Source organism: Corvus kubaryi, unplaced genomic scaffold (assembly GCF_017639235.1).
Source record: "Corvus kubaryi isolate FWS band 111438036 unplaced genomic scaffold, C.kubaryi_AGA036_p1.0 65048, whole genome shotgun sequence".
NCBI lineage: Eukaryota > Metazoa > Chordata > Aves > Passeriformes > Corvidae > Corvus > Corvus kubaryi.
In genome coordinates this window covers 1-142,660 of record NW_024581723.1, presented here as the reverse complement: position 1 = coordinate 142,660, position 142,660 = coordinate 1, and the positions used below count along the sequence as shown (strand labels likewise).

Here is a 142,660-nt window from a genome sequence, read left to right as displayed (position 1 = left end):
GGGGAAGGTCTCACTAACAATCAAGGGAATTTCTGTTTAAGTCAGAGACCAAGATCACATTTGACCTTGTAATATAAATAAAGTAACCCTAATGAAGTGTGCACAGAGCCTGGGAAAGACAAGCCCCCCTGCCTACCCCCTCATACTGAGTTCCAAATAAACACACCAATATGACTTAAGACATGCCTGCAGAAAAGTTTATTATTTTGTTTTCACCCCTGTATATATCCCATGCCAGTAAAAACTGCTGCATCACAAGCTCTTAATTTAGTCCCTTTTAGACATAAGAGGATCTTGGATGGTTGATCCTAAACATGGCTGTACCAAATAACTCATAAATGAGCCGACAGAAAACATGTATCTCAAACTCAGTTAAATGCTTTGTGTGCACAAGTGAAACGAGTTGTACCTGGTACAGACCTGAATCCTTGGTGTGGGAGTAAATCACATTATCAGCCTATAAAGTGAAGTCACTTGATTCTATCAAAACTGAATAAACTCCATTGTGGCTTTGCTATAATCCCCTTATGAGAACTGTGTGCATCATTATTTACTCAACTGTTATGTGGGTGGAAACAGGAGACATTCATCCCTGGCAAATATGTGTGCAACTTTTCTCAAGTCAATACAGTTGCACCTGCTTAGACCAGCAATGAAGCTTGCCTCTGATGACAACAGAGATATTATCTAGAGGTAAAACAGCTCCTGTTTTGTCTGAAAAATTAAATACTTCCAAACATGTCCAGTCACTTGCAAATCCTGCCCATAAAGGAAAGAGGAAAAATTCTGGAAGTACTAATTCCATAAAACAAGGAGCTTCTGGAGACAGAAATCCTGAAGAGATTCACACCCTGCCTGTACTCCCCTTCTGCCAGGAATCTTCCATGACAGCTCTGGAGCGTGACCTGCCATGGTTCTTGCTTGGACAACAAAAGCATCCTTATTGGGAGCCCAGAAAAGCTCAGTGCTAAAGACAACTGCCAGAGAAAAAGTAGGCAGCTCTCTGCCTATTTACCAGCATCTTTCCAGGTGCTGTGAGGGATCAGCAATAGAGAAGGAAAATGACTGCTGACTAGAAAAGGAAGAGGAAAAGGCAGGGAAAGCAATGACAAACCAGCCAAGCACATTTCTTCTGCCAGACCTCCCTACAGAATCAGCCACTTACCCAGACCTCTTCCCTCAAACTCCCTTCCTCATCTCCATCACTCTTAGCCTCATTTAAAAATCCTTTTACCCTAACAAGCCTCAAGTTTCTCCCAAATCCGGCCATTCTCATGTACCAAAAAACAAAAAAAACCCAACCAAACAAAAAAACCAACCAAACACAAAAAAACCAAAACCAAAAACCGAAACAAAAACCCAAACCCAAGAAAACCATAAAAATCACCTCACCTCATGCCATTACCTACTTAACTACTATGATCACACTTGCTACATATTTCCTCTTCCTTTCACATGTATGAGTTATTTTTCATAGTAAAGACTTCAAAACACCTAGCACACTTGGGAACACAATGATGTAATTATGTGTTTTAAAGATGACTACAGTCAGGATTATGAGGACACCATAAAACCAAGTTTCCCCTTGAGTGAAATTCCTTCCTTCCACCCAGTTTATCAAAGGAACATGGTTCAAAGGTCCCACTGTCTACTAATAAAGATGACTGATCTCCCAAAACTTCCATTCATACAGAAATAGAAGTTGCCCTTTAAATGGGACCTGGCAAGAAATACTGGAATTTCTACACTTTCTGATTTTAAAAACACCAACTAAAAATTAAGTGAACTCACTCAGCTGACATCATTGGCTTGTATTTCTAGGACTTGTCTCAATTTTAATGGAACACATACCCCAGTTTTAATGAACTGGTTGTCTAATGAGCATATGATGGACCGGGCCATCATGAAAGCCTTGCCCAGCTCATTCTGATTTGACACCAGTTGGGTAAGTGCCAGCAGCATGAAATGGCTCCCAGTGAAATCTGCATGTAACATTTTCAGAAATATGTGATAAATGTTTACTATTTTTATATGATAAATTATAATAGCCACAAGCAGGAACCACTTTCCCTATGTAAGCCACACTGCATCTGCAGAGAAATACAGCCAACCACAACGTGCAATTCCCAATTATTATGGGGGCCAGGTACATAAAGATTTTGTTTAATTAGTTACTGATATTGGAGCACAGATGTTGGGAGACAATCACTCACTGAAACTTTACCAAGATTGTGCTCATCCTCCTCCCTCTACACAACATATATAAACATCGACCTCTTCTTTGTGGTGACCAGTAACAGGACCTGAGGGAGTGGCATGAAGCAGAGTTAGAGGAGGTTTAGGTTGGGTATTAGAAAAAGGTTTTTCACCCAGAGGGTGGTTGGGCACTGGAACAGGCTCCCCAGGGCAGTGGTCACAGCACCAGCCTGACAGAGCTCAAGAAGTATTTGGACACTGCTCTCAGGCACAAGGTGTTACTCTTGGGGTGTCCTGTGCAGGGCCAGGAGTTGGACTCGACTCTTGTGGGTCCCTTCCAACTCAGCTTATTCTGTGATTCTGTATTATATCCAATAAATACAATATCTACAATAAATACAGTGAACGCAAATTCACTGCACCTTATGAAATTAGGTATAAGCACTGAAAACAAGTCCCTGAAGATTAGTGACTGAGTGGGAGCAATCAATTAACTTCATCTGGCCCTTAATCCTCAGGAAATTACCTACAGTCAAGTGAATGCTGCTACAAAATCAACAATAAATTTAGATTATAAAATTCATATGTTTTGTTGTATTTCCTACACTATACCTAGTTAGCATACACAAAAACTAATGAAATTTACTTTTAGCTGTATTCATCATCAACCAAGCACTTGTTTTTTAGCAGTCTAAACCAAACACTACCTTTAGTTCCATAACATTTTTCATGCCAATGCATCACAAAGCCGTTTGTTTACAAGAAACTCTGCCTTGTACTTTAGGATACAAAGTTTCATATTACATCTAACTAGGCTGAAAAGGAAATGGGAAGAGCTAAAACCTGCACAAAGTACCAATGTTTTAAACACTGTTGATTCTACATAAATATTGCCAGGTTCTTTATTTCCTTTTAAATGGTAAATATCTCACACTTGCCACAGAAGTGAACAGAAACATGTCTAAAAATTGTGCTTGTGTGACTTAGAGAGAAGTACTTAATGTTGCAATGGCAATGAATCTTCAAAAGCTACAAACTGGTCTATACGAATTTCTACATTCTAAATTAAAAGTAGTGATCCCCCCCCCAAGTTTTACTTAACACCATTTCCTTTTTTCATTTTGCTTTAAGCCTCTTGCCCAAAAATTAAATTCAGTTAAAGTAAGTGAATGATACAAATCCAGCTAACGGTTCTAATTTGTTCTAAGAAAGCCAAATTTTGAAAAGCAGTTCAACGTTAAGGTATTTTTTCACTCAAGTCAATTGAAGTAGATAATTCTTCTGATTTTTTGAGTGAATCAAGCCATTTGCTATCTATCCGTCATACACATGAGTAAAAGACCTGGTAAAAGGAACAGTGAAAAGTTTCTGAAACAGAATAAAACTTCTTTTGAATTCATGAAATGCAGTTGATCCAAACTAACTGCACTTCCTCTAATAATATCCTAAATGAAATGTTGTAGTCCCTCACTCTACATTAATTTAATCATCTTTTGAAAGAAATAGACTTTTTTCTATATATTTAAACTCTACCAGCTCCAAAACCGTGTTTCTCACTTCTGTCTTATAGTCCAGATATTTCCCCTGCAAAGGACAATTCATTTACATTTCATTCCTTCAGATGCTTCTTGAGTAAGCTGTCATACTTGGATTAAATGAATTCTTCTCATTTGCTTGGCCAGTAATGCAGGAAACCAAAAACTCTTCCAGTTGATTGAGTTCCCTCAATACGAGAGCTGGCATTGACTCACAGAACTCCATTTAAGTGGAACAATAACAGTATCAGGTTACCTTCTAACAATAGCTCCAGTGTTATTTGGCATTGCTGGCAAATGTCTCAAGATGAAGACAAATTTGTGAATTCATGGAGATCTCCCAAGAATGTTTTCCCATTCATTAAAAAAAAAAAAAAAAAATCCAATAATAATAACAACAGTGTTGGGGTTTTTTTTAATTTTTGGTATTCCTAAGACATAAAGGATTCTTACAAACTCTCCTGCCTTTAGAAATACTATCTTTCTACTACCATGCACTTAAGAATTGAGTGTTATCAACATTACCATTTCACAGTTGAGGATACTGAAACTAAAAGGAGAAAAACTTCAATCAAGTTTGAATAATGACGTAACTACAAGGAAGACACAACTTGAGAATCTCAGTTTTCAGATCCTTGCCACTGCATAGACTATTATAGGGTCTAGTTTCAACTACTGCAGGCTGTTCCTGTCTTCTGATGCTCAAGAGGAGAAGTGTACTGTCAGTGAAGTGGGAAGATGATTTCTGAGCATCACAATCACCTTGAGGCTAGAAGCCTAAGAGAGCTGCAGTATTACTCACTGAGGAAACAAACAAAAAAAACCCCCAAAACAGGCCTTGGCAACATAAGGGCAACTGAAAACCATCCTCCCCATGAATCCTTTTCTTCCTCTGAGTTCAACTCATATTGACTGCAAGATCTGGACTTAGATGTAAAACAGGTATTATCTTTTGTTAAGTTATGATGAATTCTTCAAAACCACTGAAAGAGGGAAACAAAAGTATTATTTCTGTATTATTTCATTTTACCTCACTGATGTGTACGAAGCTCCTCACAACTGCCAGTATTTATATTTGTCTCTTCACAGATAAAAGCTTTGTGACATTTTATTAGATTTTTCATTCCTCAGCAGTTGTTACTCAGCACTGCTCTATTTCCTTCAAGCAAATTAGAGTGATTTATACTAATATACCAACAAAAGAGGTAGTGAAACATAGATTTAGAAGAAACAAAGATTTTAGTTAATATTCATATTTTGGTAAATCAGTAGGAAACAAGTAAGAATAAACAAGGCTGTTAGAAGCATGTCCAAAATCTGTTATTAGCTCATGCTGACTCCCATTTCTAAAAACAGACAAGATCTAGGAATGCTTTGTAAGATCAACAGCAATAAGCTTAGCTCAAAATTAATACATAATAGGACAGCTTACAGCACAGCTCATTGCACTTCACATACCTATACGCTACACAAATGTTGAAGAAAATAGTATCTCCTTTAGCTAAATCACATGCTTTCAGGTTGAGAAACATCAGCCATAAGCCTAGGTTTTGAGCAAATACTAGCAGCCTGGCCTGTTGTAAATAAACAGTAACTAAAACACACTGGCTCAGATACAACTCTCCACACGTGTGGCTTCTAGTAAAGTATGTTACCCACACACCACTAGCCAGCAGATGTTTCAAACAGTTGCCATTTGAACCAGAAAAACAATCCTGGATGGATGCTTGTTATTTTAAACTCCTACAAGGCACACCAAGCTACAAAAAAGGAACAACTGGTATTTTTTATATTTATGTAATTTGCTAATCTGTCTGTTACTCCAGAAACAGTTAACTTATCAAGATAGTCCAAAGAAAGTAGAAAAAATAAAGCACAAGGAGCAAACTTCCAGCAATTTACTAACACTGTATAAAGGTGCCCAAACATATTTCTTCCATTGAGAGGCTGTTTGAAGCCTTGTTAATGACTTTATCTGTTAATCTCCAAGTATGACATTTTAAGTCTTCAATGCACGGAAGGATGTCTGGTAAAAATAGGTAGTGGCACCCACAGGAAGGTGCTCACCTTCAAGCCAGGCCATTATAAATACAGAAGGCTAAAACAAAACACATGAGAAGACTAAATAGCCTCCCTCAGCCTCCCCCTAACCTAGGAGGAGCAACCTTTCCCAAAAAGGTGCTAATGAGTCATAAAAGATGAGCTTCGAAGAGCACAGTGAGGTGCATTACATGGTTTGAGAGACATCAAAGGTACAACCAACACTTCCTATTTTGAACACTTGAAGACTTCTTGTCCTCACTTCCTGACTTTCCTGATAGAAAGAGAAGCAAAGCAGCACTGAAGCAAATTAAAACAGAGGTTGGGTCAGAAAGTTTATGAAAGCCAAACCAAGGAATATAATAATAAAAGGAAAAAAATACCTGATGACTTCAAAATTTTTACACCAACAGCAAAAATGGTATAAAGCAACCAAAACATTCCAATCTGTAAAGTTCCAAGGTCACCACTGAGGAGAAATACAAGGACAAAAGTGACCCTAACATCTATCTCTCCCATTTTCATATATTAAAAAGGAACAACAAAAAGCCAGATGCCATCACTCAAATGGTTCTTGGTTTTAGTTGCCCCCGACTTCTAATGCTGCACACACAGAGCAGCCAAGGCTCACCTCTCAAGAAATTAAGGCCTACCAGACACAGGAAAAAATTTATATTCAAAAGTACCAGCAAGCAAACAGTTAATTGACATAACTGACAGAAGCAGATGCAGCAACATCAGAACACTCTCAAAACATATGAGAAAGAAGAAAGAAAACTGGAAACTTTGGGTATGGAAAAGTCTTTTTCCAGCTGCAGTACTTTGGATCCAAAGGGGTCCGAGACAATAAAACAAATACTCATTTTCCTTCGCAGTGAAAATCCAGAATTCTAATGAAATGCAAACAGAGTTGAAATGGCATTTTGCAGTTCCTTTACAACCTTCTTTTTTTAGAGAGGTTAGCAAACTTACACAGTTTTTAAGCAGACAGGTATAATCCCTATTTCACAGCAGAGACATGCTGTGACTTGTCTATATTAAGAACTAAGTCTAGGACAAAGGCAGGAACAGATTTCTGACCTCGTGATTCCTACTCTTAGACTGCCACCACAAAGCTAGCTCTACGTAATGTCAATACAGCTATCACCAGTGAAATCCCCACAACACAAAAAAAGCTGTCCACGACAATTAGAAGGTCAGTAAAAGGCAGGCTCTCTTGCTACTTTTGTATCCTGCTTTTGAATAAAAAGAAAAAAAAAAAAAAAAAGAGACTAAGCCTTGTCAGCATGAGCTCCAGTACTTTTCTGGCACACTGCAAAAGCAATCACCAGCACTGAGAATACCTGTTATTCAGATGCACTAAGGAACAGCAAGCCTGAGGCTTTCTGCACTTTTTACTTCCAGCTCGAATGCTTAAGGATAAATGCAATGTACCCAACATCCTATAGTAAAAGAGTCTGAATACGTGTATTTTTTCTGAAAACATAACAAGTCTGGGCCTGCAGATGATTAAAGAATTCTGGATTGCCTAAGGAGACAGACATCATATACTTCTTCAGTACAGTAACAGCACATGTTGCAGAACTCTGTTATTGATCCCAGTCCAGGAAGAACTGGGGCATGAATGACTCTGCAAGGGCCAGTACCCCTACACATACACTGTGCTTCTGCTACAACACAACATCCACAGTATCACTGGCTGAAACAACTGAATTCATTTCATACAATGGTAGAATACTAGTAAATGAGAAATATAAATGTAATATATATAATACATACACTTATATATATAAATATATATATATATAAGTGTATAAACACTTGAAAGTAAAAGGTTTTTCCTGTTTACCATCATGACTTTCAAAAAGTCAAAGTCCTTGACCATACCAGCAGAAAGTCCATATTCCCAGCTGACACAGTAATTAATTGTTGGTAGGACTGAAATATTCTCTAGTCATGAGTCTTCTCAGGTAGCCCCACCTCTCTGAAGATGCTGATTATTTTACAGACTGACATTTTGAAAGCTAGACCAATTTAAAGCAGATGATAAGGTGCAGTAAGAGGAGCTCAGCTGAGTTGACGCAAGAGATCAACTGCTGCAGGAAAGAGGTCCCATACACCCTACTCCTCTCAGCATTCCCCTTTCAGCCACACATTCCTGATGCTTCCTTGTATGAGTTCTGATTCATGTAATCCTTCAGTGAGCCAATTCACTGGCAGAAGCTAATTTATCCAGAACGAGCCTTCTTCAAGTTGATAATCTCAATCAATTTACCAAGGGATCAGATGAAGGGATGAACATCAGAACAAGCAAGGGAGGAAAAAGATGAAGGACTACTCCCAGCAGCAACAAAATGCTAAGTTTGCTTTGCTGTATTCAAATCTGATCTTTAATCTCTCATGAACACCAGAGAGTAAAACGGAACTTTCATAATGAGTTATTAAGTTATTAATTTATTTTGTTGCCTATAAGGATCTCATCCTATACTGGAACTCTAGAGATAGAGATTCTTGCAGCTATTCGGTTCCGTTAGTGTTAGAAGAACGTCGCATATTTACAACCTGCTATCCTTGCTCATGTTAGGCAGTAATTCTTTTTCTACAAACAGCATCAGTGAAGATGGTAGAACTGTTTTCAGAGCATGGTATCATTTTACAGAAAGGTATTAGAAATCTGGTTGCATTACAGAATGTGAATTCAGCAATGACCTCTCTCTTATACAACTGCTATTTAATATTTTCTACGTAAGACACAGAACTGTAGAGTCATAGTGTCTTCATACAGAGAATGCACAGGGGACAGAAGAGCTGCTTGGTAATCTACTGGCAAAAATCTAGCTACTGAGTGCCACTTTTGTTGCAGTGTCTGTAATTCAATTATGATGAATTTGTCTTCAAGATAAATTAATCATTGCTCATCATGGTTCATGTTGCCTCACCACTCGGTTGGGTTAATAACACATTATTTAAATTAATTCCCTGATTTGCTGCATACTTTCCATCAACATTACTTTTCCCATGAGAAATTGATTTGCCTCTCTACATGTACCTTAAGAACAATGTGCTAAGAAGTAATTCTTGTCAAGTAATGTTTATGCTTATGTATGCAAACACATAACTCCCATTAATTAAAAAAAGTTATCAATGATGCAGTAAGATTTGAAAGAGTCTTTTGCATGCTCTTATTTAATATGAGGGAACCTAAAAAAATACTAAAAAGGTGTACTGTTATTTAGAGAAAGAATTTGAATAGTTATTCCCACCATAATGAACTTAGACTATGCAAAAATATCATCCTCACAAACATCAACATTATCTTGTTCTTAGTTTTATATGAAAAATGCCATCTTAATTTTTTTTGTGATCCCTGAAACATAAAAACATGAATTGTGCCTTTCTGTAAGGCAGATCTCTGAATAGAAGTATACTCAGTCTCCTGAATGGTCTCCCCAAAAGTTCAAAGAAACTGGATAAAATTTCACAAGCTAGGAGTCTCCTTCTGTAGTCCACATACCTCCCGTTTCCAGGGGGTTCAATACAGCACCTTAGCCCCGCTTGCTGTACAAGGGAGCCGCCAGAGAGTTTTGCAAGCACATGCATCAAAGCAAATTACTAAGGAGTCGGGCAAACAACTTTTGGTTTAAGCTTTTAAAAGGTTCATTCCAAGCATAAACAAAGATACTCAAAGTGACATTACTGCTTTTGAGTGTCGCTACACACTGCACTGCAGCAGTGAGTTTTGCACGGTCAGCAACATGCTTTTCACACTGGAAGTTCAGAGGTAAGAACCACAGGCACACTAATTCATTACATATGAAGCACTTGAGCCCTCCATAGCTCATAAATCACATGCATACAATTCCAAAACGGTATGCCATTCTTCAGCAGAGATAGCATTATCAATAACATCAATATTCCAAGAATAATAGATTTTAGCTCATAAGAGGACATTCAAAGCAACCAAAAGGGGGTAATCTACAGACAAAACACCAGTCCACTCTTTCACAAAGATAAGGAAATTGTCAAGAAAAACAAACACTAAAATTTCAGGATCAATGAGATCTTCAGTTATAAAAAAAAAGGAAAACACCACCACCAAACAAACTAAAAAAAAAAAAAAACCATACAAAGAACCAACAAAAAACATTCACGCAAATGCAGTGCCTCAAGTAAAGCAATCCTTTGTGTTAGGGGAACATCAAACTACTATTTATTTAATCTAGAGACTGTTCTCAAAGCAGGACTCAATTCAACAATGTCCAAACTTACACCTAGTTACAGGAATATACAGCCGTTCCCCACATTTTTGCCATCGCCTGCCTTCTTAAATCAAGCATTGCTTGATTCAGCAAAGGAGCTCTGCTCCTCTTCTGCAGCAACCCTGTGAAATGTTGTACAGTGAAGTACAAGCTGCAACAGAGATCTGAAAATTCAAGTCCTCAACTTTTCACAGTCTTCTGCAAATGCATCTTAATTAGATGCAAGGTCAGTACAGACCAACTGCATGCTGATGGCAGGAACTGTGGAGCTAGCTCTCAGGTTTCATTTTAGGTACCTTTTGATTTACTGTGTGATACTAGGCAAGTCACTTCCCATTATTTATTTATAAGTTACATCTAATTATCTAGGAAGCCTAATTAGCTCATCTGGAAAGTGATTTGAAATGCACAGATGAAAGATAGTGTGTATTTCTCAACTCTTGTCATCTATGCCAATAAAATACCTATTTCACAATAAATAGCTCTAACTGTATTTTTGATAGCTACTGCCCCATCCCTAGAAATTCCAGCTCTGAAAGTCACAAATAGAAAGACTCATTGGGATGCAATGCTAATGAAGTGGTATGTGAAACATCTACAGATAAGGTCAATATTCTAAAGGCCTTTTTGCAATCACTCAGCATGCAATGAAACTTTCTTCCCTGTTTGGTTTCCCTCAAAGGAAAACTAAGAGATTTCTTTTTAAACTCTCATTGGTATCACAGTAAGCACTTCCAGCATAGGTCTGTGTCTGTCTGAAAAAAAAACTGGCCTAAGAAACTAAATCTAATTGTAAGATTGATTAAAATGTTCTAGAAAGCTTTAGTAAAAGTGTCTTATTACCTCATGTAGAAGCCCTACATTCATTTTTCAAAAACTTGTGAAACATTAATAGGACCCTTAGAAGAGACAAAATGCTCAACCTTGGAGCAGGGACTGGGTGAGATGGCTGAAGTAAAATGGGGACACAGCAGGCAGTCTGAAGCACTATGGGGGTTACGTCTCCCACGCTCCAGCCATGCACCAGCCCACAAACAGGATTCCAACAGCCCATAAACAGGAAAGAGGCTCACTAAATCCTACTACTCTTACCAAACAAGTCTAGTGTCCTGTCTCTACAATAGCTGGCATGGGATGTTTCAGCCAAAACCGTAAGAAATTATGTGGGAACAGTTACAGAGTAATCAATTCAGGATGTGAATCTCTGGTTAAAGAAATAAAAGAGCGCGTGTCCTAAAACACATATACCCATCTGTTAAGGTTCCATGTTCATTATGACTGTAAGCATTCTGTGGCCCAAGGCACCTCATCTTGTGCATATGTACACACATTAATCTAATGAGTTCTCAGCCTTACTCACATTCTACCATTCTACATACCACTGGAGTAAAGAAATTTAAATATAAAACTATGTAGGGTCAGTCTACTTAGCATGACATTATTTTTTTTTAAAGCCAAATTATTTTCAAACCCATACATCATTTTAAACACCACAAAACCCACTATTTTAAGTATGAAAATGGTGCAACTTTTAATACATCACAACCAAGATAAAATCACATGGTTTATGTTTTTCCTCTAAAGGAGGTCCCATCACAATACTTCATTCACTCCTTCAGGCAAAAGAAAAGAAAAAAAATCTTCCTTCAATTTACTCTAGTCCCTTGTTGGTGCTGGTAAACATATCTACTGTCAGCTTCCTGGAAGATGATCTCCCATAGAATCAGGGAGGTGGCTGCTGCTGCTGCCAGGACTCCAAAGGAACAGAGAAATCTGGCTCTATCAGCATGTGAAGGAGGTGAGGCAGGGGAACCTGTGACTGAGTTGATTGCACAAGCGACCACAAACACAGTCAAACCAGCTCACCATCTTTGTACCCTTCTTCCCTGTACCTGTCCATACTTCTGTTACTTATGATTCCTACCACGTTACACAGAGATGAAAAAGGTAATTAGATTATTTTTTGTTGTTGGATACAACCCAAGTGGCAAATACATCATTTTTCCCTCCCCTGCTAGACTCCATGTTTCTTCTTACTTCATTTCAGCTACACCCCTGTTTTCTCACCAAGTCACAGGATAGGGAGAATGCTGCTGCTATTTAAATTGCTGGGCCTCTTATAGCTTAATAAAGTCAATTTTGGCTTAGAACACATATGGCAAGGTGTGTATTATTGTTCTTTTTCAACAAAACAAAAAAACTAAGAACAGCTTTTCTAAAAAACATTGTGTGCACACCTGACCAGTACAGCATAGCTCTACTTGATGTATTTCTCACCCGTGATGGGTGACCAGTATTTCTTCAAAACACAGGTACTGGGTATATTTTATTCTCTGAATTTCTCATAGAAATCAATTAACAAAGACAATTAAAATTAAATATAGCGATCTGCATGAAATCTTCTGTACAGAAGGGATACAGAGTGGGGACAGGGGTGCTAAAGTGAATTTGAAAAGTTTGGTGCACTTCTAGGACCCTACCTGGTATGCCTGCACACTACTCCATCAGCTTCATTGTCCTTCTGTCCTGTCCACAGATTCAGCTTCTGTCCCCAACTCATGACAACCTCCAAATAACAGCAGCATACCCCAAATTTACTGAAGTGATACAAATTCAATATACCCCCACTTTTAAACTGACCATAAATTGGAGAAATAAGGAGTTGAAAATATATCTGACATTCAATAGTGACTATACCTAAGTCTCTCAAGTTATGTAATAAAGGCATGAATAAATGGTGTGTAACTCATTGGGCAGAGGAGACAAGAGGACACTTGGTGCCTCTTACTGCAGGACCCAGGAAAACAGTACATAGCACTCAGTATATAACTCATTCTTACTTCTCACTAGCAATTAGGTACTACCAGCTCTACTGTCTCACTAACACGATGCTCAGCTGCCCAAGTGGTCAGGGAAATAATGAGGCCATCAGATTATTCCATATCCCTTAATGCCACACAACCCTACTAGGAGTACGTGCGCCTTTTATTTCTCTCTCTCTTTCATGCTGTAGAGTATGCCTGAAGGTTACAAACTAATGGAGACACACAAAAATATCTGGATGCTTTTGTATCTGCTACCTTAACAATATCTACCATCAAAGAAGAGCATTTTCAAGGAAAAACTTCTGTCTTGTCATCTTATCAGGCACTTGAGATCCCAGCCAAAGGGCACAAGTAGAATACAGTGCTTCTATGTGATGTGCATGATGTACGAGTAAAGTTTATCCATACTGTACATGAGCAATTGTGAAATGGGTTGCCAGTGATCCTGCATTATTTCCTTTCTGACTATAGCACCCTTTTGCCTGGGCCAAACAGAAGAGAATGTATCATTCTTCCCTGCTGCAATACCAAACAACTAGCTCAACTGGGAATAAACTAGTTATATTACAATCACCAAATAGACAATGGTTAAATAATTACACCATATAATTTTGCAAACTTTAAAATACTTTTCAAAAAAGTTGTTCCTCCCTTTCTCATACTACAATGTAACTATTTTTTAATAGTATACTTCTCTGCAACTGAAAAAAATGAGAAAAGATCATTATGTGTCTGTTTCCACAATTATATTCAGGCATTTAAAAGGTACATCCCCTGCAGAGCACTTCACTGACTACATTTTAGTTATTATTTCACTAATTTAACATCAGCTACAGTTAAAATATAAACAGGCCACTGTGTTCAAAACAGCTGGCATTGTTGTGACAAGTAGACTGGGTGGAAGATGACTGATTACATTTTCTCATTTTTAAAATGATTTTTCAACAGCTTTGTTCCTCTGTTGTGATTTCAAGCTGCCCTGTCTCTGGGTATTACTGCCACCAAAACATTTTGTAATATCAGCAGCCCCTTGCCTGTTTCTTCACAATCACATTTCTACACTGCAACACAGAATGGCAAAGCCAGATGCTAAAACAAACTCACAGAGCAAATGGAAGCTTGTTCCAACAGTCTTCCTATGGCTCTCAAACACACCAGGCAGCATCTCAGCAATGACCCAGGAAGGGCTGAAAGACACTCATGCACAGTCCCAGAAAACCACACTGCTTGTGCTTCTCAGCTGTCTAAAAATGTATGTTAAGGCTACTGGGCCAAGGTAAACACATGGCAAGATTTAAATTGACTGAAGGAGCTGTATTAAAATAAGCAGTGATGCAGTTCGAGGATTAGCCTCATGGTATTCCACAGTTTCCAAATATCCTTTGGTATTTATGGAACATTTATATTATACTTACAAAATTAATGCACAAGGACACTTATCGAGACATCATGTCTAGTCTCCAACTCTCAGAGCTGCAACAAAATACAGTACTCTCCTCTGGCTGATCAAAGGACATTTAAAAGTCATTACTCTGGGCAGATTCACAACCCCACTGCTACATGATGATATCAATGATTCTAATTTCCACAATAAGCATAAGTTACTTTTCAACTTCACTAGTTGTGTTTTATGCCATTAGAGGAGTCCAGTTTATACTATACCTCTTCTGCATAGGGAAAATCCAAATATTCCTATCTTTAACTAAGTGCAGTACCCAAGCAAATGGATTTCAGTCTCCTCTCAAAAGAGACTCCTGACAAGAGTTGCAACTTTTCTTTAATTTCTTCTTGGTATCTTTTAAACTCTTTTGACTTCTTAACAAATTTTACACACAAAGTCTGAAGAGTACCTTATGAGCTGGCATGCAAACTTCCCTTCATCTCTAAGATGCACCTCTTCTAAAATTCACATTTTCATTTGACCCATGGATGTTCACTCCAATAGCCAACACAATGCTACTTTCCCTGTTTCCAAATTATGACCTACTACCATCTTCACAAAACAAACTTTTTTTATTAGGACATAAGTCCATGACTATTTGTGATGCTGTTTAATGGCATTTTCTATTGAGCCAATCCTCGAGGACACCCAACTCCGTTAGCATACTTCAGTCTTCCATATGGATGTCTGACAATACAAAGGGAGGAACTTCAACACCACTCAATCCTTAGGCCACTCTAAGCCCAACTTGTATAGAACTGCATTTTTATGATATATTTCAAAATTCTGCATTTTGATCTATATGAAATAAGAAGCTGATTGTTTTTTTTAAAGAAAACAGTCACCTACCTAGCATCACTTCCCAGATAATTAATTATTCATGCATTTTAGAATGCAAAGCCCAAGACCAGCCTCAAATATGTTTGGGATTTTACATTTCCCAGATTGAAACATGCAAGACTCCTAACTGGTGTCCCCATTCCTACCAGTATTCATTCAAGTATTTAGCACTAAACATGAGAGCAGTGCAGAAATTTAACCACCTGCAAAAGAGTTTGCTGGGTCTAAGTCTAAAGGAGAAAACTGGGGGTTTATTTCTGGCTATTCTCAAGAGTTCACCTTGCAATGTTTTATACTGGACTGAGTTATACTTCTCCCATCTGTAAGCAAGGGAATATAACCAATCTATAACAGAGGTACACTTTAAAGCTGAATTAAATGGCATTAAAGTGCTTTGAATTCTTCAGATTCAAAAGATGCTAGATAATAGAGAAACAGCATTATTGCTACTTTCATTTCTCTAGAGGACTTTAGTAGTAAGTATTTCTTTCATCCTCATTCCCTGTATGTACTAGACATATCTCAGCAAGGACCATATATATCTACATGTTGGACTCTAGAGATGCTAAAATACTTGGCCAGTGCAGACAGATTTCATTTGTATAAGAGATGGCTTTTTCTTTTAAAAATCAATGCTATCGGCAGATGTGCTAAGCTAGAGCAATCTATAACATGCTTAAATTCTCTTTCCTACCTTAATTTGGAAAGTTACATTAGCACCTTCTGGACGTCAATAAATATTAAATCATATTTGATGATTTCATTAATAGTTTGAATGATCAATATTGACCAAATATGTTCTTTTAAACTGCTACCATAAAAAAAACCAAACCTGTTTTTTACCAAGCTTCCAAACAGCATTTTAACACTCAATGTTCATACATGTTGTTATTCAGCTTTCTAGACAAAGATTTAAGCACAAAATACTTTTTTCTCTAGTTAAAATTGCCCAACCTTGCAGAAAAGTGAGCAGCTGAAAGAGCAAAGCCAAATGCACAACCAGAAGATCCACCTCCACCTTTTTCTTATACACTGACATTCAGGTGACTCAGGCTGCAACTGCTGCCCACATGCAGGAATCAGTGTGGGTTTCAAATACAGCCTTCACATGTGGTCCTTTCTTCCTCAAGAAAAAGACAGCAGGACACAAAGTTTCTCATGGATTTAGTCCATGAACTACCAGCTGGAACACATAAATGTATAAATGCAAGTGTTTGAAGAAAAAACCCCACCCTTCAAAATGCCAAAATGACAAGAAAAAGATAACAAAAAAAAACAATTAAATATTTAATCACAATAAGCCTATGGTAAAAAACATGACTGAGTTTTTAACACCATGAATAAAAACAAGAGGCAATCATTTTCTATACTAACATCAAAAGGACTCTCTCTGTATTTGATCAATATTCCTACATTAATTACAAAGGTTCCAGTTATTCCACAGGTTTTTTTCCTGAAGCAAAAAATCAGGTCTTCAAACAGAACTCATAGCTATTTTTCCAAAGGTTTTACGGACAGAACATGCTATTACTACACTCAGACTATTTTTCTCATTCATTTGCAATGGGTTAAGAGTTTTGAAGACCTATTGAATGTTCTCTCATGGTTACAGGTACATACAGTTTTTCTTCACCTTCTTACGCTGGTCATCTACTGTCACCATATTTGTAAGAAGTTTTTTTTCAAATCTTCTGACAAATCTGGCTGAAACTGGCCAGAAGTTCAAAGGTAGTTTTGCATGCCTGTTCACAAGCACATGAACACACATGCACGTGATCCGGTACCTTAGGCCACAGGAATAAACTATGAAGACTGGGGAATGTAGCTCTTGGAAATAAAAAAATAAATCAAAAATAGCGAAAGCTTTTCCAACCCATTCCAATGCTTACCTATGTTTTTTCACCCTCAGATAGTCAACATAACAATTTTCCATTCTCTTACCATCATTCTGTTCACACAAAAAAGTACACAGCACCACTAAATGGGATAGATCAATCTGCTGAATAACTCCTAGGGTCAGGTTTCAGCAAGCTAGTTATAAAATCAAACCCATTTTGCAGACAGACCTCTGTCTACAGGTGTCTCTCTTATGTGGTTGGGTTCCTTCATGTCTTGTCCTCTTTTTCTGGTTAGCTCAGTATTGGTAGGAAGAGAACGTGTCCGTTCCAATTTTCAAAATCTTTTGCTCATTGCTAAGCCAGTGTATTCAAAATGCTTTGATAACATTTGCAAGCCTAAAGAGATTGAATTCACTGCTAAGAGCCCATATGTGTTTCCAAGTATTAATGATGAGTTGATCTACAGAAGAATATTTACAGACTCTAGAGAAAATTCATTCCAGGCTTTTGGTCATGGGAAATGTACCAAAAGACTCTACATCTCTATAAGCCTAAGTCCCCATCAGTTGCAGGGTCTGAAAACATATCCAGAACTCTGCCTACCATTCAGAACAGATCTCAAAGTTCAGCCAGGTATTCCTCACATTCATAGATCCAAAAGCACTGCTGCACATCCCAAACTTGGCCTTCGTCACAGTTTAAAAAAAATTTAAAACAAGCAAAATACTAGAGCAGTTAATCCCTGGAAGGCCTTATAATCACATTCCTTGATGTGTTTGAAAAATATGGAAATAGTGAAAATGTTCTGACTTGCTAAACTTGCAGTCTCTTTAATGCATTTCTCGGCCCCAACATGCACAGACTGCTGACTTGGCACACCCAGAGGACCTCTGCTCACCTTCCTCAATAGACCCAGACTGATAAGTCTGAGTTTCCCCAAGAGCAGAACAAAGTCATGCTTATTAAAATGTTTACTGAACTCAAAAAGTAGAGCAGTGCTCTCATGAAAATAGGTATGTCAGAGCAAATCTCCACAGGCACATGTATGTAACCGTTGATGATAAAAGATATTAAACTGGAATTTGAATGACTCTCCTTCTTTAAAAACAGACTAAAATGCCTTTAAGGTTTTATGTAACACTGACCTCTAAACAGTATCACCTGCTTATGCACATTAATGAAAAAGACAGGGTAACAAAGAAGCCAAACTGAACAAAATTTAACTCACTGCTATCATTTTTACCCTACTGTATAATTCACTAGCCATGGGTTCTAACAACAAAAACATGTCCAGGTAACTTAGAACATGACATATAATTTATTTTGCATAAATATATATTAATATACTTATCAGATTTAAGAATATTACAGTATGTATGAGTCCTGCAGTATCTTTTACTTTGCCACACCAATTTACTTTTTTATACTCAGCACAATAGATTGTTTCAGCCACAGGAATAAAAGAGAGTAATATAAAAGGAGTGGGGGAGAAGACTCTAATGCCTACATACTACTGACTACTAATTATTTCAGAAAAAAAAAAAGAAACAATCAACCACAGATTATTGCAAGTTGTGCAAACTAAGCTGTTTTCCAAGGGAGGTGTCAAGATGGTTGATTGTGTCAGCCTAGCTTTCAGCTGTTCTATTTGAAAACCAAAACATACTTTTGACACTTATAAATTAGGCACTTTTGAAAGGTATATGGCACATTCACAAGCACTTCAAAATGGAAAACTATTTCCATCAGACAAGGTAATGTTAAAGGATTTTTTTTAAAAAGCAGTAGAGATGGAAGAGAAGAAAAAACAGAAGAGTAGGGACAACAAGATGAGGCAGTAACACAATGATGGAGGTAACCTAATGGGCAAAAGCATTTGATGACATTCAATATAATCTATTCTTGTTTGCTTAAGCAGCAACTCAATATTGAAGTACCTAAAATCAGAGGTGATTTTTTGTATTTAAAATCCAGAATGTTCTTTGAAAAAGACATAACAAATATACGTCAGAAACACAGTCTGTAGTTATATTTCTAGCCAGTTATATGAAACTGCATCATGCAAATCGGCTATGGTTTTCTGAAAAAAATGAGACCTGATGTAAGAATTTTCATGATGTTTTCATGAATATTGTAGAAACAAATCTAACAAAAATATCTACCTGTAGGTACTTTAAGGTCTTCCCTTCCATATGAAAATGTACAGAGAAAAGATATTCCCCTAACTCTAAGTCAGGGTGATAGGGACCAAGTGCGTAGGCAGGAGCATAAGGCAAATAACTTCTCTCTGATTCCAGTGTACAGCTCCCTCCCGTTAGCTTTGGGCAGTTCTGAGCACCAGCAGCACACCACAGACTTCAAGCTCTCACCCCTGCCACTGTTCTATTGCAGTAACACAATTTTGCACTGTAAACCTGTTATGGACACAACCTCTGATTGTGCCAATCAGATTGTGCCAATAACGTTACAAGGAGTCAGAACTTCTACAGGTTATTTTTTATTCTGTTAAGAATGATTGCCTGTTTAAAAAGATGGAAATGGCATCTGCTCTCACTTTTTTACAACTGTGGTTTGCATTATTTATTTTAAAAAAATTCACTAAATTTAATTAAATACTGAAAAATGTGACCCAAGGAAGATTTGCATTACGTTTCTCCCATGACTTCCTTAAGTATTTTTGTGCTTGTTTATACTACACTTTTATCACCACTGTATGTCAGATTCAGAGTTAGGATTACATTAAAAACATCACACAAGGATTTTATTTTAACATCTTTTGTTTAGTAAGAGACAATTCAGTTGTCTGGCATTGCTGGAGATCAATTTGTACAAACAATCTGATGCAGTGGAGGTAATTTTAATTTAAGCTATCAAATCCCATTCTCCCTGCCTCCACATTGCCCAAGAGAACCATCTTAACAGAGTGGAAGAAACAAAAGTGTTCAGACCATATAGTGAAATATATTTTTACTTATTTTCTGATCTCCTGAAACTACCAATGAAGCTGCCAACTATTGCTGACTGGGCTGTAACGGGCTTTCTTGACAGAACTTGTGAGGTATAAACTTGAGAGACCCACATGCTGTGAAGCAGTTTGTAGCATTAAGAGATCCAATTTTAACAGCAGATTTATACTTTCTTTTTACTTTGAAAACAGCAAAAACTTGCTGAAGAGAATAAAAACACAAGACCACAGCCGGGTCTGGTTTACAGATTATAAAAAAGTCAGCACTGCATTTTGCATCATTTTGCATGATTACTGACGCTAATTTTAGGACAGCTTAAGTAATCACTGAAACATAGACAATTCAAACTTTAAATAGGTTGCACAGATACAACCAGGGTAAATAGAAAATTTGCCTTGCAGTTAGTGCCAAGTGGTGCATAAACCCAATGCAAGTACAATGTATTCCATGTTACTGGGAAAAGAGGAGAACCTTGAATTCAAAAAGAAAAACTTGGCTATAGTAAATTCCTAGAAGTATATTCTAGTTATGAATCAGATGCCACTGAATCTGATTATATTATTAACTTGAATACTAAGAAAAAGATATGTGAACAAACATTCAGCAATGCACCAGCAAGGCATGGGTAAATGCAAACACAAAAAGCTTCGAGAGGAGAGCAAACATTGAATACCAGCACAGTTAAGTAAAATAAACATGGAAAGAATAAACATAGAAGGAATAAAGAGGTAAAGTTTAAAAATCAGAGTCAAAAAAAGGCATACCCAATATAAATAAAGAAAGCATCAAGAACTGAAGCAAAGATACAGGACACCATAAAAGTACAAAGTATTTCACATTTACATTACAAAAAAAAGAATTATACATTATTATATACATATTTCATTTAAAAATGAGAAAGAAGAAACCCTTTTCATGCATATACCTCACAATTTGCAGAGAATTAAGTATTTATGAATGGCCTATGTGCAAATGAAAAATAAGCATATATCTAAGAGAAAAAGAGAACTAAAAGAAAATGAAGTAGAAGAAAAATACAGAGCATGGAAGGACAAAGGTGAGATCAAAAAAAAACCTCCAGATAATTGATTTTGAGACTGAGCTATAGAAAATGCCAAAGAAAAGCTTTTGCTATAAAAAACCCAAAAACTTTAGCCTTCTCTACACATATTATACTACTTGTCACAAGCAGGGATACACAAGTGGGCACCAACTGATTCATTGCCTTTTTTTCAGATATTATGGAAGAGTTGTTTCTTGAGGATAGAGACAAGGTGACTGCAACAGGATAGTCCCTTCAAGGCCTACCAAAATCAGGCTAGATCACTTGCAAGAATTGAGCAAATTCAAATACATATGGAGGCTCTGAAGCAGTATAAAATCTCTGTTTTACCTTCTCTTACAAGTCTCTCTACAAGCTGGAATCCAATTCTGCAAGTGGAAAACCCTACCGCAGAGCAAACTTATGAAGACTGGCGAAGGGTATGGAGAACAAAAGTTGAAAGATTTGAAGCTTTTACTAACATGCAGAGTGTTAACATTCACCCAGAAAACACAACAATGTTTTCTATAAAGGCTTCAAATGAAGAAATGAAAGCTGTTTAGATACAAAGTTATGAGACTGAGTTGCAATCTGAAATGTTTCTTAGAAGAGCAATTAGACTGGCTGGAAAAAAATACGCCTAAGTAAAAAATACAATATCGTAAATGAGGCTCAAAATACATGAATGTTTTTTCCTAATTTTCTGTATGAGTCTAACTTCAAAGCACAAACAGACCATAAATACCATCAAGGCCCAGAGCACAGCCTTGAACACTGTCCCCAAGGAAACAAGTATCTCTATCAAGAAGTACATCTAGTGAATTCAAAACACTACAGATTGGTGGATGACACAGAGTACAGTTGTATGATTCACATTCCTAAAAATGAGATTGGTTGGTTGGTTTGTTGGTTTAAAAAGCACAACTGTTCAGAAGAAATAATATTATGTTATTATCAAATTACAGTAGCTCCATGAGCACAACCAGGATTAAGAGCAAGATGAAAAGTAATAGTAAAAAGAAGTCATGAATGGTATTTGAAATTATTAACTGTTATAAAGACCATAGTTTAGTTTCAAATAGAAAAAACTAAAAGCTGTGAACTTTCATAAAGACTCCACTGCAGAGCAAAATGCACATGATCATAAGTAATATCACTTCGTTCATATTCCAGATTATAAAAGGTAGATGTTAAGGAATAGACACAGCTTAGTAATTAGATGTAGAATCTTGAGAAGGTATCTGAAAAAATGCCTAAGAACAGAAAGAGACAGCTAGAAGCAAAAAACCAACACCAATAAAGCCAAACAACCCCCCTCAAAAAACCCAAACAAACAAACAAACAACCAAACCAGAAAACAAAAACCCAAACCCAAGCTTAAGTATTGTCACCAAATTAATGATGTTCTCCTAGCTAGCAAAATTCCAAACCTTAATTTTATTAACAAGTCATTCACAGATAGAAGGGCATCTGTCACAGTACTAACACACATTTCATCCTCTTCCAATTCAGAAAATTAAAATCTTTTAATTTTTTTAATCTTTTAATTCCCTGACTGCCTAATACAACAAGAAGATCACCAAAATAAAAGATCCACATAAAAGATCCTACCCAACCCTATTATACCCTGAGGATCTAGAAAGATAACAAACACAATAATTCAAATGCAATAACCAAAGTCACTAGAACTCCCTTTGGTGGCCTGGTAATTTCAGAATCAGTTAAGACAGGGTCGCAGTCTGGGCCAGTCACAGACAATATAGAAACAGAACATAGGCACACATAGAGGAAAAATATGCAAATTTTCCCTCTGTTGTAATACAGAACAGTAAGTTTTTCTTCATTTTGAGCAAAAAATGATCTTCCATTGCTTGGCATTTCTTCTCTGGAACAATGAGATAGGGAGGGGCCAAGGAGTGCAACTTGTTAAAGGGCACACAAAAAGACTGTGTACAAGTGACCTCCTGATGTGATAAAGCAGACTGGGGAAGGAGAAAGAAGAGTAGATGAATTGCTGAGTACTCTGCAAAACCAGACTGTTAGATCAACAGGATCAAAATTAACTCCTCCAGCAAGTACTTAAGATTGATGGACAAATGGCAGCACATCCCAGCACCTGCAGTCTCAGGTGGGCTTCCCTCCATGTAGCTCACACTTCTGTAGTGCAAAGATGATCAAATAGATCTAACAACATAATGCTACCCTGTGCACTCAGAGGGAAAGAAGAATACAGATGGTACACGATTCCACTTCCTGTGACACTACACTGATTGGTTTTATTGTGAAGTCTATTTATACAGCTGATTATAAATTCCTAGTGTGCTTTGATTAATGCAATAGCAGCTGGACTACTTCCTTTCTCTTAGCACTTAGCTGCACTCTTGATTAGTGAGTGGTATATGAAAGCTTGTGAAACAAGTACAGGAAGATCAAACAAAAGCAATGATTTCCTCTTAGACCACTACATTACATTAAACCTGCCAACACTAGACCAGTTAGTCTCTGACCTGCAGCAGCTGGGAGTAGCCAGATTCCAGATGGCCCTAGAAGGCTGCTTTTGTATGGTCCTTGTCTTATTTTTACCAACCTAACATGGAAAGAAAAAAAAAAATCAGAGCAAGCTGTTTGGGCAGCTCTGTGATAGATGACATCTCCAAATAGAGCAAATTTCCAATCATCCACTATGTGTATGATGTGTAAATCTATCAGATCCATCCCTATAGGACTAGCATCACTACTGAAAGTCAAATCTACTTCCACTAGACTAAAACATGTATATACAGTCTGCATGCCACTGGCATCTCAAGATAACAAACCACTACAATACACTCTATCACATCTCCTATCCTGGATCCTCAGCTTTCCAAAGAAAGACGAAAGAAGAGAGGATTCAAGTCATTGCTCTGAGGTTCACTATGTGTGCATGCCATAGTATGTAAGATCTGCAGTGCTAACCAGAAGAGCGAGCACAGACAGAAGCACACGCCTCACTCAGTATATTTTTATTTACAAACTTCACAGATTGGTAAAGTTCTGTATAAGGCTCAGAATTATCTGAAACATGTACATGTGTGTCCCCTTTTATACTGCAAAACAATTCAGAGCTGAAAACTTGAGGAGTACTCCCCAAAATATCCTTTCAAACCTGAAGCAAGCACAGGAGTTAAGCTGCAACTGCATATGGCCTTGGCTAATGCAGACACCAATACATGCAGTGAAGGACACATCAGGATGAGTTCAGGATAAATCAAAATATGTAGACAAATTCAGAAATAAATTTAGGTTGATGGCAGCATAATTTGTAAGTTTTTCCTGTTTTCACTTCAAGGAAGGACCTACATTATTTTAATTTCACTATCATCCAGGGGAGAAAAAGTAATTTGTAAAAGTGTTCAATAAATCAAAGTTCCAAGTCATTCTTTCTAGAGGCAAGAACAACTGTTCCATCTCTCTCTTGTTCCCATACACCTTATGCCATCTCCTTCTACCTCCTAAATAAAAGAGAATCCCAAGCTTTGGGGAATCGTGAGCATTTTAAAAAATCTTTTAAGGATTCAGGCACAAGAGAATCAAATCTGTCTTGACACCAGGTTTCACAAGCACCACAGCACAGAGCTGAATAAATACAAGACTAATCAGAAAAGATGTTATGCAGCATATTAATTTCTTCTGCAGTCCTAAATAAAATTTGCCTTATGTGCTGCAGAAGACAGAGGCACAGTCATCCAAGCTGGCATTTTAATCTAAATCAAGTTCTCCTGCCTCTAGCATTACAGTGCTTTGTCCATCTTAGATGGCTTAATACAAGTCGGTAACTCTACCTACAAACCTCATCCTAGCAGTAAGCGTTACTAGAAGATACCACTGCATTACACTTGATGCAATGGGAGGCTGCTAAAAAAAGGAGTTCTATCCACCTTCTGTCACAAAGTTCATAAAATGGATAAAATTTTCAGAAAGGTAAAAGCTTTCTTTCATTTTTTTTGGACAGTCAAGAAATATGCCAGAATTACAAGACTGCTTTATGCCACAAGGCTTCTGCTTAGGAAAATTCCATCTCAGTGACAATATGACAATATTGCAGATGGGGGTATCAGCCCCCTTTGTTAACTAGCTCTTTCCATTATAATTCACTTTTAGTCCCATAGAACTTTATTGCACTTGACATACTTTGTTTTAGCTTTCCAGTGTGAGACCTAAAACAAGGCTACAAAAAGACAATTACAAGCGTGGAGGATGGGTCTCAAAAAAATTTACTCATTTTGTTTTCTCTTCATTCTGAAGCCTATCGTCCAAGCCCTCACTTGCTGCACACCAATAAAGTTCTGTTCTAAACACAAAATTACCCTTTTCTTTAGCAACTGGAACCTACATTTACTGCTTCACAGCTGCTTTGCCTTCACAATACCTCCATCCTGAGAGACAGATTCATCCATTTACAGACAGGGAATGGAGCCACAACAGATTGATGTGAAGAGTTTTGGCTGCCTGCTTTGAGGCACTTGGGACTTGATTGTTCCATTTAATATGGCATGCTGCAACATTTAATTTATTAAAAGAACAGCCTCTGCTGAATGTAGTTGTAGGAGTGAGCACTTCACTTTTAACCTCACAAACCAAGCACCCACAATGAGATGTACTATTAGTGTTCAGCCGTGAAAGGCCTGCTTAGAGTGGTTTAGTCATCTCTAAGTATACTTATATATGTTTATAGTACCAAAGGCATATCTGATTCTCTACGGAAGAAAACAGCTGTCTTGATTAGTCTTACTCACTTCAGAAAAATCAACTTTTGCAACACCAATGATGCAATGAGCTTGAAAACAGTTTCCTTCGCTGCAAACAGACCTATTCCCTGAACAGATTGAGGCAGAGATATCATGTAAAATCCAAAGTGATATCAGATACTCTCATAATAACAAAAGAGAAAAGATTGCATAGAAAAATTTAATCCCCAGTTCTTTAATTCTTTCAGTCCTACTGCCTTCAAGAACATCTTAATATTTTTAAACACAGTTCTATAGTTCTTTTCACATGGGTTATAGTAAGATGACTAATATTTATCCATTATTCTGATTCATTTGAGCTCATGGTCTAGATATGAATAGCTGACTTTCAGGTGAAAAACTTCGTATTTCTTGACCAGCAACCAGAATACATCTTTAGTCTGGAAGCTCTTTTCATAGGTTATCCACAGTGCTCTCTAATATTTAATTTTTCTCCTTTAAAAATCTGTTATTCAACAAATACAATTTGCAACAGTTAGATTATTCTCCACTTAAAAAAACCCAACCAAACAAAAAACAATCAACCAACCAAACAAAAAAAAAAAAAAAAAAAACCAAACAAAAACAGCCTGTTTGATATGGAAAGTAACTGTCTTGGAAAAAAAGAAAAATATGCGTATGTGTGCATATATATATCTCTACTGAAATATATTAGACAAAAACACAAGCAGAAAAGGAAATAATGTGTTCCTTGGGAAGCACACTTCGTGTAATACTGAATAACAAAAATTCCGTCTACAATTCACAAGAAAGAATATTTATGTAAGAACTACATTTGTTTGACATTTACCTCTAAATTTTACTACCTTGGCTCCACCATAGGCTTGTTCCATATATGTACGGACATAGTTACTTAATTAGTACCACATACTTCAGTAAATTCTTGGGAGTATGAAATTTTTTCAGCTTCTATGTATAAAATCCCAACATGAGAATTAGAAACTTCAATCTATAAAAATTTTTGTTTCCAATTGTACCACTGTACTTCAACAGAAATTTTTCCTGCAGGTTGATTTATGAGTTCAAATGGTTTGATTTATGAGTTGAATTTAATCACTTATGAGCACTGCAAATACACTTCAGGACATTAAAGCAGATTAAAGCTCCTACAGCAATTCAATAAAGTTTTATGTATTTGTATTGTAACCAAAAACTAAATAACAACAGATGATTACAGACACGCAAAAGTGAAAAAGTTGGTCTTGTTTTAAACATTGCATATGACAATATCACTTCATATTGCATTTGGTCTCACTGCTAACCTGAGATCAAAATGTTCTGACATTCTCAATTAGTTCACCAATGCTGGGTCTGCCACTGACTCATTTAAGTAATCTTTGAAGCGGTACTTTATGCTTTCCATGCTTTATTTACCTAGTTGTGTATTAATTTCTTTTATATCAAACAGAGGAACATTTATTTGCAATGTGCTTTACTGTAAGATAAAATATCTTAAACTTTCAAAATTTAAAGTCTTGTTTGCTCAGGACTTATATGGTATTCCTGTCAAAACGAGTTACAAATATAATCACTAAATTTCACTAAACTCTGTCAGGAACAAAAATTAGGCAACAGAGTCCTGTATTTTGCATTACCTTTTAGAGCATCTCAGCAGATGTTGCAAACAAACTCTGCTGTGGCCACACAAGGATCTGAAAGCTTGCTTGAAACGAATGTGGTATGCAATAGCTAAGAGTATCTCCAGGTGTTTGCATAGACAGACTTTTTTTACAGAGAATCAAGACTACCCAAAACAATTGCTAAAACATTTAGCATTTAGAACCTTCAGTGTCAACACTTTGCAAGAAGCTTTGTATTATTCTTGGCAAGAAACTGTGGAAACTGGTAAGAAAATAGTCAGGATACCTTTGTATGTAAGTGAACTGGAATTTTTCACAGAACAGTTTCTCTTGTAAATTTGTCTGCACCTACTTTAATCAACAAAATTTGCAGCTGTTAACAGGTTGTGCTTCCATATGCTACCCGTTATAAGTACATTTCTTAAGACAGAAGCCTGTTTAGAGTCCAGTTGTTTTAATTGGACTTGGTACCAAAAAGAGCGTAAATAATAAAGCTAACCATCAAAAGAAGTACAATCAAGAGTAGGTTACAGGAAAACTGCTTTCCTCTGACTTAGAATTATGTAAGCACAAGGGCAGTGGAGGTTATTTAGCTTTGCTAACATACACAGCTGCAGTTTAGGCTTTCTGATCTCAGGAAAAGTACACTTCCCCTCATTTAGTGCCAACTAATTGTGCCTATGGTGGATGTAGCACAGTTAAGATACTTTCAGCAAAACTTGAGGTAATTTCTGTAATCTTACTGGAATACACTGCATAGTCATAGTACATAAAACATTTTCATAAAGGCTGCTATTTCAGCAAGTTGCTTCTGATTATTTTAGAAGCTGAACTTTTTAATTTGAATTTCTCATTGCTTGCAACTTTTACCCCATCTTTCAAAAACAGGAGGGGAAACAAACTTGCCTGTAAGAATTTCTTAACTTTTTAGGAAGGTACATTTGTTTGAGGCCTGAATCATTTGTCCAATTAGTTCCACTTGGTCATTTCAGACTAATTAGATAGAAGGTGGGTGCACGGGATAATATACCCAATAACTTTGGGTTATTGTTCACTTTCTACATTGCATTCATTATTAAATTTACTGTCCACTGTTTATTTTAAAGCACAAGTAAGTTGTTCATCAGACATACTCAGATTTCAAATGCCCTACCACTGAGAATTTTGGACATTGGCCATACCCATTCCTCGGCCATGCTTCATCTTACTCAAGCTTACTGACAATTTGGTAACTTTTCGTTCCAGTAAGGACATACAATTTCCTTGGAGCTAAATCCAACCTGCAGTCAAAGTTCGGCTGTCATCATCAGAATTGTGACAATCTAATCCTCTTTAGTTCAGATTTGGTAGTGCCTTTTGCCTATTAGGATAAAAGATGAAGTGAAAGGCTGTAAATAGATTACTTTATCTCAATAATTAGCAAAAATACTAGCCTTTCCTCATCAGGAACTCAGCAATTTACAAACACAACACATCTCAGCAACTTAAGATCTCCAGGAGTAGTAGCCTCATATGTTCTGCCTATGCTTGATTGGCATAGCTCATAACAGGAGGGACAAACCTTGATATTAAATACCAAAGGCCTGATCAAAGTGCACTGCAAATGAAGCCTCTGTTGGCTTTGAATAGTCACACAGCCCAAGACAAGGAAATCTAAAGTCTTCCTATGACACAACCAAAACAAATCCTCAAGGAGATAGGGACATTTGAATAAGAAACAAGTGGAGATTTTAAAAACAAAGGGGAGAAACAGAACAACAGGTTTTAGATTGTTAGCGATTGTTAACCAAACAAATTAGAGCACACTGCACAAAGTCGTGAATGAAAATTTGAATCTTAAATTAAGGAAGTTAAGATGAGCTGGAGAGTGTGAAGAATTGGCTGCCCTTAGGTCACCCATGCAAATCAAAAAAGATAAGGACCATGAACACTGCCTAAGTGAGAAAAGTCTCCATGCTTAAATTGTTGATGGGCAGGTTTACTCAGAACCATACAATACATACACACAGTCAGCTACATAATTTATAATTTACAGAAGAGCCTCAATGTTGTCACCACCACACTGTATTATCAATGTGCCAGGAAAGGAAGTAGTAGTTAGAGAGTCCACGTGAAATGCATAAGGTCTTCCTTTAGATACAGCCCATGTTTCTAGAGTATTTTCATCTCCAAGTAACTTTGGCACTTTTTTTTCAGAACAGGCATCTGCAAAAATCAAGAGGATTGTTTATGCAACATTGGTAGCATAGTTTATCTTTAAATATGTCAAAAAACTGTCAGGAAACTTCAGACAGAATGATCTATCAACTAGTCTCATGCAGATAAAGTTAAAAAAATTTCCATCAGAAAACTACCTGTTTCTCTGATATATCATCTCTCTTCTCCCAGATCTTCTCAAGAAATAAAAATTATAGTGCTTTTCTGCTAGAATCTAGAAGTTACTAGATAAATGCTCACTCCCTCTCCCTTATTTCAAAATTATCCTGTTATTATGGCACACACGTAGCAATGTTCAATAGCAGTCATATTGATACCACCATGAAAATGTAAAGCTCATCATTCTCACGTGAGTATTCAGGTAAAAGTCCTAATCTTCCCAGCTTCTGTTCAGACCAGTGAAACTTGGGGATGAACAAAACTCCTGACAGCACATCAATTTCAGTACCATGGAGCTGCTATTCTCAGAGCAATCAAGTTTGGAAACCTTGAAGATAATTTTGGCTAACAGAGAGACAGTTGTTCAAAGTTGTTATTAGACTGATTTCTAGAACAAAGTCACTAGTAAGTACCCTCTCTCTTATCCAGAATTGTCCTTAGGGAGAAGTTTTGCTTTTCAGCTCCTTCCTTACCTTCTGGCCCTTCTGCACAAAATCTCTCTAACCAGCACTTGCAGTCATTCAGTTATACAGAGATTAAGCAGAGAGGGGGAAAAGGAAAAAAAAAAGGCATGTGTTTTCCTCATTCTACCCAATTTCTTATTCTGAATCAAGTACAGTTGTTTCATAGTGATGGGGAGAAAGGAAGGCCTTTTGATAGTAGTATTACATTTAACAAATGCATTGCAAAGGTAATTCTTTACTCTGAGTTTGCATATGCTCATTTAACAAAATGATTAATTTTAAAATCCATTGCTTGGAAGAAGAAACAAGCCTATGTATCTGAGAAAGAAAGCTCTTAGTCCCCTTTTGGTGTCAGTTTAAGACAGCTGAGGTATATCTAGAGTACACTAGCAAGATGTAATGAGATTGGTGCTTGACAATGCACTTCTTCCAATACCTCAGTGCTAAGGGCTTCCAGGCTACCATTTTAAAATCATGTGAACTGTATATGCTAAACAATTTCAGTAGGGAAGTGAGGCACTACAGAGAGATCAAATAATTGAATTATATCTGCATATACATATGCTTTTTCTGCAGATCAAGGATGAATCTCACAAAACATCTGCACCATTCCCAACTTGAGACAAGTTCAGCACAGTGTCACCAATAAAAGACCCTCCTTCCCACAAGATCTCCTGGAGTACACTGATGCCCTGATGATTTTTTGCCTTTTCTTTTATACCCCTTTTATATACCTTTTTATAGCTTTTTTATTCTTAGTGGGTTTTAGCCTACATTCTTAGACTTATTTTGTTAAGTTAGAAGACTAAACATCTTAGAAGCCCCTGACACCAAGGTCCTCTCCAGAACACATTTTGAAAACTAAGATAGAATCATCATGGGGAAGGTTCCTTGGGGAGGGGGGCTCACTTGAGCCTCTCATTGGGGAATCTTTGATAGATATGCTAATTAGTAAGACCTATAATGTTATACCCGACCTATCATGTGTGTGCATTGCGGTGTGCATTTCGGCACATTCCACCTCGATGTGGTGCACCTAAGGATCCTTAAAATAAATACTGAGGTAAAACCCCTTTTTCCCTTCTAAGCATGTTTGATTTTTCATTTTAAGACCAGGAAAAGGCATCAACAGAAGTAACCATAATCTCTGATGCACTTTTTTGCAAATGTCTTTAGCACACAGTAAGAACAACAACGGCAGTAACAGGTATTTGTCTTCTGCTTACAGCTTTAAAGGACATCACAGATGTGCTGAGCTTATTTTAAACCAATGGATCAGCAGTTTTGAAACAATGCTACAAATGCTACAATGGTACCAGGCACACAATGACCACACCATTAGGTATTGCAACTGAAAAAAGAGATATTAAAGAAAACCAAAAAGGACAGGTCTTCATGTTAGTTGCAAGTTCAACAGTGATAGAGGACAGTTGTGTTTGGCTTTTTGGTTTTTTAAAGGGAGCAACCACAAACTTGTAGATACAAAAATGTCAAGAGTTGAGCTGATGACAGTTTAACAGTAAAACCAGGCCTCTCTGACACCAGTCATTTATTTATTTTCTTTATTGTAATTCTTTAGACTTTTAAAACAGCTTGAACTTGGGGGAGCTCCTGTTTTCTATCATCCCACAACTCATAACCTGCAGGGTTGTTCCACTTAGAATAAAATGTTAGAAAAGTGATCAACAGTAAATCACTACACTGCACTTAAAAGTCTCACGAAGTGAAGAGCTGGAAAGCAGAGACAGTTCACATAAAAACAGAGGGGAGGAGATAATTTGCTGCTTATGGCACAGGACTGTAAGTTAATACATCTGGGTTCCATTCCTCACATTAAATGTGAACACCACCATGTGCTTTGCAGAAGTGAAAGGAGGTTTTATTCATCAGCATTTACAAAGCATTTTGAGATCCCAAGATAAAATATTTTAGCAAAGCAGAAATTACTGTGTTATTTTACTTTGCAAATTATTTTACAGAGCAAAACAACAGTTTAATAAAAATACAGTACCCTACTCTCACAAAGTCTCTGAAAACTGGCAAGTATTTTCATATATCAATATTAAGAGTCAGACTACCAAAAAACAGGAGTAGATACACAAATACCAGCATCTTGATTTTTAAGCCTAGATCACACATCTTCAAATCATGCCCTCAGTAACTGACATTAAGTATTGACACTCCTAAATTATGTTTTACAAAAGCAAAACACATACTTCAGGTGGCCCATTAACATAATATCATAACTAACATCAGATGCCCAAAGGAAGTCAACTTTGCTCCAGCTAATCAACAATCTCTCCTTTTCATGAAAGCCTAAAATATTCCATGCCATAAATGCCAACCACAAAGAAACTAGTGTGAAACTTACCCAAAATATAGTAATGACTCAACACTCAAATAGCAAAACCCATTAATCTTTCCACCTATCACATCTGTTTTTTAAACTAATGGTCTAAATGTCAATCACTCTCCATTTCACCCTTTCAGCTTTGGCAGTAGAATCCTGTCCCAATACACTTCCTCCGAAGTCCCACACAGATTAAATTTAAACCTTAACAGTACAGTAATACTAACAAAATATCAAATTACACAAAACACCATATCTCACCCTGACTAATCTTAGCTCCCATTATTTGCACACACTACTACCAGGAAAGTGAGGTATCCTTCCTAACACCCCAGTACAGTCATTTGCAGCTTCAGTATGTCTACTGTCTCTTCAGTATGTTTACTGTTGCTTGGATGCTGACTGAGCAGTGGTGAATGACTGCCTTTGCATCACTTCTTATTCTTTTTTCTCCTCTCTCCACTTATTAAACTGTCTTCATCTCAACCCATGCAATTTTCTTGGTTTTGCTTTTCCAGTTCTCTCCCCCATCCCTCTGAGGGGAAGGAAGCAAGCAGCTGGTCAGTGCATAGCTGCTGTGCTGGGTCAACTCACTAGAGAATGTCATCAAGAAAAGACAGAAAACCCCATTTTATTGGTAAATCAGTGTCTGAGGAATATCACATTTTGACTTCAACTGCTTTTACAAAATTAAGAAACAAGTCTTTCTGATATTTTTGAAAGCACTGAATAATTACTCACATACAGACTACTGCCCTCAGATTGCTTCCAAGCTTGACTCAAAGCTGGTTCGTCTAAGCAGAAATATCAAAAGATTATGCACCAGGTCCTTGAGAACCTGAAGTTCACAGAACAGAAGGCCATGTGCAGAGAGAACTTTTGGGGTGCATTGCAAAATCATATAAAAAAAAAAAAGGTCTTAGTTTTATGCAGAGTTCAACCTGCTTACATTTTCAAAGCAAAAATTTTTACAATACTTTTCCTGCTTTCCCAGGAAACTACCCAAGTAGAATGTAAAATCTGAACTATACAGATATCAAAAGGAACCTTGATAATAGGATTGTTTCAGTTTTAATGTTTTCTTCATGTGGTTTAAAAGCTATTCATTTCTGTAACAATTGGAGGTAAGAAAAATCCTATTTCACACCTGATATTTTTAGTAAAATGTTGAAGGTCTTATTTTTGCCTGCAAATCACCTTGTTACAAAGGTATTCTTTAAAACACTGCAGTTGCAGTCAGCTGGTTTTGGAAAAGAGGCATGGACACTATTTTAGTTTGCTTATCAATATGTGAATCCCTTGATCTGATTTCTTAAGGCAGACTGTGGTAACAGTCTAGTAACATCTAGGTGGGAAGAAATTAAATTTAGTTGTCAAAGCAACAGCATAAACTACAGCACCAATGTGAAATTTAAAAAAAAAATCCTTTGCCTTCTTAAGTGGGCACATCTGTTCCCACAATCACAAAAACAATTCTGAAATATTATTTTCATTGTAACCAATTAATCAAATGTCATTCATGTTTAGTATTATATCTGTGTTGAAGCTTTTATAAAAACACAGGTATCATGCAAAGAAAGTCTAAAACCAATCACAGGCTTACAAATGGTGCTCAAAATTAAAGGTTTAGGAGAATCTAGGAAGGAATTCAAATGCTTTGCTGATAGTTGTTTCAAACTATCAGGCATGTATATGTACTCATGTGGAAGAAAACAGCAGATAGAAATAAATAGAAAAGGAAGTTCCAGAAAATGTCTAAAACTGCCAGAGAATGAATTTTTGGGTTAAGTATTGACTGTTAGTAACTCTGAAATATTTGCAAAGAAATTATTTGTCTGTCTGATTCTGCTGGCACTCAGGCAAGAAAAACTTGGTAGACAACTCATAAATAAGCAGCTGAACATCAAAAAAATATGTGTCTCAGTTTCTCCTCACATATGTATCAACCTGCAAGAAGCCATGCAAACAATCCATGTTTGGCTAAAACACTTATATCTTTGTCTATAAATTTAAACACATTCTAACTCCCTGTTTTACAAGGATTTAATCTGCTCTCAGACAACATCAGACAGTGCTACTGATCTGTGACCTAGAAATTGCTCCTCAAACCAATACTATAAATACTATCATCCTTGAACATCTGCAGAGATTTGGAATACAGGGAGAAGACATGGATGCAGTTCAGAATAGGAAACACAATACAGTGTGACAGATGAAGACCTGGCCTAAGACAGTGCCCCCAAGCTTTCAGATCCATACAATGGGCCAGCATCCAAGATGAGATATAAAAAGATTAACCAGTTTCTTGGGGACTGAACATTTTCCTTCTGAGTACTTTCTGATTATCTGACAAATAGCAGCTGCCATCTTTTCATTACATAAATAACCAAACATCATATTTAATTAGGAAGCCAAACCACTTCACTTCCTGAGTATGAAGCAGCATTTTAAAGACCTCCCATAACTCCCCCTTTATTAAAAATAGAGCTTAAATATCAAACAAGCTCCATTTAGTTGACGTTAAGGCTGTGAAACAAGCTTACAATGGTCCAGGAAATAGAGAGTCATAAAGATGCAGTTTCACCCCAAGTTAATATTTTTGGAACCTAATTCTCCTTTCCCATCACAGGAATTAGGTGGTGCCAGTTGTTCTTTCTCCCTTTTGGTTTACACCCATTTAAAAAAAACAAGTAATAAACACACTTAAGAGCATGAAAGTACACAACTCTAAACAGTCCACAAAAAACAACAAGTTGCCAAAAAGACAGAGGGGAATAATACACCACACTGCACTGTATCTTTCAAAAGAGGAAGTCCAGAACTTAGCTGTAAGGTGGTTTTAACTCAACCAGCTACAGGTATTTCAGTACATACTGAATGCTGACCCTGGCCATGTGATGCATTTGTAACATTAGGTACTAGCAGGTAAACTTACTGTTGATTAAAAAGGCTCCTAAGGTGCCGTTTTGAAGTGTAAGAAAGTCATCACAAAGTCATTCGCAAACAAGCAATTTATTCACAGGAGTGCTGAGATTTGGTTTCAGAGCAATATATCCAAATGATATACATGACAGGGGAGAAGAAGTAGGTGTCCTAATTAGATATTAGAAAGGAATTCTTTACTGTGATGTTGGTGAGGCACTGGAACAGGTTGCCCACACAGGTTGTGGATGACCCATCCCTGGAAGTGTACAAGGCCAGGTTGGACAGGGCTTTGAGCAAGCTGATCTAGTGGAAAGTGTTCCTGCTCATGGCAGGGTGGTTGGAACTGGATGACATTTCAAAGTCATGTTTCTATCATTCTGCCCAGCCACCACCCTCTATACACAACCAGGCATAAAAGAGAGAGATTACACTCAGGTCTGGATATTTGGCACCACAACTCAATAGGTTGCATGTCTTTTTCTACTCCAAATTATTGTCTGTGTCACACACATCCCTGTGAGAAGCTCTAAGGTAGCCACCACCTAATTTGAAATTAGACACTAAAGAATTAAAAAAAAACCAAAACCTGAAAGCATTTTCTGGAAGCCCCAGAAATAATGTAACCTTGGGAGGATGCAAGGAGTTCCAGGCAGCCGTGTTACAGATGTTCAGGATATTGCCAGTGTTTGAACTTCGTGTGTGGGCAGCGAGGGGGGTACCAGGGAAAGCACCTTAAAAGGAACAGATACACACAACATAGTAGTAAAACACGGCTGTCTTAATTCACACTCATGCCACTGCAGCCTGATTCAAAAAGCCTTTGCTGAGTGATTACCAGAGCCTCCTCCTTCAGTCACTGTACCTGTGACAAGCCAAGATTGGGATGTTAATTATTCAGCCATTTACAAGAAAAACAAAACGGAACATGCCTTCAGCAAAGACATGTGAAGTTTCAGGTGAATGAAGTTTTGCTTAAGATGAGACTTACTTCACAGAAATTCCATTTCCGTATTTGAGACACCTGGAGCATATCATTAAGGATATATTCAAGGTGGAAAATGCCTAAAGGGCAGACTGCTATCAGAACTGAGATCTTTCCCATCCACCTTACCAGTGGTGACAGCAGTGAAGAGCATACTTACCGACGCCTGCAGGAAACAACACACAGTGACACTGACTCAGGAAGATAACCATGGGTTACCAGGCAATAAGACCCCAGGCAGATATCCCATCTATATGAATATATTATCACTGGATTAATTCCTCAAAGCCATAAAGATCAGCAGGGCAAGACACAGTGGATATTGCAGAAGACCTCCTTAAAGAGAAGCCTTGGCCCTAAATTTTCTCCTGGCTTTTACTGTGGACAGTATTTTATTCCATGCTTTTGTTGGCACTAAACATCTGAAAGCAGGCGCTCACTTTCTTCTTGGGAAATTAGGAGATGTATTAAGCAGGGCCATTTCACGGATTAAGGACTTGCAGACTTCTTCCTTGGATGTTAAGTTATCCAGCATGGCAGGGGATCCAAAAGTCTCATCATTTCCTGAAACAGCCTTAGACTTGTGAGGTAATGCTTGAATCCCTGTGAACTTGAAACATTATTTTGGGACAAAGAATATCTTTCAGGCAGGCTGCCAGCATGAAACAGAGTAAGTCAGCATATGTCCATATAACATTTTGCAGGCAGATGACAAGGCTGTGCCCTTAACAGAGGCTTGTTCTATCCACCACCCCAAGCTGATCACAACACAGCACCAAGTCCAAGCTAACAAATGTTCCTAAGTTATTTAAAAGACAAATGCATCAAAAATGTTTCCTAATTGCCTGAAAACCCAAAGCACTAGAAGTAACAAATTTTACTTTCTTACAGTTCCATTGCGCTGCATTTTTGCCAAATAATCAAACCACTTTTTTTCCCAAGGAAGTCCAACAAATCTATTCAAATATACTTAATATATTTAACTTTTTATTTAAGTTTAAATAAGTGAAACCAGTGGAGTGTTTTAACTTTGGACTAAGATAAAAATAACCATGTTTTGCTCAACATAGTGGTTGGGTAAAGGAACACCTACAAAATGAAATTTTTATTAACCTGTTGGTTAAATTTACTCATTTTTCTCTAATTAGACCCTCACTGATCTCTAGAAGAGAAATTCTTTCAGAGTTGCTACTATATCCTCTAAACAAAGTATATCACTGTCTAAGAGATATCTTTTCTTTTTAGTAGCTTCTAGAACAGGGATCTTCTATCTCAAGGCTAAATTGTAAATGCCAAGTATTTTTCTGAAAATGTAGGCAGACGTCAAGTTCTACTTTTTTTGGTAACCTTTCTGACTTACATTTACATATTCAAGATCAAAATCATTCTTGAAAATAATCTCTCACTTCTGAGATTCTCGGTATTAAAATAAAATATGACAACCAAGGCTATCCAAGCTCCAAGACCTGCCAGATTTATCAACATTTATACTAACCAGGAAGTCTGAAAAGTTTGTATGTCTTTTGATAAAAAGATTGTGTTTTATTACTTATTTGGCATTGCACCTAGATTAGTACATCCTCTGGCAGAACATGACCAGAATTTTCAAACCAACAAAAAATCTCCAGTAAACTGTCAGGACACTTAAGCACAACAAATAGCACCATAAACTTCAAAACATGATCAGATGATGCTAACCTGGTCTGACAAAGGTGTGGGGGTCACTTAAAAATTGGCATATATTTTTTGCACTTTCTTTTGCTCACCTTATAGTTTCCATATCAATGGAAAGTGAATGATTCTTTTTTGGTGTGTATAATCTTACAGTTCAGATTAAAAAACTAATACAGATTTTGAATTAATATATTTGCATTGACTCACTAGTTATTCTCCAACTTTAAAAGGAAAATAAACATGAAAAGTCATTATTTACAATTGCATCTCATATAAATGTTTACTGCCATGTTTTGTGATCTTATGCATTTTTGTAATGGATACAAGTTCTATATTGCAATGCCTCACCTATGAGGTGAGGTGCATCTACCTGAGCAGTCCCAAAACTCAGCCAGAAGAGATCAACAACCATGACCATTATTTTGACTGCACCCCCTTAAAAAGGGGTGAAGAGGTGACCAAAATGGATTTACCTCAGAGAAGCAGCTTCTGATGGAAAGAGCAACAGAATATATTTTAAATTTGTATTTAATATGATAGCAGTGTATTTTTTGGAAAGTGACACCTGAGAGGCACATATGGGCCACAAAAGCCAGACTTTTGTCCATTCAATGGTTCAGGTTTATGTGTATCAAATAACCCAAGCAAGAAACACAAAGCATTTATTATTTTTCCTTTCTTGGAGCCCTTCCTTTTTGGTAAAGATTTTGACAGCTGTCCTTATTTTTCTCAGAAGTTAAGGGATGATCTAAGAAAATACCATGAATTTTTACATATTCCAAACAACTGAAAGGAGCTTTGTATTCACTAATGAAGTAATCACTTCATTAGCAGAGAATATTCAAAAGTACTACTACTTATTGCCTAGGGAAGGGGACTAAAGACTACATCAAAACCCAAAAGCTTCCAGCTATCAAGGATTGGAACAGGCTGCTTAGGGAACCAGTTGAGTCACCATCCCTAAAGGTATTTGAAAGACATGTAGTTGTGGTGCTAAGGGACTTGGTTTAGTGGTGGACTTGGCAGGGCAGTGTTAATGGTCGGACTCGATGATATCAAGGATCATTTCCAGCCTCAATGATTCTAAGATTAATACAGCAGAAATCATAACCTGGCCATATATTTTGTATGCGTATGTGATTTTCCAGGGAAAAATCCCTGCTTAGCGTGATATGCAGTTCAAAAATATAAATTTACATAACTTTTAAAATTAGTCAAAACTGCGAGCTATGAGAACTCGAAATTGGAATGTATTGCCCTGTGCTCATTTCCAAAACTACAGTTAATTAAAACAGTTGTTCATTTACACATACTGAGATGTTGAACCCTGGAAAGATATGAAGTCTGCTAAACTCCTTATCTATAGGAAATAGAGACATACCTTCCATATCCTTCTGGTTTTGACAAACTGGCTACAAGTTTAAACCTGCAGTACTGTAGCAATCACATCAAATGAACTGCTCATTCTTTCATACCTCTACTGCTGGGAGACTCTCTGACACTTTCTGCTTTCTAAGCTACAGGCTTAGAGCCAGTCCTGCAAACCCACTAGGGGGAAGATTTCTGGAATGAATCATTTCATATGGCAATATTCCTCAGTGAGACAATAAAATACAGCTCCCAGATTTCCTCTGGGGACTTCTTTGTGATCATGGAAAAAGTGCACATCTGCAAGGTTTTATACTATATACACTTCATTTACATGAAGGCTTTTAAACAAAGATGCTTTTAAACGTTTCATCTACTAGACTGTAATATTTTTCTTTTACCAGGTCACTATCATTTACTTACCTATAAATCTGGTTGAATAACTACAAAAAATACAGTTCTAGCCTGTATGAGGTTTTATAGCAATGAAAAAGGACAATAGTAACTTCAACCATTAATTTGATGTACTATGGGTCAGTAAGGCCAAAAAAGAAATGTATTTACATTCTTGCACCAGCCACTACAAATAGAAACATACTTTACTACACTTCTTACCAAAGAAACTGGAAACCTGCTTTTTTATAGATACCCATTTATAGGTATTTGTTTAATAAAAACAGAACGTTCAACATGCCTGTGATCTACCAAAACAACAAAAAAAAGCAAGTTTTCCAGAAAACACAGAATTAAGGCAACTTGTCTGTCAAAAAAAAGAGTGCTAAGAAATATCTCCCTCTCAATGGACATGAAGCTAGCAACTTATGGAAAAAATTAGCACCCAAACTAATTCATGTACACCACAGTTAGAACACACTCACAGTGCAGCAGCAAGCCAAGCAAGATGCAGCTCTTTTTTCAATACAATACTTGAGAAAAGCAAGCATTCATCTTCTATACACAACATTAAGTTGGTTACAAATTGATTCCTTATGAGAAGTTTCTTTAAGGTTTAGGAGTTATGCTTAAGAACTGCAGACAGACTTTCATTTAAATTTATTTATTTATTTTTCTATATCATGACTGGTTGCCAATGGCGTCATGCCCATTTCAACCCCATCCACACTACACACATTCCCCCTCACTCTTTTAGGTGAGAGTCTTACAGACAAACGGTAACTGTCCAGAAGGATGCTACAACTGAACTTAACTGAACCAGTTAAGGTGAAAGTATACTTGAAGCAAACAAATATAAATCTAATAGAAGTTCCTAACTTCTTAATACTGAATAATAAATGACAGAGACATAATCGTTAAGTAGAACTTAAAGAGAAATTTGGAACAACAAAATTCTGTACAGAAGTAGTTATTCTTCAAAATTTCCATTAAAAGATAATGACTTGGTGTAAGAGATTGACTTAGAAGCTTCTTTAACACCGCGGCATTCAAGAAGTGAGAGTCTGCCCTATACACCTTTCAGCAGATGTGCTTTTTGCTCCTTTATCACATCTTACACACACATACTTTTCACAAAAGTATAGCTAAGTAAGTGAGCTGCTATTAACATTTGAAAATTAAATACTTTCTCAAATTATACTACTTTGCAACTATGCTAATGACATTATTCTGAGAAATAAAACTACTGGTGTCTATTTGGTGTACCATTTCAGATTCTTTTATAGGAATACACATTTTCAACATAATAGAAAATAGTCAAGTAATATCTTAGATCACCTTAATGCATAATAAAGAAATAAAGACAGCAAATAACATATCAGTGGTAGAAAGACCTTGCTCATTTGATGGGAACTTAGAGGAGAGGATTCTGGTAAGAAAGTCAGTCTCTCCCTGCCAGATGGACCTGATGCTACATATTCATTTTTCTCTAGCACTACTTGACAATGACATAACTTTTTACTTCTGTTTATTCTTCTACAGGCTGCAAACAGACTACAAACTGGAGAACCGTTGGTGCACAGCTTCTTAATTATAACTAGGATGCCTGCTGGGATCCTTCATCTATCTAAATATGTTTATGGATGCATTTACTCTGCATTAATTTTCATCTCTCTAATTTAATCCAAGGCATTCACCAATTTACTTTAGTTCGCATGTCTATGCATATTGAGCACAGATAAATCAGAATCAGAGGGAGCTCCTGCCCAACCAACATCTCTATAACTCCCCTGAAATATACTTAATACTATATGCAGTTTTTATCTGTATGAAATGAGATGGTAACAGTCTGCTGAGGTGGGAACTAGAAGCCAAATTCATACTTTGTAAAGATAGCTCAGATTCTGTCTGTAATTGTCTGTCTGCAGTATTTTGCATGCAAGAGTCATGAGGAAAACCTTAGCACCATAGTGAGGCAGTGTGTACTGTACAGATCTGTTTATTCCCAGCTAGCAAAGACTAAGGTACAGCTCCTATTAACACTGACATACCTGTTTCACTAACACATGGCACATCAAGCCAATGGTATCTCCAAAAAAAATAAAACAACCTTCAGAATCAAGGAAACACCCTTTCTTCAATACAGGTACATACAACTGCTGTTACATACTGCACATCACACCCTACATGGCACGGCGTAGACACAATAAGTACCCAAGGGCTAACAGTGCTGCACAGCACCACATAATCACTTTGCTGCTAAACAAGCTCGACAGGTTCTGTGCAGCTGGTAGATTCTCTGTTGTAGCAGAAGTGTGTGTGTGTGTGTGCATACAGAACATGCAAAACTCGCTTTAAAAGTAAATTCAAGCAAACTAAGCATGTGGTAAACTACTGACACCATTCTTCTGGTCTCCCTATCCTACTTCATCAGTTGCCTCATCTACTTTAACATTTCCACATTAAAAAAAAAAAAAAACTAAAAGAAATTCACATTTCTAATTCTCCACCAGGTACCTTATTCTAGTTTTACTTAGGCCCTGACAGGAAAGCAGCACCCTAATGTCTTTTATAAAATATATGCAGCGCATACAGAAGGATGAAAGGAAACAGCTACTCATCACAACCAGTGGAGTTTAAAACAAGGAAAGGTATCTGAACTGGCAAAACTCAGCACAAACCCTTCATAACAGAAGGGTTCTCTATGATACTGTTGTTCTAGCTGACAGGTTCTTGGGTTTTTTACAGGAAAGAGAAACACTTTGGAAAAATTATTCACAGCCACAATTACAACAGACAGAAAAGAAGTAACATTTGGAGCTTACTCACAATACTGTCAGGCTTGAACCTAAGGTGCTGAGGGGTCAACAATATGCTTGTTATCTTTATAATCTCAAGGCTGATGTGTACCTTGTAACCAGACTACCCACAATAGATTTTAGAGTTTAAAAATAGCCTTCCATTACTTGAGCATTTATAAAATATACCAATGACAGCTGAATATATGCTTGCTGCAATAAATAAAAAGCCTCAAACAGATAATGACCAAACAAGCACTTAAATTAAAAGAACAATCACTACAAAGTAACCTTTAGAGTCAAGTTATCAGGTGGTGCCATTTTAGCTTAGGAAGATGAATAATGTTCAACAGTCAAATGAATGGTTAAAGGATCTGGTACCATCTACAGCAAAACCTTAATCTTGCCCTTTTGCTTTGCTGCTAAAAGGAAATTACAGTGCCCTGTAGCTTCAGGGCAGGTCACAATACTTAAACAACAGCACGACAGTAATTTTATTTCTGAATATCCTATCTTTAAATAAACTAATAGCCACACATTTGTCTTGTATGTACTTTTTTTACCCATTGCTACAATCTTCAAATTATTTTGTATTTAAAAAAAGAAGCAACAATCAACTATGAGGATCATCTCTCAAACAGAACAATATTTTTAAGAGATTACACACTAATGGTAAGCATCCAAACACACATTTTAAAGAGACTTGGTTTCCTTGCACAGTGGGCACTTACAACCTTTTTGCAACTTACATGGGCAAGAAAGCTATGTTAAAAAACATCTTGCTGGACAGACCACTGTTTCACTCAAGTATTATTCTCTGTGAAATACATCCTGCTGTTTGAAATTCCCAAACTCACAACACCCATTAGTCAAACATAGTAAAGTACCACTTAAACATTCAGGAAACTAGTGATGTTTACTTTGAGGTTCACCATCAAATGAATAAAGAATCCATATACCATTTATACTGGTTATCTTTGTTATGAAACATTTTCAGGTTTATCCCACTGGGCATGTTGAAATTGTAAATCATGTTTGGCTATACAAAAAACAGTCAGATTCAAATGCCCACAGGGAAAATAGCGTCTACCTAAAGCAGCACAACATTTTATCCATTCCTTTAGGTTTTAATCCTCAGCTGATTCTGCTTTAGTATCTGCAAATTCCACATCTTTGACGAGTAAATAGACACACCCCCTTTGTTTCCCACTCCTTTATTTATTCTTCTCAAACCTTCCACTCAGCCAGTCTGTCTTGAACATGAAAGACTAAGTGCACTTGACAAAATACTAAAAGATCTGCTTTGTAATGAAAAAGTGGCAGGGTAAATGGGGATATATGAGGCTGCTTTGTTATTGTTCTTAAATTCTAAATTGGTATTTGCATTTCAAAACACAAATATATGATACTTCAAAATTAAAACAGCATTTCCATTGTCTTTCATTCCTTCTCCATTTACTAGCTGATAGCCAATTAGATTTACAAGCAAAATGTTGTTATTAAATGGTACAGAGGAATGACCTGCATTTCTCTGCCTCAACTTTCAAATACTTAGACTCTGTGGAATCAGTTTTAATCTGCATCAGGATGCAAATGAAAGCAAGTAGAATTTACCATATGAAGATCTTTCAGATGAGACTGTAAAAACTTAACTTTCCTCTACTGACTGGACAATAATCTCACAACATTTCTAGTGAAATCAACAGAAGCGGCCAAATCATTGCTCATATTTTTGCATGCACTACTTGACGGCCATCTCACCTTAGAGATCTGACTGCACTACTGTAACTGGACAGTATAAGTATCAGCTGGCCCATATATGTGCAGCTGAGATCAAATGGGTGGAGAAAATCCACTTACTTTTACCAATTAGCTTCAACAAGTTACTAGCATTCATAACCTCATGAAAACAAGCACCTATTCAAGCACCTAGTGAAGATAAGCACCTGCATCTTTCATCAGTAGCAAAGTTGCTCCTTTAATGACATTTAGGTACCCATGCCAGGCCTGATAAAGCCAGCACAACAGAAATAAGCATGAGCTGTTTGACACAGTAGTTTTACTGCTGTAGTTCAGTGCAAATGCATCCAAGGACACTATACACTTCTTAAGTGAAAAAACAGGACTCCCTTCCCATCAATAAAAAATCCCACAGACAATTAGCTCCTCACCAAAATAACATCGCTAGTGATAAATACCACCTTACAAAGTGAAAGTGTATTGCAGGACCTAAGCTAATACACTTTGTTGAATGGTTCAGGATTCATTCCAGAGTGGCCAGACCAAGCAAAAGCGAAGAACGGGAATGCATGTTAATAGCATGGCTATCAGAGAGAACCAGGGCTGGGAAAAAGCACACGGACAAGGCAAGAAACAATCCCTCCAGAAAAACACACCAAAACCCACAATGCCACTGTAGGAACCCAGAGTGCCGAGAACATTTCTCTGCCTGTTTTTAAGGGTTTTTACCCCCCTGAACAACACTGTTTTAGCTTCAAACTTGGAAAAAATTACCAACAGTCAGACAACAACTAGAAAATACAGTGGTGTGAATTAGGTGATAGACTACTGTGTAAGATTGTCACAGGGTGAAAAATTTAGAGGTTTTAGGCTTCTCTTTATAGTAAATAGATAAGAGTAAAAAATCAAAATGGAGGATTGTTGTTGTTCTCTAGACCTTCTTCTTCTTCTACTACCCCATATTCTGCAGTAAAAGTAGTTTGGAATGATTGGATAGAAAATTCCGCAGTTCCTGCCCGTGTTACTGAATAATTGGTAGGAAAGTGAAAATAATATACATTTTTAGTAACTATTGGTTAAAATATCTTTAAAAGGCTGTGTAAATCTTGATAATTGAGCTCACTCCTGCTTTTCTTTCTTCTATGCTGTACCTGGGTCACACTAGTGGCTCTGTTCCTCTGATAAGACTTAATAAACAGCTATCTGGAAGCATTGAAACTAAAGGAGACGTCTCGGTTTATCTCTCAAACTCCTTGCAAGGACTTTCAGTAAATTCTCTCCCATCAGGAGAGACTTAATTTACAGCACGGTACAGTGTCATGCCACCACACCTTTTATGCCATGAAAAGGGAAACACCGAGTAATTCCTACTTCTTCACATGAACTCTCGCAACATTCCTGCAAAAGAGGCTCTCTCTTCCATCCACTTCATCTTAAAATTATACCTTTTATATGGGTTTAAAGCTGTTTAAGATTTTGCTCATCTTAATTCTGAATATGTCCTCCCCACCCCCCCAAATCCCCTGCTGTGACCTATGTTAAACAAGCTTTGCACTTAATTTGCATGGTGCTAAGAGAAGCTATGAAAGCTATAAATTAAGAAGCTATAAATTAAGCTGAGCATTGGTTCCAAAACAGAATGCTTTAAAAGCTATTGATCTCATATAAAAAGTAACACATGGATATTGCTCTCAGCCAGCCAGAAAAGTGAGACTCACTGTCTTCAAATGATTAAAAACCATGTTTTACTAACACAATTTTCAAAATTCCATGTCACATTATTAAAAAATTCCCATGTCTTTTTTTGAGGTGTTCTTGCCCATGGAATTCTACACTGCAGCATATTAATGAAACTAGCTAATAGCTGTCCAAGATTGGACAAAAATAGACAAGCTACTGGGGAAACAGCTCATTCCTTAAATTAGTTTACATTTTCTTTTGTATTTCTGATTTTTTCCACAATGGACCCACCAGAGGCAACAGAACTTTATATATGTCATGCAAGAGAGATCAATCACTTTATCCAAACAATCTAAAATTTCCCTGTATTTGGAAAAATTGTCCAGTTTTTGCTTTTTTGTTGAATCTCCATAATCACGCAGAATTCAGTCCAGACTTCGGATTACATTAAAGTGATTTCTGGTCAAGGCATAGGAAAAGACCAATGCAACCATTCCTTAGTCTTGCTTTTTCAAAACCTAGAAGGAAATCGACTCACTCCATTGCAATACTATGAACTTCTATTTAAAGATTACCAGAAAAATATTGTCCTGCAGGTCTGTAAAAACAAAAAAAATCAAGTAATCAAGGTAACGATGTGTAACTTACAATGCAGTGCTTCATCAACCTCCTCAGATCTAAAACAGTGGCAGTGTTTTTTTGCTTTTCCTATTTTCAATGTGTCAATAGAATTAACTTTATTTACAAGGTTGTGGGCTTTTTTGTTTCACTTTTAACACTTAGCATATAGAACTGTACCTGTAATAAAGACCTTACAAAAGCCAAGCAGTCAAAGGGAATTTTGTATTTCTTTGTGAAATAATTAATTGTTTAACCATTCTTATTTCTCCCAGAAATGAAACCCTTTGGTGAAGCTCTTGTTTAAGTCCCAACATTCTGCTTGCAAGCCTCTTCTCTCAGTGCTTTCTTTTAGAAAGCTTGTAAGACAGTCAAAACCATTCTCAGAGAAACTGTAGGTCCTTCAAGCACCTGAGGTCAAACCTGTGGCAAACTGCAAGATTGAAAGAGAAATGGTGAATAGGATCTTATACACTGCAAAGTTTTGTGGTTATATGCCTAAAAAACTTACATTATTACAGTCACCCATCCCTGTACTAATCAGAGCAGAATCAATAGATTGGTGAGTATCTGGAACAACCTTCTGGATGGAGGTTTTTTTTAAAGCTCCCACTGTGATGGAATAGACAATAGTAGAAAATACTTATTCCTTTATCAAGGCTGAACCTGGTCATATGACTATTATCTTTACTTCTCAATTTCAAGTCATAATAGAGTGAATACAAGCCAAGCATAACTTTCTCCTGTTCTTCAGTGCTGTGTTCAAAGATCTCTGGCCTAAGGGGATGCATTTCTATGCAGTTTTCTGAGAAAGGCTGGCACACCTATAAACAGCTTTTATTTGAATAAGATATATGGCAAGGCATAGTAGAAACTTCTTGCACCATGAAAAGCTGGGAGGACTCCCAGTCTTCATCCTGTCTTACACCTTACCCCTTCAATTCTCGGACACTCACATATGACCATATACTCAACACTCGCACCATCATCTGTATTTCAAATTACCAGAGATACTGAAAAAGCCTGAGCCCAGTAAGATTATTTACTTCCTTCCAAGCCATCCTATAACCTGCAGGACTGAAATTCTCTAAAAGCAACAGCAAAGCATCACTTGCATTACTAGGTAGAGATTATGAGATTCCTTTAGCAAGCAAACAGTCTAAAATATTCTATGATAAACAGTTACTTCCATATGAAAGATGTGTAAAGATACAATTTTACACTTATGTTGGAGCTTTTCAAATATGATTTTATCTGATTTGGAATCACATTCAAGAATTCCAGCTCAGTGTCAGCTGTTGGGAGCCACTATTATAAGAATAGCTTCAACATGAATGGCAAACCCCACTTTAAGCAGTTAGGAATAATCTGAACTGTTGGAATAAATGCATATATGCTACATCACAACAGTTTAATGGAATATCCAATGTGGCCTAGCATTTAGATTGCAGGGTATGCAATCTAAAAAAAAAGCCAAGACAGTATTCTTGGTTATCATTTCATTGCTATTTCATTGCTGCTCTTCAAAATCTCAAGATAGATCAGTTTTACTGGAAACTGCCCTAACTACAGCAAGAAAAAAAATCTCTCTCAAAAGAAGTCCCCACCACCTGAGTCAAAGACAAGAAGCATATAAAGGTTACACTATTTAAGGTGCATACTCATATTTTTTAAATACTGAATACTTGGTTGTCTCACTTGTTCCTTAGGTTCTGTTGGCTTGCTTAAAGGCTATAAAGACTTGCACTTTCATTGTTTAAAGGAGAAAAATTTACCTGATATATTTCAACATAATCTGCTATACCATGGAATCACATAAGACTTGAACTGGTTTGGCTTTTCATTGCCATTATCAAAGCTAAGATGTATAGTATCAGAGAGTAAATACAGAATTATGAAAGCTAGATTCCACTACATTTGAGAAGAAAGCCTACACAACTCCTCTTTATTTCATTAATTCAAAATGCAATGGATTCAACTAGATAACCAAACTAAAGAAACCCACAAAAGGTATTTTTGTAATGCTGCTACTAAAATAAAGAGCAGCTAGCTAAAATTCACCAATAAGGCAAGGCACTAAATGAGGTCTCTTTTCATCCACCTACTAGCAATTCCACTGGCCACATGGCAGCTGCATTGGGGATTCTCAAGGAGAGGAACAAAACAGGAAACATAAAGCAGGCAAAATTTAAAAGCTAGCAGGAATATACATATCGTGGTAAGAATTAAAAACAATAGGTAGCTGTATCACTGATAAGGCAAATTATCATGGAAAAATCAGAAGCACAGTCTCCTTCACTTGAAGAAAAAAAAAAGATTGATTGGTTGCCAAATAGAGATCACAAGTACAGCATGTATGCATTAGCATTTTTGTGCACTGAACTGTATAAGAAGCTCCAAAAGCTTTCTGCTTGTTTATAAAATATAAAAGGGCACACATCCACTCAGAGACAACAAAAGCTTAATAGTAACATAGCTTAGATGAATTCTAAAATATCCAACTTCTAGAAGCGAAATTCATATAAAGTTTTATTTTTCTAAAGCAGATAGGCCAGGTTCCTATACCATTTCCTGTATTTGCCCAGCAGCTTTTTGGCAGGAAAATGTTTTGGATAAGACTTCAAAAACTTAAAGTCTTATTTGGTTTATGTTAATATTAATGTTTTCATTACTTTTCTTCAAGAAACGATGGTTGGCCTGATGCCTCTGACTTAAATTGTCATTCTCCTTCTAAAGCTTGTAGTTTCCATCAAAGAGGGCCGGGACAACAAACATAGACTATACTAATCAAAACCTGCTAGAAAAATAAAGAATATTCATCAGTAATACAATCACAGTAGACTTCTAGCATGCTTCAACATCCAAGTTGCAGATACAATGTGAAAATGTACGTGCAAACTCTCTTGTGCCTAATCACAAAACAACATGATGATAAACTGAGGCATGGAACATATTCACATAGGAAAGGGGAATTCAGATGCCAAGGTAGAAGTTAAAAAAAAAAAAGATTTTTCAAATAAGAACTAAAATTGGTTGGTTCATCCAGCAAGGCAGAGAAGTGCAGGAAGCAGTTGGCAACAGTGAAAAAGACAGCTCTTTGAACAAATAAGAAGTCACATGGGAAGGGTGGGACTAATTCACAGTGAGGGAGATAATCTATGAAGATGCCTGAGGCAGATTTCTAAAACAATTCTCAACTACATCCTAAAATGAACATGAAGTTAGTAAAGATATCTGAGGATAAAGAAAGTGATTGGGGGAGAAGAGGAGAGAATGGAGCAAAAGAGAGGATGGGAGAGAACGAAAGACTCCCAGTAGAAAATTCGAAGTAGGAGTGACAGCCAAAACCTTCCCTAGCATAATAAAAAACAGAACGCATAAACCATATTCTGCATCAGTCTACGGGCTGAGAAGGAGAGGAATTAAGCAATATACTGTGGCAGGTTGTTGATTCAAATCTTAAAATTTAAATTGAGTTACTAGATCAAAGGAAGACTAATTAAAAGAAAAATCAAGTACAGGGTGTGCAATTCCTCTCCTTAATTACTCCAACTGTAAACCTCAGGGCTTCACTGAGTACTTCACATTAGCTCACTTCTTCCACAGCTGAGCTGTTCCAAAGGCAGCAGCAAAGGGATGGTTGCCTGGAATTAAAATGAAATGCCTCTGAGTTCCAGTATAGTCTTTGTAAGTGGATGTGGGCTTTCTCCAACTGGCAAAGCAAAAAGGCACCTCCTACTGGGGAGACTCAATCAAAGGCTGGCTTCTTGGAAGGAAAAAACATGACAGCTGCTAAAAGGGTTTAATTACCTTCTAGCCTAAATGAAGCATCCTGAAATAGGGACAGATGCAGCTACATCATCAGAGGACTTGTCCAAATCATGAAGACACCATGTTAGTAGACAGCTATAATAATTTACACTCCCAAATAAAATTCCCTACACTTTTCTGCTTGTTTCTATGTTTCTGTCCAGTACACATACATAAAACCTGTCAGAAAGAGCAGTACTATGAGATGAAAGCCACTGGCAAATACTCAAGGCAAAACAAACCAAGATGTAAGCTCCTTGCAAAGTCACACTGTTCAAACTCAGTGCCAGGTAGCATCTACTTAACACACAGCATTTTTTTTCCGAATGTAGTGACAAATCACATAAACATTGGTAAAACATACATAAATATCTATACCAAAGGCACTCAGGTCTTTGAGCAAAAGCAATCCCACAGAGGCGGGAATAAGCCAGACTGTTTACCCCAGCATGTTTTTAACATGCATTACAGGACATTTACCTGCTTCTATAATACATAAAACTTTTAATTGGGCAGGGCCAGCCTGACTGGAAGCTCATCTGGTGTTGACTAACCAGAGGGCCCTGGCTAAACGTCTATCCCAGTGTCTGAAGGCCCTATAACCCATTGCTCTTAGTGTAGTCTTTAACAGTCCATTACATCATTCCATCTTTCAGAGGCTGGTACATGACATGTGTCATACCCACTCAGTGCCGTGTTCCTTGGCCCAAGTGGCTGTAAAGTGGTTTTGGGGTCCATTGTCTGATTCAATTCTTTCTGGAGTACCGTGTTGCCATAATATTTGCTTTTCAAATCCCAGGATAGTGTCCCATGTCGTGGCATGGGACAAAAGATATGTTTCCAGCCATCCTGTGGTTGCTTCCACCATTGTAAGCACATGGTACTTGCCACAACAGGTTCGGGAGAGTGTGATAAAATCAATCTGCCAGGCCTCCCCATATTTACATTTCAGCCATTCTCCTCTGTACCAGAGAGACTTTACCTACTTGGCCTGCGTTCCCAACCAACCTGACTCCAAAAGCCACAGGCCCAGAGCACCAGGGGGCTTCCACAGGCCTCACACCATCCATGGGCTGCAACCTTGATGACAAGGACTTGGGTCCCCCAAGAGGATCACCAGGGAAGGGTACTTCTGCACACCACATGTCCCATGCCCCACCATGGGGCAGGGATTTGGCACTGGCCTCATGGAGACATGGCATGGTGCAGCTTCTGGAAGCCTTGGAGGCACCACTGGGATCTCTACAGATGGTAAAAACATTAGTTAAATAAAACAGAAGATAAAGTTAGAACTCTGTCTTCTAGTAAATAAACATCAATTTTTTGCTTTCAAACAGTTTTATGAACTCTAAAACTGGCAGAGAGATAAAACAACATAGGAAGGCAACATAAATGAAGCTCAGTTCTAGTCAAGTCTGATAGTCTCCTCATTATAATAAGTATTATAAGAGGATCAGCAGAAAGGCCAAAAAATGAATCATGGACTAAGTCTGACTAAATTTTCTTAACTTAGCAATAAACCTTAGTGCTGAATCATAGTGAGAGAACATTACTGGAGAAGTCCACATTGCTGCTCTGATTCTAAGGACTGTCAGTCCATTACCTAATGTTAGTACTGAAAATGTTGAGAATCAACAAATGACCAAACAGTACTGTCTAAGGGTACATCACCAAACACAGTATAAGGTAACCACTTTGGAATACCCTACATCAAATGTTTACATTTTGATTAGCAGAACTACCAGCATACACTTAGCCTTGGTTATCAAACCTAGCCACAGTAAGGAACGTGGTATTCAAACTGTTCTGATAATAAGACAATATTTTTAGACATCCACTTTGTTAGCAGATTTTTATCTTTCACTTGCTATCAGAGGTCACATCACAAATGTTCTGCAGGAGTAAGCAAGACTAGAAGAAAATAAATGAAGAACTTCTATTAGAGAATAAGCTGTAAACAAGAGATTATGAAACCAAACACTGTCAACATGTTTGAAGGGAACCTGGCACTATGTATTTATGATTCAAATTGATCATGTCCTGCCCAGTTTTCTTTACAAAACTTCAACCAGCTCAGGACTTGGAGATGGCATGCTTGTACTGAAAAAGAAGTTGTGCATGTTTGTCTTTTCTCCTAGGACTACTTAACTGATAGCAACCTTTGAAGCTGCTCTTGCAATAAAATGTGCCTATTGCTACAAATAGCTAACTCTGTAACTGAGTTTGGCTTTCTTTCCTACATCATAAAATTAGTGACCCAAGTGCCATCTACTGTGTCTGCACTCAAGTGAAATGGAAAACACTGCCAAAAACATCATACAGAAATAACTCACCAATTTTATGCCAGATTTGATACCATATCTACAAGCACTGTCTTCCATGCAGATTGACATACACACTGTGCTCAGAAGACTAGACAGTCACCTTTGAGGTATGAAATTCAAGTTAATATAATGGTCTAAAGCAGATCTTCATATTTTCAATTAAATTTTAAAAAGAACAAAGGAAAAAAACCACAATAAAGAATCAGCTTAGTTTTCCTCTCATCTTGATTATGCTCTTAAAATTTCCTGTTTTCTTTCACAAGATCAAGGAATTCAGATATGAGGGAAGACTTACAGCAAACACCAGAGAAACAGCATTTGCCCGGAGTCCCCAGATAACTGTCATGAAAACAACACTGCATTTTGCTACACAAGGGCTTTAAACAGAAAACACATGGTATCTCAGAAATCCCTGGATTATCAAATCTTTTAAGTGTACTGCTTTATTAGGGGAGAATTCCAACACTTCTCTTGAAAGAAAGCTTCTTATAGAAGAAAAACACAAGTAAAATATTACAGGAAAAAAAACAGCTTGGATTTATTCGCACAACACACAGCTTTAACTATCTCATACAATGTCTTCTATTTCATGATGTACAGAATTTTGCACCAAAATTGCTTTCCTTCAGCAATCAGAATACTCAAGGAGGGTGTCCTTGCAATGCTACATTAAAGTTTGCTGGTGGATTCCTCTCAGCTTTCAGTTACATCCTTTTTCATTACATTCTATTCAAAAAGGGCTCATGGAAACTCACTCCTTTTTACCCCCAAGCCCTTCAGCATTCGAAGAAAGTTAAGATTTGGGGCTAAAATTACCCCCACATGTATTATCAACTGCAGAGCATGGGAGCAGTTTTGCTGGGATGTTAGGGGTAGATGGCAGGTTGGGAGGAGTAGCGAATCCTGATCTTATACTTGCTTATTCTGCTGTAAATGCAGACGTGTGGGAAGCAAACAAAATAAGGTCAGGGCTTCAGAGCTATAACCTTCCTCTGCCAACACAGCTCCCTTCATTTGTAGTAGATGGAAGAAACAAATAGAAAAAGACTTTCCTCCAATGTTGCTCTTTCCAGAACAGCTCCCTCTCCAGCTTCACTGGCACACAGAGAGAAATTATACACAATCCTTTAAAAACAAAAGAGCCACTCTATCACTATCACCACAGTGCACCACAAACACCCAAGTTTAGGTGTCCAATGGAATCCAGCCCCAGAATGGATGAGAGGCTGCATTCAAATGCCATCTGTGTTCCAGAATTCCTTTAAATATCGACTTTTTTTAAGTTCAAACATATACATGGTTATCAAGTAACAGGGAAAATTCATCCAGACTAATAAAATATGAAAGGTTGCCTCTTACTTACTGGTCCCAAAATAAACACGACAATCAGCATGTGTGATTAAACTTTGCTTCCAAACTAAACACTGTGTCATGCACACAATTCAGGGTTTAAAATACCACAAATATTCTGAAGGGGTCACAAGGTACATAAAGGCAAATATAAGACCAATTTACAGCAGGAAATTTGGCAGAGAGGTACAAAGGGAGTGGTTGGGGGAGGCGGTTGAAGGCTTGCTGTTCTGCAGGAAAAGAAGTACAATATGGTGTACACCTGGTTCTCCTTCAGCCCTGATTACCACTGTAACTGGAAGCACACACAGCTAGGAGGAGGACCCTGCACAAATCTCAAAACCAAATTATTCTAATGTACTCCAATGTCTGTCTGTCAAAGTACCATGCTATGAATACTCAAGTGTTCAGTCTGAGCTGACAACAGCCCTTTTCCCTATCAGCTGTGTTTTGGATTTCATGCTTATTGCCAGAGGGTTCACAGCTGGGAATTACATACAGGTCATGTGAAAAACTCTCCTTATAATATTTCTGTTCTCAAGTCTTATTCTGCAATAGGATTTATTGAGAATATATTCCAGCTGCCTCATCTTCAACTGGATTCACCTTACAAAGATAAACTATGATGGCCAAGGCTATGCCAGCTCCCCTTTGCCCACTCCCCAAACTGCAGAGCACTTGCCTAAAGCACTGCACATTCTTCCATTTTCAGGCTCCTGCATAGTTACAACAAGGTGACCTGAACCTGACAGAAAAATTGCTGCAATTCTAGGTGTGATTTCACTCTGGCAGCATATATCCTCCCTGACCTGTACAACTTCAGTATTTCAGGGAGAAGCTTTTCATGATTCAGCCAACATGGCTCAATTTTGATTTCCAAGCCATTACCTTTCTCTTCTCTGAGCTTTTGAGCATCACAAACAGTTTGCAACCACAAAGGCTGGAAAGAACCGAGAATGATAAGGTTCATTCCACATTCAGGGAGAAAAGGATACACTCACCTCAGTATCTGAACTTCCCATTTCTGCCAAGCAACAGGCTGAAAGCCAACACAACTTTGCAAAGGGAAGCTCCTCTCCCCGTTTGGTGATGAAAAGGCACCACCTTGTGGATATTGCTCTGCATGAAAGGCTTCACCAACTGGCAGAAAAAATTCCAGTACAGCCAATCCCCAATTCTGTCAATGGGAGCAAATCCCCAATTTTGTCAATGGGAGCATCAAAGACTTGTATAATGAAAAAAATCACCACTGAATAACGAATACCAGAGCATGTTTCAGCTAACAAAGCACTCTGCCTGACTTAAGTGGGTAATTAAGGCTTTGTTTTGTTCAATCTAAAAGTGAATACTGAAGTTCTTCAGCTAAATCAACTATGTAAAATCTTTACTAGGGAAAGAATTTAACTTACAACATACAAAAATAAGCTTCTCCACAACTCCACCTATACTTATTATTCTCCAGCAAGCACTGATTAGACACTTACTGCAAGAATCTAAATTAACATAATTGATTTGCTTGTAGAAACAGTACCAGTTTTCCATAGGCAATAGCCAGACAACCGTCACAGTCAAAAGCAAATTTAATCAGGCACCGTGCAAAATACACACTCAACAACTTAGTCTGAAATAAACCACCCAAAATCTTTATAGGACAGTACACTGGACATCATAGTAGGAATACCAAACTTATTTCAGTCTTGAGCAAATAAGACTTGCCATAAAGAATTCTTCATCCTCAGGCCTTTTCATGAAAGGTTCTTTTTCCTGTGCATATCAAATTTGAGCCAGGGGATGTATCAGACAACACAGCTAAGAATATAATCCAAACAACTTCTAGTTCGACATCTAGCTACTAGAATTTGTCTATCAAAAGGCCATGAACATCTTCTGAAAAGCGATCAATGGAACAAAAATTAAAGACAATGAGCTGGTGCAATACAAAATGAATAATAGAATACAATTCAGAATACCTATGTATTTGGTATTCAGAAAATATGGAAAACAAAAAACGCCTGTGATTCATCTTTTAAAAGGTAGTTGGCTCCTTTCTACATCATCTCTATATTCTACCAGCATTGCCAGAGCATTTATGCAATTTACATAGAATGAGCAACCAAAAAACCCACATGAATAAAAAAATCTCCTTGCAGTTCTTGAAAATGCTTCTATGATTAGTATTTTAATGTAAATGCTAGTATTTCAATGTCCAAAAAATTGAAGAAAAAAATAGATTGCAATGACTTCTAGAACAGGGAATTAATTCTATCTAAGTTTTGATAACTCAAGAGCCAGTCCCTACAGTTTCAGTATAATTAGAGAACCTTGTTGAAATTATTTCTTGCAAATCACCTGCCATACCTATATTTCATTTTATCAATAGAGAAAACATACCTGAGAAGAACTAGGACATTTAAGTTTAGTCTTAACCTATACAGCTGAAAAACACATCTATTGTCTAATTAGTGCTTTAACTGAATTGAGAGGAACAAATAAACCACAGCACAATATCCAGCACCAAAAATCGCCTGTACCGTTCCTGCAAAATGCTTGTGCATGAGCACCACAAATGGAAGGAATCTAAATAAGACAGGTTTAGCATTCAAGAAGGTCTTTTTAAGACTGGAGAAATATTTGCAAAAATAAGAAAAGTGAATGGGAGAGATGAATTCAAGAAAGCACAAGCTGATACAATGATACCCAAGTTTAAAAAAAGACCACTTAGCAACGCAGCTGTTCCTTTCCAAAGGATGTAGGAACTACAGCAGAATACAGATGAACAAGTCAAAATGCAAGGATATTGCATCCTATCATACCAGTGAAAAAAGTTATTCAGGAAAAAAATTAAATACCTCATAAGATAAAGTGCGGATTTATTTGTGTATGATTACATATTTATGCATATACAAAAGTCCACAGCGTTGTCAGAAAATTATGAGTGTTATTTCACCTTCACCACATATATAAAATATATGCGTATGTAAAATACATAAAATATTAGTGAGTCTAAGTCTGATGAGTACAGCCTGAATTTTTCAGCCACACACATTTTCATTCTAACTGGCCAGGACAACATGGCTGTGCTTATTTCAGAAAACTAAAAAATCCAAGAAATTCAGCTATGACTAAACAGGCATTGTAAACCAACAGCTATTGTAAAGCATGTGGGGAACATCCCTTCAGCCTTGAACAGATAAAATGAAGAATGTAAAGAAGAGAGTGGAAAACAGAAGACTAGCAAGAAAATCACACAAAGGGGTTTAACTTCAATTTAGGCTGCACTTTCTTCACTACTTCCAAGAAAAAAATCACTCTTGATTGAAATTAGATTTAGTTTTGAGACTTGTATAACAAGATGGTAGATTTAAAGGTGTCTTTAAATTGGAAATTAGAGCAGATAAGAGGAAAGATAAACAATAAAAGGCATTCACCTGCAAAACAGGAGAGGTACATACTGAAGGAAAGGAAAAAGAAAACCTTTAGGAGAAAGACAGATGATCTCAACGGCTATATACAATAGATAAAGCTCCAGGGTGATGACAAAGCAAAAACTCAAGAGAGGTCTCAATGTCAGTTTTCACTTCCAATTGCTTTAAAATTTGTTGCAGGAAGGGGGAGGAGGTTCCATTTCAGCATGATCAAAAACTACAAGCTGCTTGTTCTACAAAATAATTTACAAGTATTTGTATTTCACAAAAAAACTCTGCTGTCTTTATTCTTCTGATAAAACTTCCACATGTCTACACTAGGAGAGTGGATCCAAAAAGAAATTCATTCATGCCAAATTATTAAGTATATTAGTAGTGTGTACTTTACTACATCGCTCACATTCAAAGGGCTACAAATGACCACAAGCATTTGGTGTCTTACAGTGTATTACAAACCTGCAATTTAAACATAAATGAACTTTTCAGATTAAATGACACAGCAAAAGTAGGAAAGCTTAATGTCTCTGCTCATCAGTAACTCCACAGAGCCTAAACTAGACAAAGGAATGTTTACAGGCAGAAATACTCTACTAGACCAACTGACAGGCAGGTTTCCCCAAGCTCCTCTTCAGATTTCTAGTGAGCTCTCCCTTTTCCTGACTGCATCAACTGAGCTAATTTAAAAACTCCCAAACTTTCACACCACTTCCTATCAGTCTTTCTTCGCTTTACCTCATCAGTTACAACTCTGAATTGGAAAGGAGATTTATTGAAGCTGAGAAAGAAGCTGAAGTAATAGAAATACTCTGAGGTCACAGATTGTGTTAGTACATGGATTACTGAAAAATCTCTAGAATTTATAAAAAATATTTTAACACTGTAATTCCATCTAGTTTCTGACAGAATCACGACAGCAACTGAGTTTGTGCATACTTTTCAGATTTCAGGAATACCTATATGACTTTTATCACTGATACCACAGCATCGTGAATCAGGCACCTTTGTCTGGTACCACAGAAATTTCATTTTCACATTTAGCAAAATTTATGGACCAAATATAAATCATGTTTTGCCTCAAGAAAATGCCAATTACTTATATCATTCCTTAAACAGCAGAATCCGAAATGTCAGTTATTCGGCTGCTAGAAAGAAGGCAGTTTGCTATGCCAAGAGAGTCAGTGTTGTCTATCCTTCAGATGAACTGGGGTAAAGTGACAGATCATTCTTAATTACCAGCATTTCTTTGGTAATGCTCAGTATTTGAGGAACATCACAGTTACAAAAACCCAAACGTAGATAAATAATACAGTTAGGTTTAACAGAATCAGTTGCAGTGTTTGCATGACATGAATAGGCTTTGGGCCTGGCTACAAATTCTTAGGTTTCCTGCTCCAAACTTCAAAAGGCTCTACACGTGTACCAGGGCTAGGTCCACATTCTTAAGCAGCATCTACCAGCCAGGCTGCCTTGTTCACTCCAAACAAGTTGGTGAAATGTACAGAGTTCCAGTAGTTTACTGCACTCCAGAAACAGCAAATTAAGTTGCTATACAAGCTCTCATTTCCTAGCTATTCACAGATCTCCTCTGTTTAGTACCTCCTTATATTTGGAGTGCTCTATGGACAAAAGAGCAGTATCTAAGTCATTGTAGCAATAATCCATGAGATAATGACCAGTATGCAGACCTCACCTCTACCATCCAAAGACTCAGCTGCAGTGACCAAGAAGAAAGAGTAAAGGCTTCTGCACAGATTGTACAGCCTTGAGAGGAGAAACATGTAACTATTATTCCTAGTCAATTATTCCTTCAGAAGGAATGGTTGCAAAGCCTACAGCAAAATTGCGGTGCTTTAGGGCAAATGGAGCTCAAAGTAAAAATGAGCATTGAAATAACCAAAAAGAAGACATTCTTTCAAACTAGCCCTATTGACAAACACTCCATAAACAGAAAAAAGCCCCAAACACACAAGAAATGAAGGCCACTGAAATACATTCCTAGTAACAGACCAGTCTACTATCACTTAATGGCTGGTAATAATTGGCCTCTGACAGGAGAATAACTTTAGGGCTTTGGGAATTAATGGAAGCGTAACTTGTTTCCATTTTAACAACCACCATCTTAGACTGGCAAGAGATCCAGTCAGAGGTGAATGATTGGACCAAATGCAGGTGAGACAGTCATGTATACACAATGCAATTTTTTCCCTACCATTATTTTTTAAAAGATGACAACTATTTCATCATATCCTATCAGCAAAAAATATGTTATTCTAGGAGGCAAAAATTCTTTCAAACATACACAAGTATTACTTTATAATTAAAGAAATTTCATATGTATGCTAACAGATTTTACCTGGCACAAAAAAAAAAAGAAAAAAAGTGTGTATCTATTGTGATTTACAAATTGTGGTCCTTGGAATTTGACAGCACTGGAATTTTAAAAAACCACATGCACACACAGAGGACCACACAAATACTTCTGGAAACTTTGCATCTCCAAGGAACTAGTATGAAACTATTTTGCTTTAGCAATAATCTGAACTGTTATTCTCCAGTAACTGTTCAGTATCAAGCACAAAGTTCTTTGGCAATCTACATACATACTACTTTCTACATCAAGAGCTAACTTTGCTGCAAACAAATTCATCTTCATCCACGTTTTAACAGAGGGTATCAAAAAGCCCCCCACATACTACCGTAGCCCCATTCATTTCAAATCAGACCTCGCTACAGGCTCTATCTTCAGATCAAATCAGCAGCTATAATTTGCACAAAATGTTCTTAAAAATAGTACAACAAGATACAGGACCACAACAACTATGTACAGAACTTCTAATGAGATGAAACAAACCACTATTACTTGAAACAACTGCTGCAACCAATGTAGTCCAAAAAACAAAAGAACAGGAAAAGTACCACATGCCAAGTAAGTTAAATCAAGATCACAGACTTTCACCTGAACTTGAACTTACAGTCTTGGACAATTTAGTAAGTTCTCAGTAAAATTCCCTCTTACTAGCAGACAAAGAACAGGAGCTGGAGATAATTATATTATACAGACTCTTAAAGCAGCAGCTGCAAAAACTTGGGTAACAGTTCGGCCATAGCACACTGACAGATGGATATGAAACGATTAATAATGAAGGAACACAAGCATGTTATGAACCATACCAACTATTTTATGGATTGTTATACATATCATTCTGAATTTTAGCACAGGAAGAAATACTGTGGCTTGAAAATCTACTATTCAGCATAATTTCTGACCTCAGCTATAATTCATTATGCACAGATAAATTACAACTCCAAATACAGCATATTATGATGCATTTTAAAATCAGAATGTGCAGATTAAAACCAGGACACTGACCTAACAGTGCACAAAAGCCCTAAGCAGTGTAAGCATAGGTTGTATAAAACCAGGCATTGGTTCACCTTTAGTCAAAGTACAAAGCATTGTGATTATGGTATGTTATACAGGCTGTCCTAGAACTGTTCAAAGTTTAAAGAATGTTTCAAGGTTTTTCTTTGCTTCTTCTCAGTAATGATCCCTCTAGCATTTTTACTCATGCTATCCTTTTTACCAAAGATGCAGTTTTACATTCAAAATCTGTGCTACTGCCAGAAACCACACACTCCTGCTCCTCCTTTCTGCCTATATTAGTGCCTCTTCAGCTGCACAATTGCCCACTACATTTTTTCCCCTGGTTTGCTTTTTCAGCTGGTTTACATCCTTGTTCAGGCTCATAAGCAAGCACAAACCAGTTGCAAATGTGATAGTGAAATGAATTACAAGGCAAGTAGGAAAGAAATAAGCATGCATTATCCCCTCTTTCCTGTTTAATCTCTGCCATTGGTTGACCACCTCTTGATTTTTGACTACTCATGCTTTCTGTAAGCAGGCTCAATTAACCTACTACCAGTGTGTCACTTGTGATTTGCACAGGTAATTTATTCTGCTTGCAGCTTGTATCTGATGTCTTCTTTTCTAGGGACACCTCCAGAATGGCAGCTGCAGGTCAGTGGATTTCCACATTGCTGGTGGTGGCTCTTCTGTGACTCCCTTAAGCCAACTGAGAAAGGAGACAAAGCAGTAAGTGTTGCTGCCAATCTCAAACAGTATCTCTAAAATAACTATCTCCTTTACTATTGTCAATCTGCTCCTTGAAAATATGACAAGCAGGAGCAAGCTTCACAAAGTGTTTCAGAAGCCTCTCTTTGCTTCTAGCAGCTCTAGATTAGGGACATCACAGAAGCAGAATAAAAAATATCTGCTCTAAATACACAGTACTCTAGTTCTGTGCCTATGTTCTGTACCCAAGGGCTCCTCAGAAACTTTGTACTCACTGCCCAGGTATGACTGTTTCCATTACAATTCCAGAAAGAGCTGTGACATAGAGCTCTTCCATGCAACCAGAGGAAGTTACACAAGCCCAACAAAGGCCAACCTTCGGTGACGCAAAAATTTAAGACTGATAGAAAAAGACACATCACCCCACACTGAACTTCCAATTACACAGTTGTAGCTCACTCGTATTTTTCATAGCATTTATAAAGTTTATAGGAAAATAACTTCAGTTTGGTATTTCAAAGACTGCCAGTATCTGAAGCCATTTTACTTAACTTAATATTCTTGGTAAGTAAAGTACCTAGAGCACCAGCATGTGCCTGCAGCATTAAGCAAGCACCCTTTTTCCCTAGGGGAGATCTTTATGAAGTTACAAAAAGCATCTAAGTAGTAAATACTACTAAAGCAATTTTTCTCTCAAGAACTAAGAGTTTCAGTTGCGTAAAAAAACAGTGTTTAGTTCATGTATTAGTGTATCTTGCTAATCAGAACATAATGAAATATGTAATACTTTGGACTGCCAAGAATCCAGTCAAGACCTCGGATACTGTTGAAGAGAAAAGCACTCTTTGCCTAGGTCAAAAGTCTGAGATATGATAAATACAAAAGTAAAGTATGCAAAATACTGTAATCTAGAGGCAAAGAAAGTTATTTTAATGCTGGAGTGGGCAATACAGCTCATCCAAATTGGAGTATCAGATGTTAGGATTATTGAATTGGAAAGAGATACTGTCTTTACAAAAATTCAGATGTAGTCTTACCAAGAAAAACCAGCAGCTCTAATCAAAACTTTGCAGAAAACTTTTCAGTTCTATTCAATAAAAACTTTGAAATCTCATTTTGTTTACCTACTATACTACAGCAGAAATGCTAGATTCTCAAATGAGATATAGCTACGCATTTTAGAGAGAGGTAACATGACAGTTTTGATGAGGTTGCTGAGATCATGTAGACTCTCAAAGGAATCTGTATTTGAAATGGCTCTCCCTCAGTTTTATACCACATTTCTGCCAAATTAATTAAAATGCTTGCTATTAAAATGATAGGTTTTCTACTTTAAATAGAAAACTGGGGTGAAAAAATTAACACATACAGCTGAAACTTCAGAGAACAATGATATAAAACATAGTTGTTCTCAATAAAGAAGATGGAGTCTTCTTGTAGAAAAGTCAGAATGAAGTTTCTCAGGAGACTTTATGTTATAGATCACAGATTCCAATTCCAATCAAAACAGAGTAAGGAAACCAGAGCAAAACAAAGAACTCTTCTAACGCACAAGAGCCTCAACAGCAGAAGAAAAAGTGCAGACTGAAAAGCTTGTCCTGTAAACCTAGATAATTCTATTTTCAAGGCAGCACAGGATCATCAACCATCTAGCTGCAGTAGTTTAGTCTGGTTGTCTGTTATTACATGTAGAAAGAAGGAAATTTTGCAGACTGCAAAAGGCAGGTTCTGCAGTTAGCAGCAAGCAGACTGCATCATGGAGCTTCCAGACCATATCTGATTAAAGAGCAGCCTCAGCAGCACACCTAGTTCCACATGACTGCAATGCTCTCACAAAGCAGCCCTGTAGACACAAAGAAGGAAGTGGTACCATCACTTCTACTGCTGCCAGTTTCCAAGAAAGTAGAATTTTACTTTTGATCTCTGGGCACATTTGTATTATAAGAGACATAGCATTGCCCAATCTTAATTTTGTTTTATCCCCATCCCTTTATGCCTCAGGGGGGCTGGTACAATATTATTTAGGAGTAACAATTGCAGAGCTGGTCCTCACTATTCCCAGAAGTCCAGGGGCTGAATAACCAAAAAGCAAACAAACACTAGAGAATCTGGAAATCAAATCACTCATTTGTCTATACTGAGCTCATACAGGAGCTCAAGATTCAACAAAGAGCTCAAGACCCATCAAGATTTTTCTAACAACTTGCAATCTGGTCAGCTATTCTTTGCATTGTTATCCCGTCTAAAGACTAGAATCACTTTCAGCTGTACATTATGCAAATGCAGAAATATTCCTAGAGAACTTACAGTTTAAATAAAATCAGAGGAAGGAAGAAGCACAAGAAAAAATGCAAAAAAAGCATTGAATACTCAAAACATAAGTACTTCTCTGCAGTCACAAATAGATTATTGGCCTAAAGGTTCAGGCAGTTTTTCATACAGTCAAAACAGTACATCTTGTCAAACCCTAAACTCCCAAGCCAAGGCATAAAAGCCCATCAGTACAATTAACTGTTGTTTTTTACAGCACATACAGAATAACAGTGTGATAGGGCAGGGGGAAAAAAAAAACAAAACAAAAACAACCCAAACAAAAAAACCCCTGTCAAATACTGTATTTTTATTTTAGCAACAGAACATCATACATAAGTATGTTACTAAAACTAGGAAACTATAACCTAGATTAATCTATGCAAAGTTTATTGGAAAATGACACATAGCAATCATCAGTGTTTAAAGGTCTCTCATTGAATAAAGTTGTAGAGTCTGCATGAAATCTTGTTATATCCAATAGTTATACAAAGAATCTGTAATGGAAAGAATAATCAATTTTCTTGAAAAACAGGTAAGCAGGGAGGAGATTGCAGGTAAACCATGAGATCAGAATTCAAAATCATCTTGGCCAGTCAGGAAAAATAACATTAGAAGGAGCAACTAGCTAAACAACAAAGTCAGCAAATGCAGATCCAAGATTTTAATAACTGGTAAGTAAACAGCATCAGGCTGTTGCAAAGAAAGCAAACTGGGTTACAATGCATAAGCATGAGATGTCCTGCAAGGCATGAGAAGAAATCCTTCTCCATGACTAAACTTTGCTAGAGATTCATCTGGAATATCGTCCACTTTTGGGCACCTCACTTTCAAGATTATGTAAATCAGCTGAAGGTAACTCAGAGAATTGTAACAACAATGAGGGTTGGAAGACACAAGAAACTGCTTATTTATTTTGGAAGAACTCTTTCAGAAATTCAAGTCAAGGCAGATATCAGAGAAAGTGCCTGCCCTACTTTATAGCAAATATTGTGCATAATCATACAGCAGATCAAAAACAAATCTGGTAACAAAATCTCATTCCTCTCAACTCCCTCTCCTATATGTTAAGCCTGGTGGGTTCTTTCTGCATAATTTCATATGTGCAATTGTGCAGAATGATAGCTTTTGGCAAAGTCACTTGCACTGTAAAATGGAAAAAGCAATGAAGGGAATACTTTAAAAGAAAAAACAAACTGAATTCAAGTATCACATAACTTTAAACTACCTCCTTTTCACCACCACATGAAAACAGGAAACATTGCTCTACCATTCCTCATTCCTTTTTCTCAGCAGTATTGAACTTTTTATGGTATAGATGGTCCAAAAGGAACAGTGTCAGGCCATAAACTGCATAAACATATATTCTCCAGACACATTTAAAAAAGAACACAAATGGCAGCAGTACTGCAGACAGTTATAATTACATTTTAACCAGCTATTTTAAACTAAAACAAAGCTGTGCCTTCTGAGGATAATTTTTAACAACCATAAAGACAAAGCCATCTAACTTTGCCACTCTAACAACACTTAACATTCAAATTAACTCCTCAAAACTGGTTTTTGCTCAATACTGTGGAGTGGAGGAATAATTGAAACATAAACAGTCTGCCAATAAAAACTGAGTTTACGAAGTTTTAGCAAGGGCAAAGAAGGAATGCTGTTCTGTATGTCCCCTTTAACCATCTTGGCTTCCCAAGTAAACAACAACAAAAATTAAAATTCATGCCAAATCCCACATTACAAATAGCACTGTTCACATAAATGTGAAATTCTGACATTTACTTTTTAAGCAGGTAAAAAAATAAAGGCTAACACTATAATATTTTAAAAAAATCCAAGCTATAGACTCAGTTCTGGGCATGAAAGTACTGCTAAATATTACATGGTAGGAAATCTTAACATCATAGAATGGTTTGGGTTGGAAGGAACTTTAAAGATCATCTAGTTCCAACTCCTCTGCCATGGGCAGGGAACCTTCTGCTAGATAAAGTTGCTCATCCAACCTGGCCTTGAAAACTTCCAGGGATGGTGCATTGCAACTTCTCTGGGCAAACTGTTCCAGTGCCTCACCACACTCATTTCACAAACTATTTGTTACTTAAGCAGATGAAGTGCACTGAACAAGGTTAGGTGCTCCTCTTTATACCAAAAAAGAATATGTTTGAAACCAAAAATTCTGATACAGCTAGCACGAATGCCATTTTCTAATGTTGTTCAGTTCACCATTTAATGAGGCCATGAACACCAACATGAATTTTGGTGCAGGGGAAGTGAAACATCTTGAAGAGAACAAGAATTGTTTTTTATTACAAGAAAATTAGTTTTGGAAGTAATCTTCCTGACTTACGAAACAAACTAACTACTGTTTTCCATGGCTCAAAACAAAGGCAGGTCTACTCAAAGATTCTTTGTTTCATACAGAAGAATAAAGGCAGCAAATTGTGCAATATCTACATTATTCTAAATATTTATGCTTCTGTGGGTAATGTTCACAGAATGATTAGCATAAGACACTAGGATCTTTTCATCCTATTGAGTTGATTGGAGGACTACTCAGTTTCTCCAAGAACCTGGTTAATTACCTTAATAAAATTCTGCAGGTTCAGGTGCTCTACTGTGTCTTCTAACCAGTCACACTGTTTTAACTTTCAGGCTGCTGCCTAGAGGAATACACAAACTTAATGGAAAAAAGTATGAAAGCTACTCATATGAAGGGAGAAGGAGAGGAACAACACAAGTAGCAGCCCCACACTGAAAGGAGAACTACATCATTACATAAACCTTGAGCAAGCAGATGGCCAAGAGTTCAGTGTGATTATGTAGAAATATGAAGATGCTTCTATTAGCAGTTGGAAAGGGTATTCAAGTTCACATACATAAACCCAAAATATGCTTAAAACCTGAGTGACATGACACTATACATAAATATCAGCAGCTTAACAGAAAAGGACCCATACTTTCCACTGAATTCTCACCACTAGAAACAGTTTGAACCACATCTGGCCTATATATGGCTGGTTAAGTTCTGGTAACTCAATTCCAAATTATTTTCTTCTGTTAAGGTTAACTCTTCATTAAAGAAATGCATGTTTCAATGTGGTATAACTTGTAAGAGATTTCTCTTTTTAGAAAACTTCAAAATGGAAGTAGTTCCCTAATTTTTTCAAGTAAAGTTTCGCTTATTCTAGATTTAAACAACCTGCAAAGATAATTCAATTACTGTTTCTGTAACACTGGTACTAAACATACTTTTTAATAGCAAAATATAGAAACCAAGCTTGCATTTCAGCAGCTTACAGTCCAGATGCAGACAAAGTAACCTGAAAGTCTAATGTATCCCCATATTTTTGGAAAAGTCATCAAACAGTGTTGCTACACAATGTAGCAACAAATCAACTATCCATTTGTACCAAACTCTTTACATATTTATTTCCAATTCAAAGGGAACTGGGATCTAAACAATTTTTATTGAAATTCAGAAATCTTTTATTTTGAAATTAGTTTTGCACTCCCTAAACTAGTATTTTCAAATATCAGAACAACATGTCAAAAGTACAGGAGGTGACAACAATGATCTATGTGCAAACAGAACAAAAAGAAGCAAGAATGAGACCAAATGGGAATACTTGATTATAAACAAAAAGAAAACAGCATGAATATTCCCTCTGTGCCAACAGAAGCACTTCAGTTCTGAGACACTTTATTGCAGGAAGATGAGACAACACAAGTAAATACACTTAACGAAAGACAGCAGAAAAGGCACTGCAGATGTCAAGTAATTTCTGCATATGAACTGATTTTGAGAAGAAAAAACTTACTCGACCTAAAGGCAAATACAATTTAGCTAAACATTTGGCTTTCTAAAGTAAATGAAAATGTTGGGTGTAAGTTTAAGTAGCACAATGCATAAGTGATTGTGAAGCACTGAAACTAAAATCTATGAGATCAGAGTGTGAAAAGAAAATTGACTGTGACAGATCTGTTGTCATATCATAAATATGAAGTGTATTTTTACGTTTTAAGTGGAGAATGTCAATTCTAAAGGGGGAGAAATATTACCTGTGGAACTTGTGGGCTTCTTGAACTACTGTTAATTTACTTAGCATAGAAAATGAAAGCATTGGGGAGTAATTACATAAGGTTTGTCTTTCATTTGCTCTAAAAATTCACACATGAGAGATTAAAGTTTCTCATCCTAAGTTACTTCATAATTTCAGAAAGAACAAATAAAAAAAACCCAGATCATACTATTATACATTTGCTGGTACTAATAACCAACATATTGATCATAAATAACAAAGGTTCACTTCAGTGATCTAAGAACACAATCCAGACAAAAGCAGAAAGGACAGCAAGTGTTGTAATTTGGTTAGCCTTAGGGTTTTCCAAAATAAATTTCATCTTCAGTCTCAATTTGACATTTAAGAGAATGCTTAAAGCAGTCTGGTTTTGCAACTGCCGCTTCTGGAGTACTTTTTCACGGAGATGTCTAGCCAGCTTCACACATTTTCTCAAGTATTAATGACTTGAAAATCAGAGTCTATGAATAACTCATTTTATAAGGTAAATATTTAAATCTCAACAACAATTCTAGTCATATTGGGTTTTAGTTTTAGCTCTTTACTGAAAAGGAGACATCTCTTAACTAGCACGAACCCTGAATTATTTTCACCAAATACCACCTACTAATAATATATAGTTTCCTGTGAATATAGAAGGAGAGAAGAAAGAAAATCCAAAGTGCATTTTACCTTCTTTCTTTTGCAGAAGGTTAAGGAAGCCAGGAAGCTCGACAGGAAACATACAGGACTCATTACTGTTGCTTAAATGTAATCTGGTAGACAGCATCAACACATTGTAAGAGAACACATTCAGATCCAAATGCTCTCAACTACAAGATGCTCTATCAACAGATAAAGGTAATTTTTTCATATAGATTTGCATATTCACTGGATTTCAAAACAAAAGGGGATTTTGTTTGATTGATAATCAAGCTGTCCTTCTCAGTTTCTAGGAATTGCTTTTGATCTCACTGGCTAGTTCCAACCAAATCTGGGAGAAAAAAAGGATGTTTTGGTTTCAGCTCTGTGCCAGAAAAAAGGGACAATGCTACATATTACCCCATGGAGGCAAAAGCTTTAGAGACTGTTCAGTCATCAGTATGGCTGCCAGGTCACCTGTCAGTCGGCCATAAGTGATCTAAGCCTTGTGCTGCCTCTTGCTCTGGCATTACTTAAAATGCCTAGAATGAACCTGGGCTTACTGCTAAGTTACATGGAAGAAAAGATAAAAAAAGGTGATCAGGCATCCTACTTGACTTTTAAGAAACAACTTAAGCTTTACTAATGTCCATAAATTTAAAAAAAAAACCTTTTGCTTTTCTTTGTACTTTACAAACAACAACAAAAAGAAACACCAAAAACCTACAACAGCAAAAAATTCAGTCAAGTAAAAAATTACAGTCACAAACCACTTTCACTCGCTTCATTCAGTGGCTAAGATGGGACCATTCAATTAATATGTTTATTATTTTTTTCTCATCTCAAGACATAGATTAAGTTTTCATTTACTACAACCGTTTTAAATTTTACACTGAGGATGGCAACTGCTTCTTTCCAATGAGCATCTATATATTGTCCTGGACTCAGTATTAAGTTCTTTGTTATTAGCAATGACCCTATCCTCACAGCATCTTCTCAATGAACAGTTCTGCCCCATTTTACAAACTGAAAATAGAGGTGTAGAAAGGTTAATGAACAACCACCATCAGTTTTGGTATAATCAAGGTCAATTTTTTTTCCAAATACTTCATACCATACAGAGCTACCTGGGTTTGGAACAGCTCCCCTTGAGTTTGGTAAAAACTATGACTGCTAGCCACTCTTGCACATCAAACTCAATAACCTGACACCACGAACACATAATTATAAACAGAGAGTTTATAATGCCAACAAAAATAACTGCATTAAAATCCTTTTAACTATGGCATAACATGGTAGCACAGGGTTTCCACAAACTTAACCCTGTTTGAACCCATTTCCCTTTTCGGAAATGGAGGAAGAACACCCACTTAAACATGCTCATGATAAGCAGCTATTTATGTTTAGTAATGCATTCCAATGGTTAATTAGTCCAGTAAGAACACACCCCTTATTTGAAGTCTGAACTTGCTTAATTCAGCTTCCAGCCACAGACCTGTGGTACACCTGTGTCAGCCAAAGAGAGCTTTTATCAAATACCTCTTTGTCAAGTAGGTGCATATTGACTAATGAAGCCCTTAACATTTCCTTAGCTAAGCTAAACAAAGGAAGCTTTACTAAGACTGCTCTCCCCCATTCATTTTCCAGGCTGTTCTCTGGAAGTTGATTTTTCACCCCCCTCTCTGGACTGTCAACAGCAGATGTACTGCTCCATTAAGAGTTATAGCTGGTATCTCCTAATTTCCAGTTCCCTTGTTCAACTACTCAAAGTTTTTCACCAGACCTTTAGCTACAGCCAAAAGGATTGACTTCAAGTTCAAATCCTATCAGCCTCAGTTTGAGTCTCCCTAATTGCTCCCCGATTTAGTATTTAGCTGCACTGATTGTGCCATGAAGCATTATATTCATGTGTCCAATTTATTAGTGATCTAAATCACTTTGCAACCTTACTAATGTCCTTAAGTAGAAATTTATATTTATGATTTTCTAGGTAAGTAAAAACATCTGAAATAACTCCAACACAGTTATTTACAGTGAGAACCTCAGATACTCTGTAGGGGAAGTTAATGCAACATATGGAACAGCAGACTGATTTTATGGTTTGCACCAACAGTTGCTGATGCATAACACACTCCACCACTGGATTTTGCATGTTAGCCAGACAGTCTTGCTTAGGAATCCATGTTTGCAAGAACCCAAATCTCTAGCCCAAGCCCTCCTAGAATTCTTAACTAATACTTGCTAGAGTTTATTTTGCAACATAAATTTTAACAAATATTTAAAATACTCTAGAACCAACCAACCAGCAATGCTTGCTAAAGATGATAAACGAAAACAGAGTGCATTTGCATTAAATAAATTGGAAAAATCTAATCAATAGTTGCTTTAAAAACATACAAGTTTCCAATTTGTGTATTTGTGTATCACATGTAATTACACGGATCTTCAAAGATTTAAATTAAAAGGTAAGACATCTCATCAACCAATTCAAAAAGTCAGAGGCTGTAACCAAAGCACAGGTTCCTGCTAAAAATCCCAGAACTCCTTGCTGAAGTGTTCACAGTGAGAAACAATCTCAATATCAGGTACTGAAAATGTCTCAAAGCAAACATGTCAGCTTTAACATAATGAAACCTCTAAATGTTAAGAGCTTTATATTCTTCTTATGTAGGAAGAATTAGGATCACAGTCTTAGGCTACTTCATAATGTCCAATTCTAAGATTTTTGTGCATATCAATACTGTTGCTCTGACTAAGCAGGACAGCAGCATGAAATGTCAGAGCTTCAAATGCAGCTCAGCTTCACCATTTCAGTGAAGGCAGAAGGAGGGGCTGGGGCTGTCTAAAGAAGAAGAAAATGGAGAAATAGAGAAAAATAGTGTCTTTTCATAAAAATTCTCCCCTTTCTCAAAGGAATGCATAATATTTTCTCAAAATATCAGAGTGTACATGCTTACACACAATTCTTTCCAGGCTTCTTAAAGCAGTATAAACATTACTGGGTGCACTGACTAGGATGCTATCTTTTGTACATGAACTTTAAAGGCACTTAGGCAGGGTTTCATCTTCTCCATCAGAACTCTTGAAGTCACGCAGCAGAAGGAAATCCATTCCTCTTAAGTTACATCAGCCTACTTCTGATGTGATAGTTTCTGTGACCTCAGGAACGTCAGAGTGAAAAAGGCCCCACCAGTCTTACTCACATTCTTACCACAGCTTCTCCTTACACTAGAGTGATGAGTAGTTACCCATACCAGGAAATACTTTAAAGAGTTGAGTTTCAATGGTATCTTTTGCAATGACCCTTTGTGGATCACGTAACAAACACACACACAAACACATATGCAGTTTACATCTTCTAAAGCACTTTTCAGTCAGGTCTACCCAGTCGTTGCACTGAGTGTCCATGTCTTCCTTTGCATTTTATGGGCAAGTCCACAGACAAGGATTTGCTGAGCTGTTACCTTCCCTTCTGCAGAAGTTAGCATACATTATCAGCTACAAAAGGAATTTATGCTGTTCCAGAGCATAAGCCTTTTTGAGATTCTATTAACTTAAGTAAAAGAAACAGAGGCAGAAAAAGATCTTCAGCTACCCAGGGTATACACTAGTTACAGTGACAATACAGTACAAAGGAACCATCAGGATAAACAGTATTTAACGGCAACAAAATGTAGGATTTAAGGAAAAAAAACCAAAAAACAAAAACAATGCACTGAGAGACAGCTGGGGAATCTTGTAATTTCTTATTTAAAGTCACAAATTAACAAAAAATAAAAATAATTTCTAAGAAATTTTTAAAAATATCACAGAAGAAACACACCAAGCAGAACAACTACTGTTCTTCCATTACCTAATTACATTCCAACTGGAACCTGCTTAAAGATTCCTACTAGAATCATTGTCTGGTCTTCGTCTGTCATCTTCCTCCTCCTCTGATTTTATTACTTGATACTGTAAGACAAAAACATAGAAAAGGAAGAAGAACTTACTGGTATTGAGAACTCCTCTGCCAAATACTTCAACACTGATGCTCCTCTAGTCAAAAAGTTACTTCTCTCTGCCAGATTGCCCTGGAGTTTTGTATCAAACTCCTTTCTGACAACTGAAGCAACAGAGTCAATTACTATGAGTTTAACTTTCTTTGAAATAATTTCTTCTTCCAAAGACATAATCCTGAAAAAAAAAAAAAAAGTCACTGATATCATTATATACACAATAGAACCATTTTATAACCCTGAAATTTTTTTAAATAAAGTTTCCTTTCATAAGCTGAAAGTCAGTCCCTCTTTTTCCCTCCTCACACATCACCTCCATTAACATCTGCATGTATTAAAGAGATTTGAAAAGGAATCTGAGGCTCAGTGGGCCCAAGGCAGGATCTCTCCAAAAGAAACTTTTGGAAGACCTCTAGTTAGCAACACTATGCTGTACAACTCCTGAATGGCAGACAGCAAGTAAAGTGGACATTGAAACTCTGCCTCTCTGCGGCCTTCCAGTACTTCAAAGGGATCTATAAGTAGGAGGGAGACTGACTTTTTACATGGGCAGATAATGATAGGACAAGGGGAAATGGTTTTAAACCAAAAGAAGAGAGATTTAGGTTAGAAGTTAGGAAGAAATACTTTAGTCAGTGGGTAGTGAGGCACCCACAAAGGTGCCCAGAGAAGCTGTGGATGCCCCAACCCTGGAAATGTTCAGTGCCAAGCTGGACGGGGCCATTAACAACCTGACCTAGTGGATGCTATCCTTGCCTATGATGGGAGGTTTGGAACTAGGTGATCTTAAACCTCTTTTCCAACCCAAGCCATTCCATGTTTCTTTAATATGCTACTAGCTGTTCACTGATAAAGCTGTATTAGAAAGAAACTATTCTTATAATAATTCTCCCACTAACATAAAACACACAACATGATGCTAAAATGTAACTTAATTAATTTTCATTGTGACATTTGTTCACAAATCAACATAAGGTAACAACATGACAATACAACACTGCCAACAATAGCACTCAGGCTGGTGATCGTTAAACAACTCCTCCCTTCCACTGCTGGAGGAGTCCCCATCTTCCTGGAAGTAAACTGCTTTGGAGGAACAAACTCTATTTCATGGAAAATGTAACTCTTATAGTATGGTCTCTCCACAATCCAAGAGAATATCTGTATCTTGAACATTCCCCTTCAAAGGCTTAGAAGGATCAGATAACATAGAAATTGTCTATCAGAAATTAAAAAACATCAAGTGGAATAGTCACATGTTATGAAATGAAAAGAGCAATGTCAATCTTTCTGTTACTTTGTTAGACACCATGCTGGTATCCACATGAAAAGGTCTCAAATAAATTAATTACTCTTTACAAAACCTTGATATACAAAAATATTGATATAGAAAATCCAGTCAAAATTGTGGGTTTTTTGCTTTTTTTTTTAAACTATGGAAAAGAATACCTCTTCAGTACACTGCAGCAGGTCAGCTCTCGGTACAGGTGGATGCTACGGGTCATGCAGAACAGCTTTTCATCCGAGTCAAAATAAGCAGGGAATCTGTTTGCTGCTATCTCAATCAATCTATTAAAACAAACAAACAAGCAAACAAAAACCACCCAAAAAACAAAAGGCATAATACTGCACAAAGAATAATACAGGCTCATAAGGCACCAAGCATTCAGAAAGCCAATACAGCAAACCTCTGAGCCATAAGCAGATACCAACTAAGACTGGAAACCTTTTTAAAAGGAAAAGCATACTTTATCAGTCAGACTGAAACAGAGGAAGTCAGAACAGTTAGGGTCTCTTTCCAGTGATGCTGAGTCCATGGCACACTAGGGAAAGACATCACGTGTCCATATGCAAAGAAAGGGCCTATCTCCTCTAGAAGGAAACTGCAAAGTTTAGTTACTGAATAAGTTCTTCAACTTTTATACCAGAGGTTCTACTCAATGACCAAGCATTTTCCTATTCTAATTATTTTATCTAAATATTAACTTCATTTCAACAAAAGTACTCTCCAGTTCTAACCATCTTACTTTTCACCTTTATCTTGCAGTGAAATCATAAAGTTGGCTTTGTGTGACCACAGAAATTTAACAAACTGCTAAGAAGCAGAAGAACCATTAGAAGACCCAATGAACATGGAAGCGGGACTGCAAAGAACAGAGCCCAGCTCAACTGCAAATATTTATGCATGCAGTACATGTATGGAAAATATGCCTGACAAAGTAAAAATCTTTTCACAGATAATCTCCTTAAAAACATGAACAATGTCACTTAGATGGGAGACTTCCACCATAACCATTTCTGGTTTATATGACCTATTTATGAAAAGGGCTTGTAAAATCTTATTAAAATACACTTGTTAGAACGCAGCAAAAAAACCAAAAAAGTAAACACCATTGTGTCAGAAGGTGACTGAGGCTCCAGCTGCCAAGGCATCTACAACTAAGCATGCATTCATTCAGATACCACAGCTCCAAACAGCAAGACATGATGTAACAAAAAGACTGAACAGTTTAAGTGGCTCCTTTACTGATAGAACTGAATGCAGGCTTCCATGAATAAATGTTCTCCACTATCTTATTAGCAAATTCATAACCCTTCAAAACCTTGAATTACAATTGCTAAGCATACCACTACTTATTATCAGAGTAGACCAAGGAAGTATATCAGATAACAGGTGATAACACCAAAAGAAGCCAGAGGAAACTGGATATTTATTATTTGTTGTCAAAATACATTCATATTCACAAATTATGACTTTGAAAAAATCTCTCATACAGATGTAAAACTAAACAGTTTTCAGTTAAATTATATTTTTTACGTAAAATCATTGAGGAAACTAAATGGTATGCATTTTAGAAATGCTGACTGCCTATAAACTCCTCAGAAATCACTTGAAAGAAGTTCCACTCCTCTGACCACCAGACAATTTCACCTAGATCCTTAAAGAGACAATCCAAGAACTTCACTTTGAAACTTGTAGTTACAATCTGTACACAGAAATTTTTTTCCACAATGAAGATTTTATTTTTTAGTAACAAAAAATACTTAATTGTTTGTATTTTAAACAGACACATCCTACCACCTATAGCTTGAGAAGAGTGGCATCTAGTGGATTATACTTGTGGGCACAACTTGGTGGTTATCTCAATGCTTTTGATTTAGGCCCATTTCATTAAAACACTAAGTTAAAGCCATTTTAGGGAAAACAAAATTAAAATCAGTTTTATTTGGTTCAAAAATAGAAATACTAAGCTTGAATGTCAATATACCTACCCTGAGCAAACCATTTCAATAGCCTGAATCTCCTTCATTAGGTACATCACTTATCACATCTAAACTTGTCCAGCAGAATTTCCAGAGACAGAATTTTGTCTGCTCACCTGTACAATTAATCATGTAGACTATTAGGGCAATGGTGAGCTACTGTCATAGGTTAGCAAGCACAGTCCCGGAAGGGATGTCCTTGCTAAGGGGTGCTTACAGTTTCCTCTGGGACCTGACAGAACCTATCAGCTGGCCAGTTTGAATATGGACAATTCTTTAAGCCACTTAAAGTTGTGATCACCTCTGTGATCCACATTTAAGAATAGACAAACTCCCCCCCAAGCTCTCTCTCGTTTCCGGCACTGGGACAGGTGGCTGCGGGCCCCGTGTGGGGGCCAGAGGGCCACGGCCATCCTGGAGCCGATGGACCTGTTCCAGCCGTGGAACCCCCCCCACTGCCTTGCCGTGGGCAGCCGGAGCGGCTCGGCTCTCCCCCCTCTCCACTGCGATAAGGAAAATTCAACATTCCAGCTGCAAAGCTGCAAGGCCGAGGTGAGATTAACCCTTTTATTGCTGTGAAGAGCTGAAAACCTGAGGGAAGAGAGAGAGGAGATGCTTAAAGCTGAAATTCTGTTGTGAAGCTATGATATATCAGAGTATCCCGTTGTCATTTCATGAAGATATGGGGGGTGGAGTGTTCAGCTCGTGAGCAAAAGCACCTGCGCTGAGATAGGCAGATGCTGACGCAGCTGTAATTTCATGAGAAGTTTGGACAGGGAGAGATGGACCAGATGAGGACTTTTGCTCCAAATGGGAAAGGAGAAAACCTCAGTCCCTAGAGATGCTCCCAGAGATAGTCCTAACGATGAAGATGAGGAAGACCCTTTGCTCCCAGGGAAGGAGAAGGGCCTCTGCTTTTGTTTCTGAACGGTTCAACCTTAAAATTGTACCCCAAAAAACTTCAAGAGTGGACCCTCGAAAGCAGTTGCGGGAAAAGCTGCAAGTCGGGGGAAGGGACTCACATGCAGGCAGAGAGACTCCTCTTCCTAAATGGACTGAACAATATTTGGAAGTGGGCGGCTGTCTCGTTGTGATAATGTTTTCATAGCACGAGCAAGAAGAGACTTCTCTTTCTAAATGGACTGAACAAGGTTATTATGGAAGTGGTAAACAGACTGAACATCTCAAGGGTTGTCTTTTCACATTGTCAGTGGGAGAAGGGAGGAAGGTGGGGGAAGGAGGAGAGTTCTGAAGGTGGTATAATTTTTTTTTCCTTCTTTTAGGTCTGTTAATAAACTTCTTTATATTCTTTCAAGCTTGGTGCCTGCTTTGCACTTCTCCTAATTCTTATCTCACAGAAGATAAACAGTAATGAGTATTTTCGACCAAACCACTACACGAAACTGGTGTTGCCGCCCGGTTACAAACCCAACCCGCTACAGCTGCCATTAAATAGCCTGCATGAAACGAGATGCCACTGTGCTTTCTTACAGCCATGCATATCACAAAGAACATCATTATACACACTGACCTAAAACGACATGTTGAGATTGAAGCACTATTTACAGAGCTCCATGCAGGCTAAAGTTCTTTAATATTTAAATGCCTTTTGTCATGATGAGATCAAAAATTGCACAGAACGTGTTTTCTCCAATCAGGACAGAAGCCCATGGGATAGATAAATCTGTTTTTTCTCAGCTTTGGTACACAGAAATCTGTATCTAGTGTTTTTCACCAGCAGTATGACTAGTGACAAAAGCCAACTTAAATTCTTTTCAGACTTTCTGAAAAGTCTAGTAAGTTTTCAGTTAATAGCTGGTTACTATATAACTGATTACAACAATTTTGATTTCCACACTTATTATGGCCCTTTCCATCTACCAGTCCTACTGTCCATGTTCTGGTGAAGTGGAATGACAGACACCACTTGCACTTCTACAGCTTTCTCTTACACAAGGGAAAAATACATAAATTACAGAAACCCGTGGCGTATCTTACAAGACCAGCCTCAATTCTGATCACTCTTCCAAGTATTTGCTATTACACTGAACTAAACTGTCATGTTAGAGAATAACGAGACTGCGAAAGTTCATGGAATCAAAGTTCCCTTCCCTGAAGTAAGACCTGCCAGGCAGAGTTTACATCACAAGAAATAAAATTACCCAGCTTTATGCAGTATCTTTCTAGAAGCAGCACAGCATTACAGCCTGTATTACTTAGCAACTCTCAGCCCTACAAAGCAGAAGGGATACAAACACTCTTCTCAGACTTTCTGTAGAGACTTTTGAATGTTAAATAAAAATAGTGCCAGCTAAATGTCTCTATCAAGCCCTTTAAATTAAGGTGCTATTAAATGAGTATTTGTCTTAAGTGTTGAGAGCAACAACAAAAACTACGTATCTTCTACCTGCCATCTATTAATAATACAGGATTGCAGAATCATAAGGAAAATCGGATTAGAAAGAGAACTCGGGAGATTTTGAGGGAACATTCTGTTCAAAGTAGTGCCAGCTATGAAGTCAGAACAAGTTACTTGAGTCTTTATCTAATTCACAAGTCTTCAAGGTGGCAGCACCACCTCTCTGGGCGAAGTTTTTTCACCACGAAGGCAGTTAGGAATTGCAAATCTTCTCCATGTATCAGCCCAGAAATGAAGCTCAATGTATGCCTGCTGTCTCCCAGCATACACCCCTGTGCCATCTCCTTAAGGCCTCCTCACTGGCAAGAGAAGGCCACTGTTAGATTGCCCCAATGCTTTCTCCCCGCTATACTGAGCAAGACCTCGGTCTCTCCACAAATGGAAAATGCTCCAGCTCCCAAACACCTTGGGAAAAGGGGATATGCACCTCCCTGGCTCTGATGGTTCAGCTCCTTAGAAGATGCAGCATAGAAAGTATAAGGTATAGTCAGTCTGCTGGAACTGTGTTTATCATTTGCAACTGAGCAATATTAAATACGATTTAATACATAAGTAGTCTTATCCTTAATATTATTTTCACCATGTTTCCTTTCTACGTCCTATTCTATTTTCAGCAGTTTCATTTTCATGTGCATCTGCTTTCCTTTTCTTTAGCATTCATTTCTAAGTGACAAGTCTTAACGCACTCTTTAGGTCCTACTTTTTTTACTACTTACATTTCAGGGACCTGAAACAAAACTTAAGTGGTATGTAAGGAGAAAGCACCATATTTTGCAGAGCCATTGCTTGAAGATTTTTTTCTTTAATATATTATACTTTAAACTTTTGTGAAATTACCTTGATAAAAAACAGGGTTAGAAATCCCACCTTCTCATCCATGATAACTTGAAACGAATAATCAATGGACATACATTTACTCTGATACTCCAGATTAATGCCATGGCTATAGCTACTAAATCATCGGAAATATATGAATTATTTCAGTGAACCTCTTTCTGCCCATTTTTCTACACAAATAAGGATTAGAATACTTTACTTCTTGTCCCTCCCCAGACCCTTAATAACTTTTGAACTTGCTCATTCCAAACAACAAACAACAGGGACACAGGAACTGAAATCCCAAAACCATCAAAGCCTCAAAGTTTAGCAAAGTTGGTAACTAAGCAAAGTAAATTAGAGCTACACTGCTGGATTTTTCAACAGTTAATCAGCCAGTTAACATGGGAAGCAGTGGCAACCCACACGTGTAACTCTCAGGCAATAAGGCACAGAGTGTCTCCTGTCCATTCAGCACTTGAACACACCAGCAGTGCACAGCCGAGCCCTTTCAGCTGCATGGGCCAAGCAGGAAATATTAGAAGAACCAGAAACATTACAGAAGTAAGGTAATATGGTACTGCATAGCTGCTACGGACATAGGAGATGCAGAAGGGAATCAGAAATGCAGGAGGATACAAGGCCCCGTTCAACAGAAACAGGACGGAAATCTGAAGGAAAACGGGCAATGTCAAGTCCCGCTGTTCACTGGAAAACCTCCATTGCCTTTGTAGTCAAAATGCTGGGCCTTTACATGCTCTAGTTAACTTCCCGTTAATTCCACAAACCAAACTGCAAAGCAAGATTTCAGGTACAGAACTGATAGGACCATTTATAAATTTAAAATCATGCCATTCACCTTGTCATACCAGAATCTGCAACATCATACAAATTAGGAAGGTGAGCAAACCATTTTATTAAATTAATTTCATCGTCTACGGAATAGCTGCATATACCAGAGGAATGTTTAATAATTACCACCAGTATTTAAAAGTGCACAATTACTGCTCAAAAAATAATTGAAGGTTCCAAGAGAAAAGGTGCTAAGAAGTTATGCGTATTTTAGAATTTTGCATCTTACCTTTCAGCACTGAATGCAGACTCTGTGTCAATGTATATAACAGCCCCATCTAGTCCTCCCATGCTTACAGGCAGTGTAGCCAGAACACTCACCATAATACAAAACTGAGTTTTGCCACAACCTGGTGGGCTAGTTATCTGGAAAAAAAAAAGATTAGCAACATAACATCCATCACCATAATTCTACTCTTATTTCAGTCACATCAGCCAGTGTCCCTCCAATTCTGCTCTTCCAGTTACCAAAGGAGGAGACAGCCATGAAAAGACACAACACAGCCCACAAAGACCAACTTGCAGTTACTCTTGGATCTGTACCTTGCAGACAAACTCATCCCCTGAAGAATAAAAAGCTTTTCAGACACAGCATTATGCTTACACTTTATTTCTTTGACATCATTGTTACCTTTAAAATTTAAGGTCGCCTACTCTCCCCCTCATCTCACAAGATCTTCCCTAGAGACACCTAGCTCTCTTCCATCTGTCTCTGTGCTACCTTCTAAAATAGAGCAGAATTAGAAGATTCACAGTTGACATCGTCATCAATGGCTTTTAGAGCTGAAAACAAAGTCCAGAGCTAAAGAGCTCACAGACATAAACAACTCCTTAGGAATCATCACTACCTTGGTTAAACCAGGTCTCCTAGAAATCACAAGGATAATTGCTTATAAAGACTGAATGGTCAATATGAACCACATATATACATGACAGATTTTATCTGCCCCAGAGACTACACTGCAGTATGCAGTGTGTGGTTTTTCATTGGTGTTAACTCCCTATTACCATATTTCAACACCAACACCATGCAATGATCCAGACCAGCTCCCCAGTTCTAAGCTTCCACGTGCGCTCACTGAAAGTCCCTGTGGTGAAGCAGCATTCAAAGAGAGCAGACTCAGCTCAAATGAAAAGGTTCCAGTGTGATTTTGAAGAGAAAAACCACCAGGATCCAAAGAACACATTGTTTGATGAGATCACCAGTTTCTAAGAGCAGTATTTTTCTCCTAGAGATGGCAGTCTGCTGTTCTTTATCCACTGCAGATCTTCCAGAGATTGTATCTGAATGCTGGGCTCTGTGTTCAGATAATTGTAAGTTCATTACTACTACAGAGGGTCTTTAAATACAATATCGCATTGTCACCACTTCTGGGAAGGAATATGATGAAATCTTAAATAGTAAGAGGGCCAAAAAACAGCAAAACCAAAGTGACTTTAGGCAGTAAAAACACAGTGATGGGTTCATTCTGATGCTAGGAGCAACAAACAAGTAATGCAAGGTGTAAAAGCAAGTCTCTCCAGGGAGGTTGAACTGTAAAACAAAGCATGCCTTCTCAAAACACCTAGTACTGCCAGAACAAAAGCCTAAATACAGAGCTGTTGTTTTAAATTTAAAAAGAAACTTTACAACAGACACTCAAAATCAAACTGATTTTTGAGACTACATGCACAGTAGTTTGGTTTCAAGCAGAAACACTCCTCCACTGCGAGATATTACAGTATTTCTATGGGGTTTTTTTTAAGCAGCAGCAGCATGACTTGAAGCACAGAGGGAAATGTTGAAGGATCACATTAGCTACAGTTAAAGTTGGTTAAAATCCTTTTAATCACTTTTGTCTTTAAACAAGGCCTGAAAGCCAAGCCATATCAATCAATCTACTTGAAGCTTTAATGCAAGAGAAGCATTAGATGATTTTTGTTTAGAAGCACACACTGCATTTAGTGAATTACAGATCAGGAATCAGTCATATTTATGCAATTATCTGTTCCCCAGCCAGTGTACATAAATTACAAACTATCATATCAGCAATAGCTGCTACAATTTCATATGAACCCAAAGCATACATAAAAAGTGCAGAGGCAATACACATTCCTCAGACTGTGATAGCCAATGAATCTCACCAGTTGTTTCTTGTTAAAAAGACGACTTGAAATGAATGAGGCAAGGATATCAATCCAGACTGTTAAATTAAAATGTTTGGACAACTGTGAGGATAATTCATAAAAACATTTGTAGTTTTAGCCTTGCCTGGGAGTTGCACTGGAACCAACATCCATTTCAGTGGCTGATACAGAAGCTAATTCAGCAGAGATGCTATAGAAATGTCCAAGGATATGAGCATCATATCAGAAAATGAGGGAACCTTGCAGTATGACCCAGCACAAGGAAGCAAGCCAGTGGAGCAAGAAAGTATTTCTATTCCCAAAGACAATACTTCATGTTTAATTCGCATTCCTTTAAAGCGCCTTAAAACAGGCTTTTAAATAATCCACAGTGAACAATTTTATAAAACTACATTTTATTGTAGCTAGCACTGTTTCAGCAAGTGTTTAGAACAACAGAATCCTACTTGAAATCCCTCTAATAAATGTAAATTGAATGTCAGCAAAAAGTTTTTTTGGTTTGTTTTACTCTAAATTTGCTCTGAAAAAAAAATCACCTAGATAGAAACATGAAGACTCCAACAGTTTTTAAAAGTATATTTTATTAGGCAGAGATAAATTATTTTTCAATGAGTTATGTATTATTTTCTCTGGCACACCTGTAGGGTTTGGATGAAATCACAACGAGCTAATTCTTCTTTATCTACCAGAAGATTAAACTCTTCAATATTCAAAAAAAGTAACTATTTTAATTTTTCGTCATGAAACTTGGCCAAAAGCTCTGACCACAGAATTTCAGCTATGATTTAGTCTCCGACTTAAAACCTAATAGTGGCTTGGAAAAAGAATGATCTGAGACAGTGTAATGCAAATCAAATCCCTCTGGCACTCAAAAAGCAAGAAGTCTTGGCTGTAGAAGATACCACCACAAATCTTAATCCCTCTGATAAGGTACTCAAATTCCAAGTTTCCAGCCACCCTCACTGCTGGCTAAAGTAACAGAAAGACAATGATTTAGCCATACCAATAAGGAAGTAAATGCTGAATCCAGCATACTTTTGAAGAGAACTTCTCTCAGACTTAAAATATCTGTCTAATTCAAAAATACTAGAAGACAATCTACTTGTCAACTATGCTCCAGTGAATTGCAAAAAAGCAAATTAAAGTTGTTAAATCCTAAAATCACTAGAATCCAAAAAAAGAAAAGAAAAAGACCTGAAAACGTTCACAAGCTGCAGTAGAGCATAAAAGCAGCAGAAGCACAGCATCAAAGCAGCAGCAGCAGGCACTTGATAGCTTTCTACTAAAATTTCATTTAATAATCCTGATGAACACTCAGAGTGCTGCCAACCTTTTAAACTACTTCAGATCTCAAGACACTTGCATAAATGCTTTTAAAAATCCCAAGAACCAGGCTTTAAAAGAAAAAAAAAACAGTTTCTGTATAGTTAATGGTTATCTGCCTTTACATTTGCTGAGAAACCCCTAATAGGTGCTGTAATTGCTCTCCACACTGAGTATCTAAAAGGCAAATAAAAAGCAATACACTATTTTATTTTTTCTCAGACACATCTTATCTTTTGAGTTATTCATCAAATTTCTGGATCCTACCTAGTTATCTCTACAGTATTTCTGAGTAAATAGTTATGTATCAGTCATCAACGAAGCTCAAGGTGGAAGGACGCAGTGCTTGCAGTTCTGGTCTCATCCACTACGTGTTTTGCACAGATGTCAACATCTCCCTCCCTCCCTTGGTGAGATCCCCCACTGTAGAGAACTGCACCAGGCAGGTCTTCTCATTTTTAACCAAAATATCTTAGAATACAAAAAAATTCACATTGAAATGCTTTTTTTTAGAAGAAAAATTAAAAGGATAATTTTACCTTTCCTGGTGCTGTGCTTTTCATTTACATTCAGATAAAAGTTTGGCCTGTCTTTGAATATGTTCATTCCCCCCCAACTAACTTTAAATACAATGGTACATAGGGAGCATGACTATTCTTAAAGTACAGTTTATCAACAGTTACTGATGTTTTCTTATATTTAAAGAGCTAAATATTTTAGGAAATCACTGGGGGGGAATATTAAAATTGAGTATTGTGATAATTAACCAGGTTAAGAGGTAGTACAAAACATGTAGCTCTGGAAAATTAAGCACTTACATTAACTTCCTGTAGAGCATTATTTTATATCATCTCAGGAAAATTACATTTGACATCCATAGTTTGAGATCAACTGCTTGCAGAGCTTACTTTTAAACAAAACTTAGCCAACATAAAGCTTAAAGGTCAACTAAACTCCCCGAAAACTCCCAGCATGTTAACCACTGTTTTTCCCCAGATCTTCCTCTGGAGCAATGCCAAGAACATGGCAATCAGCAAGCCTGAATTCTATTACTGCTCTAGAGCCATTCTACCTGGTCTTCAGGCAAGAACACATCAAACAGACTGCACTGACTGCTGAGTGACAGCTCCATTTAGGATTAAGAACAGACAAATATTTATGACACTGTTACCAGCAGCCTTGTAAATTAACTGTGTGGCTCTTAGAATCCAAAAGGATCACATTCACTTGGTTTTTTTAGCAGAAAAAAAAATTCATATTCAGTATTTCAAATATTTGGGCACCACTCCTCAGCCAGCTACAAGATCAAGGACAAATCATCCTATCACAGAAAAGACACATCTCTATTCTACTTCTTTCTCCTGCCTCTGCAGCAGTGGCTCTCCACTTCGGCTAAAGAAGCACAATTCAGAAGTTTAAGCAACATAGGCATGTGAACAGCCATTCTCTGACGCCAGTGAGGAATGGTGAGTGGACCACACAGAATTCCTGGAAAGCTACATTGTAGCTGTAAGCATGCATCATCTCTTTTCAAACATGGACTGTGCTATTTCATCAGCTGACCACATGAACCACAATCCATAAGAAAAGACAAAGTCCAGCCACTGCTTTGCTGATAAAGAAAATATTTTTAGGAACCAAAAGCTCATCTCCTGCTAAGGCACTATGCTCAACAGCAGCAGAGTTACAATCTCAGGACCACACATATCACTACTACATATACTTCCTACTATATAGGAACAGCTCTTCTTGAAAGAAACAGAATATAGCAAGTTGTTTCTCCCAGAATTTAAAGACTTGTGGTATTCACCTTAAGTTCTTCTGCTCCAAATTTCTTACAATAAATTGACAACAAAGCTAGGTCTAGATATGAAGAAAATATTAATTCTGACAGATCAATTTAAGTTCATGGATGCATTCTTAAACATTTTTATGGTAACCTGTATGGTGTGTATTCCATTGTCCACAAAAAGAAATACTCAGAATCTTTAAAAAATAATAGCCCCTCATTACATAAGAGATCCTAGAGCAGAAACTGTTTAGTCTCAACTCAGTGTTGCTTGAACTCTAGCATGTTTTAAATCACCGTTAGATTTCATAAGTCATTTCTATCATAGATCAAAATCAATCTAGCTTGATTATAGGGTGCAAAAAACAAAAGTATTTTCTTCATAGTAAGATTTTCATCATGTCTCATTTTTATTCCTCTGCTGTGACAATTTGCCACAGTAGACAAAGAAAAGCACTTGGCAAGGACTGTTCTCATTCAAAAATTTTTGTGTATTTTATAGTGTTTGAAGCACCTGACACAAGACAGTCCAACGTATCTGTGACTTTTGACTTCTAGGTAGAATGCTCAACTAAAGTAAAATATATTAAACAATTTACCTCTGTGAGGGATCCACAAGGCACTCCACCATGCAAGACTTTATCCAAACTATGGAGCGTGGTAGATAAAAAAGCTGAAGAAGGATTGACACACTTCCTTAGTTTCATTTCATAAGCCTACAAAAAGAGGGAAAAATATCAGAAGAAAACAAGCAAATCAGAAAATGCTTTTTTTAATGGAAATAGGAAAATCGTATTTGCTTTCAACAACCTGGTATGACTTAACACCAACAGTGAGAGAAGTATTGTTATATTCAGCTATACTCTGCTCTTAGCTCATCATCCTTCCTCATATTTATATCCCATTTATAGCTCACAGAGTAAATTTAAGTCTTTTTTTCTCCATCACCACAATATTAAATAATAAGCCTTTAATCATGACGTGACAAAAGTTGTTTCTGCTCCTATTCAACAAACTTTGTTTCCAACCTGTAAAACTCCCTGATCAATGTTCATTACCAATTTGCAACTACATGGATTAAGGGAAACGTTTCCTAAAGATTCCTGAGTCTTTGAATAAGCCTGGGTTGATATTATAGCCATTCATAATTTTCCACTTTGGTGAGGAAGATTTGTCAAGAAGACAGGACAGGTACAGAACTGAAAATGGTTGGCATTCCTAGTTCTTCAACTGACTAGACAAACTGGTCCAAGATTAGAATTCTGTGTTTTTTACAAATTATTCTCCTTTGGGAAATCAACTTAAACTAGACAAAGAAAAAATAACAAAATGAAAGAACATATCTGGAAACACCAGAACATGTTTCTGCTAGAACTGACACTACCTTAACCACAGAGCATCCTGAACATCAGAAGTTTGATTTTTAGGAGAAACAGCCCAAGACCTATAAACAGAGTTGCTCTATAGTACAGAGTTCCCAGAGGTTTCAGGCTCCTGGCCCAACAACAGAGATTTGAGAGATTCTTGAAGCCCTGTTACAGCATACCACCATAACCTGCCATGACTGACCACTCCAGAAAATCAGATTTCTCTATGCCTGAGAGAAATGCAGGCATCAGATTCATTCCAGTGTTAAGACACTCTGCTGGGAATACAATGTACTATGGAAGCACCTCCAGAGAAATCATTGATAACTAAGGAAATAACCACACCATTGAATCCCAGATGTTTCAGTCCGTATTTGTTGGGACAACAAGCCAGCAAAACAGCTTTCAAGACACACAACAGGCCATTATAACCAAGGGCATGTACCTCACTCAAAAGGGAGAGGAGTTTGCAAACTTTAAGAGTGAACACATGAACTAATGTAGAAGGATTTGAAACATTTTAATTTAATCACTTCTTCATTTAACCTCTGATAGGACTTCAACCTTGTAAACTGCAAATAAACACTGTAGACCATGGAAAGAATATTCTATTCTTTCTTTCCTGCTTTACATGGTCTCTAAAATTTTACCCAGCATTTTCTGGATTTAGCCCACAAAATTAAAGTTGAACAAGACTGTCTTTCACTAAAAAAATTCAATCCTTAAAGCAAGAGTCAATGAAAAATTATAACATCTGTAGACAAGCTTTTCCAATCACACCCTCTGTTAGTTTCTAAAGATTTTCTTATTTCTTCCCATTTCAAGGATTTACTTTTAAATTTATCTTCCAGCCACTGAATCTTGCTCAGCTTTTTGTTCACCTAGATTCTAGAAGGTCTCTAACATGATTATCTTTTTCTACTCAGTTTACAATGTGATCAAGTCACCTCTAAACTAACTTCCTCTCTGATGAGCTCAGTAGTCCTCACTCTATACTTCATAATGGAAGGCAAGTTTTCCAGAAATTGGGGCTTTAATGTGTATCCTGGCATACTCTCAAATTTTGCTTCCAATGTTATATCCGGACAGTATCTTCCCCTTATTTATACCTCTTATTATTTAATTTATTTAGATGGGTTTTTTACTCAAAGGTATTGTCAAACCTTCTTGCTACATTGGTATTGATGCTACATCACTCACTCAGACATGAAGTCCATTTGGTATCCTGTGCTTGCAAAGATTAAATTCACATCCCTTAAAAACAGCTAACATCTGTTTCTGGAAGCACAGCTCTGTATTGCAGGCACTTACACAGCTGATCACCTGTCAGCTCGCTCTCTATTAACAGACCTTGACCACTGCTGTCTGATAAACTTCAGCATTCGCCAGGCTTCTCAGCAAAGAAACTTGATTGAATAGAGAAGAGTGGATGACAGGCAAAAGCAAATTCTAGAACTCTGTTTAAACTTCCACTTCTCTCCAATTTATTAATTAGTAACAGTTACTGGTGAAAAACTAGTAATTAGCTAGCTTTAAATACATTCAGTACAAGTTATTAATTCTTCTATTACTAACTTTATTGCAGCATATTAGTGAATTTAAAGGTTCACAGAATTACTGCTACAATTACTACGCCAATTACACATAATAAACTTTGACATGGATTATTTTTGTCAGGAATAAAAAGGGGATTGCATTGAATGGGGTCAGAACTGTGTGTATCCTCTCTGTTCTAAAAGACATTTTCACGTGAATTCAAAAAAGATAAGAAAATGCCGCCACTGCATTGCAGCTAACGCGTTTCGTTCTTGCACCCTCCCCAGTTAGGCTACTGTAGCCTAAGGCTACACTACAGCTCATTTACACGGGTGGAAAAAGTCCTCAAGAAATTATTTTCAGGATCACTTCACTTCTTGGCACCACTTCTATACCTAAACCAAATTTATACCAGAATTCTTATTATTTTCTTGGACTAAACAAAATTTTTATTTTTTTAGTTGCAGGAGCCAAACTAGAAGCAATTTTACATGCTAGATTGCCAGAGAGTATGACTTATTTCCCTACTGCACTTGGAACCGATGCTGCAAGCCTGAACAATCTCATGGGGCTATAATACCTAATAAATGTAACTGCATCAACCTAAAGTACATCAGAGACCTACATTTAGAAATAAAAACTTTATGTTCTTGCGCAATAAAACTGAGACACCACAAGCCTCCCAGCTAAAAAGATGAGCAACAATGTTCAGCTTTTTCCCAGATATTGTATCAAAACAGTATCAACACAAGCATACTTACTGTCTGCATTTTGGGAGCACAAGCTCGGCTGACCTTACAAAGAAGCTTCTGCACCTCATAGAAGCTCTGTCCCGTCACTTTCATTAGCTCCAAGAGGGAAAGACATAAGAAGTCCTGAAAGATTATAGAGCAGTTCAGAGAGCTCAACCTACAAATCCAGGCTGGGGACTAAACTGATGCAATCTGTACAAAACTAGTACATATTCCACAGATTTACCAACGCTCCCTTCAGATACTCATAGCCATTGATGACGTCCCCTCTCAGTCATCTCTTCTCCAGGCTGAACAGACCCAGCTCCCTCAGCCCTTCCTTGTAAGAGAGATGTTCCAGTCCCCTCTTCATCTTCATAGCCCTCCACTCAACCTGCTCCAGGATCTCCCTGTCTCTCTTGTACTGATAAGCCCAGAACTGGACACAGCACTCCAGGTCAGGCCTCACCAGGGCTGAGTAGAAGGACAGGATCACCTCCCTCAACCTCCTGGCAATGCCCTTCCTAATGCAGCTCAGGATCCCATTGCCCTTCTTGGCCACAAGGACACTGCTGGCTCATGGACAGTTTGTTGTCCACCTGCACCCCCAGGTCCTTCTCTGCAGAGCTGCTTCTGCAACTTCCCTACCTCCACACGGACAGCAAGTACATAAAAGTTTAAATGTTTTAGTTAGGCATCTATCATTTTGAAGCTCTATTTTTACAAGGCAGCAGGCCAGATAGAGTCTGAAATGCCCCCTCTACTTTATAGAAAGTAAAGCTCCCTGTTTAATTAAACTACCAAAAATTGAATTTGACATCCATAAAAAAAACACAAAAACAAAACCAAAAAAAAAAAAAAAAAAAAAAAAAAAGAAAGCCACACCAAAACCACCAAACCAAATCAAACCACAAAAAACCCACCCCCCACAAAAAAAATAACCCTTTCACCTGACAGGTAGTGATCTGATAGCGACTCAGCCTTTCACACATCTCCTGAGACAACTGTGCTCTTCTTAGTTTCTTAGCAGCCATGCTTCCCAATCTACAGGGCAAACAAAAAAATCTTTGAAAGAGGATTTGAATACGACTGTGTGGACGATTCCACTAACTCCTTGCTAAAGAACAGGGAGGTGTGCACATACACATAATGTAATGTGATATAGATTTCCCATGTAAGCCTGTGTCACATTAAATTACGTTACCAGTCTGAATGCAGTTTCGTTAAATTACATCTCCTCATATTTGACCATGTATGCGAACATACCAGTAAGAACGGAAATGTCAGCAATGTCTATAGGACAGATGTTTCAGGGACATAAGAGAGCTGGAAATTACACAGTCATGAGCTGAACAAGAACTCAAGCTACACTGCACTGGCAAGAAAAAAATTATCTTTGGATGCCTGAACATGAACTGTAGAGCAATCACAGTGAGCATTCAGCCCTAGAACATACACTGCTAGAATACAACACTCAGTTTTGGTGACCCACTGACACTGAGTTCTACTGAACACAACGCCACGGGATGCTGTCCAGCCCAGTACAACCGAAAGCGCACACACACATACGCTTGACCATGTCGCTGTTTCACACATACTATTTAGGCAACATTCCTAGCATTAATTCATACGGACATGTAGGCAAAACAAAGGTTTTTATAATGTAGCAAGTGCAAATATTGCAAACAAAAAAAAAAAAAATTGCCATAACACAATTGCTACAACTTTGCAGATGCACAGGCCTTCACATCTTCACAAGATGGAAACTTTATTGCCCACTCTACAAAATTCTCCTTAAACAGGAAGAGACCCCAAAGTTTCAAGCTCCCTCCGCCGCACCAGGCCGGGTCACAGGGATGCGCCTGCAGCCGGAGACGCAGCCCGGCCCCCTCTCGCCCCGGCAGCGAAAACCGCGGGAACCAGAAAACCCGCTCCCGCCGCAAACCAGCCTCACCCCACGCCTCGGGGGTCTCCCGCGGCAAACCAGCCCCGGCCCCGCGGGTCTCCGGCCAGCCCCAGCCAGGCCGTGCCGGACCAGCCCCGCCGCGGGACCGACCCCGCGCAGCCGAAAACTTTTCAAAGGTTCCCCGCGGTGGGCGCGGCGGGGCGGGGCCCCCGGGCAAGGCCTGCGCTCGCGATTGGCTGTGCTGCCGCCAATCATCGTGCAGCGCTGACAGCGGCGGTGCGCGCGGCATGCCGGGAGCGGTAGTTCCCGAGAGCGGGCGCGCCTGGTATGGCGGCGGCGTTGCTCCGGGTAGTGTCCGCCTGCACTCGCTCAGTCAGGAGACTGATCTCTTTTGCCGAGACTGAGGGCCCAGTGGGGTGTTCAGTGTTCCTTTCGCCCGTGAACGTGAGCGCCTCCGAGGAGGTGGAGCCTTGCACGGGGTTCTTGTGCTGTAGTGTAGAAATTCTTTCCGTCCTCTGCACAAAAGCATCTACAAAACCCGAAAGTCCCTAGCATGGAGAGTGCCATACACGCGGTCAGTTGTTAGTAAAGAATATTGGAATTATGTGCTTGCCTTCATCTTTAGGGCTCACAGACACCTGGTCTGCTGCCAGCTGTGAGAGAAATGCCCCATCATGTGAATCACGGAATCAACTAGGTTGGAAAATAGCTCTGGGGTCATCAAGTCCAACCTATAACCGAACACCACCTTGTCACACCCTGGCACTAAGTGCTACATCTAGTCTTTCCTTAAACAAGTGCAGGGACAGTGATGCCGCCACCACCTCCCTGGGCAGCTCATTCCAATGCCCACTCTCTCTTTCTGTGAAGAAATCCCTCCTAACAGCCAACCTAAACCTCCCCTGGTGCAGTTTAAGTCTATGTCCTCTTGTCCTGTTGGTTACCTGGGAGAGGAGGCCACACCCCACCTGGCTACAGTCTCTTTTCAGGTAGTTGTGGAGAATGATAAGGCCCTGACCCTCCTTTTCTCCAGGCTAAACAACCCCCGCTCCCTCAGCTGCTCCTCATTGAACTAAAGACCCTTTACCACCTCTGTTGCCCTTCTCTGGACATGCTCCAGCACCTTAATGTACTTCCTGAACTCAGGGGTTCAGAACTGGACCCAGTACTCGAGATGTGGTCTCACCAGTGCCAAATGCAGAGGAAGAATAATTTCCCTAGTCCTGCTGGCCACACTATTCCTGATACAGGGAATTTCTGAATGTAACAGGGAGAAGCAGTCATCAAACATGACTGACATGAATGTCTAGGGGGTGAGTTTTCCAACTCACTCTAAGTTATAGTAGAAAGTATTGAACTTAATACTGTGTACAAGTTATCTGCATAATCTTTACAGTACTGAAAAATAACCCAACTGAAGAAAAAATGAGCCAAATTACCTTGGACACCTAACTGAAAAACTGCACATTGGGAACTTCATGTCTGGGCTTTTGTCTATTCTGAAAAGCAAATGCCACAGTGAAGCTGCAAACTACAGAACACTTCAGCCACTCTTCCAAATGAGTGAACAGCAGAAGCAGCACGAAGCTATCATGAAATGCCCAACAACCGTAGTTTCAAAAAGAGTGAGGGAATTAGTGTTTCTGTCATACCCTGAAGGGAACTTACATGCTCAAAGAAGTCAGAGGATTTAAGAAGCTGGCCAGGGAGAAAGCAGCCCATACAAAAGCAACTCAGAGCTGTAGTGAAAAGGTAGCCGAACAGGGAGAGATGGCATGGAGGAAGAGCTCCTCCTAGTGTAGTTGGCCTTTAAAAGTTGATTTGAAAAATATGAGTCACAACTGGGAAAAGCTGTGTAAGAAAAGGGAAAAGATGTCTGTTGCTGCAGTTTAGTTTCAGTGTAAAAAGGGACATGACCATAGTATAACTTGTTATGAACTACTATTTCCTCCCCAGTACAGGGGCAGCAGAAGCCCTACCTTCCCACCAGAGTAAAAGGGAGCATTGCCTTGATGACTTTTCTTTCCTCCCACAAATGCATCAGGGCTTTCCCTTCACCTCCAGGCCAACAGGCTTCCTTTCCACTTTCTACATAAACAAAATACCTGTATTAAACCAGAGAACTGTTTTGGGATGTTGAGCAAGGGAAGAAAATCTTACCAGCCAAGCAGTTTAGAAAATTTGTGAGCGAAATCAATACAGCCAGGTGCCTGTCCTGCAAGTTCTTTGAACATCATTTCTCAGAGGTGTCGTGACTGTTCCACAGTCTGCTTCTCAGATATGCAGATACACCTTTAAACCTACTGCCAAATAATTGTACATCATCTTCTCTGTGTAACTTGAGAGAGAGAACATTCAGAGGATAACCAGAGCTGTGTTCACATATGCTTAGTCACTGCCAACATTCTCAAGCAGCAACACAGCAGGCAGCACCACAGCTTCCATATGTTTGACTAGGACAGTAGTCGCTGGGGAATCAGGGCACTCTGCAAACAGCTCTGCTCTGTGACCTAGGTCAAGCCCCTCCACAACAGGGTATCTGTTTTCCATCTTGGCTTTGGTTTTACCTATTTAGTCTGCAAAGAGAGTAAGGGGTGCCGGTCCAATAGACTCATGTGTCAGGCATGATACAGCAGAGAACTGTGCTAGGCTAAGCCTTTTGCTCCTTCTGGAACTTATAACAAGAAAGGATTAATAAAGCTAAGAGATGATTACTTTAGAAGAACTGAGTTCCACCACATTAACATAAGAAGGTCATTTAAACTGGCAACACTGGAGGAAGAGTCACAGAAAGGCAGAAGTATAACAGCAACAACAAATGAGGTCTCATAGAATCAAAAGGATCTAACATCAAGCACACCCATTAAAATAAAAAGGGGAATGGTGATTAGCTTGCTCAGGGGCAAGCAGAAAGGGATAGAGTCTAATTTTAAGGACACATGATGAAATACTTATCATTTCTTACCCAAATAAATACTCAGTAGTTAATAATTCTGCAGGTCCCTAGAATTTAAAAGATAATGGTAAAATGTTTCCTTTCTGGAACAGATTCCACAGAAAAGTTTCTTCCTCAAAGCCAAGACAGCCTTTTGTGAGCATTTTCAGATAATAGTTTGCATTCTGGAACATTTCAGATGATTCACGTAATTACCAACACAGCATCAGCTCACTGATACTGACTACAATCCTCAGGTTTATTACTATTTTCCAACTATCAATTCTTGCCTTAAAATTAGCAGTGTTCCCCTACTCCTGTGAAAATATTTCCCCAAAAGCGCCTACTCCAGGAGAATACAGCAACAATTCTGACTCACAAGGGTAATCCAGATATTCAAAGCAATTCTCCACCTTATGCTTGCTGACTAGTGTCTAATTAGCCTAATATATTCTTATTCCTTGGGGTTATCTGCTTGATGCCTACCACATTCTTTAATAGAAAGAAATTACCCATGAGCTCTGGAGACTGGAAAACAGTTATAGAACAGCCCATGCTTTCCTGGGATTAAGGTCCCAAGAGGTTACTCAATAACAGTACACAAAGGACCCTCCAATAAAGTATTCTGTCTGTGTCTATCTCCCCAGAGGAACTGGAGATTTACTTCCAATCCTTTGAGGTTTCCCCATCTCAAAAAAAGAAATTCAAAAGATCTCACAAGGAGGCCTGCACCCTGGTTAAAAACACTTTATTTTCCATGCCGTCCATACCAGCACAGCTTTAGCAAAGCTACTTCAACTCGAGATTTTGCCAGATGCATCTGCTTCAGGGATGGGGTGGGGGGAAAGGAGACCACCTTTCTGTTGTTTCTAGAAGCTGCTCAGCACTGTTGCCATCAACTATAATAAACAAATCAAGAACAACAGACCTGTGAAACAGTAACCCATCTTTTCATTTTGACTTATTCTTCCCCCCACCCCCCAGTCCTCTGAATCGTCTGTGGACCGGATAAATGCTTCTCCCCAGGCAATTAACCTTTTTCCTCCTGCTCAGGAAGGATTAAACCCAATTTTAATGAATCCTCCTCAGGTGTTAGTGAAGACCTGTCTGACCACACACCTTTACACCCAGGAAAAAGACTTTTTTTTTCCTCAGGAAGACAGAAGGCATTTCTCTGTTTTCTGCCTCTTCATACATGCTGCTATGAACCCAGAATTATCCATAACCCCCAAAACTATTTCAGAAATATTCAGCAGCAATATAGAGTTTTTTGAAAGGGAGTGTCTGTACCTCCTACCCTTTTCACAAAAAAGCAGACTAGCCACACTCACTGCTATTGCAGGCAGAAGGACAGCCCCACCTGCACGTTACAGCTTTGAAAAACTCATCTGCGTTTGCTTTCTACCCAAACTACAACAAACAAATTGAGAGACTTCGGGGATTATTCCACTTTTAGCCTGTACTCATCTAAGAAGATTACCCTCCAAGATCAGCTTCCTACTTCATTTAGCTTTTTCTGGTTAAAGGGACAGGAGGATTCATTCAAGTCTTTGGACTTTTTATATTTCCCTGTTAAGTTTCTGGTAGATGAGAAGGGCATGAACTGATATAGCAGCAGCATAAGTCTTTGTGAAGTTGTTGTTACCAGAACATATCTTTACCTGTACATGCTAAACCACATTTACCTCACATAAAACAAACCTGACATGCTCCTGCCTTTAACCTGTGGCTTACCAGATCCACTTTTTTACTGCCTTGTCTTGACCTTCTGTTTACTGAAGTTGCTGTGGTTGTCCCAGTAGCAGTCTGCAATCACCAGACCTTGCCACTCTCAACACAGAATTTCCTCCAGCTTTCCCTGAGATGCTGAGATAGACAAAGAAGTGACAAATATCACGGGAGTGGGCTTTCACAGCATCCAGCCTCTATTGAGAAGCTGCAATTAGACTAGAAAAATCCAAGTACCTCACAGTGACCAGTAGTGAAAGTGCACTGTGTATCCCTTGTCATCACACTCAGACACCATGAAATTAGCACTGATGGTGCCTGGTTTTAGCAATTAGGGTAAAACGTCTGTTGCTTTCAGCTACAGCCCTCGCTCCATCTGTAGAATTCTTCAGTGGAGAAAAGAGACAACAGGAACCAGTGGACTTGACTGAGAGATGAGCTTTTTTGCTCAGACAACACCAGCAGAGAAGAGTAGATCTCAGACACTCATCCCTGTGCAGTTGCCAGAAATGGGAGAAAAGAGTCTTCACTTTGTGATGATACAGATTGATTGCTCTGATAATCCTGCAGCTGATCTCAGCCCAGTAGCTCTTATTTCAAACAACACACACACCAGAAAGCAAACAAAGCCTGGAACATTTCATTCCTTTAATCGTTTGGTCTGGGGCCTTTGGCTGTTGCATGCATTTCATTCTACTTATTTTTAAAGCAATGAATGAGATCCCTATGGCTGGAACTACAAAGGAAACTACTCCAGACATCGTCACCATTCTCCTAGAAGATGTTGCTGAAGGGTTTCCAAAGGTGGCCGAGTGGCCTGGAAGACAGAACACTCCACCAAACCTGGGCAGAGAAAGCAGAAGAATGTCTCCACTGCCACAGTAGTTGTGCTTTATAGTTTTCTGCTTGCCTGTGAAAGAATGAGACATCTTCATGCCCTGCAATTGGATATTACTCATGCTCACACACACCTACAAGGAACTCAGCAGTCTCAAACAAGATCAAAACAGAGGCCCAGTGTCCTGTGTCTTAGCAGTGTTGGAGAACAGATGGAAGAGATCTCTTAGTGGATAATTATAGAAGATTTAACCACAGAGGAAAGAAGAGCTCAGGTTAATTCTGTGGTGACTATTTTTTTACCTTGAAGCATGGTACTTCTTATCCATTTTACTGGGATGAGCAACTCAATTACTATAGAGACTATCCAGGCAAGCATGTTTGTCACTCAGTGTTTGGGCATGATCTATAGCTATGATCACATTATCCTCACCCTATATTGACTACCCATGACAAATTGATTTTACAGAGCCACAGCTATTTTTTAAATAAATCATTACAGCAAATTGCATTAAATTAACTATGCAGCAAATTAGGCCTATACTCAATTGAAGTAAAATAGGACATTTGTACAGCAAGAAGCTGAATGCATGATTAGCTGTTTTGCTGAGCTGGGGTCCTATTAATTGTCTAATAACTGAACTTTTGTTTCAGTGGTCTTTAGGATATAGGCTTGTAAATCTGCATGAAGCATCAGAGTCCAATCCAGTTCAGTAACTGAAGGAATATTTTCCCAGACCTCAGTTTTCACAGCAAAGAGGGAAAGGGAATTAAATGAGAACACTCTCAGCCTTGCAAAATAAAGTGCACCATAAGGAAAGGTGCCACTGAGCTGACAGAAGATAGAGACATCCTGCATTCATCAATGACTTTCATCAGCTGTGCTGTCACGGCATCAGCAGGGACAGGTGTATCCTGGGCTGTGTGACTCAACAGCCGTATGGTACCAAAAGTTTGATTCAACTGGATCTCATTCAGCTTCCACTGGGAGCTGTGTGCTTCCCTGACCTCGCAGTGGGGACTCACCAAGTCACATACAAAGGCCAAATGATTTTTTAAAGCCTCTGATTTGAGCTGGCTTCATTTTAAGGCTTCCAGCTTGAAATACTTTCATCCGCAGGGGTGCACAGCTGACATACTTCTTACTGGAGCCATCTGAAGAGAATCAGGAGAGAGATGTCCCAGACTGATAAAACTTGAGTCACTCTAAATCTATGGTCACTTTTCAAATATCTAGGCTTGAATGTTAAGATTGGGAATATAGACAAGTCATCACAGCTGGGGAAGGGACAGATGAGCAAGATGACTTGTTTGTCTTAACTCTCAGTGTTATGTTTAAAATATATAGTATTTAAATATATCACCCAACTTTCTTCTTACATTGGTGAGGATTCAGAATAAGGTCAGTGAAGTGAATCAAGTTACAGTAAATCAGACTAAGAACAGAAGCAGGGGTTTGGGTATTAAAAACACAGACCATAAACACACAATTTTGATTGTTTCTTTCTTTCTGCCTTTAATCTGACAGGGACAGAAAGAAGCTGGGAGGATGAATGAATGTCAGATGTGAAGAAAATCTTTGAGCTTTCAATTTCTTATTATAAACCAGGACTAGAATAGTAAAAAGCAGCAGAGGTCAGAAATGAGATACACTGAAAAAAAAGCAGCATTCACCCTCTTATTCCAGGGATAATGGTTTCAATCTGCTGTGTATGAAAAGAGACACTAGGAGAGAAAATCCAGAAAGAGCAGAATGTTTTACAGGGCAAGGGAGGGATACTGTTAATTGTCCTAGACCTATGTAGGGTTCACTCTGAGGTTTCACAGCTGTAATTCTGCCATCCTACACCACAGTCTTTTACCTAAACCACAGAGCGAGTGCCCATGCCCTGCATTGCTGTCTGGGAAGAATCAGAAGATGAAGAACAATTCTGGAGCCATCCAGAAGCCAAGGCTTCTGTCTCCATCTCAGCATACCCGAGAAGGGCAGATGTTTGGTTTCTGTTGGATTAAGCTTTTGGCTGGAGATTAAGCTTTGTTCTGGGTTAGCTGCTGATCCTAACTGGATAGCTTGCCTTCCTATCTGCCAAAAATGCCAAGAGTAACACACTGGATCCTTTATGCAATCTGTCAACAATTGAAATCAACACATAATATCAAAACGATGTATTTTAAATGAAATGGAAAAAAAAATAGGTTGGTATGTGTCATCGGTTAGCAAGCACAGTCCCAGAAGGGATGTCCTTGCTAAGGGGTGCTTACAGTTTCCTCTGGGACCTGACAGAACCTATCAGCTGGCCAGTTTGAATATGGACAATTCTTTAAGCCACTTAAAGTTGTGATCACCTCTGTGATCCACATTTAAGAATAGGCAAACTCCCCCCCAAGCTCTCTCTCGTTTCCGGTGCTGGGACAGGTGGCTGCGGGCCCCGTGTGGGGGCCAGAGGGCCACGGCCATCCTGAAGCCATGGACCTGTTCCAGCCGTGGAACCCCCCCCACTGCCTTGCCGTGGGCAGCCGGAGCGGCTCGGCTCTCCCCCCTCTCCACTGCGATAAGGAAAATTCAACATTCCAGCTGCAAAGCTGCAAGGCCGAGGTGAGATTAACCCTTTTATTGCTGTGAAGAGCTGAAAACCTGAGGGAAGAGAGAGAGGAGATGCTTAAAGCTGAAATTCTGCTGTGAATATCAAAGTATCCCGTTGTCATTTCATGAAGATATGGGGGGTGGAGTGTTCAGCTCGTGAGCAAAAGCACCTGCACTGAGATAGGCAGATGCTGACGCAGCTGTAATTTCATGAGAAGTTTGGACAGGGAGAGATGGACCAGATGAGGACTTTTGCTCCAAACGGGAAAGGAGAAAACCTCAGTCCCTAGAGATGGACCAGATGAGGACTTCTGCTCCAAATGGGAAAGGAGAAAACCTCAGTCCCTAGAGATGCTCCCAGAGATAGTCCTAACGATGAAGATGAGGAAGACCCTTTGCTCCCAGGGAAGGAGAAGGGCCTCTGTTTTTGTTTCTGAACGGTTCAACCTTAAAATTGTACCCCAAAAAACTTCAAGAGTGGACCCTCGAAAGCAGTTGCGGGAAAAGCTGCAAGTCGGGGGAAGGGACTCACATGCAGGCAGAGAGACTCCTCTTCCTAAATGGACTGAACAATATTTGGAAGTGGGCGGCTGTCTCGTTGTGATAATGTTTTCATAGCACGAGCAAGAAGAGACTTCTCTTTCTAAATGGACTGAACAAGGTTATTGTGGAAGTGGTAAACAGACTGAACATCTCAAGGGTTGTCTTTTTACATTGTCAGTGGGAGAAGGGAGGAAGGTGGGGGAAGGAGGAGAGTTCTGAAGGTGGTATAATTTTTTTTTCCCTCTTTTAGGTCTGTTAATAAACTTCTTTATATTCTTTCAAGTTTGGTGCCTGCTTTGCATTTCTCGTAATTCTTATCTCACAGAAGATAAACAGTAATGAGTATTTTGAGCCAAACCACTACAGTATGGACAGGAATTCTCAGAGTCTTTCCTCCCTGCTGCTAACTTCCTCTGCTTACGAGTGCCTCCATTCCTCCTTCTGCCTGTTCAAAACCTGGAGAAAAAAGGAAATCTGACACCACTTCAGCCACGGAAGTGTGGATATTGAAGGAATCCAAGAAGAGCAAGACCTCCTTCTTATACACCAGATGGGACGACTGATGACTTAGTAAAATGAAATTTATTATCTACATTCCACCTCGGGAACACTTCCTGACATTTACCATTTCTGACACCATTAACCTCTGTACATGAGGGTGGGGGGAACATAGTGGGGTAGTTCATGTTTTTAAGCCAGCAGCACTACAAAGCCACACTGATACCCCATATGGCTCTGCAGGTTTTGGAGGGCACTTGTTAAAACCAGCTTCCTTCTCTTGTGCAGATTTCAGCACTTGAGGTAAATCCTGGTTTCCTTGGTTGGTGTTCTTTCCTTACCAAAACATGGACATTTGAAGCAGCTTTGTCTGAGGCAGTAATAAGTGAGGTCCATGTTCCCTTTGGTTCTCATCCAGTGTTACTGATTTCACCATTCAGTGAGCATAAAACATTCCCTTTATGATTTAGTAGCATTTTACACAGAGCCTGCAAGCTATGAGCGAGAGCCTGCAAGCATGAGACACAGAATAACAAATTATTCCAGACTAAGGCCACTACCTTCTCCTTCTTTTCAGGAACCAGTTGTAGGAAGGTCCATGTCTGTGCTGGTGCATGCTTTTGTCTTGCAAGCAACTGGGCTGCACAGGCACTCCTTGTTGCAATAGTCTGGTTTCAGCACCTGCCAGAACCTGGGTGAGTACCACCTGCCTGTGCTGGGCTAGGCTGGTCCCAGAGGCCACTGAGTACTCTGGCTGTGAGCTGGCACCCTGGAGTGCCTGTATCTGCATTTGAGTTGTACTGATACTTACAGATAGTTCAGGACTGGATTTTAGAGGGGCTGATGTCAAGGTTTGGATTGCTAAATCTCATGGCAATTCCTATTCCAGCAGGGCTTGCTCAGTCTTAATCCTTCAATATACAAAGAAGATAACAATCACGCAGGATTGAGAGTAGGAGGAGGGAGCTTCTTTGTAAAACCTCATTAAAACATCTCTGTCTTGTCAGTGTGTACAGTGAGAACCCCAAGAGTGCTTTCATTGCATCTTTGCATATAATTGTCTCCGTTGCATGGTCTTATGAGCTGACCAGCTAATGATTTTCTTGGCCAAGATATCTGCATTTCAAAAACACCATACAGTGACAAAGTGCCCATTTCTGCCCGCCTTTACAAAAGCAGAGAGTTTTCCCACACACAAATAGCCTTTTAACAGTTCAATGAGTAACCACTGCTCCTCTGCTCAGGCTCAGCCCCAATACTTGGGCTGCAAGGTGATGCAGCAATGGGGATATTTGATCAATGCTATTGTTATAATAAAAGCTATCCCTGACAGAGCTGTAGGTAAAATCTCTTGGGAGCAGCATTTCCTGCTGACTCCATATAGAGGGCTTGGCAGAATGCCCTGTGCTTTACAGATATTTTTTGCTGGTAACAGAAAAATCCTCCTGCAGGGCTGTAGGGCCAGCCCTCTAAAGCCCTTGACCCTGAATGTGTAATCTCCCTGGAGACCCAATGCACATGAAGAAATATAATCTTCTTGAAGCATCTGCTGTCTGTGTTGTGTTAAAATATGACTGGGATGCAACTGTCAAATCTCCAGCTCACTCATTGCAGAATCCTTTACAGGGCAATAAAAAACCCAATCTCTCTCTATTGCTTTAAGGAGGGTTGTTTTATCGTGGCTGCAGCCTGAGAGGTATCTGTATCCAACAGACATTTCACATGCTTTTGTGTCCTTGGAAGGCAACAGCACACAACAGATGGGAAACGGAGCCATTTCGCGAGGTCGCGGTCATGGCATCACATGCAAATCCTTTGCCCACCGGGACCTCACGGCACATGAGCTGTGCTGGGGAAGCCAGGAGGAGTTTTCCTGCTTGCACAGTGACAATTGGCAAGGAGGCCTGGGAGGACAGCCTTGGCAAATAGATCAGTCTGACAGATCAGCGTTCCCACTGGGCGTGAAAGGGAAGGAGAGACATTTCTTTTCATAGAAGACACAAGAGAAAAGGGGCATCTCCTGTTTTTTAAATTTCTTTATATATTTTTCTGAGCCAGTTGAGGACTTGGTCTCTGCTCTGAATACATAGGTGTAGGAAGCAGAAAAGAGTGCTTTAAATGCAGAACTAGCAAGGAAAGAACAATCAAGGTGGCTTGCCAATGATACTCAGATCTGCTCATTTCAGTTTTCTGTATTTTTTTTCAACACTGTAAACTCATCTCCTTGACGTCTGCCCTGCCCTTGTTCTCGGTCTCAGTCTTCCCCTCCCCCACTTCTCCCTTTAATGCTGATGTCCTCATTTCCCCTTTTGTGCATCTGACCCTTTCACTATGCAGGGATTAGTATCTCACTCATAAATATGTGAAATAGATACGCAGATGATTTAATTTGCTGAGTTTTGCAGGGCTAGTGAGACAGACTGGCATGGGGAGAAGGGTATGTTCTAGCAGGTCAGCTGGGTACAGGATGAGTAATGTGAAACACCAGCACCAGTCCAGGAGGGAGACCTCAGGGGGCAGGGACAAGGTAGTAAAACATAAAGGCCAGGCAAATATGGAAGAGCAGAAGACAAGGTCAAAGATGTCTCTGCCTTTCCCATTTTTTATGATAATATCTCCCATTATTTATCTTCCAGGGAGAAAGGACAAAAGGGGGGTACATGAGAAGAAAAAGGGGACCAGAAATCCACCCTGGCTGCTGGTGGTTCAAGTTGTTGGTAGCTCATTCAGGAAGAGATGCCAGAGGAGCCAAGAAAAATGCTGGTCTAGTGAGATGGTGGCAAGCTAGGAGGGAGGCAGAGATCTGGAACATGGGAAGATGGCAGTAAAAGCTGCATAACTGGGTGGGGGTGCTGGGGACTGGGGACACAGCTGATCTGAACAGGGATTCCTGAGGAAGGAGAGACAACAGAGTGGCCATAAGGAGGTGACAACAAAGAGCTGGAGGTAACAATGCTGTGAAGCCCCAGCCAAGAAAAAATTGTCAGGTAGCAAGGATTAAGTCCTCGGATCCAAAACAGGAAATAGAGATGAACACTAAAGCCCTAACGGGCAATAAAACCTTGCCAGGAGGCAGCTAGTGAGGCAGAGAGGAAGGACAGGATGGGCAATGGAAGATAAAGCAGAGAAATAAGGTTTAATGAACCATACAAGACAGCAGTCAAGGCCAGGTTTACTGCTGGCTTTGCTGGCAGCCATAAGGTTACAGGTAGCCTTGCTGGGATGGTGTAACACCACAAGTTTCATGCTGGGTGCATGCTCAGAGGTCAGTGGCCAGGACAACTGCAGCCTATGCTGTTGTTTGGAGATGTTTGCGCTACTTTCAGCAGTCATGCAGCACAAAGCCCCAGTATAAGCACACTGCTGGGGGCCATGCTGTCCTTACTGTGAGATCAAAGGACAGCTGTGTGTTGTCATCACACTTATCTACTAAAGTAGCATTATCATTACCATGCTAACTGAAATCAGCCTCTGCTGAAGAGCCAGTTCACCATCCAGTAACATTAATAATCTGTTTTGCTAGAGAATGCCAGCATCTGGCTAAGGTGGACACCTGTGTGTCACCTGAAGAGGAGTCACACAGAGGAGGCTCCTAGTGTGCCACAAGCCATGCTCCACTCTGGTGTTGCTGGCATGCTCAAATCATTATCAGGGATTTGCCTTCCTGTGTGGCAGACAAGGCTGGATGGAAAGGGTCAACAGAGGTACCTCCTGGATGTTTTGGTCAAGCTCTTTTATTTGTGGAACAGAGCTGGGATGTTTACTCTTATCCTTGAAAATTTCAAGAAACTTTTTTTAATGCTTACTGTCTCTAATAACATAGCACTTACAGATCCAATTAGGGACATGCTCACATCAATGTGATGACAAAAACACGAGGCCTGGCCTGGAGAATTTGCAATGTGACTGAGATTGGAGACAGCAGACAGATCAGTGGCCAAAAGATGGAGCAGCAGAAGAACAGGACAACTAGGATCAACATTACAGCCTGGGTGGGAGTACTTTTGGTTGATGCCTTAGCTGAGGAAAAGGAGTGGATGGGATGGGTTTGACTCAGCAGAGTACACACTGCTCTCCTTAGCAATAATAGAGTGCATACAGGCTGGAAGCCAAACCCTATCAAAGGAACCAGAATGCCCCCAAGTGATAACTCCCCTTTTTTTAAAGATGAAGCAGGATAGTATGATATGTTTGCCTTGGACTTAATCTGATTTAAACACCATATGTAAAACATATTTGAAAAACCTAGGCCTAGCTTCCTTCTCTGAGCTGACTGCTTAACAATTAGGGACTTTAATACCCTGACACATCTAACTGAGGCCATACCAAAGCACACAGACATGCAGCTTGCAAGGTCAAGAACATTCAACTTAGATCTTAACCTTTCTCATATGTATGTGGACTTTATTTTAGATATTCTCTGGATCTCATCTGCTCAAGAAAGTGGCAGTGAGTGGGCAGCTAAACAGGGGATGGCTGCTGGTAGGAATTACAATGCAGCATGTATGCCACCAGCTATGTTTGTGCATCTAAACATACTCACTATGTGTATACACATTTATGTGGAAGATGAGGTGAAATTATGTACTATTCTACATTCATTGAAACTCAAAGAGATTGACCAGAGAAGCTTTTTGCTGAATTTAGCCTTGAAAATCTATTGTGTTCCACCGTTATGTGGAAGGTAGAGCAAATGCACTGAACAGTAATTGCATACTTATTGCTATACTTCTACCTGAAGGCAAGTGTGTAAAATGTTCTCTGCTTTTCAAAGCACTGAAAACCGCAACTGTTGTAGGCTTCAATGGAAGGTACACTCATCAGCAATCATTTAACACAGCATTTTTGTTCAATTGTCAAAGGAGGGGTTCAGACTAGGGTAGGGGGGCTTGGTTACTTGTCACTGCAGCAGTGGGCTTGGAAGCATGGAAAAGGACAGGATACCCCAAAGGAGCTGCTGGAGAAAGAGGAGCAGTAGGAAGAGCTGTGGTATCAGATGAGTGGTCTGACAACGGAAACAGCATCACAGATAAGCTCTGCAGTAACAGCAACACGAGCTGATAGAGCAGATGGTCACCTCAGTTTAGCCTTTAACATAGCTTGTTGCCCCTAGCAATATTTACCCAAAAGTATTCTACTGATGGAGATGGGATTATGTAGCAGACAGAGGGAATCAGTCCTATTTTATACAAGATACTGGGCTATCGGCTCTGACAGTCCCTTCATGTGCTGGGCAGACAGAGCAACGTGACGATATGCATAACCATTTCTGGGACAGCTTCATATGGTGGAAACCAGGTAGCACTTTCCCAGTTTCCCAACTTTGTTGGAATGTTATTAACTCACTCCACAAATACGGAAACTTGGTTAAGAGGTGAAGTGTTAAACTCCCTTTTCTCTTTCTGAAATGGCCTTTTGGGAACTGTCAGGACATTTTCATTAGCTCCTGGTAAGTGCTATTTGGAGTTAATTCTGACCCACTTCAGTAATTCTTCAGAAGGAAGAATTATTTCATTAGTTTGTGAAAAGCACTTAAAAAATCCTTCAGTGATAAGTGAAAATACTGTTATTCTCATTCCCAAAATACTACGTAAAGAACCACACTGAAATAGCAATATAGAAACATTGCAAAGGTGATTAACTATGATGGAAAGCAAATTCTGCACTAGAAAGTGTCCCATATTTGAAAGGCCAGACATCTGTAAGCATATGCACATCTCAGCTATTTAATAAATGTTGTCTCAAATGCATGTTTATGTATTTTTATTAAGGAGCAAATTACTTGTATTTCCTTCTCTTTCTTCTGCATTATAGCATTAAAGCAGGACAGCATGCCAAACAACAGTATAAACAAACAGCATCACCAGATACTTAAGGGTCTTTAGCTCCTAAATTGACTAAAGCATAAATACAAACTGACGTCAAACATTTGGGATTACGATTTAAAAACTGCTATTTTCTGAGACACTAATGAAGGCCATTCATAGCAGAAAATCCAGTGCCTAGAATAGGAGGAGTGAGCTGCCCAGACTCCAGAGTGAAGAGTCAAGGAAATGATATGCATCTCTTAGAATAAAAAAACTGCCAATTTGCTTTAGACCTGTGAGAAGTGCCAGATACAGAGAATATGAAGAGCTTCTTTCAACCTGTCTAGGTCTTGAAGATTTGGGAATGTCATGACCAGTCCTTACTCTGCCACCATGATCAGCAGTGCTTTTATCACCCCCTCTACTCATCACAGTCCTTGTACGGTGGAAGCCCATCCTGGCTGTGCACTGGAGCTGCACAGCACAGCCCGTGCAATGCAGAGTGCAGTTGTGTGATGCTACTGACCAGCTCCAGAGCTTAAGAAGTCACCTTCCACATTTGGTCTTCAGGGTCTCAATTAAGCAGCTGAAATTTTAAGCAAGTAAGATCTCAAGTAAGATCAGAAGCAGTGATGAAGCTCATTTGGATCTCTGTCTTTCTTCCTCTTAAGCATGGAATTAAGAGTACATTTTATAAGGCAAAATGCATTCCTGAGCAGGCATTTGTACTAATTCAGGTCCTGAAGTGGTATAGCCAAACGGCAGCACACTCTGAAGTGTTTCTATTCTGCTTCTCAGCAGGATGGAGCACAGCGCTGCATGGCTTTTAGTACCTATGCTGGCTTAATGAGCAGTAGCTTGCATATCCCAAGGTGACGTATTTTTCCAAAGTTGTAAGCTGGGAATCACCTGGAGAGAAAGAGGACTGGACATTTTAAACGCTCCTTAGAGTTCAGAGTAAGTTCAAGCAATCATACACTTTGGGGCAAGCAAACATTTGCATTTCCACCAGTAGTGAAGATTTCAGTGGGAAAGCACAACTTTGTGTTTGAAGATGCGGTGCCTTTGGACAAACTAACCGGGGCACGCCCAGCCCCTGCCTAGGACTTCTGTCAAAACAGCACCTTTTCCTTTGGCATCTGTGCTAGCTGCCCAGGGGCCAAAAGCAGAGCACATACTGGGGGCACCACCTGCTTCTGTAAATTTCCTCTTGTTCACAAAGCAGGAAACCCAGTGGTCAAACCCTTAATGGAGCAAACCCTTTCCATCCTAGAAGACGTAAGCTACTCCACATGCTACAAAATCACTCTGAGGTCTGTGGAAGCCTTGCTTGTGATGAGCCTGAAGTCCAGAGCCTTACAGCCCTTAAAAATCAAAGTTCCCCTGCCCAAGTGGAGACAGACCTGTGTTAGCATAAAAACTTGAGTGGTGCCAATGCCCCTGAGCAGCTGCAGAGTTTGCTCCATTCTCTGGGACAGAAGGTGGAAGGAAGGGAACGTCCCTTCCCCAGCAGTTGGCTCAGGGCACTCCAGGAGGAGTAAGGGAAGACAGGTTCAAAGGGAGGCCATTTGCCAAACAAGGACAATGCTCATCTGTTCTCACCAGCTCTGTGATGCAAAGTGGTCATTAGGTGCCAAAGCAGCTGGGTGAGGTGACACACATTACTAACAGCTTCTGGTTTGCTAAGGGGCCATATAAGAAGAAAAATTTCTTTCTACAACGGGGGATAGACCACAGAGGGATTTGGCAGCTGCCACTGTGCAGGAAGGAAGGGGAAGAGAGTATTCTCCCCCTCAGATGGTTCAGCTGCAGTTTGCAGGCAGAAGTGGAGGAAAAGAGCTCAGGTCTGCACGCCTCCCCCCCGAATACAGGGCATATTTGCATGTATTCAGGGCCTAGGATAAACTAAAATAGAAACACATTTGGTTTCAGTTCACATCGTGGTTGTGGCTCACGTTTTATTTACAGAAAGGGCAGAAGTTTCCATGAGTGAAGAAATCCCCTTTCTTTGCAGGTTTAAGAAAACCAGTCAGCAGCAGAGCAGTGCTACTGAACTCAGGACTTCAGTCACCTGCTTCCTAATTCTCAAAGCAGCTAAAGCCCTGCAAGTGTTTTTTTTACCTTTTATAGTCACAGGACTAGTCAAGCAAAATCTTGATTGGATTATTCTGCTTTAATTACAAAATGCACTCAGACCAAAGGCACAATAGTACCTGGTACATATGTACACATTTCTCTCAATTATAACACCAAAGACCAAAATGCCATCTGGTCCTGCTGTAGATCAAACATTCCCTTCTGGCAAGATCTTTGGATTATGAACAGATACCACAGTAATGCTTGAACTGCCTCTTGTGTGAAGGAGACCAGACTCTGTATTTATTTATCACGTACTTTGAGATCCTTTAGGGTGGACTATACATGAGATAAGCGAGAGAACAGATGCAAAACTGGAACCTTGGGAAGTCCATATCCCACCACCCCCTGGAAAAGAAAGGCAGAGATCAGGGTCACTCTATCTTTGCTGCAGTTAGGACAAGGTAGATAAATCACAAGGTTTTTTTATTGCTGGTGAACTCAAAACAGGCAACTTTAATCTACTGAGGAAGATACACATACAAACAAATGTTAGGCCTTGTGCGTTTTTTTTTCTTCTTAATGTAAATGTCTCTTCAACTTCAGTCCAGCTCCCGAGCTCTCACTGAGCTGCCACTGAGATCCTGGTAACGTGCTCTGGGCAGTTCTGCAAGATGTTGTAAGAAGCATCACATGTATTAAAAAGGGAGATTTTGCAGAAAAGACAAAGCTCTGACAGCAGCCATGTTGCTCAGAAAGGAGAAGTCTGGCTAATCCTGCTGCATTAGGTATGTGGTATTATACATAATTAAATGATTTAAGAATTTGCCAGGTCCTTTTCTGTTTCTGGTGTGCAAGCTGCAAGTAAAGTGCACTTCTGGGTATAAATTACCACTCTATGAAGATGCAAGAGCTGGGTGGTACACATCAGACACCAGTGGAAAGCAGACTACAACAGCTGTTTCAATGACACAGGCAATAAGGATAATGCCCTAGGATACGAGACGCTGCTGGGAAACCCTTCCATAGTTTAGCAGTTAAATATTACATAACTCAGCAAAACACAAATAAAGTGTCATTTATATGGGACCTTCTAAAGTACAGGCAATAACAGACACGACTGCTATTGCACACCAGGTCAGCTCTGTGGACAACCAGTCCTCCACACCACATTACTAACTCCTTTTAACCTTTCCAAAGAGCTTTGTAACAGCTAAGGAGGAAGCAGGGATCCTAAGGATATTTCTGTAAAGCTGAGGGCTTTACATGATGTGGGGGTGGTGTAGGAGACAGCACAACACCACATTTAAGCTATGCTGTGAGAGGACAACCCAGCTTTAGACACTGCATTTGATGATCTTGACATAACCAGGGCCAAAATGGTGGGATCCCAATCCTCATTTGCACCTTGCAATTCTTGTTCTGGTTCAGTAGAGCTCATCTACATTATCCCACACACAAAGCTTTTTTTTCCTCCAGGTACAGTTTCAGGTGACTATTTTGCCTGGGTCTATACTCCTGAGACCAACACAGCTGATAAACTACATACTGTTCCTCTGATTTCATAACACTGGCATCGCAGCATCAAAAGAACTATCTGTTCCATGTTTGTTCTCTTTTAATTAAATGAACTATAAAAAGGGAACTCTAAATACCCACCTAAGTATTCTCAGTGATTCGGGATACATTGCATACCCAGGGCAGATTTGATTAACTCCTTGCCACCATTGTTTTCATGTGTCCATTGCCAGCAATGGATGCCATGTGAAAAGGGGAAGGGAAGGAATAAAATAATTGCTCTCTGTGTGATACAAAAAGGGATTAACACTGCCTTGTAAGAGCAGAACCAAGAAACAATTCTACTCACAGGGCCAGCAGTGCTTTTCCTCTCAGGAATGGCTGTGCCAGGGCAAGGAGCAGATTCACAGCTGAGCACCCCCTACCAGAGACAAGGGACCTACACAGAAATGGCCCAACTATTTCCAAAGTAAGAGTGGAATCCTACAACAGATTTGCATTTCAAGCCAAATTATCCCTGGTACAGCTCTGCTGGCTCTGGTGGAAGAACAAGAAAAATTAATCTGGCCCTACAGGACAACTATGGCAAACCTTCCCCATAACTCAGTTCAGGAGTGAGGCATCTGACAGCTGGAAGCTCCATGTTTCTTGCTAACTTCAAAGGCCAAGACTTGACAGAGTGAATTACAAACTTGTGGCTGCCCCTATCAAACACCTTCCCTGCACCATATCTGTCATTGTACTCCATAAGTGTTCCCAATAGGTTAAATTTCAAACTGTCCCTGGTGCAGGTAGGTCTACAGTGAAGCCGCAGCAGTCCCTCCTGCTCCACCTCTCCATAGTTGCTCTCACACCCTAACTCATTCAGGCAGAGTATGACGAAGGGCGTGCTTTTCAGATGGGTGTTTTGCTTTATATTTTTTTTAATAAATGTATCAGGCAGCATGTTATATCTCTTGCTGCCTCCAGTTACTGTCATGACAATATGGTTGTGGTTATTTAAAGCAGAATAAAAGAGAAGAAAAAGCAAATCCACTTGATACACTGAGCAGAACACTAGGTAGAACTGAACCAAGGCCTGCCAGTGCTGAAGGAACATGAGAGTCAGTGCCAGAGGACCAAATCGTGGATGCCATGTTAGCCACATGAAGGTTTTGACCTTCAAATACAATGGGCTGCAGGCAAAGTCATCGACATCACCAGAAACAGAGGAATCCCTGGAAAGGAAGGCAGAAAACTCTTCTGGGCTGTATAGTCTCTACAAGGTTTGCACGGCTGAGATGGGAGCTGGAATGTGCAGCAGACCCCCAGGCAAGATCTGCTTTGGAGGGACAGAGGAGATGGGAAGACTTGCACTACTTCTTGCGCCTTTTGCCAAGATTCAGATAGCACAGATTATGGTAAAATTCACTTGGCAAAAAAGGCCTTTATTAGAAAAACAAAAAAAAGAAGAAAAAAAAGGAAAAAATTTCTAGTGAGTATCAGGACTGAGATTTCAAAAAGTACAAGATCTGTATAAATTCAGCAAGATGTCCAGCACCAGATTATTTCATGGTGCAACAAAGAACCTGGGGAGAGGCCAATGGGACCTGGAGAGGGGAACACCATCTACCTCCCCAGCAGACTGCCAGTCTTAGGTACTTCTCAACAGCAGATGGATTTTCCTTTTTCCTGCAGCATCTCAGGTCCCACGGGAGGTATTGGTTGCAAGCAAGCACCTGAATATTGCCTAATGGAGTAAGCCAATCACTAACTCAGCTGGCGTGTCCATGCCCATCCACTGATTAGGTGGGGTTTTTCTGGATGTGTTTCTGATGTAGCATTTCTTTTTTCTTCTTTCTCCACTTTAAAGTGTAAGCAAATGGACTGCTTTCATCAGTAATAAGTTAAAATCAGAAACGACCTAACTAACAAGTAACTGATATTGGTCCTTGGAGCCCAAAGAGTAAAATCCATAGAAAATCTATTGGTTCCATTTTTTCTGGTATATCCCATGCACACCCCCATTAGAAAAATGGGGTTTATGAATCTTATCATACAGCAAGGAGCAGTACCTCAGAGCCAGATCTGTCAGTCTGTGGTAGAGGTCTAGGCTCTCTCAGATTGCTAAGTATGGTTCTAAGTCACTGCTCAATCCGTCTTCACGTGGCCATTGGCCAAGGCAACGGGGGCGGTGGGGGCCCCCGGCTCAGCAGTCTCATCAAATCGTAAGCGCAGGGTGTTTCTGATCACCAGCTGCTCCATGATGAAAGAAGCACAAAACCATGGGATGGCATACTCCAGGGTGATCAGGCCCATGAAGTCAAAATCAAACTGGGAATAGTCCCATGGGCAGGCATTGAACTGGCGTAGGATGAGGCCAGTGGTAAACTCCCAGAGGTATGTCCACAGTGTGTAAATGAAGCAGCGCACTAAAATGTTACACTTGTCTTTGAGATACAGATACATCTTCTCCACAATGAGGATGGAGGTGCCATAGATGAAGAGTGCCCACACACTGGTAACACCTGGGAACTTCCAGTTGAAGTTGACCACAAACTCCCAGGCAGCTGTGAACATCACCTCACAGAAATAGCCATGGATGGCGTAGAGGTACCATCGTGAGAAAGCCGTCAGGGGTTCTGCCGCAGCCATTCTTCTGCACTCACCCCAGCAGCACTCTGAAAGGAAGAGGGAGAGAGAGGGACAGAGGAGTCAATGAGGATGTCACAAGTCCTTGTCCCCTAGATGGCAACACACAAACTTGTAACAAAGGATAAATCTGAGAAAGAAGTGACTCTCATTTTTACCACAGCACATTTTAAGTCCTGGGGAAAGGTGGCAGCTTACAGGGCTCCATGACTCAGGATGGGCCTGAACAACATATACTGCTCTGCCTGAAAAATGGGATGCTGCTGGTATTATATTGGTGATAAGGAGGGAGTTGATAAGTACAAAAGCTTTGCCAGGGGCAAGGTTGCCAAAGAATTTACTGGTTGCAAGTCAGTAGAAAAATATAGTCACTCCACAAGGAGCCCACATCACATGTTTGCTCTTTTCAAGAAACACCACTGTACCTTACCTTTCTGATTCTACTATGGAATAGATTAGATGAACACAGCATTGTAAAACTGGGTCTTTCCAGTCTCTATACCCAAAATGTTTACTGTAGTGTAAAACTGAGCTTTGATGGGAGCTGCAGCAAGGGAACTGCAGGAGAAAATTCAGAGATTTTACACTTAGAGACACCATAACTTGCACTCATTATTCAGCTGAACTTTTATTTTGCCTGTTGAAGAACTCATCCATTGTATGGCTAGAATTTGTAAATTAATTTTCTTATGGTGTCAGACTTCCTGATACCAAGTCAAAAAGCACAAGAGAGGCACTGAAATCCATTCAGATTTGGCTTCAGCACAGCAAAGCACAAAGGAGGAAAATAAAAAGGAACAGCTGAGCCTAGAGAGGGGTAGTTAGTCATGATAAATAGGAAATGAGAACCAACTCTGTCTATACAGGAAGAAATTGGTGAAGAGGTTTTGAAAAGGCACAATATGCTTATCACTGAACTGTTTCAGCACAATTAGCTTTTACACTTTCTGTAGAGATTCACAAATCTGCCATGCTACAGTCAATGACACAAGGTGATTATAAGCATAATTTTACGGAAGCCTTGCAGATTTACACCACAGGATGAATTTGACCTCTTTCATTCTTAGAAACTTACTCTTTCAAGTTGAGTTTCTCCAGACTCCTTACCAAGCCCTATTTAACCTACTCTGCACTTGTCAGTTCTGTGGTGCAATGTGCTAGGAAAGGACCACACTAACCTTATGTACAGTCATTCCATGCCATCTGGAAAGAGACTGTTCCTGCCCTACCCTGTAAACACAGTGCCTCTCTGAACAAAGTATTAACATGCAGTATAACTGACATTCTGATAGGAGATAAGAGAAACTTCTGTAAGGAAAAACGGAACTATAGTAATAAACATGAAGAAGATATGCACAGAGGAATATTGAAAGTGAAAAGAACAGAGCTGTATCCATGATCTATTCACACCTCTCTTAACGAGACACACAACCAAAGCCTTGACAGTTCATATGATTTGGGTGCTTGAACAAAGACCCATTTTCTAATGGCAGAATCCATTTCACACAGGACACTGAGCCATCAATACATGCTACAGAGAAAGGTCAACAGCATATAGTGAGGATTAAAGAATCACTAGAGATTGCCTCATGTCTCCTAACAATTCAGTCCCAAGAAACCCTGCAAGACAGCAGAGGAGGTGGTACATGAGAAATACGCAGGAGGTGTATATCCACACAGTCCATAAGAAGCTGATGCGTAAGGGCACTGCAAAACAAGGACAGTTTGTCAATATAATGTTACTTGGTTATTTTGCCAACACAGTTGATAAGCTTAGGACTCTGAATCCTCATATCATTACTCCATTCTGACATAATTTCAAGAACAAATCAAAAATCAGAGGTACAGTAGTAAGAGAAAGCAGTAAGAAAGCATCATGGTTTAAACCCAGCTAGCAACTAAGTGCCAGACAGCCATTTGCTCACTGCTCTCCAGTGGGATGGGAAGGGGAATCAGGGGGGAAAAAAAAAGTAAAACTCATGGGTTAAGATGAGTTTAATAATTGAAACAAAGTAAAATGTAATAATAATGTAATTAGCTCGGTTAGAGCATGATGCTAATAATGCCAAGGTTGTGGGTTTGATCCCTGTATGGGCCATTCACTTAAGTGTTGGACTTGATGATCCTTGTGGGTCCCTTCCAGCTCAGAATATTCTGTGATGTTTCTGTAATATATAACATCATTACCCAGAGAAGAAAATTATTGTAAAGATTTTACTAAGTTGCCAAGGGATTGTATGGCTTTCCTCTCTTTTCTATAAGCCTTTCTAACTTTTTCATTTGTGATCCTTAGTCCTTGCACTTCTCTCTACAGCTTTACATTAAATGTATTTGAACTGTTAGCTGGGAGCACCCTTGTAATTCTGAAAGTCTATTCACAAAGTTGGATCAAATGCACAGAGGCTCCTTCCCTCTCCCCCTCCATTTTTATTCCAAGGTTGCCCTCACCAATTATTTCCGTTGCCTTATACCTCCCTATAAAAGCCAAAGACTCATAGAAACATGTCCAACAAGCCACGTCCTGTTCTACTTCCCACTATTTCCTCTGTGCAATGAAGATTCCTCTTTCCTGGTTCTATACCACATGCTTAATAGAACTCTATTTATTTTCTGTTTCTTTTTTACTGTTTGCCGAATATTTAGTCACTACACTAGAAATCTGATAATTGAATGAATCTAGATCAAGTCTGGGACATCTACAACACAAGTTAACCCAATCCAAAGACCACCGTTGAGTTCTTTTGAATCCAATGGCTTTCACCACAACTGCAAAGAGACAAACATCAATGCAATGGCGCTGTCTGAATATTTGCCTTCTATACTGTCTTGTGCCCAGGTGGCCCAACCTCAATGGAAACTTCTTCTTACAATATGCTTGAAAGAGTCCTCACAGACTTCCTGCTGATTAGGAGCATCCCAAGACAGGGCAGATGCCAATCTGTGCTAGCCCAAACATAACTGGTTCCACTGTCCTGGGCACTAAGCAAATCCACAAATCACAGCTCCTCCTGTAAAATATTTCATCCAAAATAAAACAAAAAGTACACAGTAAGACATAAAAGGAATGGAGGATACATTTAGGGGGGCTATCACAAGCCACAGCACATCACTGCACAAGCTGAGGACTGTACAATTTAATGGTTACAAGTCACTTGAGCATTTACAAAACAATTAAAACTGCAGCTTTTCCCAAGCATCTTATTTCCCAGCCCCACCAAATTATTTGGTGTCTGGTAAGCAATACTGCACAAAAAGGTCTCAAGAGGGACATAAAGCAGAAAACTGTTGTTTTATTGGGCAGCAATTCATGATAAAAGAATCAAGCTGAAAAGTAGTTGTGTGACATTAGCAGGAGAAGCATCCAAACAGAAGGCCAAGACTGGATTCAGTTAAGAAATACTGATTTGTGAAAAGCCTCAAGTAGATAATTGAACTTGGTGATGCAAAACTTTTAACGGCGTGACAGTAATACTGACCAAAAGGCTCTGAATGTATGAGAGCTATTCAGTCTCCTGAGGAAAACAAATGACATTCATTACTGAGGTACTTACAGTGGGATGGGCAGCAGCTTCCTGAAAATCAGAAACACAGCTGCCAGCTATGCAATTGTCTCAGCAGAGAGCAAACAATGCATGGAGACTGCGCATGGATGACCATGCTTGCACTGAGGCTGCTCAAACTGTGCTATTTTGGGGAAAATAAGGCACTTTTAAATTCAAAGTTTTGAAAATGCTTTCCATCATCAGCAAATTACATTTCAAATAGTTAAATAGAAATAGTTCCTCTAACACAAAGTTATTAGGAAGCCTGAGCTAGGCCAGCACAAAATTTTTCTTTCTTTCTTTCTTTCTCTAGTAGGACCTTCTTTCCAGCTTGCTGAGAAAAAAAAGCCAAGTCTATGGAAACCATACATGGACCTCCAAGGAACACTCAAGTCCTTTCCCTGACTGCCCTGCCCGTTTGCATAACTCTGCTAGCAATGAAGGGGCCAAGAGCCCACTCCACCTAAAGGAAACAAGCGGGAAAGTATATGAAGAACTGAGTTTCTCTACAGAAATCTGGTTGCAGCACCAAGTTCACTGAGGCCACAAAGCTGGGAGGAGTGGCTGATATCCCCTAGAGCTGTGCAGCCCTTCAGAAGGATCTCAACAGGTTGGAGAGATGGGCAGAGAAGAACTGTCTGAAATTCAACAAAGACAAATGCAGGGTCCCACACCTGAGGAAGAATAACTCCATGCAAGGACAAAGAGGCAATGGGCAGAAACTGATGAACAGGAAGTTCCACCTGAATATGAGGATGACTTTCTTTACTGTGCGGGTAACTGAGCACTGGAACAGATTGTCCAGAGAGGCTGTCCTGTCTCCATCACTGGAGATACTCGAGAACCGTCTGGATGCAATCCTGTGCCATGTGCTCTGGGTCGACCCTGCTTGAGCAGGGAGTTTGGACCAGATGACCCACTGTGGTCCCTTTCAACCTGACCCATTCTGTGATTCTGTCATCAGCGCAGGACTTTGACTTACAGCTGCAAGAAAGAACCAGGATTACACTTTAATATTTTAGAATTTCAACTCTGAAATGGGTATTAATAATCCCCTAGGTTGAGGTAAGATACAGGTAAAACTGATGCACCAGGCCAAGTAAGGAGAAAGGACTGACATCCCAAACTGCCCCACTTCACGTGAGACCCCTCTGTGCAAGAGGGGCACTTCCATACTCACAGTTGGTTTTGTAGGTGATGCAGCCTTGGCAGGCAAGAGGGAAGTGATCAGAATATGGACTGGTGGTAGACCAAGAAATAATGGCAGATTTGTCTCACACAAGCACTGCAGGGGAGACCTCAGTGTATGTTGTATTCACGCCTGATTAAGTTCTTGATCACTGCCTGGCTCATTTTTTTTCAAAGCTCTCCTTTGCAGTGGCTTTCTGCCCATTTCCCCGCTACCAAGCCAGACTGTGCTTAAAAAAAAGTATCTCACAGATTGTCTTTATTCCCTTTAATCCAGCAGAATTATTTAGATGCTCTGGATGAGTGTAATGAGACTTCATCAAGAAAACTCTGAATTAACTCTGAAGTGCTAATAAAAGAAAAAAACAAACAAAAACCTCCATGAGAGAATTCGCCTAATTCAGTGATGTCCTGAGGCTATGAATTCTGTCAGCTACTTGATCCACCGCAGGTGAACTTGAACTATTGCAGCATGTTTCTTACTCATAGTGCCCAGTTATTTCTGCAAGTTAAAAAGTTAAGGCACAATATTATTTTATAAATTCATATTTTAAATATTTACTAATATTTAGTTCTATAACATGCATGTTTGTATTTCTAAGAAATGCCTTAGATACATCTATAACCCTATATTACATATCATAATTACTCTTTAAATTTGAAAAAGTGCAACCGAGATATATACATAATTGGATACTTCAGTCTCTCCAAACGACAGGACCATGAGTAGCACACCACGCTGAAGTGAAGGGCACTTGCTTCTTCCTGCCCATGAGCTGTACTGCTAATGTCCTCCTTCCTCAGATTCTTATTACCCAAATAGTACTTATGTAAAAGTAACCATTCTACATGACTTTTTAATTACTTTCATTGGCACATCACTGCAGCTACTGTGTTCTTTCTTAAGAATGGGAGAATCAGATGTGTATCTGCTTTCTGCTTTAGCAAGGATTACAGTAGATACGAGAACGTGTTGATGCAAATTGACATGCATTTTTGAGCAATACCTCTTTAAGTGTAATTCTTATTTTGCATTTTCCCTGTGAGTAAACACCTAACAAGCGTACCTTTGCAACCATGGACAACATTCAATGAAGATGCTGAAAATCGGGCTTCAACATTGTCAGAGAGGTCTCACACACCATTAGAAGTAAAGGTTTACAGAACAGTAGATGTGTACAGAACACTAGGTACTAGATTTGGCCCCAAGACATTAGTTCATCAGTGTTTAAAGATTTATACAGTAAAGTCTTAGTGGTACTTATGTGCTGAAGTCATAACTCTGAGGAGATATTCATCCTTCAGGTAACTAAGAGCCTCAATTAACTGTGGCTCAGAAAATAGGATTTCAACTGTACTGAAGTGTGGAAGAGCTCCAGCAGATCGATTAATCAAGCCCTGCAATGAAGCTAAAAGCATACCACAGACGTCTCCAAATACAGACTCTCAGTGCCCTCAGGAAGGATCTGGAGCCCTGGGATTTTGGTCACTTCTGACTCATCTGTTTTTGCCACTTCTCTGTCTGGACTCTACGTCCATCAGGATGCACACTGTCTCCCTTCCACATACTGTGGGGTAAGAAAGCACAGTCTATTTCTTATCTGCGTTTTCCCCTCATTTTTGTCTCTAGCTCCTTTCCCATAAAAGGCACATCATTTTCCTGCCACTCCTTGTTTTCTTGTTCCCTTGCCCAGTTCACTCTGTACCTGCTGGCAGCCTCTGATCCCTGTCTATCTTTCAAATCTGGTCCAAAGAGAATTGGGATACAGTCAAAAAGAATGACGACAAAAGGAGATTAAATTAATCCAATTACCAGACTAACCCAAAGGGATGGGGAAGTGTGGTCCTTAGTGGTAATGCCTGTGTGTGGACTGCCCAGAACGTACCATTTCACAACGGGAAGGAGAAAGGTAGGGTTTTCTTGGGAAGGAGTGTAGAGGGGGGTGGCTTCTCAGAGGACAAAGAGAAAATATGAAGACATTGTTTAAAGAATAGCTTTCTGACTAAGGTGATCTCATGAATGGCAGTAGAAGTGCAGAAAGTGGAGACTTTCCATGTCCTGCCGCACACATTGCAAGAAATGTTACCTTATGTGAAGGCACCTTAGCCCACCTGAGTGACCACTCCAACTTGAGAACAAATTAAGGCAGTAGCTCTTTACTTACAGTGACCAAGAGGAATGTTTCCTTTGTACCTGACAGAAGTTAAGAGCCCCAAGAGTCATGCAAGTAGCAGACTTGAAAGACACTGTGGAAATGACTGAATCCAAACCTGACATCTACAAGTACTAAGCCTAAATCTCCCCAGCATCTCCTTCAGGTAAGGTCTTGTTCTTCTCCAAGCCTGTTGCTATAAGGCTCTTGAGCCTTACCTGCTGCCTTTCCCTGTTCGAAAAAATCTGCCCTGAGTTCCCAACATTTGCTGATACTACGGTTCTCAAAACAAGCAAATGTCCAGCAAGAGCCCAAGTGCCTGACGTGCCTCCAGCACAAAGCAGAGACTTTGAAGCCAGAACTCTCCTACAGGAGCAGGCAGAGCTTCCCATTAACACTGAGGAGGAGGGAGCCAGAATTACGGAAGGTCTGTCCCCAAGGAGATGGCATGTCCAGGGAGCACAATCTGCTCTGAGAATCTGTATCAGCCATCCTTCAGTTTTCGGCGCTTAGTTGCTGGATTCACCATTATCTTAACCTGGACAGTTGACTTCTTTCTCTGCAGTGAGAGCAGACCTGAGTTCCTACAACCCAGTTTTCAAAAGGTGACACGTTCACACACTGTGACTGCAGGCCTCATAGTTCCCTAATGGGCAACTGCCTGACTCTTAAGCTCCTGTAAGCTGGGCCCCTTCATATCAAACTGTGTATTCAAGTACAGTGGTAATCAAAATTCATGTGTGTTTCAAAAGCTTAACACATGATATTAGCTGACTGAAGAACATAATGCATATCATGCCTTAAAAGCAACCCAAACCAGAGTAACTAATGGAGAGAGAGAATTTGTCCTGCCTGAAACACAAGAGTTTACAAGATTTTATCCTTTCCACTGTCACTACACAGCCAACACATGAAAAGAGAAGACAACATTATGGCAAGACATCATGTGTCACCCATCTTATATGGTTTCTTACAGCTTTTTGGAAATTCAGACAGTTCATTTTGGAAAAGGCAGAGTTTTTTTCTTCTTAGCAAATGCCTCATCTTTCCAAAGCAAAATGAAAAGCAAATAAATCATTCTGCTTCAACCTACAATAAAAAATTGGTCAACTTACAAAGGTCAGTATCAGTAACAAACAAATATGCTTAGCCCAACACTTCTGAACAGTCTTCAGAAATAAGCCAGAATCAGGATGAAATGGATGAAAGCCAGATTTGGAAAAAAAAAAGACAAAAACATTCAAACATTTTTCACATTGAAAATAAAGCTTGGCAGAGAAAAATACTATGACCAAGGTGCTGAAATATCTAAAATCCTAGCTTGCTAACATACTGACACAATCCAAGTCACTTAAAACTGTATCATTGACAGATTCAAAGTAGTCTCTCCTCATTTCCTACAGGCAAAGGTCAAAGCATCATTTCATAAAACTAGCTGCTTCTTTTATGGAAATTCTTGTTGCATATACACAACTGTAAAGAACTGTTTCCCTCTCCTTTTATTACTCTTCACTGGTGCGCAAGCCTTTAAAAATTCCCAGAATTCAACTGATAGTAGGTAACTGGATAGTTTAACTGGACAGTCACTCTTCTTCTAGAAGGAACAGAACTGCTGCAGCTCATAAAGAAACGCAGCATCTTGGTCTAAGCTGAGTTAGGGTTAAACCCTGCAAGCAGAAGATACTGCATAAAGTCAGATGAAACAGGAGAGAGCACACTTTTAAGCACCTTCAGGTTCATAGCCCAAGACTGTTATGAAGAGTTTCCTTCTCTCTTTCCCCTTTTGGAAATCTCTTGGTGGTAATTCTACATCAAATAATTTTTGCTTCTCAATATATAATCTTTTCCTTCCTAATATTGAACAATTTCTGAGATGTCAAAGAATCAGGTCTCCTAAGTGCTATCTGCTACTCACAAGGCTGTGACTCCTCAAGTTTCCTCCTAACATCCCTGGTGTAAAACTTGAGCAGTCTCAGAGTACTAAATTATGCTTTTTCACAACAGGAATCCCTGTGGAGCCTCCAAGATTACTTCATCTACCTCATCTTCTTAATTTCAAGTTCACACAGACATCAGAGGCAGAAACATCCTGGAAAGGAAGGGTAGAAGAGGATAAATCTCAGAATTCTACTGACCACCTCATCATGCTCAACAAGATCCTCAAGTAGACAACCATGCCAACAGCTGGGAAAGGAGCTCCTCTAAGCAGTTGCCCAGTTTTTCCCACTAGTGCCCACCAATTACCATACCATGGGTATTAATCATGCTATCACTAGCTTACAAAGTATGTAATCAGCAGTGGAAAGATATTGTATGCACAAATAAATTAGTGGTGAGTTTTGTACTTTATTGTTCATATTTATTTCAATTCAGCATCACTTAGGTAAATTTGCCTTCATAGACTTGTCAAATTTCTCTGTCCTGAGTAACAAGTCAACAAAAACTTAGGTTTTAGGGCCTAGTTCCTATACAGCAAACATACGCCCCACTGTATTGGGTACTTCTGTTCCTATTTATATCTTTGCAAAAGACGGCTGACATTTTTAGCACTGTTATTTCCTAAAGGTATCAGGAAGCTTAGCATTCAAGTTACAATTACAAAAACACCATCTTCATGTTTTATGCACACCTGTCATTTTTCTCTTTTGTAAGCCTGAAGCTTGAGATCCTCCATAAACCTCTAACATTTAGCTATTTATGACTCCCCTTCAGGTCATTCATTTGATTATGTGCTGTGTGTCCCAAGAAGGAAGCACAAGAGTTTTCCCACAGGGAAACATGACTGAAACTCAATCTTCTGAAAGGTGGCAAGTTGTCCACTCAGGAGCTCTTTCAAAAAAAAAGAATAACTCAACTTTTGGGCCCCATGTAGAACTGGTATTTGCCAGGGCATTTCTCCCTGGCATTCAAGGAAGGTCTTAGCTCTTCAGACATTAATTTCTTAGCTCAGCATGGGTCCGTAAGCTTTTGCTGTTGCATTCTACAGTTCCCTCCTTTTCCAATCAGTCAGCTTTTGAAGGTACTGTTCCAGTAGTGGTTCCCATCACTGTTCTTCCAACTGAGACATGTGCTTCCAGCTGCAGCTTCATGCACTCCAGCTCATGAACCAGGGAGCTGGGTCATAAGGATGGCCTGTGTCTCCCCTGACTAGAGCTGATGCCACCTTGGTTCTTTTCCTACTGTTTCTGAGCTTCTTATTGCCTCTCTCCCAAATCACAGACGTGGACTGTTCTCTAGTTTGGACTGGACCATAGATACCTGCTTTAATGAAGGCAACATGCTATGTCTACATAAATTTGAATTCTACCTCTAGCTGTATAGATATATAAAGATATAGAGACACCTTCATATATTGTCCTATTTTATTTGCTGATTTGTCCTCTTTTCCCCTCTGCTTGAAGGGGATGGATTTTTTTTCCCATAACTGCCTCTTCTGAATGTGTTCATTTTTGTGCTGAGGTGAGCTTTTACAAATGCTACAAACACTACTATTGGATTTAGATTCATACCTTCAACCTGCCAATCATTTATCACAGCTTCACAGAGTGTGCTCACTTCAGCCTTTACAGAGCCTCTCTGAAAATAGATCCATTTAATATTATGTTTATACCCTTCTTCCACATTTCCTTTTGTGCCTGCAGCATGTCCAAATGACCATGTCATACTAAACAGTATCCCCAATAAAACCAACAAATTCATTGCTCCAATACTGAAGAATATTCAAAATCTACCTGTATTTATTAGTCAACCTAAGTGTAACCCTAACCTTGGGTTCCTTAAGACAGAAAAGTCTGTACATATGTGCAGAGGGCTGCGCCAGAATATTCTAAATGCCTGAAGTTCAGGAATTTACCTTTCATAGTACAGCAAGCCCAGATCATGAAATAAAGCTATACCATAGCTTCAGACTGCTTTACAGATCTATCAGTTTATGGTTGAGACCCAACTCACATTCACCCCTTTTCTGAGATCCAATCTACACATCCAGCCTTCTGAAAAATTCTAAACCATCTCTTGTGAATAGCAGCTAACATGCATCTGCTTCAGGACTTGTGGAATGTAACTGCATTATGTCAATATCACCTACTTCTAAACACCTGAAAAAGGAATTAAGCTTCCACCTTAGAAAAGAAAATCCTTAAGAACTGCTAAGTCTAATCCTAAATTCAGCAAGGATGTAAAAATACTACTCACGTCTTCACTCAACTGTCAATCTGCACAGAAGACATTTTCCACTCTCAGCTGCAGAAAGATGGCACAGTTGCAAAAACTAAAAGCACAATGATAGAAGAAGACTTGAATTTGAGTCCACACACACAGCTACTGCAGCAGAAGACACAGCAATTTTCTTGCTGGTGTATTTGTCTTTATTCTGTTTTACATGCTTCAAAAAAGAAAATGTTCCAAAACACACAGAGCTCTTTTCTTATACATATTCATTTAATTCCCAGTGATTGACAAAACATGCTCGTAATTGAAACACAGGCACTAATTGGCCAAGATTATTGGCCATCTCAGAAGAGAGACAAGATAACAAAGTATTCTTTTACTTGACTCTGGAAAATGCTTTTTCCAGAATAGATAACTCAGGTTGATGCATAACGCAGAAAGTTCATGTTCTCACTATCAGAGCTTCTCTTTCCTTTAAAAAAGCACTTATGTTTCTCTGCACAATCCAGACAGTAACTTTCAATGACCCTGAATTAGTATTTGTGATGATCATGGAGGGGCCTTAGGAAAATGTGGAGACACAAGTGTGAAGAAGGAGGAGTTGGTGGCCCAGTGTCTCCATCCAGCTGGGGTTGTGATGTGCTCAATCTTTCCCCACTGCAGGGCTCCACAAGAAAATGCTCATGCCAGGAAGAATTAGCTACTGCAGATCCAGATGATGTTTTCAGTAATTTTGATCTTACTGCTTTGGTCAGATCAGAGACAGAAACATGATATTCAACTTCAAACAGCTTCAACCCCAAAGATGGCGTGAGGATCTGTAATTTACTGGCCCCCTTTCACCTCCCTCTCAATATCAGCTGACTCAGTAAAACCTATCACCTCTCCTTAGAAAAGGGAATATTGAGCTGAACAGACTTCACCTGGTTCCCAGAAGAGGCTTATTTTTGAAGTCTCATGGCAGCCTAGTAGCTGAATGCTATGAAACACAGGACACCTTCAGCTGAAACACTGGAAGAGTCATCTACATCAGATAGGAACATGGAAGAGGAAGTGGTAAGACCACAACTTCCCAGCCATGAGGTTCAGTTCGTTTTTTTCTTAACACCTCCTGTACTCAGCTTCTCTTTTTGCCAAGTACCAAGCTTCCACTCATTTCTATCAACTTGTCAGAGGAAGTTTATTGCACTCTGCACCTGGTTGGAAAGACTCAGTTTCCCCATGGGGCCTGGCAAGCACAACCAGAAAAGGAAACAACCACGGCTGTGTCATCCTCTACAGCATGGAGGCAAACCTGCCAACCGGGGGTCTCATCCAAACACAGTAGAGGCTTTTCAATGGATGGATAATTCAACTGGCTTCCTTCCATTGAACTGTAACCTAATGCTTTACCTAGACACCATGTAATTGTCCTTTTGTATTTAAAGAGGGGAGACAAGAATAAGAGAATCTCAGAATAATTTGGGTTGGGAGTGACCCCAAAGACCATCCAGTTCCAACCAGCCTGCCAGGGGCAGGGATACCTTCCTCTGGATCAGGTTGCTCAGGGCCCCATCCAACCTGGCCTTGAACACTTCCAGGGATGGAGCATCCAAAAATTCTCTGAGCAACCTATTCCAGTGCCTCACCACCCCTCACAGTAAATAATTTCTTCCTAATATCCAATCTAAACTCACTCTCTTTTAGTTTAAAGCCATCACTCCTTGGACTATCACTACATGCCCTTGTAAAAAGTCCCTCTCCAGCTCTCTTGTAGCCCTCTTTAGGTACTAGAAGGTTCTATAAGGTTACCTTCTCAGAACCTTCTGTTGTGCAGGCTGAACACCCCAGCTCTCTTAGCCTGTCTTCACAGCATAGGTGCTCCAGCCCTCTAATCAACTTGGTGGCCTTCCCCTGCACTCATTCCAACAGGGTGATGTCCTTCCAGTTCTGGGGACCCCAGAGCTGGATGCAGCACTCCAAGCAGAGTCTTATGAGGACAGAGGGTCTCAGTACAGACTCCTGAAGAACACCATTTGTTCCTTGAAGTCCATTGGGACTCTGAGCTATTCACCACTACCCTTTGGATGCAACAGTCCAAACAATTCCTTATCCACTGAACAGTCCACCTATCAAATCCATGTCTCACCAATTTAGAGAGAAGGATGTTGTGGGAGACCTTGTCAAAGGCTTTACAGAAGTCCAGATAAATGACGCTTGCACCCTTCCACTGATGGAGTCACTCCATCATAGAAGGCTACTGGGTTATCAGGCAGGATTTGCCCTTGGTGAAGCTGCGCTGGCTGTCTTGAATCACACAAGAGTGTCCTGGCCCATTAATGATTGGGCACAGAGTTCCCAAATTGGCAGGGCTTTCCCAGGGTCACACTGTTTTCTGCCCAGATCTTCATTTGTGGTGCCCTTTATACTCAACTGATTTTTTCAGCTTTCATTCTACCATCTCAAGAAAAGTTTAAAGATACCCTCTAAACAACTGGTTGTTATTTTAGGAGGCACAGCTGTTATTTAAGCAGTGAGGAACTGATACTTCTTTTGAGCTGACACTGAGCTCTCACTGACTGAAATGCACTTCTGACTTGTTTGGTTTTTGCCTCCAGTAATCTGCCTTACACTATTACTACAACATGATACCATTCTAACAAATTAATTATTTGCATGACATGGTTTTACTAGATTTTGAATTTCATATAAACATTTCATACACGCATGCATACAACGGCCCAAATTAATTCACGAATTTCAGGCACTTATCCAAGGTACCTTACAAGCTTCACTTCCGTACAGGCTCCCATTTGTAGTTACTAGAGCCTGTGAAGGTACCTAGAGATGGGCACATTCTGTAGACGAAAGTGGAATTGATCATTCCTGATGCTATCTTTCCTGCATCTTTCCAGTACGTACTTAAAGGTGCTTAAAGCATGTACAACACTGATTTATTCACCTTGGTGAAATACTTGAGGTTACATAGGGTAGTTTCAGGTCTTATCAAACAAGATTTTTTCTTTATCTTGCTTTCCTTCTGGGCAACAATAGGCACCTCATGCCTCTGGGCAAAATACCAATTGAACAAAGATGTCAGTTCTCATCTGTGTGTTGGGAACTGTCTTGTGTTAAGACTAGAAAAGAATTCCTCAGTTTTAAGTAAAATGGTTTGATAGTGTTCACACTGGACACCAAAAATAACCCTTTTCAAAAACCCCAAACCTTAAATTCTTTTTAAACCATCTTTAAAATCTGCTCAGCAAACAGAGCATCAGGTGACCCATAGCAAATAGAACCAGAGAGGCACCATATGTTGTCTTGTCCATGTTTATGAGTTGTCATTTTTATGTCCATGCTTAAGAGTTGTCATTTTTGTGCCTGAACTGTGCTTCTACTATTGGCAGTCCTGGAGACACACACTCTGGTCAGCTGTCCATTCCTTTTTAGATGTACACAAACCTGCAGCATACCAGGACTTCTATGACAATCACTAGCTATTAAGCAATACACTGTTGGTAGAATGAGTAAGAATGTAAGTTTTTGTCTCCTGCTAAAACAATCTAAATATCATTCCATAATATTACTAGTCTTGACACATGCAACAACAAATCCATCACATTACACAAAGACCAAACAGCACTATCTGCACAACAGTTCATAGCAATGCCAAGGTGTTCCAAGTGTTAGTATTTTCAAGTGTGCTTGTTTTGCATCGGCTTGTACTTAGAAGCTAGATTACACTGCAGCTAAGTATCTTCACTGTCTCTGAGAGTTCCCACAGCTGGAAAGATATGCAAAGTTAACTTAAATATTACATAGGCAAAGTGAACTTTTAAATGAATGTGCCTCAGCCAAGGCAGTGCTGCATGCGTGGCAGATAGATAAAAGTTCTAGCAGCACACATCTGTGCCTGAAAAGAAATGGAGGGTGACTTTTGCCATCCCATGCTGATAGTAGTTTTCTTGGGTATTTCTTATGTCTAAGTCACTCTACTGAGTCACCTGCACTCAGACACTCTGGCAGCACAGTACCAGATGCAAAGTTTTGCACTGCATCCACAACATTGACAGATCTTCCTTCCTTCTCCTGCTGAGTTTACAATGACCAGTATATTAAAGAATAAGGAGCATCTTATGCGTGGAAGCAGCCCCCATACAGCAGCCTGCCCTCACATTTTCCCTGGTAGAGCCACAGCATGTAAAAAGTTCCAAGAGTCTGGCTACAAGCAGACTGGGTATCAGAGGATGCTGAAAAAAAGTGAAGCTCTTCTACAGAGCTGCATGAAGGCTCAGCAGTCAAAAAGCAGGGGACATTAGCAATCCACTCCAACTTTCATCCTGGGAGTACTAAAACTAAAATATCAACTAGACTACAGTAGTTCTTCCAAAGCAATTCTAAAAGGCATTGAGACTGATAGATAACACAAAGAATAAAAATTTTCAGTTCCCCTGAAGTTGCTAGATAGAGCTTAAAAGACTAACTATCAAAAAAAGATAAAAGAATGCAAAAGTATGCACACAGGATGATAAATGTAGCTGGAACCAGTGGATAAACAGAAAATTAGGAATATAGTGGGGGTTTTGGCAAGTTATGTAACAAGAAGTAACATGCATGCCCAAAGAAAAGTTCAAGGAATGGTCACCTGTCATATTGGGGCACTCAGTAAGTACAACCACCAGAGACCCCTTTAGATGACCCTCCAGGACCATAAAAGGACTTCCAGTTGGAGGCAGATGAATGCAAATTAGTTCTAGGGAAAGTAATGTTTCTGTATTAGTTAGGAAGTACATTGTAATGAATGTGTATAATCATGATGGAATAAATACCCTGTTGTAAAGTTTCATGACACACATTCAATTAGAGGAGATATCCTCTGAAAGTGTCCAGCACTGTAATAAAGAATGCCTGCTCTCTAATACTTCAAATTGTATTAGAAAGTTTATTTTCTGGCTGATTTCGGTATCACTACAACAAGGAAGTGAAGCAAGTAGAAGCAAGAAAAGGACTTTCCTAAGTCAGTGCCAAGGTGGCTACATGGATGGGGTTGTTGAGCAGCTCTGCTGCCTCATGAAGCAATATGCAAACTGATGCAAGTCTTGTAATGAGCTGTGCTAGCCCTAGGAGAGGCACAAGGGGCAAACAGTGCAGTGAACTGACACAGGACTGATGAAACCTCTGCTTTATTACTAGGTTTGCCATGATCTGCAATATGACCTTGGACACGTCACTCCACCTCTCTGTGCCCCTCCCTGACTGCCATCTGGCTGATTAGACTGAACTATTGGTGTGAGGGCTGCATCTAATTATAGATTGGACTGGCAGGTAACACAAACAGTTACCTATACTGACAAAAGTCATCAGGCAAAACGGAAATAGAAAGAGCAACTGCATCCAGTCACTTGCAGAAGTGGCAAACTGAGGTGCAGTCAAAAAGGCTGCACAACTAGGCAGCTCTTAGCACCAGTCTCATTTGCTCAGTCATCTGTGTCACATGGATTCCCAAGTTTACCAAAATATTTCTTTCAGGGTGCCTGAAGGTCCATCTCTAAGCCAGATACAAGCATTTGTACTTAACAGCACATTCAATAAGCTTCTCTGTACAGCACTTAAGATTGAGTAATTAAAGGAAATATTTCTGCAGTACAGTTTCTCATTAGCAACCTAATTAGCCTTCTGAAAATAATTAACATTCCTTTCTATAAAGGCAACAGATGACCTATTACATCCATTAGACAAGCAAAACAAATGCTGAAGGTAAAGAAGATCTATTCAGGGAGACAGCAAGAAAGCATCCAGCAGCAGTACAAGTGAAAAAGAATGGTTCACAAATGCCTGTGAACCATGAAGACTGGAAAATGCAAGTGTGTGTGCAGAACTAGTATGTGCATAACTGCCTGATCTGTGCACGCAGCATTCACACTGAGCATTTTCCTTCCCCTGCCTCTAGGATCCACCGGTAATCTCATCACTGAGATGCTGAAAAACTCCCCTCCAACTTGTTTTGAAAGCCAGAATTAATCAACCATTCACAGTCAGAAACAGCTCTCTCCACATGCAAAAATTCCCCAAGGATCATGTATTTTGACTATTAAAACACCCTCACAATGCCCATTAAAACAAAGCATGATTTAATGTCAGATACAGGGACAAGTGACTTGATAGCTATGAACCACATGAAGTACACCTGTCAAGTTTCACGGGGTGGTGCTTGATCAGTTAGCATGCCCCAAAAGAGTTAAGCATGTTTCCTGACCAGTGGATGTTTGAAATCAGTGTGTCTGCAGAGTCACAGGCACCAGTATTGTGGGATGTGTGTGTACATACAGATGACAGAAAGCAAAGGACAGACAGAGGTCAATACATCACTGCCTGGTGCAGCAAGAACTGTGGTATCAATATTGTTTGATGCACTGTTTCAGTGCAGAACAACAGATAAAGGAGAAATAAGCATCCACATATTCAGGTAACATAGCAAACATTCATGAACATGCAGCTGCATTTTCAGCCAGTTCCATGTTTGATACATACTTAATTTCCCTGGCAGGAAAACTGAACAGTCATAGCCTTCAAGTGTGATTGCAGTGAGGGCAAAGCTCAGCCACACAAAAGCTTCCACAGCTACATCACTATGGAAACCACAAATCCATTGCCTGCTCTGTTTGTCTACTTCTTTCACTGATTAAAAACAAACAAAGAAAAGGTATTCTTCCAGTTTATCGCCTTTTCACTTTGGTCAAGACCATAGGATGACAAACACATTTTACTTTCTTCAGAAGCAACCATTTCTTCCTTGACAGCTCTCTTTGTGAAACCTACCCAACCTCTCAACCCAGCTGGACAGTCATCCCTCTCAGCATGCTTCCACCACTTTTTTTAGTGAGGACTTTTCAAACGCAGTCTGGGATTTTATCTTAGCCTCCACAGTTTCCTTCAGCTTCTGGACTAGGACAACTTCAAAGGTGACTCACTCTAGGGCACATCCAGCTGGTTGACATAATGAGAAGCTGAAAACTGGTCTGAACACAAGATACGATGTCTTGTTTTGACTGAAGTAACATTCCCTTCCTTTCCAAGAAGCTCTTTAAGAACATTTGAAGTGTTCTCAAAATGGAGTAGGGCACATTACAACAAAGGCTGAACTTTTGCTTTAAGAAGACCATCATTTCTACAGCCCACGGGATGATGAGAGGTTACTTCTATGTCTTCAAGGATATCACAACAATGCCCAAGCCAGTTTAATGAAGGACAAGCTCAACAGAGTGGTGATCACAGTCTGCAGGGTCTTGTCCCCGTGGCTTTGAAAGCAGATCTGTCTGCATCTCCAGCAGACAGCATACTGAATAGCCTGAGTGGATGGAACCTACAGGAGGCGGAGGAATGAATAATTCATAGTCTTGTTCTGCTGCCAATGGATGCATGTTTTCTTGTGCCCATACAGCACTCAGTTTTTGTTTTAACAGTAATAGGAGACTTCTGCGCTTCATTCGATGGTTCTTGAGGATAGCAAGAAGCAGCATTTGCTCTACTCACAGCAATAGTACCATATACCAGAGCACTTGCCAGACATAGCTTTCTTCAGAAATATTCACTGCTGCATCACTAACATAACGTCTGGACTCATACAAAGCTCAGTCCATCACCATCTGCCTTCTCGGAAAGCTGCTGACACTTGCTTTGTCATAACATTGCAGCACTAGTCTGGACTTTGCCACTCAATAGATGACACTTGTTGATCAACTGAAGCCCAGTAATCAGCTACACAATGGGCAGCAAAATCACAGCTGGAGCTCTAGGCAGGAGCTGACCCTGCTTATCCACACTGTTAACACTGCCACAATTAAGTCTACTGCTTTCCTTCAGCAGCTGACTGGGTCTGCTCCCCAGTCTCAGAGAGTATCAGGGGTCTCTGAGCAAGAATACCCAGAGGAGTGGGACAACAGAACAGCCCAACACAGGATCTCTTAGGCACTACAACTAGGAGAGTGTAATGAGACATCTGAGACAGGACAGACTGAGGGATGATCGTGCTACATATATCTGAAGTTTATGCATGTAGCATCTACATATTCAAAGTGAGTTCCCAGTTAGAAATAAAGTACGGTGCACAACCTACCCATGAAAGCTGATCCACAACAGGGAAAACAATACTGTAGCCTGAACCATGCCACATACTGCAGACACAAAGAGCATGTCGTAAGTGCTGCAGGGTCTGGAAATTGTTCTGGTCCCACAATATCCACCCCACTGACCAGAATCAATATAAAGTTTTGCTCTGGGATATAAATCACCCTTCCAAATTGATAGCATTTTACATGCACTCTGTGGAAGTGTAACTGATTGCCACAGCATACAGGAGAGTGGCAAGATGAGACTAAAAAGATTAGTACAGTAACACACTGATGAATCAGGTGCAGAGATTGCACTGCTTGTTAGGGCCAGGAATAGATTCTTCATCATCCAACTCACACCTGTGCTTTCACAGGAGAGAGCAACCCTCTGCTCTTTACCTACTGCTCTGGTTTAGCTCAGAGATGCTGCTCCACTGTCCTGATTGTTTCAACTGCCTAAGGCTATCAGAGTGTGAGGTTTCAAAGAGACAATAACACTGATAAGTTTGGCTGTATAGATTACAAGCAATCAGAATGATGTGACTCACAGCAGACAGAAATCAAGGGTGATGTGTGCAAACGGCGATCTTACGCCTCCAGAAAACAACTTGAGGTTTAAACCAATAGAAATAACTTTGCAGTCTACATATCTAAATTTCAAAGGTCCCATCTACAACGCAGTCAGCTCTGTACTCAGAGAACTGTTCTGTTTTTCTGGTCTGAGTGCAGTCCCACCAGTTTTACCCTCCAGACCTTACCTTTTCTGGGGAGGGATCCTGGAGATCTCCCACTTTTTGGCCAGCTCCTAGCTCACAGCATCCACAGGTAGACTAGGTTGCCTCCAGCAAGTCCAAGCCGTTTCAGATGCCAGTCGTTGTCAGCCCAGGGGCGTGTGACCAACAGCTAATACAGCAACCAGACAGCCTTCCTAAACCAAAGAAGTACAGTTTAATTTTAATACAGCAGAACACAAGAGAGGCTTTAAACACTGAACGAGCTAAGTGTATGGATAGCTTAGCTCCAGTACCTTGGGCCCTGGAAGACCTGACTTCTTCAGAGCCCCCACACGGCACCTGTACCTGCCCCTTGCCCAGGGTGGCACCCTGACAGCTGCCTCTCCTTGGGTGAGGCTGAGCCTTTCTGCTCTCCACTGTCCTTCTGGATCTCAGCCACAGCAAACACACGGAGCAACTTCACTGGAGTCAGTGACCAAAGGTTCAGTGCTACCGTCTCAGCTGAGCTCTCAGTTAACCCTTGGAGGGTCTGCCAGAAATTGCTTTACCTCTATTTTCCCCATCAATGTCTCAATTTTTTAAGTAAGCTTCACTGCTGATACCTTTCCACCCCCATCCTACCTCTCCTAACAGTGCCTCATCTTCCCCAACCTCCTCTCATCCTCACTTCTCCAATCATCACACTTTACTTCTCTCTTTCCCATTCCAGAACAGAGTGTGGACCTCATGTAAGCAGACCCTTGCCACTGCCACCCACCCAGCACCCCACCTGTTCCTGGAGGCATTGGCACTAACTCTCATCCCCACTCCAGTGATCTGACTGCCTTTCACTTCCATGTTGGGGTCAGGCAGCAAAGCTGCATGATCCAAGCAAGTGGAACCCATGAGCTGGCGCTCTCCTCATCAAATGCTGACATTTAGGATACCACATTCCTGATTTTGACAGAAGTCATGCCTTGAGGTGACAGCTTCAAAACGTAAGTATCCAACACCTTACTTAAATCAGCCTCACAGATCTTACAGTCCAAGGGCTTGTCTATACATAGCATTTTTCTGGATTAATTGCCTATGAAGAAATTAAAGCAAGGACATTTATGTGTCAGACTGTGTAACAAGTGAGTTCTTCACATTATCCTAATGAATCTCAGCATTTCTGAGCACCAAAATCCAAGAGGAATTTGAGATACATGTTTTCCTTAATAAACAAAAAACAAACCTACACTGTTTTTATTTAGATGACACTGAACTACAAAACCACTCCAATTAAAAATGCAGATTAAATAACTAATCCTCCCCCCCCAAAAAAAATCCCAACAAGATTAATGGAGCAATGAATAGCATAAACCGACTAATTAAATCAATGTAATATGGGTATTATTGGGACACATCTAGCACCTTCTGCCTATGCACTGAAGCTTACATCTACTTTGGAGTCCCTCTTATCATGAGAAATATTTGCTATTTTACTAGCTACATATTTGTGTATCAGACTGGGAAAGAACTTGTTTGTTGTCTAGCGTTGGTATAAATTTTTGTCACATCAGTGTTCCTAAAAATTATTTGCACATAATCTATTTTCCTTATATGCATTTTGCCACAGTTGGATATTTGCCACAGATTTCTACTGAGCTATTTATCAGACATATGCAAATAAAATTTCAAAAGGCATTTTCCTAGAATCACAAGAATACTGAGAATGCTTTTTACATAGTCAGACATACTTGTCTATAATTTGATATGTAAAAGACTGAGAAAAAAATCATACAAAATAAGCAACTGCAACACATTCCCAACTCCTTCAACACAGAAACACTAACATTACAAAAGGCTTCAAGCCAACCTAACTTTAGGACAACACAGTCCTGCTCAATCCATCCCTTTCCCTGGCACCAGTGCTCAGGCCACCCACGGGGCTTCACCCAGAGCCAGACCAAGGAACTCATCAGCCATCTGAATGCTACCCCATGCTACCCTAAAGACTGTTGGTTTTCAGCTGTATCATCATCTCTCAGATTTGGCTCACAGCACACAGCCCAGAAGTAAGAAGTTCCCTTTTCACAAGGTATTTCATTACTTTGAACTCCAAGTGCTGGAGAAACCATACTTTTGGTTACAAATGTTTCTACATTTGAAGGAAAACACTCATTGAAGAAATCTTCATTAGTAAAGACTATGTCATTAATACACGTGAGCAGAGCAGTAAAGCTGAAGAGGAAGATTTGACCTTAAGGCTCACATGATTAATACAAAGCTTAAGCCATTCAGAAAAGGGGATTTGGTTTTTTGTTTTGTATATAAATGGACTTTTTGTGTCAAAATACAATGATTAAAAATGCGTAGTGTTTGTAGTAAGGGAAAATCAAACAGAAAACCAATAAGAGTAGCATGAACATCCACTTGCATATACAAAATAGTTAAAAACTAAAATCTCAGATGTCCCAAAACAGCACTTCCTGCTCTGACTGTTCCTCTGACACAGACATCAACATTCCTGGTGTCAGCAGGTTGGGGACTGCACATGAGCATAATCTAGCAGTACTGCTCATCAAATGAGAATACAAAGAAAAGCAAAAAAAAAGGAAAGCGAATTCCTAACTGGAAAGTGGTTAGTTGTGCGTCCCTTCTACTGCCTATTTTAGTAATTACACTTCTTCATTATTTCTGCAGTTCTCTACAAAGAAAGCTCAGGTGCATGCAACTACCCAGTGGTAAGTTGTGCAACAGAAAAATCAAGTCACAACATTGCTCCGTGACTTATCTGGGATTCTCCTGGAAAGAAAGTGCCACATTTGGAAACAGAAAGTGAGCATGTGTCTTCTTAGAAACTCCCCCTGTTTTGGCAGAGGATGATGCAGATTTCCCTTTCAACTGACATCCCACCATGCCTCTTGATGAGGACTTTTGAACCTGTTCCTACACTGGACTGAAATACTGCAGGATATGTGGGACAGTCCCCCATGTCCTGAAATGCAAATGCCTTTTGTTCCTTCTGGAACAACAACAAAACAATTAGAAAACCAACTCTGTAAAGCAACAACTTGCAACCCAAGGAATACAAGGGATTTCAGGGTTATGTGCATACTTTCCCAGATATATCCAAGTGGGTCCCCTATCTGTACTGAAAACTTCTGTCAAAGCCCTGAGGAGCACATTAGACCTCTGGAGTTTCAGATTTCTTCTAAAAGCCATGCCACCACCTAACATCTGAACAGGCTTGGGCAGATGCCTGCATCCCCACACAACTACAGTCTCTGTAAATGCTTTTGTGGCTATTTATTGCCAAAAGCAAAAATGCATTTAGAATAACTTCCAAGAGTCTTTATTTTTTGCTGTTGTTATCTTGCAATATCTTTGAAAAAAAAATTAAACTCAGGTTTCAAACAAACACACAATTGAATTCCCTCACGCTGTCTTACATTATTATACTTTTTCCTCTGTGTATACTCATCCCTGCATATGTTCCTTCCATTTTGCTTCTGCTAAGGCAATGAAAATGAACCAGCTGGATTTACATACATATTTTCATTAATTACCATGGCTCTCAACATTTTTGGGCCAATGGGCCACTGTGAGTGTTTTAATACTTCTCACAGCTTGCCGTGTATTCCTGTCATCTACCTTTTAACATAAATCTCTCACCCATTTTCTTAATTTTCATGGTCCCAAGGATGAGCTCTGAACTACTTGTTGTAAGCTGCTGAACCATCAAACACTCACAGACCCATCACAGGGAATGGTTATTTACTCATATACACTCACATACTGTTCATTATCTTTGAGAGCTCATCTAAGTTCGTTGTTGATTTCCAGTTCTGTGAATACTTTTCTCTAAAACTGGGGTCAAATCTGACCTCACAATATGGCAGATAAAGCAGGAGATGAGTCAAAAAGGAGCAACTCTTACAAAACTCCACCTACACTTTCTTTATGAAGAAGTACAGAACGCACGTTACATCATGAAAGCACACTTACTGGCTTTTTGGTAATTGAAGGCAGGGTACTGTTGCCTGGCAACTTATCTGATTACCATTTTTTCAAGAATCACATGCACGCTTAGATATGTTGCATAATAATGTCTCACTTCTATGCAGCCTAACCCAATGGGAAAAAAAGGGGGGGGCGATGGGGGCAGGAAAGCTACCAAAATTCGTATCTTTCTTTTCTGAAAAAAAGTACAAATAGTAGCTCAAAACCAGGTTGAAACATTAGTATTCCTGATTTTTTATTCCTTCTTTTCCCAGCTTGCTGAATGTGCTTATACAAGCATTTTATCTTATCTACTTGTCTGCAAAATGACACTAATAATACCAGCCTCACAGAGACACACTGAAAATTCATTAAGAACTGAGAGAATCTCAAATGAAAGATGCAGTGGAAGTGCTGGTGTTAGCACTTACAGCTTTTTAGTACTCCAAATGCTGCTAAGCCCTGGTCCTTAAGCGTAGCAAATGTTCATCATTGTCACAACATTGTCCAGCCCTTGTTTCTCAAACCAAGGAAACTACATTTCTCGCATCAGAATGGGACACTTTCCCACTTTCTATGTCTGATACATAGCTGGGGAAAGAAAAAATAAAACAAAAAACCTACTCCCACTGCCCCACACACAAGGCAGCACTCCAAGTACTGCAACTTGGAATTGCAGTACTAAGCATTAACACAGCTCTTGGGGTTTGTACCATGAAAATCAGAGAGAAATCAGAAAATGTGCATGCATGACATTTTTATAAATCAACATGCTCTATTTATTGGTCGGATCTTTGAAAAACTAATTACACTCTAGCTAATCCACAAAAGAATTAAGAGTTGTCTTATGGTGAGCAGTAGTGTCCTATACATTTTGGTCTTTAGAATACAAACACCAAAGTGAGGCATTGTTTCCAAAAAGCTGTAACTATCTAAGAGGAGAACCTGGATTCTAGAAGTTGATCTTTGTACATGCACAAGTTATAAGGCAATATAACATAACATAATGAACTGCCTTCTTTCTATATGCACCTTAGTATATATACTATATATATATACTGCACAGGAAATGGCTTAGCTACCCAGGGCGCTCCTAATACCATGCTAACCTCTGTCAGCCCAAGTGGCTGAGGCTGATGGTTTGGAAAGTATCTCATCTCCATGGTAAAGTATGAAGCAGCAAAGGAAAACGGAAAGCAACAACAGCCAAGCCCAATACTGCTAAGGAATCATTACATTATCTTCACAGCAGCTCTTGTCTCCCTAGTAAGACATTCAAGCATTTTTATATACTGCATCCTGAAGCTCTTGTGCAAGTCCACTTCCAATTAAAAGCTTAATTGTGAGGTCTGCCTTGGAAAGAACTGCTAGATCAAAATAAACCAAATCACATGTTATCTATCATACCACTAGGGGAAACTATACACATCTGGAAAATGCCAAAAATTACAAAAATAAATAATTCCTCCTCTAGAACTTACTGGAAGCATCCTTACCATAACCCTCTGCTGATACAAAATCCAAAGAAAATACGTGGCTCAAAGTGTCCCGTGGGTTAAGCAAGCCCAGCTTTGCTAGGTCGGTTAGCAGGAGAGGAAACAGCCAAATATACCACGATCATCAGGAACACTCTGCTGCAAGCAGAGAATGACTCTACCTGCAGCTCTGCATAGACACAGCCCCAGCCAAGATTTCTCAGTCCAAATTAGGCTGGTGGAGCCAAATGAGTTGGATCATCTTCTGTGCTTGTATTCTGGATGAAAGAAATAAAAACAAAACAGACTCCCCATCCCCAGAAGGCACTTGGCAGTACACATAGCACTATGCCAGAGCTACCCATACTAGAGAGACAGCTTCCCCCTTCAGAAGTACTTTGTCATGCTCCTAGCAGAATCATGAAAACAGGACAGAGAGGTGCTCCACAGAAGTTCTTCACATAGGCTACATCCAATAAATGGCACACCTGGGAGCAAAGATCCAGCAAGGAAGAAGTCAAACAGCAGCTTCACTACGCTATGCTATCAACACTCACCTAGTGACTACTAATAGTTGGATCTTATGCCATGAAACCAAGACAGCAGCATTTGTGGTAGGGAAGATTCCCTCCGTCATTTAATCCAACTTTGACAGAAGCATGTGAGGGCGGGGGAGTTTTGAAATAAGGTTGTGGTGAACTCTTGTGCACTGACACCAACAAAAATCCAGAACAAAAGAAAGGGTAACATAAAACACTTCCTTCTTTTATGCAATGATTAGACACCTCTGACCTAGTAACTGATAGGTATGCTCATTCAGATATGCCCACAAACAAATCTCTAAAGCAGTCTAGCTTTTATTTTGCCTCTGATGACATGTTAAGGAGCAGCATGCACCTGCAAATCCTTTTAAACTCATTTAGGCTGTACTGCAAGGTGCATAAGCTCTGGCTCACAGTAGACATTACTGGGCGTATCATTTACAAGGAATGTAGTGCTCTGACTAACCAGAAAGAGAGCGTTGTTCTGAATTGGCACAGATGTTGGTAATCTGCTCCTGCAGAGCCAAAGTCTTTGCCCAGTCTGGCTTTCTTTCAAGACTTTTTGTAGTCGCCTGCACAGCCACCTTACCTAGGAGCTCAGGAACCATCTGGATACTCCTGCCTCACATATCGTAAACAGAAATGTGAAAAGCAGACCAGTTCATTTCTGACATAGAGAGCTAACCAGCCCTCTGCTCCCTCACCCAGTCTGTACTGAGGCTGAGGAGCTAAAGCAAGCAGCATGGTCAGCTGATAAAGCCACCAGAGAATACCAAAACACATACAGGAAGCAGATCTGAGAAGGGATCATTTACAAACCTGTACCAAGCAAGCCACAAGCAGGTAATACCTTTTATGTTGGAAAGCATTAGCTAACTAGATGATCAAACTTCTTTCAAAAGAAATCAGGAAATATACCATATTTCTTCACCTTTCACATAAAGCAAATTTTGTTTTGATACAGAACTCCCACTTGTATTGCTCACTTCTTTCACTCCAGAAACAACCCAGGAACACCATTGGACACTGCCCCATCTGCAGCTATACAGGAACACATAGGACAGAAGTGACCACATATAAATTTGCTCAGGTGCCATTTCCCCATCTGCAGGACATGGCTCTGGCATCTGAAAGCTTAACAAGGTACTGCAACTGCTATGGAGGTAGGAAGTGCTTCCCACAAAAGGATGGTGAGGAGTGGAAATAAAGGCTTTTCCTACCTCCTGCTGGCAAACAATTTCTTTAAGTAATTGACCCATTTTCTACAGAATAATTAGCCCTAAGGAATGAAGCACTGCTGCCCTTTAATTAGCAATGGTGTTACGTCTCCTCTTACCATGTAATAGCAGGCTGTCTGAGACTGAAAAAAGAAACAGAACATCACAACAACTTAATTTCATTTTCTTAAACATGGCATTTGTTGAAGGCAATCCAGAAACAAAAAATCCTAAGGTACAATTTGCAACAATAAAATTTTCCATTACTTCTATGATTTCATCATCAGAACAAGGTCTTCTCCATGCCACCACTCTTTAAGCCTCCTCAATATATTTTCTCCTTTTCAGAAGCTTTTTCAGGATGCTTTCCAATCATTTTCCATGAGGAAAAACTTCTTTCTGTTGTCGGACAGTTTAACAACAGAAGGGACTCTTTTGCCTAAAACCTAGTCAAATCTCCTGCAGATCATTTTATTAAAATTTCATGCAGTTTCTTGCAACACAGCTCAGCAACTTGGATAAGGACAGAAGTTCTTTAGTTTAAGGAGAGTAGATGTGCATACCATGAACACGAAGCACAAGAAAGCACACCACAGCCAGTGACGCAACTCCAAAACTTGCAAAGGACTCTTCAAAACGAGTCTCACAGAGATGACATTTAGTGACCAATCCCATGCTGCAGAGAAAAGAGAAAACCTACAAAGCCTGGCCCCAGATTCTGCGACAAGTACGATTCTAAGGATACAAACAAGACTTGCCATCAAAGCATGTGATGATAGCAAGAAGTTGGGAAGTTCCCCCTGCCACAGGAAGAGTGCACAGTCTCCTCTCCTCCCCCTCATACCCCCTACCTTCTTCTTCCTGGCATGCTCAGTCCCCAAATGCAGTTAATTTCTAACACTTTGGAAGAAGGCAAAAGTTAAATTCATCTGACTAATTACGCCATGAGAAGAAACAGCCTTCCTGGACACGATGCGGTGCCTGGAGCAGCCCTGAAACACCCGATCCGAGGACAGTCATTGTCTTAACCAAGCGGACAGGTATTAAAAGCACATTTACAATGCTGGAAAACAACTCCTCTCCCCGGTTCTTGATGTGTGGGAATAAGTAGATCCACAAATTACAAGGCCAAAGGGATCCCTTCATCTTCACTCCCTAGAACATCTCAAAGATGCTGAATTATAGATTATAAAAAGATATCTTAAAAGACTCCACATGCTATCGACTTCACCACCTTATCCAAAAACCTCTTCCTGCCTTACACTCCAAGCCAGAAACCTGCATCTCCCTTCAGGGTTAAATTGCCTTTTGTTTGTTGCTTGGCACCACATTACATTATGACATTGTCAGCAAAACTGCAGAGTCCCCACTACCAGGTACCATTTCCACATGGATGCAGGGATCTAGGTTACCCTCAACCCACACATCTGTGCTATCCATACCTCTTGTTTTAGACCCCCTTTACCATTTCTGTAAACTGCCATGGGATCTTGTCATAAGAATTCCAAGGTTTGAACTCTCCAAGGAAGCAGCTTGTTTTCTGCCTCCACCATCAGCCCTCAGTAGAGTGGGAGCAGCAATACTGACCAAGGCTACGGACATGCTGCCAGAGCCTCAGCAAGAAGTTATGCAGTCACAAGCAGTACTACCTCAACTCCTGCTTGTCCCTCCATTTCCTTTCCACCAGACTATATTACATACTTTTCAATATTCCTGTGATCAGAGGATCTCAGAATGTTTCACATTAAATAAGATGCTTCTAGCACTTTTGCTGAGCTTTGTTTAAGAAGCTGCTATACCTACTAGTTAAACCAAATGACTTGGGGGTTGAGTCTTGTGTTTCAATTTGACAGTTACCTGTGAAATGCCATTTTCCTGTACCTCAGTTTCCCCTCCTACTAACAAGGAAACACCCATGCTCTTCAGTGGCATCTTCAACACAGAAATATGAAATTCTCAGATGTATGCACTGAGAGCATGTATTCCTCAGGGAGAAAATACCTACTTTCAAATTTAGTGAAAAATCTTAATTTATCCACAGTAGCAAGATGCTGTCACCTAACACAGGAAAACTGACATTTCTCCATGGAAGAAGTCATACACTCTCACTGGGACGAGGCACCAGGATTCAAGAAGGACCTTCAGGATGTGTCATAGGTACAAGAGTATCTTACAGACTTCCTACATGGTTTTCCTCAGTGCTGAAAGTGGCTACAGGCATTATGGATTCCATGTCAATAAGTCTTTCTTTTCTGTTCTGTAAGAACTTACGGTAATTTTTGTTTTCATTACTTCCTATTTACCACCAAACGGTAAGTAGCTAGCCCCATCTCTGATGTTGTACATACATTAATGCATTTGTGCTCTTGGAAACCACGGAATGGAGCTCTTTGGGCAATCTGTTCTTCTTGCAAATCCCCAAAGCACACAGCTCTGGCAGTCATGGAGATGCTACCACCTTGCCTGTGAAAAAAATCACCTCCTGCAGGGACTACTTTTTTCCTCAGAAAAAAGAGTAAACAGGACAAACCTGTCAAATAAACGATGCCAGAGAACAATACAAAGTATTCCACGTAACAGAGTTTTACTGCATCTGCTGTGTAATTATGAAGCTTAACAAGTTTGTACATCCCCAGTAGTTTTGGACTAGCAATGTGAAACGGTCTCTAGGAAGTCCTAGTGTAACGGTCCAGCTTGAGACGAGCAGGACAGGGCAGCCTCCCCAGCATCCCTGCTCCTAAGCATACTAGAAACAATTTGCAAAACCCTAGAGTAAATGAGTAAATGGGGGACAGAAGGAATCAGATTTTCCATTTTGCGAAAACTCATCTATTCTGAATATTTTTCCACACCAAAAATGGAACAAGAGCAAACATCTTGAGATTAATTTAAATTAGCAAAAAAAAAAAAACAAAACCTCTCATTTTCAGCTGACTGTACTATCTGTATCCCTGACTTCTGGCTTTACACACAGGAGTAATTCACAAGGTTGCAGAAAAGTCATTGAACAGACCAGAGCCAGCCCCCACCTCCCAGTTCTGCTCTGCAAACGCTGGGCTCATTCAGAGCTATTTCCCCTAGTCTGGAATAAAGTTTTACACAAATCTATACAAAAAGATGTTTCGAGACATTTCTCTCCCTCTTTTTTTTTTTGTGAAAAAAAAACCAGAAACAAAAAAAAAAAAAAAAAAAAAAAACACCACCAAAAAAAGGCACTGTCCAGTGAAAAGCAGCTCCGATTTTAACAACCCTTCTATCCCGCTTTCCCAGAGCCCCAAAAACTTCAAAGTCGGGGTCGAGGGCTCCCGAGCAAAACCCCCTCGACACCCACCACGCTGCCGTCCCGAGGACCTGCAGCGGATGGCGGGGCCCGGCCTGCGGGGGCTGCGCCGCTCCCCGGGAGGGGGCGACACACCGGTGCCCGGTGGCCCCGCGGGGCCCGCAGCCGGCAGGGAAGCTGCCGCCCGGCCGCCCGCCTTTGTCTCGCTCCGACCGGCGCCCGCCCGGAAAGCGAAACCAACGGTGCCGGGCGCCATCCCCGCCCTCCGCCCCGGGCAGCGCATCCCCCGCGCCGCTCGGCTGCGGGG

At 39.4% G+C, this 142,660-nt stretch overlaps 2 protein-coding genes across 3 annotated transcripts; both read right to left on the bottom strand.

Moving 5' to 3' along the window:
• Positions 1–72,580: 72,580 nt before the first annotated feature.
• On the bottom strand, positions 72,581–131,978 carry LOC121672925 (DNA repair protein RAD51 homolog 2-like). 2 transcript variants are annotated; one of them, XM_042045851.1, is made up of 7 exons: positions 131,898–131,978; positions 89,884–89,977; positions 88,964–89,077; positions 85,899–86,015; positions 80,290–80,426; positions 74,159–74,278; positions 72,581–72,887 (listed from the first exon to the last, which is right to left on the bottom strand). In XM_042045851.1, the coding sequence occupies exons 2-7, from the start codon at positions 89,965–89,967 to the stop codon at positions 72,656–72,658; spliced, it is 804 nt and encodes a 267-aa protein (XP_041901785.1). In that variant the 5' UTR covers positions 89,968–89,977; positions 131,898–131,978; the 3' UTR covers positions 72,581–72,655. The 2 variants fall into 2 exon arrangements, with proteins under 2 accessions (XP_041901785.1, XP_041901786.1); XM_042045852.1 differs by lacking the exon at positions 131,898–131,978 and adding an exon at positions 90,888–91,055 and having other exon boundaries at positions 72,582–72,887.
• Positions 108,317–131,984, bottom strand: LOC121672926 (transmembrane protein 229B). Its single transcript, XM_042045853.1, has 2 exons — positions 131,898–131,984; positions 108,317–112,025 (listed from the first exon to the last, which is right to left on the bottom strand). Exon 2 carries the CDS (start codon positions 111,997–111,999, stop codon positions 111,496–111,498), a length of 504 nt encoding a protein of 167 aa, XP_041901787.1. The 5' UTR covers positions 112,000–112,025; positions 131,898–131,984; the 3' UTR covers positions 108,317–111,495.
• Positions 131,985–142,660: the final 10,676 nt, after the last annotated feature.

Coding starts and splice junctions, on each gene's coding strand:
- LOC121672926 (XM_042045853.1), bottom strand. CDS start 111,999: ATGGCTGCGGCAGAACCCCTGACGGCTTTCTCACGATGGTACCTCTAC.
- LOC121672925 (XM_042045851.1), bottom strand. CDS start 89,967: ATGGCTGCTAAGAAACTAAGAAGAGCACAGTTGTCTCAGGAGATGTGT. Junction 80,427..85,898: donor CTTGTGGATCCCTCACAGAG/GTAAATTGTTTA, acceptor TTTTTTTTCCAG/ATAACTAGCCCACCAGGTTG. Junction 74,279..80,289: donor TCTGCATTCAGTGCTGAAAG/GTAAGATGCAAA, acceptor TTGTTTTAATAG/ATTGATTGAGATAGCAGCAA.